Source organism: Bubalus kerabau, chromosome 13 (assembly GCF_029407905.1).
Source record: "Bubalus kerabau isolate K-KA32 ecotype Philippines breed swamp buffalo chromosome 13, PCC_UOA_SB_1v2, whole genome shotgun sequence".
NCBI classification, from domain to species: Eukaryota; Metazoa; Chordata; class Mammalia; order Artiodactyla; family Bovidae; genus Bubalus; species Bubalus kerabau.
The window spans coordinates 74,585,561-74,719,050 of NC_073636.1; the positions used below are offsets into that span (position 1 = coordinate 74,585,561).

At 42.9% G+C, this 133,490-nt stretch overlaps 2 protein-coding genes and 1 pseudogene across 2 annotated transcripts; all 3 read left to right on the forward strand.

Moving 5' to 3' along the window:
* Positions 1-13,783: 13,783 nt before the first annotated feature.
* LOC129626008 (trophoblast Kunitz domain protein 1-like) lies at positions 13,784-44,322 on the forward strand. Its single transcript, XM_055545123.1, is given in 23 exon segments — positions 13,784-13,903; positions 16,164-16,247; positions 17,448-17,519; positions 18,560-18,658; positions 19,160-19,243; positions 20,710-20,781; positions 21,970-22,068; positions 22,573-22,656; positions 23,894-23,965; positions 25,173-25,271; positions 25,775-25,827; positions 25,829-25,858; positions 27,065-27,095; positions 27,098-27,136; positions 29,101-29,199; positions 29,720-29,803; positions 34,034-34,105; positions 38,393-38,491; positions 38,994-39,077; positions 40,418-40,489; positions 41,679-41,777; positions 43,124-43,325; positions 43,771-44,322. Coding segments are annotated over 23 exon segments (1,824 nt in total). The 5' UTR covers positions 13,784-13,809; the 3' UTR covers positions 43,772-44,322.
* Positions 44,323-62,894: 18,572 nt separating this feature from the next.
* Positions 62,895-63,508, forward strand: LOC129626007 (eukaryotic translation initiation factor 1-like). Its single transcript, XM_055545122.1, has one exon. The coding sequence runs from the start codon at positions 62,994-62,996 to the stop codon at positions 63,333-63,335; it is 342 nt and encodes a 113-aa protein (XP_055401097.1). The 5' UTR covers positions 62,895-62,993; the 3' UTR covers positions 63,336-63,508.
* A 1,628-nt stretch (positions 63,509-65,136) lies between these two features.
* On the forward strand, positions 65,137-99,656 carry LOC129626002 (trophoblast Kunitz domain protein 1-like; annotated as a pseudogene).
* The last annotated feature ends 33,834 nt before the right edge of the window (positions 99,657-133,490 follow it).

The following is a 133,490-nucleotide window of genomic DNA, read 5'->3' on the forward strand; positions in this document are numbered from 1 at the left end:
AATATATCTACCTAAAGAAACTAAAGACCTATATATAGAAAACTATAAAACACTGGTGAAAGAAATCAAAGAGGACACTAATAGATGGAGAAATATACTGTGTTCATGGATCAGAAGAATCAATATAGTGAAAATGAGTATACTTCCCAAAGCAGTTTATAGAGTCAATGCAATCTCTATCAAGCTACCAACGGTATTTTTCACAGAGCTAGAACAAATAATCTCACAATTTGTATGGAAATACAAAAACCCTCAAATAGCCAAAGCAATATTGAGAAAGAAGAATGGAACTGGAGGAATCAACCTGTCTGTCTTCAGGCTCTACTATAAAGCCACAGTCATCAAGACAGTATGGTACGGGCACAAAGTCAGAAATATAGATCAATGGAACAAAATATAAAGCCCAGAGATAAAACCCATGCACCTATGGACACCTATCTTTGGCAAAGGAGGCAAGAATATACAATGGATTAAAGACAATCTCTTTAACAAGTGGTGCTGGGAAAACTGGTCAACCACTTGTAAAAGAATGAAACTAGACCACTTTCTAACACCATACACAAAAATAAACTCAAAATGGATTAAAGATCTAAACGTAAGACCAGAAACTATAAAACTCCTAGAGGTGAACATAGGCAAAACACTCTCCGACATAAATCACAGCAGGATCCTCTATGACCCACCTCCCAGAATATTGGAAATAAAAGCAAAAATAAACAAATTGGACCTAATTAAAATTAAAAGCTTCTGCACAACAAAGGAAACTGTAAGCAAGGTGAAAAGACAGCCTTCAGAATGGGAGAAAATAATAGCAAATGAAGCAACTGACAAAGAATTAATCTCAAAAATATACAAGCAACTCCTGAAGCTCAATTCCAGAAAAATAAATGACCCAATCAAAAAATGGGCCAAAGGACTAAACAGACAGTTCTCCAAAGAAGACATACAGATGGCTAACAAATGCATGAAAAGATGCTCAACATCACTCATTATCAGAGAAATGCAAATCAAAACCACAATGAAGTGCCATTTTACGCCAGTCAGAATGGCAGCTATCCAAAAATCAACAAGAAATAAATGCTGGAGAGGGTGTGGAGAAAAGGGAACCCTCTTACACTGTGGGTGGGAATGCAAACTAGTACAGCCACTATGGAGAACAGTGTGGAGATTCCTTAAAAAACTGGAAATAGAACTGCCATATGACCCAGCAATCCCACTGCTGGGCATACACACCGAGGAAACCAGAATTGAAAGAGACACATGTACCCCAGTGTTCATCGCAGCACTGTTTATAATAGCCAGGACATGGAAGCAACCTAGATGTCCATCAGCAGACAAATGGATAAGAAAGCTGTGGTACATATACACAATGGAGTATTACTCAGTCATTAAAAAGAATACATTGGAATCAGTTCTAATGAGGTGGATAAAACTGGAGCCTATTATATAGAGTGAAGTAAGCCAGAAAGAAAAACACCAATACAGTATACTAATGCATATATATGGAATTTAGAAAGATGGTAACAATAACCCTGTATGCGAGACAGCAAAAGAGACACAAATGTATAGAACAGTCTTTTAGACTCTGTGGGAGAGGTCGAGGGTGGGATGATTTGGGAGCATGGCATTGAAACATGTATAATATCATATGTGAAATGAATCGTGAGTCCAGGTTTGAAGCATGATACAGGATGCATGGGCTGGTGCACTGAGATGACCCAGAGGGATGGTATGGGGAGGGATGTGGGAGGAGGGTTCAGGATGGGGAACACATGTACATCCATGGTGGATTCATGTTGATGTATTTCAAAACCAATACAATATTGTAAAGTAATTAGCCTCCAATCAAAATAAATGAGTTTATATTAAAAAAAAAAAAGAAATCATGGGCTGAGCATGTCCTCCAGGGGCCAGCTTGGCAAAAGGTCAGCCCTAGAAGCACCATCCTGATGATCTGAAGCTCACTCTCATGCTCTCCTTTCTTAGATGGGAAGAGTAATTCAGCCATGCCACAGACAGGTTGGTAGTGCTACTGAATTCCCCACGTCGGCTTCAAAAATTCACTTCTTTCTGGTGGTCACTGCGATCCTGGGAGGACTTGTTGCTCATTTTTAGGATGGCCTAGGTACTGACCAGGTACACAGTGTCCAGGTGTGGGGCTTCAGAGATTCAATCAGCAAATTCCTCTACTTTTGCAAAGGCCATGGGAACTGGGCTCCCCTGAGATGCTGAAGTCTAAGGAGCAGCCAGTCATGGCTTGTGAGAATGTTCAGGCTTTCCCTCTTGCTTCTCAACCCTACCTTCCTTAGCAGAAATCTGCCTCTTTTCTCTCTTCCATAGGACTACTTGCTTTACTCCTGTCTCATCCAGTTGGCTCTAAGCACCATGAGAGAAAGTCTTCTCTTTATCCCTAGAACTTTGCACAGCTCCAGGCACATAGGATACAGTCCATTAATATTGAAGTAAGGATGGAAATAATGCAGGAGAAAAGCTCTTCATGACTGCAGGAAAAGAAGAGCCTGGGATGTGAATTCCTGACTCTTGTTGTAATGTTTTTTGTCAATACATCCTCACCTTCATCCTCCATGCCAACAGCACCTTGAGAGCCTTGGGAACGTGGCTGCCTGGATGCTGCCAGAGAAGCTGGGACCATCTCATTTCCTTGTAAATGTTATTGCCATTCATGAAATCACATCCAAAATCTTTGATGCATCATCTGTGTTAGTATCAAGATTTGCCTGGGTGGTGTTGGTTTGTGTGTTAGTGAAACTGAAATATCTGGGAATACTTGAAAAACAGGCAAGTGTCTTCCTCCTGATTTTCAGCTGTTTGTCTTGCAGCAAGTCACTTTTCTGTAGCTGCAGTTCGGTATCTTCATCTCTAATACAGGAATAATGATAGTTGATTGATAAGATTGTTAAAGAGAAAGCTATCTTTTAATCAACACTTCCTGTGAGCCCACATGACAGGTCACAATTTTAAATGCCCTCCAGGACAAGTGCGTAATGTGAATGGAAGTATTTTGTGTGAGGTGGAGGCAGGGGGATCATGCAAAATGGTGGGGCTTGTGGAAGTTTGAGAGAATGCTCCCCTCCTGAGAAGAGAGCCGCATGAGGATATGTCACCAGTTTCCCCCACTCTTTAAGGATTTTTAGGATTAGATGAATTATGTTTCATGTATCTAGGATAATGACTGCTACAATGAAGAATTTAAATTTTACCTAGAGTAATATTACTACAAAAGACTTTGCCTTCTAGGGGGAAGGAATGCCTGTTGCATCCATTGCTTCCACAGCAACCACATCATGTGGGCATCATCGGTCTCATGTGACACCTGAAGACACAGGGTTCTGAGAGTTTTAAATCCTCAGGCACAAAGTTAGGAAAATGCAGAGCTGGTACCCAAACCAAGATCCCATGGCCCCATCGTCAGTGACAGAGAGAGCAGGAGGAATGGGGTGGCTACCAGTGTTTCCAAGTTCCCCTGATATCCACTCAGGCATACAGCTCTCCTGTTGGTGAAACCAGATGATAGATGACTGTGGGTCATGCTGTGGATACAGGTTCAGTTCCCTTCTTCCCCTCTGCTCCCTTCCCTTACTTGCTTTTTGATGCATCAACAGAGTTATAGCCCAGGATGACATCACCTTCACCAGCTAAGTTCCTGCCTGGACCAAAGTCAGGGCCAGGGTTCCTTGGTTCCAAAAACTACAGTGTAGAGTCCTGAGTTGTGGTTGGGGTAGATTGGTGGTAGGCAATCTTCCAGTTCCTGAGATTTACTCTAGCTTCTGAGGTCCACTCTGGCACATAGCTCTCCTGTTATGTGAAACCAGGCAAGGGGCAGTGGGTGTCATGCTCTGGAGACACATTATTCTTCTATTTCCATTCTGCCCATGCCCTTTCCTTTATTTCTATCCAGAATGTCAGGGTTTGTGGCTCAGATAGAGATGTTTTTCCCTGGCTCAACATTTCTTTGAACCAGTTCGAAGTAAATAACTTGTGTGTTCCAGTAGAGGTGCTGCCACAACGGTTGCAGGAAACTTACCTGTGTCATTCCAGTCCTCTGAAATAAATGGGGTTAATGTGAGAGCACTGACATGTAGATATGAAGACGGCTGCCTGAGGCTGTAAAGGAGGACCTGGCCTAACACACTGCTGATCACCTAGCAGTCCTTTGATCTGCTCTCATTCACCCACAGACCATCTTTCACGTGCCATGCAGCGCTCTAGGTGCTGGGATGCTTCTTGAGGACCATATTGGACAAAATTCCACCTGTAGATTCACTTTCTGTGTTTTCATGAGACCACAGAGAGAGTCAAATTTGAAGACTGAAGTTACTGTTCATTTGCCCTGAGCAGACACAAGCAGGACAGAGGAGCCTGGCGAGCTGCAGTCCATGGGGTGTCAAAGAGTCAGACAAGATGAAGTGATTGAGCAAATACACAAGCATAGGGAGAAACAGGACAATGGAATGTGGGGAGATTGCATGTTGTACATGCTATGCTAATGCTAAGTCGCTTCAGTCATGTCCGACTCTGTGCGACCCCAGAGAGGGGAGCCCACCAGGCTCCCCCGTCCATGGGATTCTCCAGGCAAAAACACTGGAGTGGGTTGCCATTTCCTTCTCCAATGCATGAAAGTGAAAAGTGAAAGTGAAGTCGCTCAGTCGTGTCCAACTCTTAGCGACCCCATGGACTGCAGCCTACCAGGCTCCTCCGCCCATGGGATTTTCCAGGCAAGAATACTGGAGTGGGGTGCCATTGCTTTCTCCGCATGTTGTACATGACTGACCCCAAATCCTCTATTTCCTCACTTCCCTCCTTCTCATCTGTTCTTACCCATCTGCTGGGGTGTAAACAGATCTGTGAACATCTCTTTCCATAGATGCCCTTCTGCAAGGTCACAAACATGAGCAGACTCTGCTTCTCTGAAGCCTTGCTCATTTTCCCTGGGCACCATTCTGGCCAGCATTCCAGGGAATGAAACTAGCAACCAGGTCTGGGGTACGTCCCAGGTCACCTATCCTCTATAGACTGGAGGGAAAGAAGGTGAGTGCATGGAAGGGGTGGGAATATGGGTATGGAGGATGCTGCCAGCCCTCTCTGGATTTCTTCTGGGAAGTGAGTAGTTGAACTCCAGTACATTTCTTGACTCTCAAAAAGTATCAATATGTGTTTTGCTTTTAATAAAATTATCCCACCTCATTTTACAAAATCATGAATTTCATTTCTGAGACCATCTATTCCTAGTCTCTACCTTGTCTCTAAATGCCATTTAGGATAGTTAAAATATCCATATTTGATCCTTATCCTGGTTTATGCCCCAGGAATCCGGAAACTCTTGAAATTTATTGTCTTTCTCTAAGTACTGAAATCTGTGAAGGATCAGACCTTAGATAGTATCTTTGCACACCTGGACTCCAGAATATGCCATCATATGATTGCTGCTGTTGCTGCTAAGTCGCTTCAGTCGTGTCCGATTCTGTGCGACCCCATAGATGGCAGCCCACCAGGCTCCTCTGTCCATGGGACTCTCCAGGCAAGAGTACTGGAGTGGGGTGCCATTGCCTTCTCCATCATATGATTAAAAGGTTAGAATTTTCAGTCCCCAGTCTTCTGGGGGAGAGAGAATGGATACTGAGTTCCATCGAGAAATGGCCAAAGATTCAGTCAAACTGACCACTTCAAACTGTCAATTAAAACCCTTGAACACTGCATTCAGAGACTTTAAGAGGGGTAATAACATCAATGGTTTAAGGGAGGAGTGTCTTGAGATGGCATGGACGCTCAGAATTTCCTTCTTCCTCTTTGCCTTATGCTTCTCCTCCCTTTTGCTGTCTTGGAGTTTTATTTTATTCAGTGTGGACTTTATATAAGAGGGGACCATAAGTAAAGGGTCCCCATTTCTGTGAGCGATCCTGATAACTTGTTCAGCATGGGAGTTGGGTCAAGCAATATCTGAATTAACAGTCAGTTGGCCACACGTGTAAATGACCCCAAGGCTTGTGATCAACACTTGGAAGTGTGGGCTGTCCTCAGGGATGGAGCCCTCACCATGTGGGGTCTGGGTCACCTCTGCAGATTTAGTGTCAAAAGTGAATAGACTGCTGGATGCCCAGTGGGTGTGGGGGAACTGGGTTCTGTTGGCAGACACCCCACATGTTTTTTGTCAGGGACAAAACCCAGACTCACTGTTTTCTTCCATTTGTGTCTCGGGTGAGATCCAGGGTAAGGGGACTATAATGTGCTGAACAGAGCATTTAGAACCCCTCAGTAGTTCTCTGCATTTTCAGAATTCCCGACAGAATCAGGGACTTGATTAAATGGGTTTTAACAGATTGTGTCTTGTCCTCATCCTACCACCTACATGCTGTGTGTCCTAGAATATTCCCATCTTCAGCTTTTTCATGAGAGCAGGGTTACCATGTTTTTACAGATTTCTAAAAGGATTACCAGTGGTGAGTACAAAGAATTTACACTTTTGTTGTCAGTTATGTCCATTTTCCAGCAAAAATTTTCATCTGAAAGTCTTGTCGACCTACCTAGTTTTCTCCATGACATACCCCCCCCCAAAAAAGTGTCAAATAATGATCATATCCCTGTGATGAAATTAAACAGAGAGTTGTATGACAGCTGAGGGTCTTCTCTTCAGAGGCAACTGCAGGCAGAGCAAGAAATGCCATACTTTGTTGAGTTTGCTCTTGGGGCCAAAATTGCTTTCCCCAGGCTGATATGATATTAGTCAAGACTGAATGCCCTTCCCCTTGCTCTTCTATCAGAGTATATTTTAATTTTCTATAATGATATACATGACAGTTGTACTCATATATATATATATATATGCCTCATTATCATAGAGATTAATAGGATTTTTACTCTATCCACTCTCTTCAGTGATGATACAGGCGTGAGTCTGAAACAGGAGAGTTATTTACTTGAGAAATACTTATCAAAATGTATCTTTTTGATTCTGAGAGCATAGTTTTTTCAGTAGGGGAACAACTCTAAACAAAATATAGGAAAATGATATACATACAATAATGGAGGGAAACACACAGTAAAGAGTGGGGAAAATCCTATGCCAGGTTATGATGAGTGCTGTGAAGAAAGAGAGTGATGGGGGTAAAGGTGGATGGCAAGCATCAGAGAAAGGCTCTGCGATAAGGAGGTTTTGATCAGCTCCTTCCAAAAAAGTGCCTGAAGTTTGAGCAGCAGCCAGGACCGGAGTGGCTGAGGCTGAGAGGGTTGAGGGGCAGGGGGGTGGATGAGTTGAGACAAGTTGGGACAAGTGGACAAGTTGAGACTTGCCGGGGGACAAATCATGAAGAGGCTTGTAGAATTTTAAGAATCAGAATACGACTCTCAGAAAGCTAGGGGGTCCCTGAGGGACGGGTCATGGAGCCATGGAATATGATTCACTTTGAAACAGGATGCTTGTGACTGTATTGTGGAGAGTGACCAGTAAACTCATGAGTGGTTATAAACTCGTGGACCATTGTCTAGCTCCAGTCTTGATCAACATATGGAGAATATCCTTAATATGTATCCTTTATTCTTGTTCTCGGAGAAGGCAATGGCAGCCCACTCCAGTACCCTTGCCTGGAAAATCTCATGGACAGAGGAGCCTGGTAGGCTGCAGTCCACGGGGTCGCTAAGAGTCGGACACGACTGAGCGATTTCGTTTTCACTTTTCGCTTTCATGCATTGGAGAAGGAGATGGCAACCACTCCAGTGTTCTTGCCTGGAGAATCCCAGGGACGGGGAGCCTGGTGGGCTGCCATCTATGGGATCGCACAGGGTCGGACACGACTGAAGTGACTTAGCAACAGCATTCTTGTTCTATTTGCAGCTAATCATTGGCAACATGCCAATTCATGTATAAATATTCAGTAATGATATGTAAATATTTACAATATTATCCTGTTGATCTGAATCCTAACAACATTAGTAATAATGTCCTACAAAGCAGGATATGAAAGGGCCTTTTCACATTCACAGCCCTGCACCCCTACCACTCTCTATTGCAAGCAAACTGGTATTTTCTTTAATTTTTAAAATTAATTTTAATTGGAGGCTAATTAACTTTACAATATTGTGGTGACTTTTGCCATACATTGACAAGAATCAGCCATGAATGTACATGTGTCCCCCCCGCCACCATCCTGAACCCACTCCCACCTCCCTCCTCAACCCATCCCTCTGAGTTTTCACACCCCTGCATCCCTACCACTCTCAGTGCAAACAAACTGATATTTTCTGTTGTTTGCCTTTTAGACCCAGCTATAATGAACATTGTCCTATTTCATGGAGATCCTCCCATTCCTACAGCCCTGTGGCCTGATGTCTGTCTGGAACTGCTGTACATAGGTCCCTACAAGGCCAAAATAAGCAGACACTTCTACATTGCCAAGTCCAGGTTTTAAGAGACCTTTGTATATGGTAGCTAAACTGTTAAAAATCGAAGACTACAATGGGGGCCAGGCTGTGTTAAGGCCCCAGAAGGTGATATCCTATCCTGTGTAAGACAGCAGGCAGGGCATGGGGAGAGGGCAAGGGCTAGGGGAAAAGGTGGAGCTCAGGAGGGTACACACTCCTCACAACTGCCCACAGCGACTATTTTCTTCGCTACCTCCCAGGAGAAGTGGATGCAGTGTCCTCAGAAGTTATGGGCTGAGCAAGTCCTCCAGGGACCAGCTTGGCAAAAGATCAGCTCTAGAAGCACTGTCATGGTAATCTGAGCTTACTCTTATCCTCCCCTTTCTTAGATGGGAAGAGTAAGTCAGCTACCTCCAGAGCAGTTCAGTAGTGCTACTGAGTCCCCCGCCTTGGCTTCAAAAATTCACTTCCTTCTTGGTGGTCATTGTGATCCTTAGAGGATTGTTGTTGCTCATTTATAGGAAGGCCTAGGTCCTATCCAGGTACACAGGGTCCAGGTTTGGGGCTTCAGAGATTCAATCTGCAAGTTCCTCTCTTTTGCAGAGGTCATGGAAACTGGTCTACCCTGAGAAGCTGAAGTCCAAGGAGCACCCGGTCAGGGCTGAGCTCTGATTGCTTGTGACAATATTCAACCTTTCCTTCTTGCTTCTCAACTAAACCTTCCTCAGCTGAAATCTACCTCTTTCCTCTCTCCCATATGAGTACTTGCTTTACTTCTGTCTCAATTAGTTGGCTCTAAGCACCATGAGAGCAAGTCTTCCCTTTATCCCTAGAATTTTGCACAGCTCCAGGCACAAAGGATACAGTCCATGAATATTAAAGTACAGATGGAAACAATGCAGGAGAAAAGCTCCTCCAGTCTGGAGTGAACGTGGAGCCTGAAATCTGAATTCCTGATTCTTGCTGTAATCTTCTCCATCACTGCATCCTCACCTTCATCCTCCACCCCACCAGCACTTTGAAAGCCTTGGGAACGTGGCTGCCTGGATGCTGCCAGAGAGGCTGGGACCACCTGATATTCTTGCAAATATGATGTGACATTCATGAAGTCATGCCCAAAATCTTTGATGCATCATCTGTGTTAATACCAAATAGATTTTCCTGAGTGGTGTTCATATGTTTGTTTGTTAGTGATTTTAAAATGTCTGGTGACACTTGACAAACAGCCAAATGTCTTTCTCCTGATTTTCAGCTGTTTGTCTTCCAGAAAGTTATTTTTCCATAGCTGTAGTTCGGTATCTTCATCTCTGAAAAAGGAATAATGATAGTTAATTGATAATATTGTTAAAGAAGAGCAAGCTATCTTTTTATCAACACTTACCATGAACCCACCTCACAGGTCACAATTTTAAATGCCCTCCAGGACAAGTGAGTAATGTTCATGGAAGTATTTGGAGTCAGGTGGAGGCAGGTGGACCATAGGAAATGCTGGGGATGTTTGAAACTGGAGAGAATGCGCCCCTCCTGAGAAGAGAGCCACTCTTGTTAGCTTAGTTCAGGGTTTTGAAAGTGTGGTCCCTTGAGCAGCACCCTCAGTGTCTTGGAAACCTTGTTGATGCAGCTACTCAGGTCCCACCATGTGCTACTGAATCCAAAGTCTTGGGGTGAAGATCTCAAATCTGTGTTTGGCCAAATGGTTAAGGGATTCTGATGCTCACTCACACTGAGACTCATGGTCCTTATTAAATACCAGGACTATGATGCCAGTTGGGTTACTTGTCCTGCACTGATAGAAAATTTTTAAATTAAATCTCCCACTGTGAAGTCTTATAAATGCCTAAAATTGTAAAATCACCTCTGTGAGCTTATATTACATATAGTCTAGCCAGACTTGCAACCTCTAGTTTACGCTCCCTTTTAATCTTGGACATAATTTAAAAAAAATACACCATGGGGCTCAAAAAGTCAGGTGCTCTGTATCATGTAGCAAGAAAACAATCACCCATTACTCAGATGTGAAAGTACCTCTCCCATGGCACAGCATCTGAAATATCTAAAATCTTATCTCTGCCCCGGGTGCATTCCATCCATTTGAAGATGTGGCCTTAGATAGCATGGAATTGAAGATTCCCATTATTCAGATGGAGATACTGAGGAACAGAAGCAGAGATATGACCTGGGATCCCAGAGGGTTGGCATCACTTGTCTTCATCCAGTGTATATCCACTGTTTGTTCCTGTCCTGCAATTTCTCTAAAGAGGCCTGCCTGCAGGGGTCAACGAGGTTTCTAATTAGAGACCACACTTACATGAGCAGGGAGCATGGAGGTGGAGTCAGAACTGGCCCATCAGGGGGCTTGCAGGACTGGGGGCATCTAATTTTGACCAGAGTAAGGAGGACCGGGAGAGGAGAACAATGGGAAAAAAAGACATACCAATGAGAGAGGAGAGGGGAGAAAAGAGGAGTTTCTTTTGGGGAGAGCCTCAGCCACTCTGTGGTCTCAGATGCAGACATTGAGGCAGAAAGAGGGGCAGGGCCAGAGTGCCTCCTGAATGTGAATCCTTGTTGTACCATCTGTGGGTTGTGTGTCCTGAGCAAGTGGCATTACCTATCTGAGTCTCTCCTTTCTGCTTGACACTGTGGTATGAGAATCCCAGATATTGTAGGATTGACATGAGGCTAAATGAAATCATGCACGTGGAATGTCTCAGGACAGAAGGACCCTCCACTCACAGTGGCTTCTTTTGTGAGTTGCCCACTCCTGATGCACATGTGTACTAAGCCAGCTTGGTATTGAGAGCTCCTGCCATTCTAATGGTGTTCTATGTTTGTAACTACAAGTAATAAACAAGAGTGAGTGAAGGGATGGTGGGTGTGACATGTGTGCCCTCTAATTTACAGCTTGCAATGCAGCAGAGTGCATGTGCACAGACTCTAAGTCAGATTGCTGGGCCCAAATCCTCTCTACAAGCTACGATCTAAACAAATTACTTTATTTCTTGTTATCTCAGGTACCTCCTCAGTAACATGCAGATATGTCAACAGTTTCTCCCCCTTTCTTTAAAGATTTCTTAGGATTAGATGAATTCTATGTTTCATGTGTCTAGAATAATGCCTGCTACAATGAAGAATTTAAATTTTAATTAGAGTAATTACTCATTGCTGTTATTGTTACTACTACAAAGACTTTGACTTCTAGGGAGAAGGAATATATGCCTGTTGCATCCATTGCTTCCACGGCAACCACATGAGTGTGCTACATGGATCTCAGGTAACACCTGAAGACACGGGGTTCTGAGAGGCTTAAACCCTCAGGCACAGTGTTAGGAAAATGCAGAGCTGGTACCCAAAATGAGGTCCTATGTCCCCATTGCCATTGAGGGAGAGAGCAGGAGGAAGGGGGTGGCTATTGGTGGTCTTCTGAGGTCCCCTGATGTCCACTCAGGCAGACAGCTCATTCCTGTTCGTGAAACCAGATGACGGGTGACTGTTGGTACATGTTCAGCTCCCTGCTTCCCTTCATCCACAGAAATTAAAAGACATGGGCTTCTCTGAGCTGAATTTGGGGAGGGTTTCAGAAAGCTGGATTTGTCTGGATGGATGATGTTTAGGAAGTGGAGTAGTTCTCTGAGTATCTTAATCTTAACTTTAAGAAGGAAAGACTAGATAGAGGTTTGAGCTGTACCTGGCCAAGAAATAACACTCACACAAGATAAGATGTTTGATCATATTGGTGATTTGTGTAATGTAGCTCTTTTGCTCAGTGCTCAAGCATGATTATCCAATATCTTATTTTTGTCTAGAACTTTCACCAACCCAGTATAGTCTCATCTGATGTTGAAGCTTTGTAAAATGTTTATGTTGAGCAGGAGAACAGAAGGGCTGTTGGTGGTACCAGCTCAGGTCTTGGAACTCAGAGGTTGCTTTTCTCTTTCTCTATCAATCTCAAAGTATCGTGATGAGAGTGAAAGAGATGTATTTGTTAAATGCTTTGTTCAAATGTTAGCAGAGTAACCATTTAATGAATGTCAGATATGATAATAGTGATAGTAATACCATATTGTTGCTGTTGTTCAGCCACCCAGGTGTGTCCCACTCTTTGAGACCCCATGGAGAGCAGCACACCAGGCCTCCCTGTCTCTCACCATCACCCAAGTCTGCCCAAGTTCATGTCCATTGCATCGGTGATGCCATCCAGTAATCTCTTTCTCTGACACCCTCTTCTCCTTCTGCCCTCAATCTTTTCCAGCATCAAGGACTTTTCCAATGAGTTGGCTGTTCACATCAGATGATCAAAATACTGGAGCTTCAGCTTCACCATCAGACCTTCCAATGAGTATTCAGGGTTCATTTCCCTTAAGATTGACTAGTTTGATCTTTTTGCTGTCTAAGGGACCTCAGGAGTGTTCTCCAGCACCACAGTTCCAAAGCATCAATTCTTCGGCACTCTGCCTTCTTTCTGGTCCAGATCTCACAAGCTTATGTGACCAATGAGAAGACCATAGACTTGACTATATGGAACTTTTTGGCAGAGTGATGTCTCTACTTTTCAACACACTGTCTAGGTTTGTCATAGCTTTGCTAAAAAGAAGCAATCTTCTTCTGATTTCACACCTGCAGTCACCAACCACAGTGATTTTATAGCCTAATTAGGGTAAATCTGTCACTACTTACACCTTTTACCCTTCTATTTGCCATGAAATAATGGCAGATTCCATGATCTTAGCTTTTTAACTATTTAGTTGATGAAACCAGATGAGGGACAACTGTGGGTCATGCTGTGAATATATGATCAGCCCCCTGCTTCTCCTCAGTCTCTCCCCTTATTCGTTTTTTGATGCATAAACAGGGTTAGAGCCCAGGTTGACTTCACCTTCACCAGCTAAGTTCCTGCCTGGACAAATGCCTGGTAAAGTGCATGTGTCCATTCACGGGAGAAGTTGTGGCAATGGTTGTAGGAAGGTGACCTGTATCACACCTGTCATCTGAGGTAGGTGAGGGGGGTCAGGGCATTGAGATCCAGGTGAGATGACTCATGCAGAAGGCTGAAATGGAGAACCTGGGCTAACACATTGCTAGTCACTTATCTGTCTTCTGATCTACTCTCAACCACTTACTTATCATCCATCACATGCCAGGCACTGCTCGAGGGGCTGGGATGCTCCCTCCATCTGTCTGATCACAATCTGTGTTTACATGAGACCCACAGGCATCATCAAGTCTGAGAATTGTTCTTACTGGATATTTGACCCCTGCAGACAGAAGCAGGAGGCATGGTTAGGTAGGGAGATTACGCAATAAACAGGACTGACCCAACTCCTCCCCTTGCCCACCCACCTCCTCATCACCTGATCCCACCCCTCAGCCAGCATATTAAAAGCTCAGTCTGTCTGTCCTCAGCATCCTCAGGAGCCCTCCTGGAAGGCTACCAAGATGAGACGGTTCTGCCTCTCTGCAGCCCTTCTCGTCCTCCTGGTTATCCTGGTGGACAGCACCCCGCTGAATATACACCATATCCAGGATGAAGGTAGGTCCAGCCTCACCTCTCTTCTACAGCTTACGGGAAAACAATGGAAGTCCATGAAAGTGGGTGGGGCAGGTGTGGATTGGGTGCTGCTAATCATCTTTGGATTTCTCTGCCATGCTGGCCAGGATTTTTGTTTGTTTCTTTGGTTTTGGCAGCACTGGTCTTCCTCCCTATTCAAGGGTATTCTCTAGTTCTGGAGTCTTCTCTCTGGTTGCAGGGTGTGGAATCTCGTTGGGGTGGCTTCTCTTGTTGCAGATCAGGGGCTCTAGGCATCTGGGCTCAGTAGTTGCAGTTCACCTTCTTAGTTGCCACAAGGCAAATGGAATCGTCACAACAAGGGATAGAACCCAAGTCCTGTGCATTAGCATGTGGATTCTTTTCTATTGGACTACCAGGGAAGTCTTTAGTTGCAGACTTTTAACTCCACTGATATCATGACTCTCATGAGGATATTTATTAAAATTTTGTATTTATTAGAATTTTATATATATATATATATATATATATATATATATATGTCTCAAAATTCTGCCAGATCAGGGACCCCATTTCTGAGAATCTCTATTCTTGTTCCCTGCCATGTCTGTGAACCTCGCTGTAGTGCAGTAATAAAAGTAAGTAAAGTGAAAGTCGTTCAGCCGTGTCCAACTCTTTGAGACCCCATGAACTCTATCATCCATGGGATTCTCCAGGCCAGAATACTGGAATGGGATCCCTTTGCCTTCTACAGGGGATCTTTCAAACACAGGGATTGAACCCAGGTCTTCCGCATTGCTGGTGGATTCTTTACCAGCTGAGCCACCAGGGAAACCCTGTGTAGTAATAAAAAGCTTAAAATTTGAACCGTCTCTTAGCTAATGGCCCAGGTCTCCTAAAACTCTTGCAGTTTCCTTACTTTAGATGTTATGAGATGAGTAACAAAAGGCAGCTCAAGGTAACCTTGAGGTGTGGTTTGTGTCCAAGAAACCACAAGCACCCATTTAATGTTTACAGTTTTCAACAGCTGCCACTCCAGCACCTCTGAAGAGAAGGGAGGAAACTGAAAGTGAGATCAGTCACAGTGGCTGATACTCCAGCCAACATGCCTGCTTAGTGAACCCTAGGAAGAAATACATAAGAACTGGGCTCAGAGAGCCTGTGGGTTGGCGAATATAGGAAGTTGAAGTGAGGGTGCTGTGCTCACTAGGGCACAGAGGCTGGGGACATCCTCCTCTCCCTTTGCCCTGCACATCTCTTCCATTTTGCTGCCTTAAGTTATATTTTGTACATTAATCTGGGAATAGTAAGCAATGCTTTCCCAAAGTTCAGCCACCGGTTCTGTTGAGTTGTTGAATTTGAAGTTGGGGTCATAGACTTGCCTGCCCCTCCATTTTAGTTATTTGGTCACAAGCATGATTGACTCAGGACCTCATGGCTGGCATCTGAACTGAGGACAGTCTTGAGCCCCCAACCTTCAGAATCTGCAGTAACTCCATCGATTCCCATCAGAAGTAAATGGACTTGTTGAACACCCAGTGGGTGTTTGGGGAATTGGCTGCTGTTGGTAGAGACACCACATATTTGGTGTGAGGGAAAAACCCAGAATCACTCTCCCCTGTGACTGGCGGTTCAGGTGATGCTTCAAAGAGGGGGAGCAATGGAAGTACATATTGCACCCATAAGTTGTTTCCAGTTATCTGTATTTTCAGAGTTCCTGGGATAATCAAGGACTGTATCAAATAGGTTGTAACATGCCAGAATCTTGTCCTGGCCCTGAAACACACATGCCATGTCCTGGGGCAAGTCATCTGCAATTTTCTCATCAGAACAGGGGATACATATTACATGGCTTTTGAAAAGATCACCAGTAATTAAAATAAAAATTGAATTACATTTCATGGTGAATTTTGTGCATGCTCCGCCAAGATGTGTTACTCTAAAAAAATTTCTTTAACTATTTAGTTTGGGAAACAAAGAATATTTATGTGTCAGATAATGAGTATTCCTCTATCTGAAAAATAATCAGAAAGACCTGGGATGAATTGTCTGCAGGAAATGTAAGAAACAACCAGTTGAATGTTGATTCCTGATACTAAAGCTGAGACATTATTAGGAAAGTCTCCAGGCCCTTTCCCATGTTCCCTTTTGACTATTGTGTATTATCCATATGTTTTCCCTTCTTTGTACATTGTTGACTACTATTTTATTATCCATATTTGACCCTTGTTTTAGTTCATAAACCAGGCATCCTAAAACTCTTGGAATTTACTGTCTTTCATAGGTCCGGAGACAAACCACACACAGGAACTTGAGACGCGTTCAGTAGTAAATGTGGTTAAAAGTGTCCTCGGCGGTGTGATTACAGGTTTGAGCTTTCTGCACTTCTGGGGAAAGGACAGGACACTGAGATTGGGAACAGTCCCCACTGGCCAATGATTCAAGCAAAATACCTGTTTGATGAAACCTCAAGAAGAATCCATAAATGTGGGCATTCAGAGAGCTTCTGGGGTGTTAAAACAGGGAGGGTGGTGATGTCAGGGTCCTGTGTTCTCTAGGACATGGAGGCTCCCCACAACTCCACTTCCACTTTGCCTTGCACATCTACTCATTTTGGTGTGCCTAGAATTATCCTTAATAGCAAGGTGTGATCCCTATGTGAGTGGTCTTCCTGAGTTTGGTCATCAGATTAACTGAGTTATTGAACTCGGAGTTGGGGTAACGGAACTTCCCAGTTTTAGACACTTTGTCAAATCATGAGGGATGGGCACACATGGCTCGCATTTGAACTGAGGACAGTTCTGAGACATCAACATGCAGAATGTATGTTAACTCCCCCAATTTCCTATCTGAATTAAATTGCGTTGTTGCACACCCAGTGGGTGTTTGGGGAATTGAATGTTGTTTCGAGAGACACCACATATTTGGTGTCAAGGAAACCCAACTCACTCTCCCTTGTGCTTTGGGAGCTCAGGTGATTGCTGGGCCAGGGGAGTAATGAAAGTAGGACACTGCACCCAGAAGCTGTCACCAGTTACCGGTATTTTCAGAGTTCCTGGCAGAATAGGATAGTGTATCAACTGGGTTGTATCTTGTTCAGACCCTGTCATCCTCATGCCATGTGTCCTCCAGCAGGTCATCCATAGTCCTCATCTGAACAGCAGATAAGTGCTGCATGAGTTCTTGGAACATATTACGAGTCATAAATATAAACAGCTTATTCACATTTCATGGCCATGCTTGGTCATTTTACACTAGGATATGTTCATGAACGATTTCTCTACCTGATACTAGGGGCCAAAAGAAAGAATATTTATGGGCCAAGTAATAATTATCCCTCTATTTAAAATTTAATCACACAGACCTGGACCACTGAGAAATGTTGGGAAAGCATAAAACCCACCCTTTGTGTGGTTGGCTCATGGGGCCAAGGCTTGTACAATATTAGACAATTCTCCAGGCCTTTTTCTTTGTCCCATTTGAATATCATTTTATTGTTCATATTTGAATGTTGTCCTGGTTCATGGTCCAATATTCCTGAAAATTTTGAAATCTCTGTCTTTCACAGGTACTAAGATTATTGGAAATGGAGCCAGTGTACTGACAGGATTGGCTGAAATAATCAACAAAGCACTTAAAGGTTAGGACTTTCTGCACCTCTGGGGAGAGAAAAGGGCACTGAGACTGAGATCAGTCACCACTGGCTGATGATTCAACACATATGACTATTGACTGAAACTTCATATAAAGCCATAAATATTGGCTCAGTGAGCTTATGAGGTGGGAGGAAATGGTTGTGAGGTGATGGTGCTCTGCTCAGGAGGGCATGGACACTCTGTCCAACCCCATTCCTCCTGTGCCATAAAGATTTCCTCCATTTCACTGTTTCCGAGATTTTTCCTGGACATTAATCTGAGAAAGGTCATTAAGAGTTTTCCTGAGTATGGGGACTGGTTCGATGGAGTTTTTAAGCATAGAGGTGGAGTCATGGAAATTTCAGGTTTAAGTCACTTGGTCAGGAAGATGATAATTTGAGAAGACATGGTGGGCATCTGAAGTTAAGCCAGTCTTCCTATCCCAAACTGTCATCGGCACTAACTCCACAGATGTGGTATCAGAAATCAATTGAGAGTGGGCAGCCAACTGGGTGTTAGGAATTGGGTGGTTGGTGGAAAAACCACGTATTTGGTGTCAGGAAAAAACCCAGACTCACCCTCTCCTATGATGTGAGGGCTCAGGTGAGGCTTGGGGAGAGGTGAGTGGTAAAAGTAAGACCCAGGACCTGGAAACTCTGCCGAGTTCTCTGTATTGTTGAGTTCCTAGCTAATCAATAGTGTATTATATGGGTTGTGACGTCATTGTATCTTGTCTTGACCAGGCAAAAACCACATGCTTATTCCTGGGCAAGTCATCAGCAGTTTCCTCATCTGAACAGGGGAAACATGTTACATGAGTTCTTAGAACAGATGACGAGTTATGAATAGAAAGACTTTATTCACGTGTCACGAACAGATTTGTCCATTTCCCACCATAATGTGTTAATCTGAAAAAGAAGTTCTCTACATACTTGCTGTGGCCAAATAATAATATTCCTCTGTCAAACAATGTTTATTCCAGTATTATTAAGATAATACTGGACCAGGCTGAAAATTTACTTCTGAAACTTACTCTCTTTCATAGGTCAGGTGATGATTTCGGGAATACAATTCGATAACCATACACAAGAGGAACTGCCAACGCTCGAGATTGAATACTCAACACTCAGTGAGGAGATCAAAGGTTTGTAGTGTCTGCACCTTGGGGAAGAGGGAAGGGCACTGAGATTCAGATCAATGATCAAGACCAATGATTCAATCAATAAGTATCTTTCTTGAAACCTCAACAGTGCATAAATATTTCATGGTGAATTTTGTGCATGTTCTGCCAAGATGTATTAATCTTAAAAATTTCTTTACCTACTTATTTGGGCCACAAAGAATATTTGGGTGTCAAATAATGAGCATTATTCTATCAAAATATAATTAGAGCAAGCTGGGATGAATGTTCTGCAGGGAATATAAGAAACAGCCCTGTGTAGGTTGACTCCTGATACCAAAGCTGAGACATTATTAGGAAAGTTTCCAGGCCCATTCCCACATTCTGTTTTGACTATCGTGTATTATCCATAGTTGTTCCCTCATTTGTCCAGTGTTGATGACTATTTTATTATCCATATTTGATCCTTGTTTTTAGTCCATGGACCAGGCCTCCTGCAACTCTTGGATTTATTGTCTTTCCTAGGTGTGGAGACAATCCATAAACAGGGCATTGAGAAGCGTGCAGTACTACCCGTGGTTAAAGGTATCCTCGGCGGTGTGCTTAAAGGTTTGTTCTTCCTGTAGCTCTGGGGAGAGGAGAGAGCACTGAGACTGGGAACAGTCCTCACTGGCCCATGAGTCAATCAAAATTCCTATTTAGTGAAACCACAAGAAGAATCCACAAATGTGGGGATTCAGAGAGCCTCTGGGCTGTTAAAACAGGGAGGGTGGTGATGTGACTGTCTTCTGAGTTTGGTCATGAGATTAACTGAGTTATTGAACCTGGGGGTGGGTTAATGGAACTTCCCAGTTTTAGACACTTTGCAAAATAATGACGAATGGGCACACATGGTTGGTTCCTGAACTTGGGACAATTCTGAGACTCAACATGCAGAATGCATGTTACCTCCCCCAATTTCCTCTCTGAATTAAATTGCATTGTTACACACCCCATGGGTGTTTGGATAACTGGATGTTGTTTTGAGAGACACCACATATTTGGTGTCAAGGAAACCCAACTCACTCTCCCTTGTGTTTTGCAGCTCAGGTGAGTGCTGGGCCAGGGGAGTAATGAAAGTGGGACACTGCCCCCAGAAGCTGTTACCAACATCAGTGTTTTCAGAGTTCAGGGCAAAATAGGAGAGTATATTTAGTGGGTTGTGACAGGGTGTATCTTGTTCAGACCCTGTCACCCTCAAACCATGTGTCCTCTGGCAAGTCATGTATAGTCCTCATCTGAACAGCAGATAAGTGCTGCATGAGTTCTGGGAACATATTATGAGTCATAAATATAAAAAGCTTATTCACATTTCATGGCCATGTTTGGTCATTTTACACCAGGAAATGTTCCTGAAACATTTCTGTACCTACTTACTTGGGGCCAGAAAGAACGAATATTTATGGGACAATAATGAATTGATGCTTTTGAACTGTGGTGTTGGAGAAGACTCTTGAGAGTCCCTTGGACTGCAAGGAGATCCAACCAGTCCATTCTGAAGGAGATCAGCCCTGGGATTTCTTTGGAAGGAATGATGCTGAAGCTGAAACTCCAGTACTTTGGCCACCTCATGTGAAGAGTTGACTCATTGGAAAAGACTCTGATGCTGGGAGGGATTGGGGGCAGGAGGAGAAGGGGATGACAGAGGATGAGATGGCTGGATAACATCACTGACTCGATGGACGTGAGTCTGAGTGAACTCCGGGAGTTGGTGATGGACAGGGAGGCCTGGCGTGCTGCGATTCATGGGGTCTCAAAGAGTCAGACACGACTGAGTGACTGAACTGATCTGATCTGAATGATTATCCATCTATTTAAAAATTAATCAAACAGACCTGGACCACTGAGAACAGCAATTGTGAGGAAAGCATGAAACCCAGGCCTTGTGTGGTTGGTTCATGGACCAAGGCTTGTAGAATATTAGAAAAATTTCCTTGCCTTTCCTCTGTCTTACATTTTCCTATTGCTTTATTTTTCATATGTGAACATTGTCCTGGATCACGGTACAATATTCCTGAAATGTTTGTCTTTCCTAGGTGTCAAGATTTTTGGAAAGGGAGCCAGTATACTAACAGGATTGGCTGAAATCGTCAAGAAAGCACTTAAAGGTTAGGACTTTCTGCTCCTCTGGGGAGAGAGGAGGGCACTGAGCCTGAGGTCAGTCACCACTGGCTGACGATTCAATACATACGACTCTTGAGTAAAACCTCAATACAAATCCATAAATATTGGCTCAGAGAGCTTATCAGGTGGGGCTAAATGGTCATGAGTTGAGAGTGCTCTGCTCAGAAGGGCACCCAACTCCACTACACCTGCGCCCTACAGATCTCCTCCATTTCAGTGTTTCTGTGTTTTTTCCTGTACGTTACTCTGAGAACAGTGATTAAGAGTTTTCCTGAGTTTGTTCACTGGTTTGATTGGGTTTCTGAGCATGGAGGTAGAGAGGAAATTTAAAGTTTCAGTCACTTGTTCAGAAAGTTGATAACTCGAGAACACATGGCTGGCACTAAAGTCTGGGCAGTCTCGATACCTCAACTTGTGGCATCAGCACCAACTCCACAGATATGGTATCCAAGGTCAATGGACACTGGGTGGCCTGTTGGGTGTTAGGAATGGATGGTTGTGGAAAAACCACATATTTGGTGTCAGGAAAAAACCCAGACTCACCCTCCCCTGTGATTTGATGGCTCAGGTGAGACTTGGGGAGCGGTGAGTAGTGAAAGTAATCCCCTGGACCTGGAAACTCTCACCCGTTCTCTGTATTGTCAAGTTCCTAGCCAATCAATAGTGTATCATATGGGTTGTGACGTCATCGTATATTGTCTTGACCAGACAACCCACATGCTTATTCCTGGGGAAATCATCTGGAGTTTCCTCATCTGAACAGGGGAAACATGTTACATTAGTTCTTAGAACAGATGAAGAGTTATGAAAGAAAAGACTTTATTCATGTGTCATGACCTGATTTGTCCATTTTCCAACACAATGTGTTGAGCTGAAAAAGAAATTCTCTACCTACTTGCTGTGGCCAAGTAAAAATATTTCTTTATCAAATAATGTTATTCTTGTATTATTAAGAGTAATCAAAGATCTGAACCGGGGAGCAGCTCCAGGGAAAGCAAGTAACATAGCCCTTGTGGGGTAGCCTGTGGGAACAAGGTTGATACAATATAAGGAAAGTCTCCAGGCCCTTTTCTTGTTGTCTTTTGACTGGTATTTTCTTATCCATGTTTGTTCCTTTTCTTGTTTCACGGACCAGGCCTCCTGAAACTCTTGAAATTTACTCTCTTTCATAGGTCAGGTGATGATTTCCGGGATACAGTTCGATAACCACACGCCAGAGGAATTGCCAACACTCGAGATTGAATACTCAACACTCAGTGAGGAGAATGAAGGTTTGTAGTTTCGAACCTCGCAAAAGAGGGAAGGGCACTGAGATTCAGATCAATGATCAACGACCAATGATTCAATCAATAAGCCTGTTTGTTGAAACCTCAACAGTGCATAAATATTCCATGGTGAATTTAGTGTATGTTCTGCCAATATGCATTCATCTCAAAAGATTTCTTTACCTACTTACTGTGGGCCACAAAGAATATTTGGGTGTCAAATAATGAGTATTCCTCTATCATGAAAAATAATTAGAACAAGCTGGGATGAATGTTCTGCAGGGAATGAAAGAAACAGCCCTGAGTAGGTTGACTCCTGATACCAAAGCTGAGACATTGTTAGGAAAGTCTCCAGGCCCTTTCTCATGTTCCCTTTTGACTATTGTGTATTATCCATAGTTATTCCCTCATTTGTCCACTGTTGACGACTATTTTATTATCCATATTCGATCGTTGTTTTAGTTCATGGCTAGGCCTCCTGAAACTCTTGGAATTTACTGTCTCTCACAGGTGTGAAGACAAGCCACAAACACGGCCTTGAGAAGCGTTCAATAAGAAAAGTGTTTAAAAAGATCCTCGGTGGTGTGATTAAAGGTTTGTTCTTCCTGTACCTCTGGTGAGAGGAGAGGGCACTGAGACTGGGAACAGTCCCCACTGGCCAATGATTCAATCAAAACCCCCGTTTAGTGAAACTTCAAGAAGAATTCAGGCATTCAGAGAACATTCATAGAGCTTCTGGGCTGTTAAAACAGGGAGGGTGGTGATGTCAGGGCCCTGTGTTCTCTAGGACATGGAGGCTCCCCACAACTCCACTTCCACTTTGCCTTGCACATCTACTCATTTTGGTGTGCCTAGAATTATCCTTAATAGTAAGGTGTGATCCTTATGTGAGTGGTCTTCCTGAGTTTGGTCATCAGATTAACTGAGTTATTGAACTCGGAGCTGGGGTAATGGAACTTCCCAGTTTTAGACACTTTGTCAAATCATGAGGGATGGGCTCACATGGCTGGTATCTGAACTGAGGACAGTTCTGAGACCTCAACATGCAGAATGTATATTAACTCCCTCGAGTTTCTATTGACTATAGAAACTCTATATTTCTATATTCTATCTGAATATAGAAATAGTGGGTGTTTGGGGAATTGGATGTTGTTTCTAGAGACACCACATATTTGGTGTCAAGGAAACCCAACTCACTCTCCCTTGTGCTTTAGGAGCTCAGGTGAGTGCTGGTCCAGGGGAGTAATGAAAGTGGGACACTGCACCCAGAAGCTGTTACCAATTATTGGTATTTTCAGAGTTCCCTTCAGAATAGGAGAGTGTATCAAGTGGGTTGTGATGGAGTGTATCTTGTTCGAACTCTGTCACCCTCATGCCATGTGTCCTCTGGCAAGTCATCCACAGTCCTCATCTGAACAGCAGATAAGTGCTGCATGAATTCTTGGAATATAATACCAGTCATAAATATGAACAGCTTATTCACATTTCATGGCCATTTCTGGTCATTTTACACCAGTAAATGTTCATGAAACATTTCTGTACCTACTTGCTTGGGCCAGAAAGAAAGAATATTTATGGCTCAAGTGATGATTATCCTCTGTTTAAAAATTAATCACAGAGACCTAGAACACTGAGAAGAGCAGCTGCCGGGAAAGCATGAAACCCAGGCCTTGTGTGGTTGGTTCATGGGACCAAGGACTTTACAATATTAGAAAATTCCGCTGACCTTCCCTTTTCTCACTTTTTCCTATCATTTTATTTTTCATATGTGAATGTTGTCCTGGTTCATGTTCCAATATTCTGAAATGTTTGAAATTTTTGTCTTCCATAGGTTCCAAGATTGTCGGAAAGGGAGCCAGTATACTAGGAGGATTGGCTAAAATACTGAACAAAACAATGAAAGGTTAGGACTTTCTGCACCCTTGGGGAGAGAGGAGGGCACTGAGACTGAGATCAGTCACCACTGGCTGACGATTGGATACCTATTGAACTCTTAGTGAAACCTCAATGAAACTCAATATATATTGGCTCAGAGAACTTATGAGGGGGGAAGAAGCAGTCGTGAGTTGAAGGTGCTCTGCTCAGAAAGGCATGGAGGCTCCGTCCATCTCCACTCCTCCCATGCACTAAAGATCTCCTCGTAGTCACTGTTTCTGAGATTTTTCCTGCAATGTACACTGAGAGCAGTGATTAAGAGTTGTCCTGAGTTTGGTTGCTGGTTTGATTGAGTTTTTGAGCATGGAGGTAGAGTTGTGGAAATTTGAAGTCTCAGTCACTTGGTCAGAAACATGATAACTCAAGAGGACATGGCTAGCATCTGAAGTTAGGGCCGTTTCCCTACATCAACCTGTGGCATCGGCCCTAACTTCACAGATGGTATCAGAAGTCAGTGGACTTTGGGTGGCATGTTGGGTGTTGGGAATTGGATGGTTGTTGGAAAAACCATGTATTTGGTGTTAGGAAAAATCCCAGAGTCACCCACGACGGTGATGTGAAGGCTCAGGTGAGGCTTGAGGATAGGTGAGTTAGGAAAGTAAGACCCTGAACCTGGAAACTCTCACCAGTTGTCAGTATTGTCGAGTTCCTAGCCAAGCAATAGTGTATCAAATGCATATCGATGTGACAGTATCATGTCCTGACCAAGCCTTCTAAATGTGTGTCTTGGTGCAAATAATCTGCAGTTTTCTCATCTGAACAGGGAATCGTGTTACATGAGTTCTTAGAACAGATGATGAGTTATGAATAGAAATAGTTTATCCATGTGTCATGACCAGATTTGTCCACTTCCCACCACAATGCATTAACCTGAAAAAATATTCTCTACCTACTTGCTGTGGCCAAGTAAAAATATTTCTCATTGGAAAAGGTTTATTCCTATATTACTAAGAGTAATGAAAAGATGTAGAGCCACGGAGGAGGGCAGCTTCAGGGAAAGCAAGAAACACAGCCCTTGTAGGGTAGCCTGTGAGAGCAAGGTTTTACAATATAATGAAAGTCTCCAGGCCCTTTCCCTTGTTGTCTTTTGACTGGTATTATCTTATTCATGTTTGATCCTTTTCCTGTTTCATATACCAAACTTCCTGAAACTCTTGAAATTTACTCTTTCATAGATGAGGTGATGATTTCAAGAATACAATTCTATAACCATACACAAGAGGAATTGCCAACACTAGAGATTGAATATACAATACTCAGTGAGGAGAATAAAGGTTTGTAGTTTGGGCATCTCGGGGAAGAAGGATGGGCGCTGAGATTCAGATCAATGACCAATGACCAATGATTCAATCAATATGCCTGTTTCTTAAAACCTCAACAGTGCATAAATATTTCATGGTGAATTTTGTGCATGTTCCGCCAAGATGTGTTAATCTCAAAAGATTTCTTACCTACTTACTTTGGGCCATGAAGAATATTTGGGTGTCAAATAATGAGTATTCCGCTATCATGAAAAATAATTAGAGTAAGCTAGGATGAATAATGAAAGAAACAGCCCTGTGTAGGTTGACTCCTGATACCAAAGCTGAGACATTATTAGGAAAGTGTCCAGGCCCATTCCCATGTTCTGTTTTGACTATTGCATATCATTGCGTACAATTGAGTATTTTTCCCTCATTTGTCCAGTGTTGATGACTATTTTATCATCCATATTTGATCGTTGTTTTAGTCCATGGGCCAGGCCTCTTGGAACTCTTGGATTTACTGTCTTTCCTAGGTGTGGAGACAAGCCATAAACAGAAACTTGAGAAGCGTGCAGTACTACCTGTGCTTAAAGGTATCCTCGGCGGTGTGCTTAAAGGTTTGTGTTCTTCCTGTAGCTTTGGGGAGAAGAGAAGGCACTGAGATTGGGAACAGTCCTGACTGGCCCATGATTCAATCAAAATTACTGTTTAGTGAAACCACAAGAAGAATCCACAAATGTGGGCACTCAGAGAGCTTCTGGGCTGTTACAACAGGGAGGGTGGTGATGTGAGGGTCCTTTGTTCTCTAGGACATGGAGGCTCCCCACAACTCCACTTCCACTTTGCCTTGCACAACTACTCATTTTGGTGTGCCTAGGATTATCCTTAATAACAAGGTGCAATCGCTATGTGAGTGGTCTTCCTGACTTTGGTCATCAGATTAACTGAGTTATTGAACTCGGAGGTGGGGTAATGGAACTTCCCAGTTTTAGACATTTTGTCAAATCTGAGGGATGAGCCCACATGGCTCGCATTTGAACTGAGGATAGTTCTGAGACATCAACATGCAGAATGTATATTAACTCCCCTGATTTCCTATCTTAATTAAATTGTGTTGTTGCACATCCAGTGGGTGTTTGGAGAATTGGATATTGTTTCGAAGGACACCACATATTTGGTGTCAAGGAAACCCAACTCACTCTCCCTTGTGCTTTGGGAGTTCAGGAGATTGCTGGTCCAGGGGAGTAATGAAAGTGGGACACTGTACCCAGAAGCTCTGACAATTATTGGTATTTTCAGCATTCCAGGCAGAATAGAATAGTGTATCAAGTTGTGTCATGGTATATCTTGTTTAGATCATGTCACCCTCATGCCATGTGTCCTCTGGCAAGTCATCCATAGTCCTCATCTGAACAGCGGATAAGTGCTGGATGAATTCTGGGAACTTATTACGAGTCATAAATATAAACAGCTTATTCACATCTCATGGCCATGTTTGGTCATTTTATACCAGGAAATGTTCATGAAAAAATTCTATACCTGCTTACTTTGTGCCAGAAAGAAAGAATATTTATGGATCAAATGAGGATTATCCCTCTGTTTAAAAATTAATCACACAGACCTAGACCACTGAGAAGAGCAAATACTGGGAAGGCATGAAACCCAGCTGTTGAGTGGTTGATTCATGGGACCAAGGCTTGTACAATATTAGAAAATTCTCCAGGCCTTTACTTTGCCTTACTTTTTCCTAATGTTTTATTTTTCATATGTGAATATTGTCTTGGTTCATGGTACAATATTCCTGAAATGTTTGTCTTTCATAGGTGCCAAGATTTTCGGAAAGGGAGCCAGTATATTAACAGGATTGGCTGAAATAGTCAAGAAGGCACTTAAAGGTTAGGACTTTCTGCTCCTCGGGTGAGAGGAGGGCACTGAGCCTGAGGTCAGTCACCACTGGCTGACGATTCAATACGTACGATTCTTTAGTGAAACCTCAATACAAATCCATAAATATTGGCTCAGAGAGCTTATCAGGTGGGGCTAAATGGCCATGAGCTGAGGGTGCTCTGCTCAGGAGGGCATGGAGGCTCCATCCAACTCCACTACACCCGCGCCCTAAAGATCTCCTCCATTTCAGTGTTTCTGAGTTTTTTCTTTTTATTTATTTATTTATTTTTAATTTTTAAATTTTATTTTATTTTTAAACTTTATAATATTGTATTGGTTTTGCCAAATATCGAAATGAATCCACCACAGGTATACATGTGTTCCCTATCCTGAACCCTCCTCCCTACCCATACCATCCCTCTGGGTCATCCCAGTGTACCAGCCCCAAGCATCCAGTATTGTGCATCGAACCTGGACTGGCGACTCATTCCATATATGATATTATATGTATTTCAATGCCATTCCCCCAAATCATCCCACCCTCGCCCTCTCCCAGGGAGTCCAAAAAACTGTTCTATACATCAGTGTCTCTTTTGCTGTCTCGTATGTATGGTTATTGTTACCATCTTTCTAAATTCCATATATATGCATTAGTATACTGTATTGGTGTTTTTCTTTCTGGCTTACTTCACTCTGTATAATAGGCTCCAGTTTCATCCACCTCCTTAGAACTGATTCAAATGTATTCTTTTTAATGGCTGAGTAATACTCCATTGTGTATATGTACCATAGCTTTCTTATCCATTCATCTGCTGATGGGCATCTAGGTTGCTTCCATGTCCTGGCTATTATAAACAGTACTGCGATGAACATTGGGGTACACGTGTCTCTTTCCCTTCTGGTTTCCTCAATGTGTATGCCCAGCAGTGGGATTGCTGGGTCATAAGGCAGTTCTATTTCCAGTTTTTTAAGGAATCTCCACACTGTTCTCCATAGTGGCTGTACTAGTTTGCATTCCCACCAACCTGTACATTACCCTGAGAACAGTGATTAAGAGTTTTCCTGAATTTGTTCACTGGTTTGATTGAGTTTTTGAGCATGGAGGTAGAGAGGAAATTTGAGTTTCAGTCACTTGTTCAGAAACATGACAACTCGAGAACACATGGCTGGCATCTGAAGTCTTGGCAGTCTCGATACCTCAACCTGTGGCATCAGCACTAACTCCACAGATATGGTATCCAAGGTCAATGGACACTGGGTGGCCTGTTGGGTGTTGGGAATTGGATGGTTGTTGGAAAAACTGCATATTTGGTGTCAGGAAAAAACCCAGACTCACCCTCCCCTGTGATTTGATGGCTCAGGTGAGGCTTGGGGAGTGGTGAGTAGTGAAAGTAAAGTCCTGGACCTGGAAACTCTCACCCGTTCTCTGTGTTGTCGAGTTCCTAGCCAGTCAATAGTGTATCAAATGGGTTGTGACATCATTGTATATTGTCTTGACCAAGCATCCCACATGCTTATTCCTGGGGAAGTCATCTGGAGTTTCCTCATCTGAACAGGGGAAACACGTACATTAGTTCTTAGAACAGATGAAGAGTTATGAAAGGAAAGACTTTATTCATGTGTCATGACCTGATTTGTCCATTTTCTAACACAGTGTGTTAAGGGGAAAAAAACATTCTCTACCTACTTGCTGTGGCCAAGTAAAAATATTTCTTTATCAAACAATGTTTTTTCCCCATATTATTAAGAGCAATCAAAAGATCTGAGCTACGTGGGGAGCAGCTGCAGAGAAAGCAAGAAACATAGCCCTTGTGGGGTAGCCTGTGGGAGCAAGGCTGATACAATATAAAGAAAGTCTCCAGGCCCTTTCCCCTGTTGTCTTTTGACTGGTATTATATCATGCATCTGTGTTCCTTTTCTTGTTTCATGGACCATATCTTCTGAAATTCTTGAAATTTACTCTCTTTCATAGGTCAGGTGATGATTTCTGGGATACAGTTTGATAACAGTACTCAAGAGGAAATGCCAACACTCCAGATTGAATACTCAACACTCATTGAGGAGAATGAGGGTTTGTATTTTCTGGACTGCAAGGAAGAGGGAAGGGCACTGATATTCAGATCCATGACCAGTGATCAATGATTCAGTCAAAATGCCTGTTTCTTGAAACCTCAACAGTGCATAAATATTTCATGGTGAATTTAGTGCATGTTACACCAATATGGATTCATGTAAAAAATAAATTTAAATTAAAAAAATTTCTTTACCTATTTACTTTGGGCCACAAAGAATATTTAGGTGCCAAATAATGAGTATTCTGCTATCATGAAAAATAATTAGGGCAAGCTGGAATGAATGTCTGCAGGGAATGTAAGAAACAACCCTGTGTAGGTTGACTCCTGATACAAAGCTGAGACATTATTAGGAAAGTCTCCAGGCCCATCCCATGTTCTGTTTTGACTATTGCGTATTATCTATGTTTTATCCCTCATTTGTCCACTGTTGACGACTATTTCATTATGCATATTTGATCGTTGTTTTAGTCCATGGACCAGGCCTCCTGCAACTCTTGGATTTATTTTCTTTCCTAGGTGTGGAGACAATTCATAAACAGGGCATTGAGAAGCGTGCAGTACTACCCGTGGTTAAAGGTATCCTCGGCGGCATGCTTAAAGGTTTGTTCTTCCTGTAGCTCTGGGGAGAGGAGAGGGCACTGAGACTGGGAACAGTCCTGACTGGCCCATGAGTCAAACAAATTCCTTTAGTGAAACCGCAAGAAGAATCCACAAATGTGGGGATTCAGAGAGCTTCTGGGCTGTTAAAACAGGGAGGGTGGTGATGTGAACATCTTCCTGGGTTTGGTCGTCAGATTAACTGAGTTAATTGAACGGAGGCGGGTTAATGGAACTTCCCAGTTTTAGACACTTTGACAAATACTGACAAATGGGCGCACATGGCTGGCTTCTGAACTCGGGACAATTCTGAGACTCAACATGCAGAATGCATGTTACCTCCCCTGATTTCCTCTCCAAATTAAATTGCGTTCTTGCACACCCCATGGGTGTTTGGGGAATTGGATGATGTTTCGAGAGACACCACATATTTGGTGTCAAGGAAACCCAACTCACTCTCCCTTGTGCTTTGGGAGCTCAGGTGAGTGCTGGGCCAGGAGACTAATGAAAGTGGGAAACTGCACCCAGAAGCTGTTACCAATATCAGTGTTTTCAGAGTTCAGGGCAGAATAGGAGAGTATATCAAGTGGGTTGTGACAAGGTGTATCTTGTTCGGACCCTGTCACCCTCAAACCATGTGTCCTCCGGCAAGTCATGTATAGTCCTCATCTGAACAGCAGATAAGTGCTGCCTGAGTTCTGGGAACATATTACGAGTCATAAATATAAACAGCTTATTCACATTTCATGGCCATGTTTGGTCATTTTATGCCAGTAAATCTTCATGAAACAGTTCTGTACCTACTCACTTAGGGCCAGAAAGAACGAATATTTATGGGATAAGTAATAATTATCCCTCTATGTAAAAATTAATCACACAGACCTGGACCACTGAGAACAGCAACTGCCAGGAAAGCATGAAACCCAGGCCTTTTGGTGGGTTCATGGACCAAGGCTTGTACAATATTAGAAAATTTTCTGTGCCTTTCCTCTGTCTTACATTTTCCTATTGTTTTATTTTTCATATGTGAGCATTGTCCTGGATCATGGTACAATATTCCTAAAATGTTTGTCTTTCCTAGGTGTCAAGATTTTCGGACAGGGAGCCAGTATACTAACAGGATTGGCTGAAATCATCAAGAAAGCACTTAAAGGTTAGGACCTTCTGTTCCTCTGGGGAGAGAGGAGGGCACTGAGCCTGAGGTCAGTCATCACTGGATGACGATTCAATACATATGAGTCTTGAGTGAAACCTCAATACAAATCCATAAATATTGGCTCAGAGAGCTTATCAGGTGGGGCTAAATGGTCATGAGGTGAGGGTGCTCTGCTTAGAAGGGCATGGAGGTTCCATCTAACTCCACTACACCCGTGCCCTAAAGATCTCCTCCATTTCACTGTTTCTGAGTTTTTTCCTGTACGTTACTCTGAGAACAGGGATTCAGAGTTTTCCTGAGTTTGTTCACTGGTTTGACTGAGTTTTTGAGCATGGAGGTAGAGTGGAAATTTCAAGCTTCAATCACTTGTTCAGAAATTTGATAACTCAAGAACACTTGGCTGGCGTCAGAAGTCTGGGCAGTCTCGATACCTCAACCTGTGGAATCGGCACTAACTCCACAGATATGGCATCCAAGGTCAATGGACACTGGGCAGCCTGTTGGGTGTTGGGAATTGGATGGTTGTTGGACAAACCGCATATTTGGTGTCAGAAAAAAACCCAGACTCACCCTCCCCTGTGATTTGATGGCTCAGGTGAGGCTTGGGGAGCGGTAAGTAGTAAAAGTAATCCCCTGGACCTGGAAACGCTCACCCGTTCACTGTATTGTCGAGTTCTTAGCCAATCAATAGTGTATCATATGGCTTGTGACATCATCGTATAATGTCTTGACCAGGCAACCCACATGCTTATTCCTGGGGAAGTCATCTGGAGTTTCCTCATCTGAACAGGGGAAACATGTTACATTAGTTCTTAGAACAGATGAAGAGTTATGAACGGATAGACTTTATTCATGTGTCACGACCTGATTTGTCTATTTTCCAACACAGTGTGTTAAGGGGAAAAAGTGATTTTCTACCTACTTGCTGTGGCCAAGTAAAAGTATTTCTTTATCAAACAATGTTTATTCCCATGTTATTAAGAGTTATGAAAAGATCCGAGCCACAAGGGAAACAGCTGCTGGGGAAGCAAGAAACACGTCCCTTGTGGGGTAGCCTGTGGGAGCAAGGCTGATAAAATATTAGGAGAATCTCTATGCCCTTTCCCCTGTTGTCTTTTGACTGGTATTATATGCATCTGTGTTCCTTTTCTTGTTTCACAGACCATGTCTTCTGAACTCTTGAAATCTACTCTCTTTCATAGGTCAGGTGATGATTTCCGGGATACAGTTTGATAACAGTACTCGAGAGGAATTGCCAACACTCGAGATTGAATACGCAACACTCAGTGAAGAGATCACAGGTTTGTATTTTCTGGACCTCGGGGAAGAGGGAAGCTCACTGAGATTCAGATCCATGACCCGTGACCAATGATTCAGTCAATACGCGTCTTTTGTGAATCCTCAATACTGCATAAATATTTCATGGTGAATTTAGTGCATGTTCCGCCAATATGTATTCATCCAAAAAATGTCTTTACCTACTTACTCTGGGCACAAAGAATATTTGGGTTAAAATAATGATTATTCCCCTATCATGAAAAATAATTAGAGCAAGATGAGATGTTCTGCAGGGAATGTAAGAAGAGCCCTGTGTAGGTTGACTCCTGAACCAAAGCTGAGACATTATTAAGAATGTCTCCAGGCCCATTCTCACGTTCTCTTTCGACTCTTGTGTATTATCCATAGTTGTTCCCTCATTTGTCCACTTTTGATGACTATTTTATTATATATATTTGATCATTGTTTTAGTTCATGGACCAGGCCTCCTGCAACTCTTGGATTTACTGTCTTTCCTAGGTGTGGAGACAATCCATAAACAGGGCATTGAGAAGCGTTCAGTTAAAGGTATCCTCAGCAGAGTGCTTAAAGGTTTGTTCTTCCTGTAGCTCTGGGGAGAGGAGAGGGCACTGAGACTGGGAACAGTCCTCAGTGGCCTATGATTCAATCAAAATTCCTGTTTAGTGAAACTGCAAGAAGAATTCACAAATGTGGGGCATTCAGAGAGCTTCTGGGCTGTTAAAACAGGGAGGGTGGTGATATGAGGGTTCTGTGTTCTCTAGGACATGGAGGCTCCCCACAACTCCACTTCCACTTTGCTTTGCACATCTACTTATTGTGGTGTGTCTAGAATTATCCTTAATAACAAGGTGCGATCCCTATGTTAGTGGTTGTCCTGAGTTTGGTCATCAGATTAACTGAGTTTTTGAACACGGAGGTGGGGTAACAGAACTTCCTGGTTTTAGACACTTTGCCAAATACTGACAAATGGGTGCACATGGTTGGCTCCTGAATTCGGGACAATTCTGAGACTCAACATGCAGAATGCATGTTACCTCCCCCGATTTCCTCTCTGAATTAAATTGCGTTGTTGCACACCCCATGGGTGTTTGGGTAACTGGATATTATTTCAAGAGACGCCACATATCTGGTGTCAAGGAAACCCAACTCACTCTCCCTTGTGCTTTGGGAGCTCAGGTGAGTGCTGGGCCAGGGGAGTAATGAAAGTGGGACACTGCCCCCAGAAGCTGTCACCAGTTACTGGTATTTTCAGAGTTCCAGGCAGAATAGGAAAGTATATCAAGTTGGTTGTGACAGGGTGTATCTTGTCCAGACCCTGTCACCCTCAAACCATGTGTCTTCCGCCAAGTCATGTATAGTCCTCATGTGATCAGCAGATAAGTGCTGCATGCGTTCTGGGAACATATTACGAGTCATAAATATAAAGAGCTTATTCACATTTCATGGTCATGTTTAGTCATTTTACACCAGGAAATGTTCCTGAAACAGTTCTCTACCTACTTACTTGAAGCCAGAAAGAATGAATATTTATGGGACAAGTAATGATTATCTCTGTATTTAAAAATTAATCACACAAACCTGGACCACTGAGACAACAACTGCCAGGAAAGCATGAAACCCAGGCCTTGTGTGGTTGGTTCATGGCCCAAGGCTTGTAGAATATTAGAAAATTTTCTGTGCCTTTCCTCTGTCTTACATTTTCCTATCGTTTTATTTTTCATATGTGAGCATTGTCCTGGATCATGGTGCAATATTCCTGAAACGTTTGTCTTTTCTAGGTGTCAAGATTTTCGGAAAGGGAGCCAGTATACTAACAGGATTGGCTGAAATCGTCAAGAAAGCACTTAAAGGTTAGGACTTTCTGCTCCTCTGGGGAGAGAGGAGGGCACTGAGCCTGAGGTCAGTCACCACTGGCTGACAATTCAATACATACACCTCTTGAGTGAAACCTCAATACAAATCCATAAATATTGGCTCAGAGAGCTTATCAGGTGGGGCTAAATGGTCATGAGTTGAGGGTGCTCTACTCAGAAGGTCATGGAGGCCAATCCAACTCCACTACACCTGAGCCCTACAGATCTCCTCCATTTCAGTGTTTCTGAGTTTTTTCCTGTACGTTACTCTGAGAACAGTGAATAAGAGTTTTCCTAAGTTTGTTCACTGGTTTGATTGAGCTTTGAGCATGGAGGTAGAGAGGAAATTTCGAGTTTCAGTCACTTGTTCAGAAACATGATAACTTGAGAACAAATGGCTGGCACTGAAATCTGGGCTTCTCCATACCTCAACTTGTGGCATCAGCACTAACTCCACAGATATGGTATCCAAGGTCAATGGACACTGGGTGGCCCGTTCGGTGTTGGGAATTGGATGGTAGTTGGAAAAACCACATATTTGGTGTCAGGAAAAAGCCCAAACTCACCCTCCCCTGTGATTGGATGGCTCAGGTGAGGATTGGGGAGTGGTGAGTAGTAAAAGTAATCCCCTGGACCTGGAAACTCTCACCCGTTCTCTGTATTATCGAGTTCCTAGCCAATCAATAGTGTATCATATGGCTTGTGACATCATCGTATATTGTCTTGACCAGGCAACCCACATGCTTATTCCTGGGGAAATCATCTGGAGTTTCCTCATCTGAACAGGGGAAACATGTTACATTAGTTCTTAGAACAGATGAAGAGTTATGAAAGGAAAGACTTTATTCATGTGTCATGACCTGATTTGTCTATTTTCCAACACAGTTTGTTAACCTGAAAAAATCATTCTCTACATACTTTCTGTGGCCAAGTAAAAATATTTCTTTATCAAACAATGTTTATTCCCATATTATTAAGGGTAATGAAAAGATCCGAGCCACGAGGGGAGCAGTTGCAAGGGAAAGCAAGAAACACAGCCCTTGTGGGTAGCCTGAGGGAGCAAGGCTGATACAATATAAAGAAAGTCTCCAGGCCCTTTCCCCTGTTGTCTTTTGACTGGTATTATATTATGCATCTGTGTTCCTTTTCTTGTTTCATGGACCATATCTTCTGAAAGTCTTGAAATTTACTCTCTTTCATAGGTCAGGTGATGATTTCCGGGATACAGTTTGATAACCATATGCAAGAGGAAATGCCAACACTCCAGGTTGAATACTCAACACTCATTGAGGAGAATAAAGGTTTGTATTTTCTGGACCTTGGGGAAGAGGGATGGGCACTGAGATCAGATCCATGATCAATGATTTAGTCAATACACCTATTTCGTGCAATCTCAACAGCGCATAAATATTTCATGGTGAATTAGTGCATGTTCCGCCAATATGCATTCATCAAAAAAAATTCTTTACCTACTTACTTTGTGCCACAAAGAATATTTGGGTGTCAAATAATGAGTCTTCTGCTATCACGAGAAATAATTAAGGCAAGCTGGGATGAATGTTCTGCAGGGAATATAAGAAAGAGCCCTGTGTAGGTTGACTTCTGAACCAAAGCTGAGACATTATTAGGAAAGTCTCCAGGCCCATTCCCATGTTCTGTTTTGACTATTGCGTATTACCTATATTTTTTTCCCTCATTTGTACTGTTGATGACTATTTTTATCCATATTTGATCATTGTTTTAGTTCATGGACCAGGCCTCCTGCAACTCTTGGATTTACTGTCTTTCCTAGGTGTGGAGACTAGCCATAAACAGAGACTTGAGAAGCGTGCAGTACTACCTGTGGTTAAAGGTATCCTCGGCGGCGTGCTTAAAGGTTGGTGTTCTTCCTGTAGCTCTGGGGAGAGGAGAGGGACTGAGACTGGGAACAGTCCTCACTGGCTCAGGAGTCAATTAAAATTCCTGTTTAGTGAAACCGCAAGAAGAATCCACAAATGTGGGGATTCAGAGAGCTTTTGGGCTGTTAAAACAGGGAGGATGGTGATGTGAGTGTCTCCCTGAGTTTGGTCATGAGATTAACTGAGTTATTGAACATGGAGGTGTGCTAATGGAACTTCCCAGTTTTAGACACTTTGACAAATAATGACGAATGGGCGCAGATGGCTGGCCCCTGAACTCGGGACAATTCTGAGACTCAACATGCTGAATGCATGTTACCTCCCCTGATTTCCTCTCCAAATTAAATTGTGTTCTTGCACACCCCATGGGTGTTTGGGTAACTGGATATTGTTTTGAGAGACACCACATATTTGGTGTCAAGGAAACCCAACTCACTCTCCCTTGTGCTTTGGGAGCTCAGGTGAGTGCTGGGCCAGGAGATTAATGAAAGTGGGACACTGCACCCAGAAGCTGTCACCAGTTATCGGTATTTTCAGAGTTCCAGGCAGAATAGGAGAGTATATCAAGTTGGTTGTGACAGGGTGTATCTTGTTTGGATCCTGTCACCCTCAAACCATGTGTCCTCTGGCAAGTCATGTATAGTCCTCACCTGAACAGCTAATAAGTGCTGCATGAGTTCTGGGAAAATACTACGAGTCATAAATATAAACAGCTTATTCACATTTCATGGCCATGTTTGGTCATTTTATGCCAGTAAATCTTCATGAAACAGTTCTGTACCTACTCACTTAGGGCCAGAAAGAACGAATATTTATGGGATAAGTAATAATTATCCTTCTATATAAAAATTAATCACACAGACCTGGACCACTGAGAACAGCAACTGCCAGGAAAGCATGAAACCCAGGCCTTTTGGTGGGTTCATGGACCAAGGCTTGTACAATATTAGAAAATTTTCTGTGCCTTTCCTCTGTCTTACATTTTCCTATTGTTTTATTTTTCATATGTGAGCATTGTCCTGGATCATGGTACAATATTCCTGAAATGTTTGTCTTTCCTAGGTGTCAAGATTTTTGGACAGGGAGCCAGTATACTAACAGGATTGGCTGAAATCATCAAGAAAGCACTTAAAGGTTAGGACCTTCTGTTCCTCTGGGGAGAGAGGAGGGCACTGAGCCTGAGGTCAGTCACCACTGGATGACGATTCAATACATATGAGTCTTGAGTGAAACCTCAATACAAATCCATAAATATTGGCTCAGAGAGCTTATCAGGTGGGGCTAAACAGTCATGAGGTGATGGTGCTCTGCTCAGGAAGGCATGGAGGCTCCATCCAACTCTACTACACTCATGTCCTAAAGATCTCCTCCATTTCACAGTTTCTGATTTTTTTTTCCTGTACCTTACTCTCAGAACAGGGATTCAGAGTTTTCCTGAGTTTGTTTACTAGTTTGATTGAGTTTTTGAGGATGGAGGTAGAGTGGAAATTTCAATTTTCAGTCACTTGTTCAGAAACATGATAACTCGAGAACACATGGCTGGCATCTATAGTCAGGGCAGTCTTGATACCTGAACCTGCGGCCTCAGCCCTGACTCCACAGACACAGTATCAGAAATCAAAGGACAGTGGGTGGCCCGTTGGGTGTTGGGAATTGGATGGTTGGTGGAAAGACCACGCATTTGGTGTCAGGAGAAATAGACTCACCCAGACTCAGCCTCCCTTGTGATGTGAGGGTTCAGGTGAGTCTTGGGAGAGGTGTGTAGTGATAGTAAGACCCTGGACCTGGAAACTCTCACCAGTTCTCTGTATTGTCGAGTTCCTAGCCAATATATAGCGTATGAAATTAGTTGTGACGTGATAGTATATTGTCCTGACCAGGCCACCCACATGCTTCTGTCTTGACCAAGTCATCTGCCGTTTCCTCATCCGAACAAGGGAAACATTAGTTTTGGAACAGGATTCCAAAAGAATGGAACAGGGCTACATTAGCTCTTAGAACAGATGACGAGTTATGAATAGAAAGACTTTATTCACGTGTAAAGAACAGATTTGTCCATTTTCCAACATGACGTGTTATTGTGAAAAAACATTCTCTACCTGCATGCCTTGGCCAGGTAAAATATTTCTTTATCAAATAATGTTCATTCCTGTCTTAAGAGTAATCAAAAGATATTGAGCCATGTAGGAGGGCAACTGCAGGGAAAGCAAGAAGCTCAGCCCTTGTAGGGTAGCCTGTGGGAACAAGGCTGATACAGTGTAATGAAAGTGACCAGGCCCTTACCCTTGTTGTCTTTTGATTGTTATTATCTCATTCATGCTTGATCCTTTTCCTATTTCCATTACCAAGGCCTTCTGAAACTCTTGAAATTTACTCTCTTTCATAGGTCAGGTGATGATTTCCGGAATACAATTCGACAACCATACACAAGAGGAATTGCCAACACTCCAGATTGAATACTCAACACTCAGTGAGGAGAATAAAGGTTTGTATTTTCTGGACCTTGTGGAAGAGGGAAGGGTACTGATTCAGAACAATGACCAATTACCAATGAGTCAATCAATAAACCTATATCTTGAGACCTCAACATTGCATAAATGTTTCATGGTGAGTTTTGTGCATGTTCCACCAAGATGTATAATTCTCAGAAAATTTCTTTACCTTCTTAGTTTGGGCAAGGAAAAATATTTAGGTGTCAAATAAGGAGTATTCTGCTATCATGAAAAGAAATTAGAAAAACCTGGTATGAGTGTTCTGCAGGGAATGTGTGAAACAGTCCTCTGTAGGTTGACTCTTGATATCAAAGCTGAGACATTATTAGGAAAGTCTCCAGTCCCTTTCCCATGTCCTGTTTTGACAGCTGTTTATTATCCATATTTGTTCCCTCGTTCGTCCACTCTTCACTACCATTTTATTATGCATATTTGATCCCTGTTTTAGTTCATGGACCAGGCCTCCTGAAATCTGGAATTTTCTGTCTTTCATAGGTGTGGAGACAAGCCAGAAGCGGGTACTTGAGAAGCGTTCAGTAGTACATGTGGTCAAAAGTATCCTTGGCGGTGTGATTAAAGGTTTGATCTTCTTGTATTTCTGGGGAGAGGAGAGGGCCCTGATTTTGGAAACAGTAACCACTGGCCAATGATTCAATCAAAATACCTGTTGAATGAAACCTGAAGAAGAATCCATAGAAGTTGGCATTTGGAAAGCTTTTGGGCTGTTAAATTAGTGAGGTTGGTTATATGAGGGTCCTGTGTACTCTAGGACATTGAGTCTCCCCACAACTCCACTTCCACTTTGCCTTGCACATCTCACTCGTTTTGGTGTGTCTAGATTTATCCTTAATATTACTGTGAGATCCACATGTGAGTTGTCTTCCTGAGGTTGGTCATCAGATTAACTGAATTACTGAACATGGATGTAAAGTAATGGAACTTCCCAGTTTTATACACTTAGTCAAATCATGAGGGATGTGCCCACATGGTTGGTATCTGAAGTGAGGACAGTTCTGAGACCTCAACATGAAGAATGTATATTAACTCCCCCGATTTCCTATCCAAATTAAATTGCCTTGTTGCACACCCAGTGGGTGTTTGGGGAATTGGATGTTGTTTCTAGAGACACCACATATTTGGTGTCAAGGAAACCCAACTCACTCTCCCTTGTGTCTTGGGGCTCAGGTGATTGCTGGGCCAGGGGAGTAATGAAAGTGGGACACTGCACCCAGAAGCTGTTACCAGTTGTTGGTATTTTCAAAGTTCCAGGCAGAATAGGATAGTGTATCAAGTGGGTTGTGACAAGGTGTATCTTGTTCGGACCCTGTCACCCTCATGCCATGTGTCCTCTGGCAAGTCATCCATAGTCCTCATCTGAACAGCAGATAAGTGCTGCATGAATTCTTTGAACATGAAGTAAAGTTTCTTCAGTCATGTCCGACTCTTTGCAACCCATGGACTATATCCTGCTAGGTTCCTCTGTCCATGGGATTTTCAAGGCAAGAATCCTGGAATGGGTTGCCATTTCCTTCTCCACTGAATGTATTATCAGTCATAAATATAGGCAGTTTATTCACATTTCATGGCCATGTTTGGTCATTTTCCACAAGGATATGTTCATGAAATATTTCTCTACCTACTTACTTGGGGCCAAAAGAAAGAATATTTATGGGTCAAATAATGATTATCCCTCTATTTAAAAATTAATCACATGGACCCTGACCACTCAGAAATGGAACTGCTGGGAAAGGATGAAAACCAGCCCTTGGCTCATGGGACCAAGGCTTGAACAATATTAGCAAATTGTCCAGGCCTTTTGTTTTCTCCACTTTTTCCTATGATTTTATTTTTCATATTTGAATGTGTCCTTGTTCATGGTCCAATAGTTGTGAAAATTTTGAAATGTTTGTCTTTCTTAGGTACCAAGATTTTCGGAAAGGGAGCCAGTATACTAACAGGATTGGCTGAAATAGTCAAGAAAGCACTTAAAGGTTAGAACTTTCTTCACCTCTGGGGAGAGAGAGGGCACTGAGACTGAGGTCAGTCACCACTGGCTGATGATTCAACACATATGCCTATTGAGTGAAACCTCAATACAAATCCATAAATATTGGCTCAGAGAGCTTATGACGTGGGAAGAAATGGTCATGAGGTGAGGGTGCTCTGCTCAGGAAGACATGGAGGCTCCGTCCACCTCCACTCCTCCCATGTCCAAAGGATCTCCTCCATTTCATGGTTTCTGAGTTATTTCCTGTACGTTAGTCCGAGAACAGTGATTAAGAGTTTTCCTGGGTTTGGTCGCTGGTTTGATGGACTTTTTGAGCATGGAGGTGGAGTCATGGAAATTTCGAGTTTCAGTCACTTGGTCAGAAGCGTGATAACTCGAGAACACTTAACGCCCTGACCTCAGATGGCTGACACCTGAGGTCAGGGCATTCTTGATACCTCAACCTGTGGCATGGGCCCTGACTCCACAGATATGATATCAGAAGTCAGTGGACAATGGGAGGCCTGTGCTGGGAATTGGATGGTTGGTGGAAAAACCATGTATTTGGTGTCAGAAAAAATAGATTCAGCCAGGCTCACCCTCCCCTGTGATGTGAGGGCTCAGGTGAGGCTTGGGGAAAGGTGAGTAGTGAAAGTAAGACCCTGGACCTGGAAACACTCACTGGTCATTTGTATTGTTGAGTTCCTAGCCAATCAATAGTGTATCAAATGTGATGTGACATGACAGTATCTTGTCCTGACCAGGCCAGCCACATGCTTGTTTCCTGGGGCAAATCATCAACATGAGGAAACATGTTACTTTAGTTCTTAGAAGAGATGATGAGTTATGAATAGAAAGACTTTATTCACATGTCATGAACAGATTTGTCCATTTTCCATCAGAGTGTTTTAATCTGAAAAAAATATTGTCTACCTACATAGTTTGGCCAAGTAAAAGTATTTCTCTATCAAATAATGTGTATTCCTGTGTTAAGAGTAATCAAAAGATGTCAAACCACGGAGGAGGGCAAGTGCAGGGATGCCTGTGGGAGCAAGGCTGATAAAATATAATGAAAGTCTCCAGTCCCCTTCCCTTGTTGTCTTTTGACTGGTATTATCTTATCCATGTTTGATCCTTTTCCTGTTTCACGGACCAGGCCTCCTGAAATTCTTGAAATTTACTCTCCTTCATAGGTCAGGTGATGATTTCCAGAATACAGTTCGATAACCATACGCAAGAGGAATTGCCAACACTCAATATGGAATACTCAGCACTCAATGAGGAGAATAAAGGTTTGTAGTGTCTGCACCACCCACTCCAGTGTTCTTGCCTGGAGAATCCCAGGGACGGGGGAGCCTGATGAGCTGCCATCTATGGGGTCGCACAGAGTCGGACATGACTGAAGCGATTTAGCAGCAGCAGCAGTGTCTGCACCTCGGGGAAGAGGGAAGGGCACTGAGATTCAGATCAATGACCAATGATTCCTTCCATAAGCCTTTTTATTGAAACCTGAACAGCATAAGTATTTGGGTTCAGAGAGTTTTCTGGGTGGTCAATACCATTGTGAGGTGCTGTACTAATTGGGGAATGGAGGCTCCACACACCTCCACTGCCCCTTGGCCCTACTCCTCTCCTCCATTTCACTGTGATGTTTCATGTATATTCATCTGGGAACAGTAGGTAATTGTTGTCCAAAGTTTAGTCATCATTAACACTCAGTTATTGAACATGGAATTGGGATCATGGACCTCTCCATTTTAACCATTTGGTCATAAGCAAAACTAAGTGGGGACCACGTTGCTTGCACTAAAGTGAGGACAATCTTGGGTGCTTAACCTGTGGGAGTAACTGTATAGATTTCATACCAGACATCAATTGACTGGGGGACACCCAGTGGGTGTCTGGAGAATTGCTTAGTGTTGGTAGAGACACCACATATTTGTGATAGGATAAATCCAGGCTCAATCTGCCCTTTGATTTGGGGGCTTAGGTTACCTTATGTATAAGGAAGTAGTGAAAGTAGATCGCCAGCTCCAGAAACTCTTACAAGTAAACTGTGTTTCCTGAATTCCTGGTAGAATCATATATTATATCAGATGCATTGTGACACCATAGTAACTTGTCCTGACTCTACCATCCACATACTCTGTTTCATGGGAAAAGTTATCTTCAATTTCCTCATCTGAAGAGGGGAAATATATTACATACATCCTTTGAACAGAGTTCCAGTCATGAATATAAAGAATTTATGCCCTGCCTCCTTAGTGTCTACAGCGTTTGAAAGTTTAGTTTCCTGACAAGGAACTGAACCTAGGACTACTTAATTGGAATACAGATTCTTAACCACTGGATCACCTTGGAAGTCTTATAGATGTTCTTCAGCTTATCAAAGGCATTATACCTATCTTTCTTAGAAGACTTCATGAGGAGATATACATTTGTACATGATTACTATATCATGTCATCCCTAGCAACATTCATATTCTGTCCCAGAAGGGGTGTTTCCAAATGGGCATTTCAATTTGACCACACTCCACAACCCTAACATTCTCTCTTGCAAACAAACCGGTGATTCTAGTTGTTGTCCTTGTACGGAGCAGTGATGACCATCCTCATAACTGAGCCATTGCCCCTCTAGTTTCCCCAGCTTTTATGCCTGCTTTCTGCATGGAGCCTAAATTTGTGGGTGTCTGCAAGGCCTCGATGACCAGGTACTTCTACAATGCCCAGACCGGGCACTGTGAGCTGTTTGTATATAGCGGTTGCGGAGGAAACGAAAACAACTTCCCAACATTGGAGGAGTGCATGAAGACCTGCTATCCAAAGGCACAGTCCCTGTGGTAAGACAGGGGCCAGGGCACAGGAGGAGGGGAAGGGCTGGGGAAATGGGTGGAGCTCAGGGGACCACACACCATTCACCCTGCACGGTGTCTTCCTTCTCGCTGCTGCCAGGAGAAGAGGCTGCAGTGTCCTGTGAAACCCACACTGAGCGAGTTCTCCAGGGAGAGAATGGCAGAAGGTCAACCCCAGATACCTCTTTGTGATCATCTGAGCCTGATCACATGCTCCTCTTTCTCATTTGGGTACACTGACTCAGCCACCCTCCAGGGGCAGGTCTGCAGTGCTCCTGAGTGCCTCACCTAGGCTTGGAAAATTCACTTCCTTTTTGTTCGCGATTCGGGAATGTGGTTCCATATTGTTTTGAAAATATGGGATCTATTAAGTTGACCATTGTCTAGGTCTGGGGATACACTGATGGCTCAACAAGCTCCTTTCTTTCTGCAGAGGACATGCGAAGAGGAGTCCAGAAACTCTGATGTCCGAGGAGGACTCCTGCAGGGTGGGCTGTGTCTGCATCTGAACCTCTTCAGTCTCCTCACAGTCCTTCTCTCCCTACCCTCCTCAGCAGAGCGTGCCTATTTCCTTTCCTCTACTGGTCAACATGTCTAATTCTGTTCTATCCAGGTGGCTGTCATCACAGTGAGAGCATGTCTTCCTTTTACCCCTAGCACTTCACACAGTTCCTGACACCAAAGAGGCTGTTTATAATTATTTGAGTAAGGAAGGAGTAAGGTAGGAACACATTCCTCATGACATTAACTCAGAGCCTGCAGTGTAACACAGGATTTTTGTTTTCACCCCCATCCTCACGGCATCCTCACCTTCATCCCTGTCCCCACCATCACTGCTCTCCTTGTGGGTGTCCAAGATGGTATTTCCAGCATCCAGTTCTGAGCATCAGTCATGAGAGAAGAGTTTCATTTAAAAATGTTTCTTGATTGTACAATGATTTGCAATTTTCATTTCTGTAGCCTCAAGCACTATGGGTTATATTTTAATAAATGCACATTCAAAATTAAACTGACTGGAGTGGATTCTGTTGTTTGTAACTACAAACCTCAACCAATGGGGTCCATGGAAATGGTGGTCCTTTTCACTGTTCTGCAGACAGTGAGCATCTCCCCTTTCCCTTTCCACAGACTGTGCCCTACTGGGTATAGGAAGCAAACTCATTAAACAACTTCTTAATAGCTGCACAAGTTACACAGAATCCTGGGAGATACACATGTCAACATGACAGCTTTTCTTCCTTACTTCTAAGTTCAGTCAAACTGGGGGGCAGGTTGTCCTTCTGACTTTCAGAAAGAGAATTGGCATGAGGTTCAGCTGTCCACTTTTCTAAGAAATCCGATTCCTTGAGGTCACATGTGGGGAGGGGGCTTCTAACTTCAGGTAAAGAAAGGGCAACTACCGTTTAGTATCCCTGGCTCTGTGTTAGCATTTTGCCTGCATTTTCCTATTCATCATGCTAAGAATTCTTCAAGGGAGGAGATGGAGACATAGAGATGGCACTTAGCTGCTGTATTCATTTCCTAATGTGGCAGGGAATCCCACTCTCCCAAGCAGAGGGTCTTTGATGATGCTTTCTTGCTCAGCATCTTGGAAGATTTAGAATGGAGGCAACTTTGGAAACAGACAATATGTTTCACTATGTCACAGAGAACAGAACAAGTATTAGTATTAGTGTTTGAATAAAGGAGAACACACAGGGTGTTGGTGCTCTTTTTCATATCTTTCCAGTCCTGGGAAAATTGTCAACATCTCTGAGCTTTGCTTTCTTTATAAAAATAAGGAGAAGGCTTGTACTTGTCAATGTTTCTAACCAGAGAACACAAAAATACTCACATTTCTAGTTGAACTTGTTGGGTTTATTACTCACTGCACCAAGGAAGTAGTATTATCTTGGAAAACAATAGTCAGTCCTCTTCAGACAATTTTAAAAAGAACTTATAAGATGTGGGCTTCTGAGTTGAATTTGGGGAAGATTTCAGATAGCTGGCTTTGTCTGGATGGATGATATTTAGGAAGTGTGATAGTTCTCTGAGTATCTTAATCTTAACTCTAAGAGTTGAAGACTAGATAGGGGTTAGAGTTGTACTTGGCCAAAAACTAACAGTCACTCAAGACAGGAAGGTGTTTGGTCGTATTGATGGTTTGCATAATGTTTCCTTTGCTCAGTGCTCAAACATGATTATCCAGTGTCCTATTTTTGTGTAGATCTTTCACCAACCCAGAATGGTCTCACTGATGTGGAGGCATTGTAAAATGTTTATGCTGAGCAGGAGAACAGAAGTGCCATTGTGGTACCAGCTCAGGTCTTGGAACTCAGAGGTTGCTTTTCTCTTTCTCTATCAATCTCAAAGGGTTGTGATGAGTGTGAAAGAGATGTATTTGTTAAATGCTTTGTTCAAGTGTTATCAGAGCAACCACTGGATGAATGTCAGACACGATAATAGTGATAGTAGTACTATGTTGTTGCTGTTATTATTGTTCAGTCACCCAGGTGTGTCCCACTCTTTGCGACCCCATGGACTGCAGCATGCCAGGCCTCCCTGTCCCTCTCCCAAAGTTTGCCCAAGTTCATGTCAATTGCATCAGTTTTGCCATCCAGCCATCTCATTCTCTGACACTCTCTTCTCTTTCTGCCCTCAGTCTGTTCTAGTATCAGGGATTTTTCCAATGAGTTGGCTGTTCACATCAGATAATCAAAATTCTGGAACTTCAGCTTCAGCCTTACCCTTCCAATGAGTACTCAGGGATGATTTCCCTTAAGATTGACTAATTTGATCTCTTTGCTGTCCAAGGGACCTGCAGGAGTGTTCTCCAACATCACAGTTTGTAAGTATCAATTCTTCGGGCTCCTCCTTCTTTCTGGTCCAGGTTTCAGAACCATACACGACCACTGAGAAGACCTTAGACTTGAGTATATGGACCTTTTTTGGCAGAGTAATGTCTCTGCTTTTCAACACACTGTTTAGGTTTGTCATCATTTTCCTAATAAGAAGCAATCGTCTTCTGATTACATGGCTGCAGTCACCATCCATAGTGGTTTTAGAGACAAATTAGAGGAAATCTGTCACTACTTCTGCATTTTCCCCTTCTATTTGCCATGAAGTAATGGGGCCAGATGCCATGATCTTAGTTCTTTAAATATTTAGTTTAAGCCAGCTCTTTCACTCTTCTCCTTCACCCTCATCAAGCAGCTCTTTAGTTGCTCTTTGCTTTCTACCATTAGGCTGGTATCATTCACATATCTGAGGTTGTTGATGTTTCTCTCATCTATCTTGATTCCAGCTTGTAACTCACCCAGCCTGGCATTTCTCATGATGTGCTCAGTGTATAGGTTAAACAAACAGGGTTACACCAGACATAGTTGATGAAACAGAGGTACATATTTTTATGAAATTCCCTTACATTCTCTGTTATTCAGTGAATGTTGGCAATTTGGTCTCTGGTTCCTCTCCCTTTTTTAAACCCAGCTTGGACATCTGGAAGTTATTGGTTCACATAACACTGAAGCCCAGCATGCAAGATTTCAAGCATGACTTTACCAGCATGGGAGGTAGGTGCAATTGTCCAACAGTTAGCACATTCTTTAGTACTATCCTTTTTGGGAATTGGGATGAGGATCAACCTTTTCCTATCCTGTGACCACTGCTGAGTGTTCCAGATTTGCTGCCATATTTAATGCAACACCTTGATTGCATCATCCTTTGCGGTTTTGCATAACTACTGGAATTCTGTCGCATCCACTAACTTCGTTAACAGCAGTGCTTCCTAAGGCCACTTGACTTGGCAGTCCAGAATGTCTGGCTCTGGGTGTCTGACCACCACACAATCGTATTAATCTGGTTCATTAAGATCTTTTTTGTACAGTTCTTCCATGTATTCTTTCCATCTTTTCTTGATCTCTTCAGCATCTACTAGGTCTCCACCTTTCTATCTTTTATTGTGCCCATCTTTGGGTAAAATGTTCCCTTGATATTTTCAATTTTACTGCATAGATCTCTGGGCTTTCTCCTTCTTTTGTTTTCTTCTAGTTTTATGCACTGTTCATTGAAAAAGGGCTTCTTTTCTCTCTGTGTTGTTCTTTGGAACGGTGTCTTTAGTTGGATATACCTTTCCCTTTCTCCCGTGTTTTTTCTTCTCTTCTTTCTTCAGCTACTTGTAAAGCCTCCTCAAATAACCATTTTGCCTTCTTGTCTTTATTTTGCTTTGGAATAGTTTTGTTTGCTTCCTCCTGTACAATAATAGGGAGCTCTGTTCACAGTTCTTCAGGCACACTGTTCACAAGTTCTAATCCCTTGAATCTATTTGTTAGCTCTACTACATATTCATAAAGGATTTGATTTAGTCAGACCTGGTTGGCCTAGTAGTTTCCCCTGCTTTTTTTAGTCTAAACCTGAATTTTTCTATGAGAACCTGATGATCTGAGCCACAGTCAGCTCCAGGTCTTGTTTTTGCTGACTATACACAGCTTCTACATCTTCAGCTACAAAGAATGCAACCAATTTGATTTCAGTACTGACCATTTGATGATGTTCATGTGTAAAGTTGTCTCTTGTGCTGTTAAAAGAGGATGTTTGCTATGACCAGTGCATTCTCTTGGCCGAATTCAGTTAGACTTTGCCTTGCTTCATTTTGTTCTCCAAGGCCAAACTTGCCTGTTACTCCAGGTGTCTCTTGACTTCCTATATTTGCATTCCTATACCCAGAGATGAATAGAACATTTGTGTGTGTGTGTGTGTGTGTGTGTGTGTGTGTGTTAGTTCTAGGAGGTCTGGGATTGTGGTTTTTGTTCTGTCTGCCCCCTGATGGATATGGATAGGAGGCTTCTGGAAGCTTCCTGATGGGAGAGACTGACTGTGGGGGAAACTGGGTCTTGTTCTGATGGGCGGGGCCATTCTCAGTAAATCTTTAACTCAATTTTCTGTTGATGGGAGGGGCTGTGTTCCCTCCTTTTCGACCTGAGACTAAACTATAGTAGGGGTGATAAAGATAATGGCGACCTCCTTCAAAAGATTGTGCACACACTGTTGTATTCAGTGCCCCTGACCCTGCAACAGGTCCCTGTCAACCCATACCTCCACTGTAGACTCCTGGACACTCCCAGGCAAGTCTGGGTCAGTCTCTTGTGGGGTCACTGCTCCTTTCTCCTGGGTCCTGGTGCACGCAAGGTTTTGTCTGTGCCCTCCAAGAGTCTCTTTCCCCAGTCCTGTGTAAGTTCTATAATCAAATCCCACTGGCCTCCAAAGCCCCCTTCCCTGGGGCTTCTCAGTCCATTTGTCAGATCCCCAGATTGGGAATTCTGTTGTGGGCCCTAGAACTTTCTTAATAGTATGAGAATTTATTTGGTATAATTGTTTTGCAGTTTGTGGGTCATCTGTTCGGCAGCTGTATGGTGGGGTTAATGGTGACCTTCTCCAGGAGGGCTTATGCCACATGCTGTGTGACCCAGGTCTGCTGCATGCAGAGCCCTTGCCCCTGCAACAGGCCACTGTTGACCTGTGCCACCACAGGAGACACTCAAACACTCAAAGAGGCCTGGCACATTCTCTATGGAGTCTCTGGGTTCTGGTGCACACAAGGTTTTGTTTGAACCCTCCAAGTATCTCTGGTGGGTATGAAATTTGATTCTAAATGTGATTTTGCCCCTCCTATCATCTTTCTGGGGATTTTCCTTTGCCCTTGGATTTGGGGTATCTTTTTTTGGTGGTATCCAACATTCTCCTGAATCACAAAAAACCACAATCACAGAAAACTAATCAAACTGATCACATGGACCACAGCCTTGTCTAACTCAATGAAACTATGAGTTATGCTGTGTAGGGCCACCCAAGACAGACAGGTCATAGTGGAGAGTTCTGATAAAACATGGTCCACTGGAGAAGGGAATGGCAAACCACTTCAGTATTCTTGCCTTGAAAACCCCATGAGCAGTATGAAAAGGCAAAAAGATATGACACTGAAAGATGAACTCCCCAGATTGTTAGGTGCCCAATATGCTACTGGAGAAGAGTGGAGAAATATTTCCAGAAAGAATGAAGAGACAGAACCAAAGCAAAAACAATGCTCAGCTGTGGATGTGACTGGTGATGGAAGTAATGTCCGATGATGTAAAGAACAATATTGCTTTGGAACCTGAAATATTAGGCCCATGAATCAAGGTAAATTGAAAGTGGTCAAACAGGAGATGTCAAGAGTGAACATCAATATTTTAGGAATCAGTGAACTAAAGTGGACTGGAAAGGGTGAATTTAATTCACATGGCCATTATATCTACTACTGTGGGCAAGAATCCCTAGAAGAAATGAAGTAGCCCTCATAGCCAACAAAAGAGTTCGAAATTCAGTACTTGGGTACAATCTCAAAAATGACAGAATGATCCCTGTTTGTTTCCATTACGGATCATTCAATATCACAGTAATCTAAGTCTATGCCCCAAGCACTGATGCCAAAGTAGCTGAAGTTGAATGGTTATGTGAAGACCTTCAAAACCTTCTAGAACTAAGACCAAAAAGGTGTCCTTTTAATCATAGGGGACTGGAATGCAAAAGTAGAAAGTCAAGAGATACCTGGAGTAAAAGGCAAGTTTGGCCTTGGAGTACAAAATGAAGCAGGGAAAAGGCTAACAGAATTTTGCCAAGAGAATGCACTGGTCATAGCAAACAGCCTCTTCCAACAACACAAGAGAAGACTCTACACATGGACATCACCAGATGGTCAATACCAAAATCAGATTGATTGTATTCCTTGCAACTGAAGATGGAGAAGCTATTTACAGTCAGCAAAAACAAGACTGGGAGCTGACTGTGGCTCAGATCATGAACTCCTTATTGCCAAATTCAGATTTACATTGAAGAAAGTAGGGAGAACTACTAGACCATTAAGTTATGGCCTAAATAAAATCCTTATGATTATACAGTGGAAGTGAAAAAATATATTCAAAGGATTAGATATGATAGAGTGTCTCAAGAACTATGGACAGAAGTTTGTAACACTGTACAGGAGGCAGTGATCAAGACCATCCCCAAGAAAAGAAATGCAAAGGAGAAAAATGGTTTTCTGAGGAGGCTTTACAAATAGCTGAAAAAAGAAGAGAAACTAAAGGTGAAGGAGAAAAAGAAAGATATATCCATGCAGAATTCCAAAGAATAGCAAGGAGATATATGAAAGTCTTCCTCAGTGATTAATGCAAATAAATAGAGGAAAACAACAGAATGGGAAAGGCCTGAGATATCTTCAAGAAAGTCAGAGTTACCAAGGGAACATTTCATGGAAAGATAGGCACAGTAAAGGGAAGAAATGGTATGGACCTAACAGAAGTAGAAGATATTAAGGAGAGATGGCAAGAATACACAGAAGAACTATAGGAAAAATCTCTTAATGACCTAGATAACCATGATGCTGTGATCACTCACTTAGAGCCAGACATCCTGTAATGAGAAGTCAAGTGGGCCTTAGGAAGCATCACTGCGAACAAAGCTAGAGGAGGTGATGGAATTCCAGTTGAGCTATTTAAGATCCTAAAAGAGGATGCTGTGAAAGTGCTGCACTCAATATGCCAGCAAATTTGGAAAACTCAGCAGTGGCCACAGGACTGGAACAGGTCACTTCTTTTTTTAATTTAAATTTATTTATTTTAATTAGATTTTAATTTAAATTTATTTAGTATTTTAATTAGATGCTAATTACGTTACAATAGTGTATTGGTTTTGCCATACATCAACATGAATCCGCCACGGGTGTACACGTGTTCCCAATCCTGAACCCCCCCTCCCACCTCCCTCTTCATACCATCCCTCTGGGTCATCCCAGTGCACCAGCCCCAAGCTTCCTGTATCCTGCGTTGAACCTGGACTGGCTGTATGCGAGACAGCAAAAGAGACACAGATGTATAGAACAGGTCACTTTTTATTCCAATCCCAAAGAAGGACAATGCTAAAAATGTTCCAACTAACACACAATTGTACTCATTTCACAAGCTAGTAATGCTCAAAATTCTCCAAGCCAGGATTCAGCAATACATGAACCAAGAATCTCCAGATGTTCAATATGAATTTAGAAAAGGCAGAGGTACCAGATATCAAATTGCCAACATCCACTGGATCATTGAAAAAGAAAGAGAGTTCCAGAAAAAAAGTCTACTTCTGCTTTATTGACTATGCCAAAGCCTTTGACTGTGTGGATCACAACGAACTGTGGAAAATTCTTAAAGAGAATGGGAATACCAGACCACCTGAGCTGCATCCTGAGAAATCTGTATTCAGGTAAAAAAGCAACAGTTAGAACCAGACATGAAACACCAGACTGGTTCCAAATTGGGAAAGGAGTACGTCAAGGCTGTATATTGTTGCCGTGCTTATTTAACTTATATGCAGAGTACATGATGTGAAATGCTAGGATGGATGAAGCACAGGCTGGAATCAAGATTACCAGGAGAATTATCAATAACTTCAGATATGCAGATGACATCACCCTTATGGCAGAAAGTGAAGAACTAAAGAGCCTCTTGATGAAAGAGGAGAGTGACAAAGTTGGCTTACACTCAACATTCAGAAAACTAAGATCATGGCATCCAGTCCCATCATTCATGGCAAATAGTTGGGGAAACAAGGGAAGCAGTGACAGATTTTATTTTGGGGGGCTCCCAAATCACTGCAGATGGTGAAATTAAAAGCCATGACATTAAAAGATGCTTCTTGGAAGAAAATCTATGACCAACATAGACAGCATATTAAAAGGTAGAGACATTACTTTGCCAACAAAAGTCCATCTAGTGATAGCTATGGTTTTTCCAGTAGTCATGTATGGATGTGATAGTTGGACTATAAAAAAAAACTGATCACTGAAGTACTGATGTTTTGAACTGTGGTGTTGGAGGAGACTCTTTAGAGTCCCTTGGACTGCAAGGGGATCAAACCAGTCGATCCTAAAGGAAATCAGTCCTGATATTCATTGGAAGGACTGATGCTGAAGCTGAAACTCCAAATTTGGCCACTTGATGTGATGAACCTTAAAAAAGACTCTTATGCTGGAAAGACTGAAGGCAGGAAGAGAGGGAGGTGACAGAAGATGAGATGGTTAGATGGTATCACCAACTCAATGGACATGAGTTTGGGCAAGCTCCGGGAGTTGGTGATGGACAGGAAAGCCTGACCTGGGGCAGTCCATAGGGTTGCAAAGAGATAGACATGACTGGGCAACTGAACTGATCTAGGCGGTCTTCAAGGTCTTCATAGAACTGATCAACTTCAGCTTCTTTAGCATTGATGGAAGGGGGATAGACTGGAATTACTGTGACATTAAATGGCTTTCCTTGGAAACAAACTGAGACCATGCTGTCACTTTTGAGGTTGCACCCAATTACTGCATTTCAGACTCTTTTGTTGATTATGAGGGCCACTCCATTTTTTTTCTATGGAATTCTTGCCTATACTAGTAGATAAATTGGTCTTCTGAATTAATTACGCCCATTCCCATCCATTTTCATTCACTGATTCCTAAGATGTCAAAGTTTATTCTTATCATCTCCTGCTTGACCATGTCCAATTTACCTTTTTTCATGGGCCTAACATTTCAGGTTCCTATGCAGTACTGTTCTTTGCAGCAAAAGAATTTACTTTCATCAACAGACACATCCACAACTGAGTGTCGTTTCCGCTTTGGCCCAACCACTTCATTCTTTCTGGGGCTATTAGTAGCTCTCCTCTGCTCTTTCCCAGTAGTATATTGGACAACTTCCGGCCTGGGGGACTCATCTTACAGTGTCATCTGCTTTTGTCCTTTTATGTAGTTCATGAGGTTCCATGGCAAATATACTGGGGTGGTATGCCATTTCCTTCTCCACTGGATCACCTTTTGTCAGAACTCTCCACTATGACCTGTCCATCTTGGGTGGCCCTACATGGCATGGCTCATAGATTCTTTGAGTTACAAAAGCCCCTTTGCCACATCAAGGCAGTGATCCAAGAACAGTAGCCATACTATATGTTATTTAATTTTTAATAATTATTATTTTGTAACTGTATAATGAAAATGATTTTATATCAAGGAAAAGAGTTTGGCTTCAGTAACTCACCGTGTTTTGTGATCTTAGGCAAGTCATTTCATCTCCCTGAGACACAGATTCTTTTTTAGTAAAAAGAGAAAGATGGTATCTGCATTAAGAAATGCCCAGATTTGGGTACTTCGAGAGCCATGGTGACTTTGTTGTTAATGTATTTGAACCCCTCAGACTAAAACAAAATTTCTAGAAGCACAGAATTTTATTTTCCTCTGTTCCTGACGTTCTTTAAATGTGCTGTCAACTGTAGTAGAGACAGTAGGAAATAAGATTGACTTTAGCAGTGTCTTCTAGAATTTCACCCTCAGGAAACAGCCCCAGTCATAGAGTGGAATCATCGTCCCAATTCCAATTAGGTCTCCTTCTTCCTCAGAGGTAAGCAAAAGCCCTCTTGTTTCACTGATTGATCTCACCCATGTCCAGCCCTTTTCCAACTCCTTCTTGTCTTTATTTGACTTTATTTATTTAAGTGTCAATTATCATAATTACTCATTATTATTATTTCAAAGGACTTTGATTTTGCAGGGAGAATAATATATATCTAGGGCCTCTAATGATTCAGAACAGCCCCAGGATATGAGCAACATGATATCACGTTACAAGTGAAGAAGAGGGTAATTTCCAGCCCCAGGTCACATTGTTAGGAGAAGGAAGAACTGAGACTTAAACTGAGCCCCAGTGGGCGTATCAGAGAAGGCGATGGCACCCCACTCTGGTACTCTTGCCTGGAAAATCCCATGGATGGAGGAGCTTGGTAGGCTGCAGTTCATGGGGTCGCTCAGAGTTGGACACGACTGAGCGACTTCACTTTCACTTTTCACTTCATGCATTGGAGAAGGAAATGGCAACCCACTCCAGTGTTCTTGCCTGGAGAATTCCAGGGACCGGGGAGCTTGGTGGGCTGCTGTCTATGGGGTCGCACAGAGTCGGACACGACTGAAGTGACTTAGCAGCAGTGGGTGTATATGGGTGGTAGATAATCTTGCAAGTTCCCCGAGATCCACTCTAGTCCCTGAGGTTCACTGTGGCAGATAGGTCTCCTGTTGGTGAAACCAGGTGAGGGGCAGTGGGTGGTCATGCTCTGGAGACGTGTTTATGTGTCTATTTCCCTTCTGTCCACTCCATTTACTTTATTTCTACCCAGAATATCAGCGTTTGTGCTGCAGATGGTGCTGCTCTTCCCCAGCTCAACATCTCTTTGAACCAGTGCCAGAAAAGAGCTTGTGTGTTCCAGTAGAGATGCTGCCACAATGGTTGCAGGAAGCTTACCTGTGTCATACCTGTCTTCTGATGTAGGTGGAGCTAATGTGAGAGGGGGAGCATTGACAGGTAGATATGAGTCTCCTTATGAGCATGTAAAGGAGGACCTGGGCTAACACATTGCTGGTCACCTAAGAGTCCTTTAGTCTGCTCTCATCCACTCACAGACCATCCATCATGTGCCATGCATGTCTCTGGGTGCCAGAATGCCCCTTGAGTGACCATACTGGGCAGAATTCCACACATAGAATCACATTCTGTGTTGTCACGAGACTACAGACAGAATCAAGTTTGAGAATTGTACTTTCTGGACATTTCACTCAAACAAACAGAAGTAGGACAGAGGAGTCTGGTGGGCTACAGTCCATGGGGATTCAAAGAGTCGGACCAGATGAGTTACTGAGCAGACACACATGGACAGACAGAAGCAGGACAATGGAAGGTGGGAAGATTACACGTACGTGACTGACCTCAAATCCTCCATTTCCTCACTCCCTTCCTTCTGGCCTGTTCTTACACATCTGCTGGGTTGTAAACAGATCGGTCAACACCTGTCTTTTCATAGACGCCCTTCTGCAAGGTCACAAAGGTGAGCAGACTCTACCTTTCTGCAGTCCTGCTCCTCCTCCTGGGCCCCTTGGTGGCCAGCATTCTGGGTTGTAAAACCAGCAACTCGGTCCAGAGTAAGTCCCAGCTAACCTTTCCTCTACAGACTGGAGAGAAAGGAGGTGAGTGCATGGAAGAGGCGGGAAGACGGGTGTGGAGGATGCTGCCAGCTCTCTCTGGATTTCTCCTTGGAAGTGAGCAATTGAACTCCAGGGACATTACTTTGCTCTCAAAAAGTATCACTATGGGTTCTGCTTTTAATAAATATATCCCACCTCATCTTACAAAATCATGAACTTCTTCTCTGAGACTGTCTATTCCTGGTATCTTTCTTGTCCATAATCCCCCACTTAGAACAGTAAAAAGATCCATATTTGATCTTCATCCTATTTTATGCCCCTTGACTCCAGAAACTCTTGGAATTTATTGTCTTTCTATAAGTAATGGAATCTGTGATGGAGCAGATGTTAGATAATATCTGTATGTACCTGGACTCCAGAATATGCCATCAGGTGATTAGAGGGTTAGAATTATCAGTCCCCAGTCCCTCTGGGGAGAAGAGAGAACTGATATTGAATTCCATCAACAATGGCCAAAGATTCAGTCAAATTGACTACTTCAAACCCTCAATTAAATTCCATGCACACTGGATTCAGCGAGCTTTAGAGGATTGATAACCAAGTGTTTGTAAAGGGGGAATGTCCTTAGATGGGATGGATGCTGGACATTTCCTATTCTGTCTTTGCCTTATGCTTCTTCTCCCATCCACTGTCTCAGTGTTTCAACCTCTATAATAACTGGGGACCATAAGTAAAAGTTCCCCAGTTCTGTGAGTGGTTCTGATAACATGTTCAACTTGGAAATTGGGTCAAGGAATCTCTGAATTGACAGGCAGTTGGTCACACATGTAAGTGACCCCAGGGCTTGTGATCAACATTTGAAGTGTGGGCCATCCTCAAGGATGGAGCCCTCACCCTGTGGTTTCTGGGTAACCTTTGGGGATTTAGTGTCGGATGAATTGACTCTTGGATGTCCAGTGGTTCTGAGGGACCTGGTTGCTGTTGGCAGAGACCCCACATGTTTGGTGTCAGGGACAAAACCCAGACGCACTCTTCCCCTCCATTTGTGTCTGGGGTGAGGCTCAAGGACAGGGGACTATAATACGCTGGACAGAGCACTCAGAAGCCCTCAGTAGTTCTCTGCAATTTCAGAAGGCCTAGCAGAATCAGGGACTTGATTAAATGGGTTGTGAAAGATTGTGTCTTGTCCTCATCCAACCACCTGCATGCCGTGTGTCCTGGGATAGTCCCATCTGCAGCTCTTTCATGGGAGCTGGGGCATCTTGTTTCTAGAGATTTTTGAAGGGATTACCAGTCATGAATACAAAGAATTTACACCTTTGTGGTCAGAGGTGTCCATTTTCCACCAAAGCACTTTAGTGTGAAAGACTTGTCAACCTACGTACGTTTCTTCTTGACATATATAAAAAAAGTGTCAAATAATGATCATTTCTCTGTGATGAAATTAATCAGAGAGTTGAGTGACAGCTGAGGGTCTTCTCCTCAGAGGCAAATGCAGGCAGCAAGAAATACAGTACTTTGTTGACTTTCCTCGTGGGGCCCAGACACCTTTTTCCAGGCTGATATCATCTTAGTCAAGACTCAGTGCCCTTCACCTTGCTAGCACCTATCAGACTATATTTTGCTTTCCTATGATACACATGACAGTTACCCTCATAATTATATAGTTAGGCCTCATCATCATAGAGACTAATAGGAACTTTACTCTATCCACTCTCTTTAGTGACAGTGCCCTTAGCGTGAGTATGAAGTAGGAGAATCACTTGTGAAATGTTTATCAAAATGTATCTTTTTGATGCTGAGAGCATAGTTGTTTGAGTAGGGAAATGGCTGTAAACAAAATATAGTGGAATAATATACACATAGTAAAGGAGGGAAACACAGAATAAAGTTGGGGAAAATCCTGTGCCACTTATGAGGACTGTTCTGAAGAAAGAAAGTGATGGGGATAAAGGAGGCTGGTAAGGGTCAGGGAAATGCCCTGTGATAAGGAGGTTTTGAGAAGAGACCTCCAAAAAAGGGCCTGATGATGGACGTGAGTCTGAGTGAACTCTGGGAGTTGGTGATGGACAGGGAGGCCTGGCATGCTGCGATTCATGGGGTCACAAAGAGTAGGACACGACTGAGTGACTGAACTGAACTGAACTGAACTGAAGCAGCACTCAGGACCAGAGTGGTTGAGGGGCAGGGGAGTGGAAGGCATGAGACATAGGCCCTGGCGACAAGTCATAAAGAGGCTTGTAGAACTGTAAGAATCAGAATTTGACTCTCAGAAAGCTAGGGGGTCGCTGAGGGACTGGTCACTGGAGCCATGGAATATGCTTCACTTTGAAGCGGGATCCTTGCAGCTGTAGTGTGGAGAGTGGCCTTTAGGGGGCGAAGGGCAGAGACAGAGGCCCCTGGGGGGCTGGTGCATTGTCCAGGTGAGCCATGATGAAGTGTGTGTCCATATTGTTGCCTGGGTTGATCTCAGTTTATTAGAATAATATGAATATCCTGCTCTGTTGAGACTTCTGTAGAGGTTTCATCACAAATCAGGATTCATTAACTCTTTAGCCATTTGTGATGTATTCACCCTTCTAACCCTCGCCACTCCTTGAGGTTTGGGGAAAAGGGGAAAGCTGAAGGTGGGAATTAAAATCTATACCTATGGCTGATTCTTGTTGATGTTTGACAGAAACCAGCAAAATTGTGTAAAGCAATTATCATACAATGAAAAAATATATCAAGTAAAAAACTAAAAAAAACTCAACCACCAAATCCCATGTTAGTTACCCAGGAAACCAACCTCCTTTCTAAGGTTAGGTTGAGGCTTTGCTGGTCACCTTCCTCACATTATAAAAGACGCCCTTGATGCTGCCATTTCTTAGGAAATCCAATCATTTTAGGAGCTCAGTTCCAGGAATGGTTAGAAGACCAAACTGCTGCTGCTGCTGCTGCTAAGTCGCTTCAGTCATGTCCGACTCTGTGTGACCGCATAGATGGAAGCCCACCAGGCTCCCCCATCCCTGGGATTCTCCAGGCAAGAACACTGGAGTGGGTTGCCATTTCCTTCTCCAATGCATGAAAGTCAAAAGTGAAAGGGAAGTCGCTCAGTTGTGTCCAACTCTTAGCGACGCCATGGACTACAGCCTACCAGGCTCCTCCATCCATGGAATTTTCCAGGCAAGAGTACTGGAGTGGGGAGAAGACCAAACTAATACTTCTTATATAAGTCAGAGCATGAGTATTCCCTCAATATTTTTTTATTCCAGTGCCCATGACGTAAACAAAGTGAACACAGTGGGGGGTTTTCTTCCATGCCATTCTCCATTAAATCATGATGGCTTCTCACTGTGTTTTTTATAGTGGAAACTTTCAACTATACACATGTCCAGATCATAGTATTATAAACTGCTGGACCATTGTCCAGCTCCAGTAATGATCAACATATGGAGAATATTCTTAATGTGTATCTTTTATCCTTGTCCTATTTGGAGCAAATCATTGACAACATGCCAATTCATGCATAAATATTCAGTAATGATATGTAATTATTCACAATATTACTCTGTGGATCTGAAGCCTAATAACATTAATAATAATGTCCTACAGAGCAGGATATGAAAAGGCCTTTTCATATTCACACCCCTGCACCCCTACCACTCTCTATTGCAAACAAGCTGGTATTTTCTGTTGTTCACCTTTTAGTTCCAGCTGTGCTGTCCATTTTTCTATTTTACCAATATCCTCCCATTGCTACAGCCCTGCAGGCTGAGGTCTGCCTGGAGCCTTCACACATGGGTCCCTGCAAAAGCCAAATAATCAGACACTTCTACAACTGAAGTACATACAGGTTCTGGGAGACCATTGTATATGGTAGTTAAATGTTAAGAACATAAATTACATCAGAGGCTGGCCTGTGTTAAGACCCCTGCTGGTGGTATCCTATCCTGGGTAAGACATCCTGAAGGGCAGGGGAGAGGGGAAGGGCTGGGGAAAGAGGTGGAGCTCAAGAGGGTACACATTCCTCAAAACCACCCATAGTAACTATTTCCCTCGCTGCCTCCTGGGAGAAGTGGCTGCAGTGTTCTTTGAAATCACGGGCTGAGCATGTCCTTCAGGAACCCATTGGCAAAAGTCAGCCCTAGAGGCACCATCCTGATCATCTGAGCTTACTCTCATGCTCCCCTTTCTAGATGGGAAGAGTAAGTCAGCACCCCACAGAGCAGGTCGGTAGTGCTGCTGAGTCCCCCACCTTGGCTTCAAAAATTCACTTCCTGCTGGTGGTCACTGTGATCCTGAGAGCACTGTGGTTGCTCTTTTCTAGGAAGGACTAGGTCCTGTCCAGGTACACAGTGTCCAGGTCTGCAGCTTCAGAGATTCAGTCAGCAAGTTCCTCTCCTTTTGCAGAGGCCATGGGAACTGGGTTCCCTGAGAAGCTGAAGTACAAGGAGGATCCAGTCAGGGCTGAGCTCTGGCTGCTTGTGATAATATTCAGCCTTTCAACACTACCCTTCTCAGCAGAAATCTGCCTCTTTCTGCTCCAATTCGACTACTTGCTTTACTTCTCTCTCATCCAGTTGGCTCTAAGCACCCTGAGAGCAAGTCTTTTGTTTATTCCCAGAATATTGCACAGCTCCAGGCACAAAGAATACAATCCATAAATATTAAAGTAAGTATGGAAACAATGTAGGAGAAAAGCTCCTCAAGACTGGAGTGAAAGTGGAGCCTGAGATGTGAATTCCTGATTCTTGCTGTAATCTTCTTCCTCCATCCCACCAACACTTTGAGGGCCTTGGGAACATGGCTGCCTGGATGCTGCCAGAGAGGCTAGGACCACCTCCTATTCTTGTGAATATGATGTGGCACTCATGAAGTCATGTTCAAAATCTTTGATGCATCATTTGTGTTAATATCAACTAGATTTACCTGGGTGGTGTTTGTATGTTTGTGTATTAGTGAAATTGAAATATCTGGAAACACGTGAAAAACAGGCAAGTGTCTTCCTCCTTCTTTTCAGCTGTTTGTGTTCTAGCAAGTCACTTTTCTGTAGTTGTAATTCTGTATCTTCATCTGTAAAAAAGGAATAATGATAATTGATAAGATTGTTAAAGAACAGCAAGCTATCTTTTATCACCACTTACTATGAGCCCACCTCACAGGTCCCAACTTTAAATTCCCTCCAGGAGAAGTGTGTAATGTGAATTGAAGTATTTGGAGTTGGAGTTGAGGCAGGAAGACCATAAGAAATGGTGGGGATGATTGAAAATGGAGAGAATACTCCCCTCCTGAGAAGAGAGCCACTCTCCTTAGCTTGCTTCATGGTTTTCAAAGTGTGGTCCCTTAAGCAGCAACCTCATTGCCATGGGAACCTTGTTGATGCAGCTACTCAGGTCCCACCCTGTGCTACTGAACCAAAACTCTGGGGATGAAGATCTCAAATCTGTGTTTGGCCAAATGGCTAAGGGATTCTGATGCTCAATCACGTTTGAGACCCATGGTTCTTGTTAAATTGCAGGACTGTGATTGCAGAACAAGTTGGTTTACCTGTTCTGCATTGATAGAAATTTTTTAATATGAAATCTTCCCCTGTGAAATCTTATCAATGCCTAAAATTGTAAAATGAACTCTGTGAGCTAACAATACAGATATTCTGGCCATATGTGCAACATCTGGTTATGCTCCATTTTAATCTTGAAAGTAATCTGAAGAAACATACTACACGTTTCAAAAAATCAGGTGCTTTTTTATCATGTAGCAAGAAAGTAATTACCCATTACTCGGATATGAACATATTTCTACGACGGCACAGGATCTCAAATATCTAAACATATTCTGTCTGCCCTGGGTGCATTCCATCATTTGAAGATGAGGCCTTAGATACCATGGAATTGAAGATTCTCATTATTCAGATGAAGATACTGAGGAACAGAAGCAGAGATATGACCTGGAGTCCCAGAGGGTTGGCATCACTTGTCTTTATCTACTATACAACGACTGTTTGTTCCTGTCCTGCAATTTCTCTGAAGAGGCCTAAGGGGCTAGGGAGGTTTCTAATTAGAGACCACACTTCCATGAGCAGGGGGGGAGGAGTTGGGGGGAGAACTGGCCAATCAGGAGGCTGTAGAACCAGGGGCCTCTAATTTGGACCAGGGTAAGGAGAACCAGGCGGAGAAGGCAATGGCACCCAACTCCAGTACTCTTGCCTGGAAAATCCTATGGACGGAGGAGGCTAGTGGGCTGTAGTCCATGGGGTCGCTAAGAGTCGGACACGACAGAGTGACTTCCCTTTGACTTTTCACTTTCATGCATTGGAGAAGGAAATGGCAACCCACTCCAGTGTTCTTGTCTGGAGAATCCCAGGGACGGGGGAGCCTGGTGGGCTGCCATCTATGGGGTCGCATAGAGTCGGACACGACTGAAGCGACTTAGCAGCAGCAGCAGCAGCAGCAAGGAGGACCAGGAGAGGAGGACACTGGGAGAGAAAGATGAGTGAGGAGAGGGGAGAAAAGAGCAGTTTCTGTTAGGGAGAGTCTCAGCTACTCCATGGTATCAGATGCAGAGGTTGAGGCAGGAAGAGGGGCAGGGCCAGAGCACCTCCTGAATGAGAATCCTTGTTTTACCATCTGCAGGTTGTGTGTCCTGAGCAAGTGGCTTTACCTCTGAGCCTTTGCTTTCTGCTTGACACTGTGGTATGAGAATCACAGATATTGTAGAACTGCTGCTGCTGCTGCTAAGTCACTTCAATCGTGTCTGACTCTGTGTGACCCCATAGACGGCAGCCCGCCAGGCTCCCCCATCCCTGGGATTCTCCAGGCAAGAACACTGGAGTGGGTTGCCATTTCCTTCTCCAATGCATGAAAGTGAAAAGTGAAAGTGAAGTCGCTCAGTCATGTCCAACTCTTCGCGACCCCACGGACTGCAGCCCACCAGGCTCCTCTGTCCATAGGATTCTCCAGGCAAGAGTACTGGAGTGGGATGCCATTGCCTTCTCCGATTGTAGAACTGACATGAGGCTAAATGAAATCATGCGTGTGGAATGTCTCAGGAGAGAGGGACCCTCCACTTACAGTGGCTTCTTTTGTGAGTCACCCATTCCCGATGCCCTTCTGTCCTAAGAGAGCTTGGTACTGTGAGCTCAAACCCTGATCAACGGTGCTTATGTTTGTAACCACAAGTAAGTAAACAAGAGGGAGTGAAGGGATGGTGGGTGTGACATGTGTGCACTATAATTTCCAGCTTGCAGTGCAGCAGAGTGCATGTGCACAGACTCTAAGTCAGATTGCTGGGTCCAAATCCTCTCCCTACAAGCTATGACCTAAGCAAATTACTTTATTTCTTATTATTTCAGGGACCTCTTGTGTTACACGGGGATATATCAATGGTTTCTCCCCCTTTCTTTAAAGATTTTTTAGAATTAGATGAATTATATGTTTTATGTGTCCAGGATAATGCCTGCTACAATGAAGAATTTAAATTTCACCTGGAGTAATTACTCATCACTGTTATTAATACTACTATAAAGAATTTGGCCCAGTCACTGAGCCGCCGCCGAGGACTCTGCAGCCTCCCCCTTGAGCCCCCTCGCTTCCCGACGCTCCGTCCCCTCTGCCCGCCTTCTCCCGCCGCCGCCTTCCGCAGCCCGTTTCCACCGAGGAAAAGGAATCTATCGTATGTCCGCTATCCAGAACCTCCACTCTTTCGACCCCTTTGCTGATGCAAGTAAGGGTGATGATCTGCTTCCTGCTGGCACTGAGGATTATATCCATATAAGAATTCAACAGAGAAACGGCAGGAAGACCCTTACTACTGTCCAAGGGATCGCTGATGATTACGATAAAATGAAACTAGTGAAGGCGTTTAAGAAGAAATTTGCCTGCAATGGTACTGTAATTGAGCATCCAGAATATGGAGAAGTAATTCAGCTACAGGGTGACCAGCGCAAGAACATATGCCAGTTCCTGGTAGAGATTGGACTGGCTAAGGACGACCAGCTGAAGGTTCATGGGTTTTAAGTGCTTTTGGCTCACTGAAGCTTAAGAGAGGATTTCCTTGCAATGAGTAGAATTTCCCTTCTGTCCCTTGTCACAAGTTTAAAAACCTCACAGCTTGTATAATGTAACCATTTGGGGTCTGCTTTTAACTTGGACTAGTGTAACTCCTTCATGCAATAAACTGAAAAGAGCCATGCTGTCCAGTCTTGAAGTCCCTCATTTAAACAGAGGTCAAGCAGTAGGCGCCTGGCAGTGTCCAGCCTGAAACAATGCAATAACAGTGATGTTTCAGCCAAGTCCAGAGCCCCGAGATCACAGATGGCTATGTCTGGCCAGAAGCTCCTCGGCAGTCCCTCTGCAAAGTTCCCTGCCCTGAGAAAGTGTCACCACCTGAACAGTCCCCGATGAAGCGGAGAGCGGAGGATGGGTGCGGCAGCCGTGCTGCTAGAGGGTGCTTCGGTGGTCAGGGAAGGGTCCCGTGACGTCTCCAACGTGACTGGGTGGGCAGAGCTTAGAGCAGCCACCCTCCAGGAAGGTGACAGGACATCGGCTTGCCACCAAGGTCTTCATGACTAGACATGTCCTGGCTAATTGATGTCCAAACTAGAATGTGAGCCCAACCTTCTATCAGTTAAACTTTTGACAAGGGAACAAATTTCAAACCAATGTTATCAGTCACGTAGCTGTAGAGCTTGCAACTTACTAGCAACAGCTGCCCAATGCCTTGTGAAGTAAACTGGTTTTTGGGTTTTTTCCCCCCTCTTCAGTTTTAATGTTATATAATGTATTTAAATGCTTATTTAAATAAAACTTGTTTTCAGAAACAAAAAAAAAAAAAGAATTTGACTTCTGGGGAGAAGGATATATGCCTGTTGTATCCATTGCTTCTGTGACAACCACATGATGTGGGTAGCACGGATCTCATATGGCACCTGAAGACATGCGGTTTGAGGGTTTTAAATTCTCTGGCCCACAGTTAGGAAAATGCACAGCTGGTACCCAAACCAAGGAATTATGGCTCCATCACCAGCGAGGGAGAGAGCAGGAAGAAGGGGGTGGCTACGGTGGTCTTCCGAGGTCCCCTGATGTCCACTCATGAAGAAAGCTCTCCTGTCACTGAAACCAGAAGAGGGATGACTGTGGGTCATGCTGTGGATACAGGTTCAGCTCCCTGCTTCCACTCGGCCCTCTCCCCTTACTCCCTTTTTAATGCCTAAAGAGGGTTAGAGCCCAGGACGACATCACCTTCAGCAGCTAAGTCCCTGCCTGGACCAATGCCTGGTAAAGTACAAGTGTCCATCCATGGGAGGAGGTGTGGAAATGGTTGTAGGAAGGTTACCTGTGTCACACATGTCATCTGAGGTACGTGATGTGGGCCAGGGCATCGAGGTCCAGCTGAGATGTCACCTGCAGGAGGCTAAAATGGAGGACCTTGGCTAACACACTGCTATCTACTTATCTGTCCTCTGATCTACTCACATCCACTTACTATAATCCATCACATGCCAGGCACTGTTCTAGGTGCAGGGATGCTCCCCGAGTGTCAATGTTGGACAAACTCCATGTGTCTGAAAACAATCTGTGTTTACATGAGACTCACAGGCATCATCAAGTCTGAGAAGTGCTCTTACTGAACATTTGACCCCTGAAAACAGAAGCAGGAGGCATAGTTAGGAACAGAGATTACACAATAAACAGGACTGACTCAGCTCCACCCCTTGCCCATTCCCCTCCTCATCGCCTGATCTCACACCTCAGCCAGGATATTAAAAGCTCAGTCCATCCCCAGCATCCTCAGGAGTTCTTCTGCAAGGCCACAAAGATGAGCTGGCTCTGCCTCTCTGCAGCCCTTCTCTTCCTCCTGGTTATCCTGGTGGACAGCACCCCAGTGTATACACACCATACCCAGGATCAAGATAGATCCAGCCTCATCTCTCCTCTACAGCTTCTGGGAAAATTATAGAAGTCCAAGGAAGGGAGAGTTACAGGTATTAAGTGGGTGTTGCCAACCCTCTCTGGATTTCTCCTGTCACACGGCACAGGTTTTTGTTTGTTTCTTTGGTTTGGGCAGTATTGGTCTTCCTCCCTATGCAAGTGTATTCTCTAGCTCTGAGGTCTTCTCTCTGGTTGCAGTGTGTGGAATCTTGTTGCGGTGGCTTCTGTTGCTGCAGAGCAGGAACTCTAGGCATCTGGGCTCAGTGGTTGCAGTTCACCTTCTTAGTTGCCGCAAGGCATGTGGAATCTTCCCAACCAAGGATAGAACCCATGTCCCCTGCATTAGCTGTGGATTTTTTTCTATTGGACTACAAGGGAAGTCTTAAGTTGCAAATTTTTAACTCCACTGACATCATGACTCTCATGAGGGTATTTATTAAAATTATATATATATATATATATATATATATATATATATATGTCTCATAACTCTACCTGATCCGGGACCCCATTTCTGAGACTCTCTATTCCTGTTCCCTCCCATTTCCCTGAAACTCACTGTAGTGTAGTAATAAAAGTAAGTAAAGTGAAAGTCTCTAAGTCCTGTCCAACTCTTTGGAACCCCATGAACTGTATAGTCCATGGAATTCTCCAGGTAAGAATACTGGAGTGGGTAGCCTTTCCCTTCTCCAGGGGATCTTCCCAACCCAGGGATCGAACCCAGGTCTCTCGCATTGCAGGCAGATTCTTTACCAGCTGAGCCACCAGGAAAGCCCTGTGTAGTAATAAAAGGCTTCAAATTTGAAACATCTCTTAGTTAATGGCCCAGGTCTCCAAAACACTTGGAGTTTCCTGCCTACAGATGTTGATAGATGAGTCACAAAAGGCGACTCAAGGTAGCCTTGAGGTGTGGTTGGAGTCCCGGAAACCACAAGCACCCATTTAATGTTTACAGTTTTCAACAGCTGTCACTCCAGCACCTCTGAGGAGAAGGGAGGGAACTGAGAGTGAGATCAGTCACCAGTGGCTGATAATTCAACCAACACGCCTGCTTAGTGAAACTTAGAAAGAAAGACGTAAAAACTGGGCTCAGGGAGCTTGTTGGTTGGTGAATACAGGAAGCTGATGTGAGGGTGCTGGGCCCACTCGGGCACAAAGGCTGGGCACACCTCCCTCCCCCTTTGCCCTGCACATTCCTTCCGTTTTTCTGCCTCAAGTTATATTTTGCATGTTAATCTGGTAACAGTAAGCAATGGTCTTCTGAAGGTCAGCCACTGGTTCTAGTGAATTGTTGAATTTGAAGATGGGGTCATGGACCCCAAAGTGGGGTAAGCCCATTTTAATTATTTGGTCACAAGCATGATTGACTCGGGACCTCATGGCTGGCATCTGAACTGAGGGCAGTCTTGAGCCCTCAAAGTGCAGAATCTGCAGTAACTCCATCTATTCCCATCAGAAATTAAAGGACTTGTTGGACACCCAGTGGGTGTTTGGGAAATCGGTTGCTCTTGGCCAAGACACCACATATTTGGTGTCAGGGATAAACCCAGAATCACTCTTCCCTGTGATTTGGGGCTCACGTGATGCTCCAAAAAGGGGGATAATGAAAGTACACATTGAAACCAGAAACTGATCTCAGTTATCTGTATTTTCAGAGTTCCTGGGAGAATCAGGGAGTACATCAAATGGGTTGTAACATGCTAGTATCTTTTCCTGGCCCTGCCACCCACCTGCCATGTCCTGGGGCAAGTCATCTGCAATTTTCTTGTCAGAAGAGGGGATACATATTACATTGGTTTTTGAACAGATTGCCAGTCATATGTATAAGGAGGTGAATTACATTTCAAGTTGAATTTTGTACATTTTCCACCAAGATGTGTTAATCTAAAAAAATTTCTTTAACTACTTACTTTGGGCAAGAAAGAATATTTACGTGTCAAATAATGAGCATTCCTCTATCATGAAAAATAACCAGAAAGACCTGGGATGAATGTGCTGCAGGGAAAGGAAAAAACACAGTCCCACGTAGGGTGACTCCTGGGACCAAAGTTGAGACAATATTAGGAAAGTCTCTAGGTTCTTTCATATGTCCCCTTTTGACTATAATTTATTATCCATATTTATACCCTCCCTTGTCCACTGCTGACTACTATTTTATTTGTGTATTTGATCCTTACTTGGTTCACGTCCCAGGCTTCCTGAAACTGTTGGAATTTACTGTCTTTCATAGGTGTGGAGACAAGCCATTGACTGGGACCTGAGAAGTGTTCAGTAATAGATGTGGTTAAAAATATCATCGACAGTGTTATTACAGGTTTGAATTTTATGCACCTGTGGGGAAAGGAGAGGGCACTGAGATTGAGAACAGGTGCCACTGGCCAATGATTCAATCAGAATGCCTATTTAGTGAAACCTCAATAAGAATCCATGAATATGGGCATTCAGGGAGCATTTGGGCGGTAACATACGATGGTGATGTGAGGGTCCTGTGTTCTCTAGGGCATGGAGGCTCCCCACACCTCCATTTCCACTTTCCCCCGCACATCTCCCTCCCTTCACTGTGCCAAGATTTATCCTTATAACAATGTGAGATCCCTCTGTGAGTGGTCTTCCTGAGTTTGGTCATCAGATTTATTGAGTGGAGTAATGGAACTTCCCAGTTTTAGACACTTTTTCAAATCAGGAGTGACTCGGGCCAACATGGCTGGCATCTGAGCTGAGGACAATTCTGAGCCCTCCACTTGCACAGTCTATACTGACTCCCTGGATTCCCTGTCAGAATTAAACCACCCTGTTGGACACCCATTGGCTGTTTGGAGGAATTGGATATTGTTGCTAGAGACACCACATATTTGGTATCGGGAAAACCCAACTCACTCTCCCTGTGCTTTGGGAGTTCAGATGAGTCATGGGACAGGGTAGTAATGAAAGTGGGACTCTGCATCCAGGAACTCTTACCAGTTTATCGGTATTTTCAGAGTTCCTGACAGAATAGGATAGTATATCAAATGGGTTATGACAGGGAAGTATCTCGTTCGGACCCTATCATCCCCATGCCATTAGTTCTCTGGCAAGTCATCTATAGTCCTCATCTGAACAGCAGAGAAGTGGTACATAAGTTCTTTGAACACATTATCAGTCAATTATAAACAGCTTATTCACATTTAATGGCCAAGTATAATTTTCCACCATGATATGTTCTTGAAAGATTTCTCTACCTATTTGCTTGGGGCCATAAAGAACATTTATCGGTCAAATAATGATTATTCCTCTATTTAAAAATTAATCACACAGACCTGGACCACTGAGAAGCGGAACTGCCAGGAAAGAATGAAACCCAGTCCTTATGTGGTTGGCTTGTGGGACCAAGGCTGGTACAATATTAGCAAATTCTCCAGGCTTTTTCCTTTGTCCACTTTTGACTATTGTTTTATTATCCATATTTGAAATTGTCCTGGTGCATTGTGCAACATTCCTGAAAATTTTGAAATCTTTGTCTTTTATAGGTACCAAGATTGTGGGAAAGGAATCCAGTATAACACAAGGATTGGCTGAAACCATAAATAAAGTCCTGAAAGGTTAGAACATTCTGCACCTATGGGGAGAGAGGAGGCCACTGTAACTGAGATCAGACACCACTGGCTGATAAGTCAATATATATGTTTATTGAGTGAAACCTCAATAAAAATCCATAAATATTGGCTCAGAGAGCTTTTGAGGTGGGAAAAACTGGCGATGAGGTGAGGGTGCTGGGCTCACCAGGGCATGGAGGCTCTGCTCACATCTACTCCCCCTTTCCCCTAAACGTCTCCTTCATTTAGCTATTTCTCATTTTATCCTGTACATTAATGTGAGGAAAGTGAGTAAGAGTTTTCCTGAGTTTGGTCGCTGGTTCAATTTAGTTTGAGCATGGAGTTGAGGTCATGGGAAGTTCGACTTTCAGTCACTTGGTAACTGGAGCCCACATGGCTGACATCTGAAGTCAGGGCAGTCTTGATACCTTAGCCTGTGGTTTTGGCACTAACTCCACAGATATGGTATCAGAAATCAATTGACAGTTGGATGTTGGGGATTCCATGGTGTTGTGGAGAAAACACGTATTCGAGGTCATGTAAAAATCCAACTTACCCTCTGATGTGAGGGCTCAGGTGTGGCTAGAGGAGAGGTGAGTATTAAAAGCAGAACACTGTACCCAGAAACTCTTACCAGTTATCCGTTTTTTGGAGTTCTGTCAGAATCAATCATGTATCAAATGAGTGATGACATAACAGTGTCTTGCCCTGACCAGGCCACCCACATGCTTGTATCCTGGGGCAAATCACTTGATGTTTCCTCATCTGAACAGGGGAAACATGCTACATGAGTTCTTCAAATAGATAGATGACGAGTTATGACTAGAAAGAGTTTGTTCGCATGTCATGACCAGATTTGTCCATTTTGCACCACAATGTGTTAATCTGAAGAAAAATTCTCTACCTAGTTGCTGTGGCCAGGTAAAACTATTTCTTTATCAAATAATATTTATTCCTGTATTATTAAAGGTAGTGAAAAGATGTCAAGTCATGGAGGAGGGCAACGGCAGGGAGAGCAAAGAAACACAGCCCTTGTATGACCAAGACTGATAGAATATTACGAAGTCTCCAGGCTCTTTCCCTTGTTGTCTTTTGACTGCTATTTTCTTATTCATGTTTGATCCTTTTCCTGTTTCATGAAGTTGGCCTCCTGAAACTCTTGAAGTTTACTCTTTCACAGGTCAGGTGATGATTTCCAGAGCACAGCTTGATAACCATACAGTAGAGGAATTCCCAACGCTCATTCCTCAATACTCAACACTCAATGAGGACAATAAAGGTATGTAGTTTCTGCACCTCAGGGAAGAGAGAAGGGCACTGAGATTCAAATCAATCACCAATGGCCAATGATTCAATCAATAAGGCTATTTCTTGAAACCTCAACAGTACAGAAATATTTGGGTTCAGAGAGTTTTCTGGGTGGTGAATATGATTGTGAGGGTGCTGTGCTCACTAGGGAATGGAGGCTCCACACACCTCCATTCCCCCTTTGCCCTATACATCTCCTCCATTTCACTGTTTGTCAATTTTTTATGCATATTCATCAGTGGAAATGAGAACAGTAAGTATGTTGCTTTCCTCAGTTTGATCATCTGCAGCTGCTGCTGCTAAGTCGCTTCAGTTGTGTCCGACTCTGTGCGACCCCATAGATGGAAGCCCACCAGGCTCCCCCATTCCTGGGATTCTCCAGGCAAGAACACTGGAGTGGGTTGCCATTTCCTTCTCCAGTGCATGAAAGTGAAAAGTGAAAGTGAAGTCGCTCAGTCGTGTCCGACCCTCAGTGATCCCATGGACTGCAGCCTATCAGGCTCCTCCGTCCGTGGGATTTTCCAGGCAAGAGTACTGGAGTGGGGTGCCATTGCCTTCTCCTTGGTCATCAGTAACCTTCAGTTATTGAACATGGAGGTGAAGTCATGGACCTCCCCATTTTAGCCATTTGGTCACAAGCAAAGTAAGTGGGGACCACGTGGCTGGGACTAAAGTGAAGACAGTCTTGAGCACTCAACCTATGTGATCTGCACTAACTTCATGGATTTCCTATCAGACATCAATTGAGTGGGGACGTCCAGTGGGTGTCTGGGGAATTGATTGATGTTGGTACAGACACCACATATTTGTGTTGGGATAAACCCAGGCTCACTCTGCCCTGTGATTTGGGGGCTTAGGTTACCTTGGGCACAAGGTAGTAATGAAAGTAGGACACTGGCTCCAGAAACACTTGCAAGTAAATTGTATTTTCCGAATTCCTGGTAGAATCAAGCATTGTATCAGATGTGTTGTGACATCATAGCAACTTGTCCTGACTCTTCCACACACGTGCTCTGTTTCCTGGGGAAAGTTATCTGCAGTTTCCTCATCTGAAGAGGAGAGAAATGTTCCATGCATTCTTTGAACAGAGTACCAGTCATGAATATAAAGAATTTATGCCCTGCCACCTTAGTGTCTACACCATTTGGGAGTGCATTTCCCTGACAAGGAACTGAACCTATGACTATTTGAACAGAAGGTGTTTCTTAACCACTGGACGGCCTCAGAAGTCTTACAGAAGTTTTAAGGCTATTCAAAGGCATTATACCAATCTTTCTTAAAAAACTTCATGAGGAAATATACATTTGCACATGATTACTGTATCATGTCACCCCTAGCAACATTCATAATTCTGTCCCAGAAAGGAGGTTTTCAAAAGGTCTTGTCAATTTGACCATCCTCCACCATCCTAACATTCTCTATTGCAAACAGGCGGTTCTCGTTGCTATCCTTGTACGGAGCTGTGATGACCATCCTCATAACTGAGGCATTGCCCTTCTCCTTATAGCATCTTCTAAGCCTGCCTTCTGCCTGGGGCCTAAATTAACAGGTGGCTGCAGTGCCATGATGACCAGGTATGTCTACAATGCCCAACCAGACTCTGTGAGCAGTTTATGTATAGTGGCTGCAAAGGTAATGAAAACAACTTTGAAAAGTTAGAGGACTGCATGAAGACCTGCTCTCAAGAAGCAAGGTCCCCGTGGTAAGATAGGGGCCAGGGCACAGGAGGAGGGGAAGGGCTGGGGAAAGGGGCGGAGCTCAAGGGACCACACACCATTCAACCCTGCACAGTGTCTTCCTCACCACTGCTGCCAGGAGAAGAGGCTGCAGTGTCCTGTGAAACCACACACTGAGCGAGTTCTCCAGGGAGAGAATATCAGAAAGTCAACCCCAGATGCCTCTTTGTGATCATCTGAGCCTGATCACATGCTCCCCTTTCTCAAATGGAACACTGATCAGCCACCCTCCAGGGTAAAAGTGAAAGTGAAGTCGCTCAGTCATGTCTGACTCTTTCCGACCCTATGGACTGTAGCCTACCAGGCTTCTCTATCCATGGGATTTGCCAGGCAAGAGTACTGGAGTGGGTTGCCTTTTCCTTCTCCAGGGGATCTTCCCGACCCAGGGATCAAACCCAGGTCTCCCACATTGCAGGCAGATGCTTTACCCTCTGAGCCACTTAGGGAAGCCTCCAGGGTAGGTCTGCAAGAGTCCTGAGCACCACCTCTAGGCTTGGAAAACTCACTTCTTTCTTGTTGTGGCCTTTCGAGTCATGGGGACAACAGTTCCATAGTTTTTTGAAAACATGGGATCTGTCAAGATGACAGGAGCTACAAGATGTAGTAGCTCCATGTAGCTCCAGGTCTGGAGCTACAATGATGGAACTCAAAAAGTTCCTTTCTTTTTGCAGAGGACATGCGAAGAGTGGTTTCCGGAAACTCTGAAGTCCGAGGAGGAGTCTTTCAGGACTGGGCTGTGGCTGCATCTGAACCTCTTCAGTCTCCTCAAAGTTCTCCTCTCTGCTACCCTCCTCAGCAGAGCCTGCCTGTTTCTTTTCCTCTTTTGGTCAACATGTCTAATTCTGTCTCATCCAGCTGGCTCTCAGCACCATGAGAGCTTGCCTTACCTTTACCCCTAGCACTTCACACAGCTCCTGAAAACAATGAGACAGTTCATAATTATTTGAGGATGGAAGGAAGGAATGTAGGAGCACATTCCTCGTGACCAGATTAACTACAAGATTGTGGTGTAACACAGGGGTTTTGTTTTACCCCCATCCTCACAGCATCCTCACCTTTATCACCCTTCCCAACACCTCTACTCTCCTTGTGGGTGTCCAAGGTGGAATTTCCAGCATCCAGTTCTCATCATCAGTAATGGGAGAATAGTTTAAGAAAGATCCTTAACTGCACAATGATGTTGCAATATTTATTTCTGTAGCTTCAAACACTATAGGTTATATTTCAATAAATATATATTCAAAATTAAACTGACTGGAGTGGAGTCTGTTGTTTGTAATTACAAACCTTAACCAATAGAGTCCAGGGAATTGGTGGTCCTTCTCTGTTCTTCAGACAGTGGGTCCCTCCCCTTTCCCTTTCCACAAACTGTGCCCTACCAGGCATAGGAAGCAAACCCATTATATCATAAATGACTTCTTAATAACAACACAAATTACACAGAATACTGGGAGATGCCCATATCAAGATGACAACTCTTCTTCCTTCCTTCTAATTTCATTCAAACACGGGGGCAGGTTTCCTCCCGAATCTCAGAAGGGGAATGGGTAGGAGACTCAATTGCCACTTTTATCAGAAATCTGATTCCCACACATGGGGAGGGAGCTTCTTACTTCAGTTAAAAAAGTACAGCTCTCGTTTAGTATCCCTGGCTCTGTGTTAGCATTTTGCCTACACGTTTTTATTAATCATGCTAAGAATCTTTCAAGGGAGGAAATGGAATCATAGAGATGGCTTTATTCATTGGCTTTATTCATAGCTGCTTTATTCATAGCCTAACATGACAGGTCCTCACTCTCCCAAGCAGAGGGACTTTGATGATGTTTTCCTGCTCTGCATCTGGGAAGATTTAGAATGGAGGCAACTTTGGAAATGGACAGTATCTGTTTAACCACAGATTAATAAAGTTTGGCATGGAGACCACAACAAGTAGCAGTATTTGAATAAATGAGAACAGACAAGGTGTTGGTGCTGTTTTTCATATCTTTCTAATCTTGGGCAAATTCTCAACATCTCTGAGCTTTGCATCCTTTAGTATAAAATAAACATAAGGCTTGTAATTGTTAATATTTCCAGCCAGAGACCACTTAAATACTCTACTTTGCTTTCTTGCTTTTCTTTTTCTTTGGAATAGTTTTGTTTGCTGCCTCCTGTATAATATTATTGGCCTCCATCCATAGGTCTTCAGGCACACTGTTTACAAGCCCTAATCCCTTAAATCTATTTGCTACCTCTATTACATATTTACAGTGCATTTAAGTCGTATCTCATTTGCCTAGTAGTTTCCCTGCTTTCTTTAGTTTAAGCCTTATATTTTCTATGAGAATCTGATGATCTGAGCCAGAGTAGCTCCTGATATTGTTTTTGCTGACTGTACACAGCTTCTCTATCTCCAGCTACAAAGAATTCAACCAAAATAATTTTGGTATTGACCATTTGGTGAGGTCCATGTGTAAACTTGTATTGTGGATAAAGGGTATTTGCTATGACCAGTGCATTCTTGGTAGAATTCAGTGTATCTTTGCCTTGCTTTGTATTGTTCTCCAAGGCCAAACTTGCCTGTTACTCCAGGTATCTCTTGATTTCTTACTTTTGCATTCCAATCCTCAATGATGAGTAGACTACTTTTTTTTTTTTTTCTGGTGTTAGTTATAGGAGGTCTTCTAGGTTTTCAGAGAAATGATCAACATCAGCTTCTTCAGCATCAGTAGTAGGGGAATAAACTTGAATTACTGTGATGTTACTGGCTTGCTTTGGAGATGAGCTGAGTACATGCTGTCATTTTTGAGGTTGTACCCAAGTACTGCAATTCAGACTGTTTTGCTGATTATGAGGGTTACTCCATTTTTTCTATAGGTTCCTTACCCACTGTAGTAGATAAATGGTCATCTGAGTTAAATTCGCCATTCCTGCCCATTTCAGTTCACTGATTCCTAAGATCTTGATGTCTATTGTTACCAATCCTGCTTGACCATGTCCAATTTACCTCGAATTATGGACACAAAATTCTAGGTTCCTATGCAATACTGTTCTTTGCAGCATCTTATTTAACTTTCATCACCAGACATATCCACAACTGAGCATCATTTCCAATTAGGTCCAGCTGCTTCATTCTTCTGAGGCTATTAGTAGTTCTTCTCTGCTCTTCCCCAGTAGCATATTGGACAGCTTCTGAGCTGGGGGACTCATCTTTCAGGGTCATATCTTTTTGTCCTTTAATACAGTTCATGAGGTCCTCATGGCAAATATACTGGGGTGGTATGCCAGCCTCTGCTCCAGTGGATCACATTTTGTCAGAACTCCCCACTATGAACCGTCCAACTTGGGTGGCCCTACATGGCATGGCTCATAGATTCATTGAGTTGCACAAGCCCCTTTGCCACAACAAAGCAGTGATCCATGAAGAGGAGTCATATTATAAATATTTGTTTTTAATCATTCTTAGTTTATAACAGTGTAATGAAATGATTGATATTAATGAAAGGAGTTTGGCTTCAGGAACTCACTGTGTTTTGTTCTCTTGGGCAAGTCATTTTATCTCCCTGAAATACAGGTTCTTTTTAAGCAAAAAGAGAAAGGTGATATCTACATTAAAAATGCCCAGATTTGGGTACTCCGAGAACCACGATGATTTCAGTGCTCAAGTGTTTTGAACACCACAGACTAAGGCAAATTGTCTAGAAGCAGAGAGTTTTATTTTCCTCTGTTCCTGACTGCTCTTAAATGAGCTGTCAACTGCAGTAAAGAAAGGAAGAAATAACATTGACCTTATTAGTATCATCTTCTAGACACCCTCGGGAAACTGCCCCAGTGCCAGATTGGAGTCACAGTCTCAGTTCCTAATAGGTCTCCTTCCTCAGAGGTAGCCAAAAGCCCTCAGGCTTCAGTGATTGATCTCACCTTGGTCCAGCCCTTTCCCCACTCCTCCTTGTGTTTATTTGACTCTTTCAACAATGTTGTTAAGTGTTCAGTTCAGTTCAGTTGCTCAGTCATTTCTGACGTTTTGTGACCCCATGGACTGCACCACACCAGGCCTCCCTGTCCATCCCAACTCCCAGAGCTTATTCAAACTCATGTACATTGAGTCCGTGATACCATCCAACCATCTCATCCTCTGTTGACTCATTTTCCTCCACCTTTCTTTACTAGCATCAGAGTATAATCCAAGGAATCAGTTCTTTGCATCAGGTGTCCAAAGTATTGGAGTTTCAGCTTCAGCATCAGTTCTTCCAATGAATATTCAGGACTGATTTCCTTTAGGACTGAGTGGTTTGATCTCCTTGCAGTCCAAGGGACTCTCAAGAGTCTTCTACAACACCACAGTTCAAAGCATCAGTTCTTCGGTGCCATACTTCTTTATAGTCCAACTCTCACATCCATACATGACTACTGGAAAAACCATAGCTTTCACTAGACAGAATTTTGTTGGCAAAGCAATGTCTGTGCTTTTTAATATGCTATCTAGGTTGGTCATAGCTTTTCTTCCAAGGAGCAAGCACCTTTTAATTTCATGGCTGCAGTCACCATTTGCAGTGATTTTGGAGTCCCCAAAATACAGTCTCTCACCATTTCCATTGCTTCCCCATCTATTTGCCATGACGTGATGGGACTGGTGCCAGGGACACTTTAGACTTCTTCACTTTCTGCCATAAGGGTGGTGTCATCAGCATATTTGAGGTTATTGATATTTCTCCTGGCAATCTTGATTCCAGCTTGTGTTTCATAGAGCCTGGCATTTCACATGATGTATTTTGCATGTAAGTTAAATAAGCAGGGCGACAATATACAGCCTTATGCATTCCTTTCACGATTTGGAACCAGTCTGTTGTTCCACGTCCAGTTCTAACTTTTGCTTCTTAACCTGCATACAGATTTCTCAGGAGGCAAGTAAGTTTTTCTGGTACTCCCATCTCTTGAAGAATTTTCCACAGTTTGTTGTGATCCACACAGTCAAAGGCTTTGGCATTAGAAAAGAAAAGAAACAGTGGAAAAGAAGAAGTAAAGAAGTAGTAAAGAAGTAGATGTTTTTCTGGAACTCTCTTGCTTTTTCATAATCCAATGGATGTTGGCTATTTGATCTCTGGTTCCTCTGCCTTTTCTAATTCCAGCTTGAACATCTGCAAGTTCACGGTTCACATCCTGTTGAAGCCTGACTTGCAGAATTTTGAGCCTTACTTTGCTCATGTGAGACGAGTGCAACTGTGTGATAGTATGAACATTCTTTGGCATTGCCTTTCTTTGGGATTGGAATGAAAACTGACGTTTTGCAGTCCTGTGGCCACTGCTGAGTTTTCCAAATTTTTGGCATATTGAGGGCAGCACTTTCACAGCATCATCTTTTAGGGTTTGAAATAGCTCAACTGGAGTTCCATCCTGTCTACTAGCTTTGTTCGTAGTGATGCTTCCTAAGGCCCACTTGACTTAGCATTCCAGGATGTCTGCTGTAGGTGAGCGACCACACCATTGTGGTTATCTGTGTCATGAAGATCTATTTTGTACAGTTCTTCTGTATATTCTTGACACCTTTTCTTAATATCTTCTGCTTCTGTTAGATCCATACCATTTCTGTTCTTTACTGTGCCCATCTTTGCATGAAATGTTCCCTTGATATCTCTAATTTTCTTGAACAGATCTCTAGTCTTTCCCTTTCTATTGTTTTCCTCTATTTCTTTGCATTGATCACTGAGGAAGGCTTTCTTATCTCTCCTTGTTATTCTTTAGAACTTTGCATTGAAATGGGTATATCCTTCTTTTTCTCCTTTGCCTTTCACTTCTCTTATTTCTAGCTATTTTTAAGCCCTCCTCAGACAACCATTTTGCCTTTTTGCATTTCTTTTTCTTGGGGATGATCTTGATCACTGCCTCCTGTGCAATAGTTCTTCAGGCACTCTGTCTACCAGATTTAATCTCTTGAATCTATTTGTCACTTCCACTGTATAATCATAAGGACTTTGATGTAGAATATACCTGAATGGTCTAGTGCTTTTGCCTACTTTCTTCAATTTAAGTCTGAATTTGGCAATGAGGAGTTCATGATCTGAGCCACAGTCAGCTCCCAGTCTTGTTTTTGCTCACTGTATAGAGTTTCTCAATCTTCGGCTGCAAATGATATAATTGATCTGATTTCAGTATTGACCATCTGGTGACGTCCATGTGTACAGTCTTCTCTCGTGTTGTTGGAAGAGGGTGTTTGCTATGACCACCATAAAGCCATAACTTAGTTAAATGTTAGTTATCATAATTACTGATCATAATTATTTCAAAGGATTTTGACTTTGCAGGGAGAAGAATATATGTCTGTGGCCTTTAATGATTCAGAGCAACCCCAGGATATGAGCAACACGATATCATGTCACAAGTGAAGAAGAGTGTAATTTACAGCTCCAGACCACATAGTTAGGAAATGGCAGAACTGAGACTCAAACTGAATTCTTCTGTTTCAAAACCCACTAGAGGAGAGTCCAGAGTTGAGGAGGGGGTATGTTGGTGATAGGTAATCTTGCAAAGTCCCTGAGATCCACTCTAGTCCCTGAGGTCCACTCTGGCAGGTAGTTCTCCTCTTGTTGAAACCAGGTGAGGGGCAGTGGGTGGTCATGCCCTGGAGATGTGTTTATGTCTCTATTTCCCTTCTGCACACTCCATTTACTTTACTTCAACCCAGAATATCAGAGTTTGTGCCCCAGATGGAGCTGCTCTTCCCCAGGTCAACATCTCTTTGGAACAGTGCCAGGTAAACAGCTTGTGTGTTCCAGTAGAGATGCTGCCACAATGGTTGCAGGCAGCTTACCTGTGTCATACCTGTCTTCTGAAGTAGGTGGAGCTAATGTGAGAGGGGGAGCATTTACAGGTATATATGAAGTCTCCTCATGAGGATGTAAAGGAAGATCTGGGCTAACACACTGCTGGTCACCTAGCAGTCTTTGATCAGCTCTCATCCACTCATGGACCATCCATCACGTGCCATGCAGTGCTCTAGGTGCTGGAATGTCCCTTGAGTGACCATACTGGACAAAATTCCACACGGAGAATTGCATTCTGTTTTCTCACAAGACCACAGACAGAGTCAAGTTTAGAATCATACTTCCTGGGCATCCTCACCAAAGCAGACAGAAGCAGGACAGAGGAACCTGGCGGTCTACAGTCCACGGGGTCTCAAAGAGTCAGATGAGACCGAGTGACTGAGCAGACACACACATACAGGCAGAAGCAGGACAATCAGGTGATGAGATTTCACATTGCATATGCTGCTGCTGCTGCTGCTAAGCTGCTTAAGTCGTGTCCGACTCTGCGACCCCATGGACTGCAGCCCATCAGGCTTCTCCATCCATGGGATTCTCCAGGCAAGAACACTGGAGTGGGTTGCCACATTGCACATGGCTGACCCCAAATCCTCCATTTCCACACTCCCCTCTTCGCGTTTATTCTTACCCATCAGCTGGGGTGTAAACATATCTGTCAGCACCCTTCTCTCCATAAATGCCATTCTTAAAGGCCAAAACCATGAGCACACTCTGACTTTCTGCAGCCCTTCTCATCCTCCTGGGGACCCTTCTGGCCGGCATTCTGGGGGGTGAAAAAAGCAGCTGGGTCTGGGGTACGTCCCAGCTCACCTGTCCTCTACAGACTGGAGGGAAAGGAGGGGAGTGCATGGAAGGGGCAGGAAGAGGAGTGTGGTGGATGCTGCCAGCCCTCTGAGGATTTCTTCTGGGAAGTGAGCAGTTGAACTCCAAGGACATTTCTTGACTCTCAGAAGTATCATTATGTGTTTTGCTTTTAATAAAAATATCCCACCTCATTTTACAAAATCATGAATTTCATCTCTGAGACTGTCCATTCCTGGTTTCTTCCTTTTCCCTAAACTCCACTTTGGAATAGTAAAAAGATCCAGTTTGATCCTTGTCCTGGTTTATGCCCCAGGACACTGGAAACCCTTGGAATTTATTGTCTTACTTTAAGCACTGAAATCTCTGAAGGAAAAGAACTTAGATAGTATCTGTGTACAGCTGGACTCCAGAAATGCCATCAGATGTTTAGAGGATTAGAATTATCAGTCTCCCTGGGGAGAAGAGAATAGAGTCTGAATTCCGTCAATAATGGCCAAAGATTTAATCAAACTGAACACACCAAACCATCAATTAAAATCAAAGAACACTGGATTCAGAAAGCTTCAGAGGGTTGATAACATCAAGAGTTTGTAAGGGAGGAGTGTCTGGAGATGGTGTAGATGCTCAGCAATTCCTACTCCCTCTTTGCCTTATGCTTTTCCTCTCTCTAGCTGTCTCAGAGTTTTATAGTTTATAATAACTGGGGACCATAAGTAAAGGGTCCCCAGTTCTGTGAGTGGTTCTGAATATTTGTTCAACATGGGAATTTGGTTAAGGATTCTCTGAATTGACAGCCAGTTGGTCACACGTGTAAATGATCCCAGGACCTGTGATCAAAACTTGAAGGGTGGGCTGTGTTCACAGATGGAGCCCTCACTCTATAGGGTCTGGATCACCTCTGCAGATTTAGTGTCAGAAGTGAATAGACTCCTGGATGTCCAGTCGGTGTGGAGGAACTGGTTGCTGTTGGCAAAGACCTCACATGTTTGGTGTCGGGGCCAACACCCAGACTTACACTTTTCCTCCGTTTCTGTCTGGGTTGAGCCTCAGGGACAGTTGACTATATTATGTTGAACAGAGCACTCAGAACCCCTCAGTAATTTTCTGCATTTTCAGAATTCTTAGCAGAATCAGGGACTTGATAAAATGGGTTGTGACAGACTGTGTCTTGTCCTCATCCTACCACCTACATGCTGTGCCTCCGGGGATAGTCCCACCTACAGCTTTTTCATGAGAGCAGGGTCACCATGTTCCTAGAGATTTTTAAAAGGATTACTAGTCATGAGGACAAAGAATTTACACCTTTGTGGTCAGTGGTTTCCATTTTCCCCCAAAGCATTTTCATCTGAAAGACTTGTCAACCTACCTACATTTACTTCTCCATGACATGTGCAAAAAAAAAAAAAAAAAGTGTCACAAAATGATCATTTCCTTGTGATGAAATTAATCAGAGAGTTGCGTGCCAGTGGAGAGTCATCAGTTCAGAGGCAATTGTAGGCAGAGCAAGAAATGAAGTACTTTGTTGAGTTTGCTCTTGGGGCTGAGACTGTTTTTCCCAGGCTGGTATGATCTTAGTAAAGACTCAATGCCCTTCCCTTTGCTCACATATCAGACTATATTTTATTTTTCTGTAATAATATTGATGACAGTTGCATTCATAATTATATAGATACCTCATCATCATAGAGACTAATAGGAATATTACTCTATTGACTCTCTACAGTGATGATGCACTTGACATGAGTATGAAATAGAAGAGTTATTTACTTGAGGATTATTTATCAAAATGGATCTTTCTGATTTGAGGGCATAGTTTTTTAAAGTAAGGAAACAGCTGTAAAGAAAATACAGTAAAATAATATACACATTAAGGAGGGAAACACACAATGAAGACTGGAGAATATCCTATGCCAGCTACGATGGGTGCTGTGAAGAAGAAGTTTTGGGAATTAAGAGTGTGGCAAGGGTCAGGGAAATACTCTGTGATAAGGTAGCTTTGGACAGAGCTGTACAAAAAAGTGCCTGAATGTTAGAGCAGCAACCAGAAACAGAATGGCTGAAGCTGAGAAGGTTGAGGGGCAGGGAGTGGACAGGATGAGACAGAGAGGACCTGGGGACAAGTGAGGAAGAGGCTTGTAGAATTTTAAAAATCAGAATTTAACTCTTAGAAAGCTAGGGGTTTACTGAGGGAATGGTCATGGGAGCCAGGGGATAGGATTCACTTTGAAACAGGATTCTTGTGGCTGTAGTACAGAGAGTGGCCTCTAGGGGGCGATGGGCAGAGACAGAGGCCCCTGGGCAGGCTGCTGTATTTTCCAGGGGAGCCATGATGAAGTGTGTATTCATATTGTTGCCTGGATTGATCTCAGTTCGTTAGAATAACATGAATAACTTGCTCTATTGAGACTTCTGTGGCAGCTTCATCACAAATCAGAATTCATTAAATCTTCAGGCATTTGTGATGTATTCACCCTTGAAACTCTCAACTCTCCATGAGGTTTGGGGTCAGAGAAAAGCAGAAGGTGGGGATTAAAGCCTTTATCTATCACTGATTCATGTTGATGATTGACAGAGAATAACAAAATTCTGTGAAGTAATTTCCTACAAATAAAAAAATGTATAAATTTAAAAAAGCAAAGTACTCAACCACCAAATCAGGTGTTAGTTACCCAGGCAACAAACCTCCATTCTAAGGTTAGATTGAGGTTTTGCTAGTGACCTCCCTCACATCATGAAAGACTCCCTTGGTTCTGTCATCTCTTAGGAAAGCCAATCGTTTTAAAGCTCGTTTCCAAGAATGGTTAAAAGACCAATTAATACTTCTTATATAAGTCAAAGTATCAATATACCCTCAATATTCCTTAATTCCAGTGCCCATTATGTGAACACAGTGGGGGATTTTCTTCCAAGTCTTCCTCCATTAAATCATAATGCCTTCACACTTTCTTTTTTTGTACTGGAAGCTTTCAGCTACATACATGTACAGATATTAGTATTATAAACTCATGGACAAATGTCCAGCTCCAGTCATGATCAACATATGGAGAATATTCTTAATATGTATCTTTTATTCCTGTCCTATTAGCAGCTAATCAGTGGCAACATGCCAATTCATGTAAAAATATCAGTAATGATATGTAATTATTTACAATATTACTCTGTCGATCTGAAGCCTAAAAACATGAATAATAATGTCCTACAAAGCAGGATATGAAACACCCTTTTCACATGCACCCCTACCAGTCTCTATTGCAAACAAACTGGTATTTTCTGTATTGACTGTTTAGGCCCAGCTGTGATAACCATCTTCCTATTTCACTGAGATCCTCCCATCCCTACAGTCTGACATGTGCCTGGAGCCTCCATGCACAGGTCTCTGCAAGGCCAAACTAATCAGACACAGCTACAACACCAAGTCCAGCTTCTGGGATATTTTTCTATATGGTAGCTAAAATGATAAGAATAAAGAGAAAAGGGAACCCTCTTACACTGTTGGTGGGAATGGAAACTAGTACAGCCACTATGGAGAACAGTGTGGAGATTCCTTAAAAAACTAGAAATAGAACTGCCTTATGACCCAGCAATCCCACTGCTGGGCATACACACTGAGGAAACCAGAATTGAAAGAGACACGTGTACCCCAATGTTCATCACAGCACTGTTTATAATAGCCAGGATATGGAAGCAACCTAGATGTCCATCAGCAGATGAATGGATAAGAAAGCTGTGGTATATATACACAATGGAGTATTACTCAGCCATTAAAAAGAATACATTTGAATCAGTTCTGGTGGATGAAACTGGAGCCTATTATACAGAGTGAAGTAAGCCAGAAAGAAAAACACCAATACTGTATACTAACGCATATATATGGACTTTAGAAAGATGGTAACGATAACCCTGTATGCGAGACAGCAAAAGAGACACAGATGTATAGAACAGTCTTTTGGACTCTGTGGGAGAGGGAGAGGGTGGGACGATTTGGGGAAATGGCACTGAAACATGTATAATATCATATAAGAAGCGAATCGCCAGTTCAGGTTTGATACAGGAAACTTGGGGCTGGTGCACTGGGATGACCCGGAGGGATGGTACAGGGAGGGAGGTAGGAGGAGGGTTCAGGATGGGGAACACATGTACACCCGTGGCAGATTCATGTTGATGTGTGGCAGAACCAATGCAATATTGTAAAGTAATTAGCCTCCAATTAAAATAAATAAATTTAAATTAAAAAAAAAAAAGGATTACTGTGGGGACCAGGCTGTGTTAAGACCTATGCAGGTGCTATCCTATCCTGGGTAAGATAGCAGGCATAGAATGGGGAAAGGGAGAGGGCTGGGAAAGAGGTGGAGCTCACGAGGGTACACACTCCTCAAAATCACCCACAGCGACTATTTTCCTTGCTACCTCCCGGGAGAAGTGGCTGCAGTGCCCTTAGAAACATGTGCTGAGCATGTCCTCCAGGTGCCAGCTTGGCAAAAGATCAGCCCTAGAAGCACCGTCCTGATGATCTGAGCTTAGTCATTCTCCCCTTCTTGCATGGGAAGAGTAAGTCTGCCATGCCACAGAGCAGGTCTGTAGTTCTACCTGCTCGAAAATTCACTTCCTTTTTGCTTGTCATTGTGATACTGAGAGCACTGTGGTTGCTCATTTCCAGGATGGCTTAGGTCCTGTACGGGTACATAGTGTCCGGGTCTGGGGCTTCAGAGATTCAATCACCAAGTTCCTCTCCTTTTACAGAGGCCATGAGAACTGGTCTCCCCTGAGAAGCTAAAGTCCAAGGAGGACCCAGTCAGGGCTGAGCTCTGCCTGTTTGTGATAATATTCAGCCTTTCCCTCTTGCTTGTCAACCCTACCTTCCTCAGCAGAAATCTGCCTCTATCCTCTCTCTCATATGATACTTGCTTTGCTCCTGCCTCATCCAGTTGGCTCTAAGTACCATGAGAGCAGGACTTCCCTTTATCCATAGAACTTTGCACAGCTCCAGGCACAGAGGATAGTCCACAAATATAGAAGTAAGGATGGAAACAGTGCAGGAGAAAAGCTCCTCGTGAAGCAGTGAGAGTAGAGCCTGGGATGCGAATTCATGATTCTTGCTGTAATCGTCTTCCTCCCTGCATCTTCACCTTCATCCTCCACTCATCAGCACTTCGAGAGCCTTGGGAATGTGGCTGCCTGAATGCTTCCAGAGAGGCTGGGACCACCTCTTATTCTTGTAAATATGATGTGACACTCATGAAGTTACGTCCAATACCTTTGATGCATCATCTGTGTTAATATCAAATAGATATGCATGGGTTGTGTTCATTTGTTTGTGTATTGTTGAAATTGAAATATCTGAAAACATGTGAAAAACAGGCAAGTATCTTCTTCCTGATTTTCATCTGTTTGTCTTCCAGAAAGTCACTTTTCCATAGCTGAGGTTCAGTATCTTCATCTCTAAAAAAGGAATAATGATACTTAATTGCTAAGATTGTTAAAGAAGAGCAAGGTATCTTTTTAGCAACACTTACTGTGGGCCCACATCTCAGGTCACAATTTTAAATTCCCTCCAGGACAGGTGAGTAATGTAAATGGAAGTTCGGAGTGGGTGTGGAGGCAGACAGACAATAAGGAATGGTGGAGACTATGGAAACTGAGAGAATGCTCCCTTCCTGAGAAGAGGGTTGCTCTTCTTAGCTTAGTTCATGGTTTTCAAAGTGTGGTCCCTTGAGCAGCACCCTCAGCACCTTGGGAACTTTGTTGATGCAGCTACTCAGGTCCCAACCTGTCCTACTGAACTGAAACTCTGGGGATGAAGATCTCGAATCTGTGTTTGACAAAATGGCTAAGGGATTCTGATGCTCAATCATACTTGAGACCCATGGTCCTTGTTAAATACCAGGACTGTGATGCCAGTTTGTTTACTTGTCCTACATTAATAGAAAAATTTTATATGAAATGTCCCACTGTGAAATCTTATAAATGCCTAAAATTGTAAAATGAACTCTGCTGTTAATGATAAATATATTTTAGCCAGATGTGCATCCTCTGGTTACACTCCCTTTTAATATTCAATATAATCTGGAAAAACATACTAGAGGGTTCAAAAAGTCAGGTGCTAGTTTATCATGTAGCAGAAAGTAATCAGCCATTACTCGGATATGAACATACCTCTCTGACAGCACAGCATCTCAAATACCTAAACATCTTCTGTCTGCCCCAGGTGCATTCCATCCATTTGAACATGTGGCCTTTGATACCAAGGAATCGAAGGTTCTCATTATTCAGGTGGAGATACAGAGGAACAGAAGCAGAGATATGACCTGGGGTCCCAGAGGGTTGGGGCCGCTTGTCTTCATCCAGTATACAGCGACTGTTTGTTCCTGTTCTTCAATTTCTCTAAAGAGGCCTGCAGGAGCCAGGGAGGTTTCTAATTAGAGACCAGACATCCATGAACAGGGAGGGGGGAGCTGGAGTGAGAACTGGCCCATTACGAGGCTTGTGGACCCGGTGGGGGCGGGGGGGGGCTCTAATTAGGACAAGAGAGAGGAGGATCAGGAGAGGAGGGTATTGGGAGAGAGAGACAGACTGATGAGAGACGAGAAGAGAGAAAAGAGGAGTTTCTTTTGGGGAGAGCCTCAGCTACTCCCTGGTCTCAGATGCAGAGATTGACTCAGAAAGAGGGGCAGGGCTGGAGCACCTCCTGAATGCGAATCCTTGTTTTACCTTCAGCAGGTTGTGTGTCTTTAGCAAGTGGCTTTACCTCTGAGCCTCTGCTTTCTGCTTGACACAAAGGGAGAGAATCCCAGATGTTGTAGGATTGACATGAGGCTAAATGAAATCATGCACGTGCAATGTCTCTGAAGTGAGTAGACCCTTGACTCACAGTGGCTTGTTTTGTGAGTACCCCACTGCTGTTGGTATTGAGAGCTCCCGCCATTCTCAATGCTGTTATATGTTTGTAACTACAAATAATAAACAAGAGTGAGTGAAGGGATGGTGGGTGTGGCATGTGTGCACTCTAATTTACAGCTTGCAGTGCAGCAGAGCGCATGTGCACGGACTCTAAGTCAGATCGCTGGGTCCAAATCCTCTCTACCAGCTATGATCTAAGCAAATTACTTTATTTCTTTATATCTCAGGTCCCTCCTCAGTAATATGAGGATATGTCAACAATTTATTCCCCTTTCTTTAAAGATTTTTTAGGATTAGATGAACTACATATTTCACGTGTCTAGGATAATGCTAGTTACATTAAAGAATCGAAGTTTTGCCTGGAGAAGTTACTCATTACTGTTTTTATTACTACTAGAAAGGACTTTGCCTTCTAGGGAGAAGGAATATATGCCTGTTGCATCCATTGCTTCCATGGCAACCACGTGGGTGCACAGCACGTGTTCTCATGTGATTCCTGAAGACACGGGGTTCTGAGAGGTTTAAATCCTCAGGCAAAAAGGTAGGAAAATGCAGAGCTGGTACCCAAACTGAGGTCCTATGGCCCCATCGACAGAGAGGGAGAGAGAATGAGGAAGTGGATGGTTACAGTGTTCTTCCAAGGTTGCCTGATATCAACAGGGAGACTGCTCTTCTGTTGGTGAGACCAGGTGAGGGATGACTGCTGGACATGCTGTGGAGACAGATTCAGCTCCCTGTTTCCCCTGAGCCACCCCCCATTACTCATTTTTTGATGCATAAACAGGGTTATTGCCCAGGACACCAGCACCTTCACCAGCTAAGTCCCTTCCTGGAGCAACGTCTGGTAAGGTGCACGTGTGCACCCACCGGAGAAGCTGTGGCAATGGCTGTGGGAAGGTGCCTGTGTCACACCTGTCATCTGAGGGGGGGTCAGGACATCGAGGTCCAGAGGAGACGACACCTGCAGCTGGCTGAAATGGAGGGCCTGGTTACCACACTGCTGGTCACTGGTCTGTCCTCTGATCTGCCCTCATCCACCTACTTATCATTCATCACATGCCAGGCGCTGCTGTAGGGGCTGGGATGCTCCCTGACTGCCCATATAGGACAAACTCCATCTCTCTGATCACAATCTGTGTTTACATGAGACCCACAGGCATCATCAAGTGAGAAGTGCTCTTACTGGGCACTTGAGCCCTGCAGACAGAATCAGGAGATTATGCAATAAACAGGACTGACCCAACTCCACCCATTGCCCACTCCCCTCCTCATCACCTGATCCCACCCCTCAGCCAGGATATTAAAAGGTCAGCCTGTCTGTCCTCAGCATCCTCAGGAGCCCTCCTGCAAGGCCACCAAGATGAGATGGCTCTGCCTCTCTGCAGCCCTTCTCTTCCTCCTGGTTATCCTGGTGGACAGCACCCCGCTGAATATATACCATATCCAGCATGAAGGTAGATCCAGCCTCACCTCTCCTCTTCTGGGAAAATGATGGAACTCCATGGAAGGGGGAGGAGAAGGTGTGGAGTGGGTATTGCTAAGCATCTTTGGATTTCTCCTGTTATGTTGGTCAGGATTACTGTCTGTTTCTTTGGTTTTGGCAGCACTGGTCTTCCTCCCTATGAAAGGATATTCTCTAGTTCCGTGGTCTACTCTCTGGTTGCGGTGTGTGGGCTTCTTGTAGGAGTGGCTTCTCTGGTTGCAGAGCAAGGGCTCTAGAAATTGGGCTCGTAAGTTTCAGTTTACCTTCTTAGTTGCCACCAGGCACATGGAATCTTCCTGACCAGGGACAGAACCCATGTCCCCTGCCTTAGCATGTGTATTCTTATCTACTGGACCATCAGGGAAGACTTAAATTGCAAAGATTTGACTCCACTGATATGTTGACTATCATGAGAATATATATTACAATTTTATTATATTTTATTATGTGTATATATATATATATATATGTATCAGTTCAGTTCAGTTCAGTCACTCAGTCGTGTCTGACTCTTCACGACCCCATGAACCGCAGCACACCAGGCCTCCGTGTCCATCACCAACTCCCGGAGTTTACCCAAACTCATGTCCATTGAGTTGGTGATGCCATCCAACCATCTCATCTGTATCCCCTTCTCCTCCCGCCTTCAACTTTCCCAACATCTGCGTCTTTTCAAATGAGTCAGCTCTTTGCATAAGGTGGCCAAAATATTGGAGTTTCACCTTCAACATCAGTCCTTCCAATGAACACCCAGGACTGATTTCCTTTACGTTGGACTGGTTGGATCTCCTTGCAGTGCAAGGGACTCTCAAGAGTCTTCTCTAACACCACAGTTCAAAAGCATCAATTCTCCGACACTCGGCTTTCTTTATAGTCCAACTCTCACATCCATACATGACTACTGGAAAAACCATAGCCTTGACTAGATGGACCGTTGTTGACAGAGTAATGTCTCTGTTTTTTAATATGCTTGTCTAGGTTGGTCATAACTTTCCTTTCAAGGAGTAAGCGTCTTTTAATTTCATGGCTGCAATCAGCATCAGCAGTGAAATTGGAGCACCCCAAAATAAAGTCAGCCACTGTTTCCACTGTTTCCTCATCTATTTGCCATGAAGTGATGGGACCGGAGGCCATGACCTTAGTTTTCTCAATGTTGAGCTTTAAGCCAACTTTTTCACTTTCCTCTTTCACTTTCATCAAGAGGCTGTTTAGTTCTTCTTCACTTTCTGCCATAAGGGTGGTGTCATCTGCATATCTGAGGTTATTGATATTTCTCCCGGCAATCTTGACTCCAGCTTGTGCTTCTTCCAGCTGAGCATTTCTCGTGATGTACTCTGCATATAAGTTAAATAAGCAGGGTGACAATATACACCCTTGATGTACTCCTTTCCCTATTTGGAACCAGTCTGTTGTTTCATGTCCAGTTCTAACTGTTGCTTCCTGACCTGCACAGAGGTTTCTCAAGAAGCAGGTCAGATGGTCTGGTATTCCCATCTCTTGTAGAATTTTCCACAGTTTATTGTGATCCACACATTCAAAGGATTTGGCATAGTCAATAAAGCAGAAATAGATGTTTTTCTGGAATTCTCTTGCTTTTTCAATGAGCAAGCAAATGTTGGCATATTGATCTCTGCTTCCTCTGCCTTTTCTAAAACCAGCTTGAACGTCTGGAATTTCATGGCTCACGTATTGCTGAAGCCTGGCTTGGAGAATTTTGAGCATTACTTTACTAGAGTGTGAGATGAGTGCAATTGTGCAGTAGTTTGAGCATTCTTGGCATTGCATTTCTTTGGGATTGGAATGAAAACTGACCTTTTCCAGTCCTATGGGCACTGCTGAGTATATATATACATATAAAATAATTCTGCCAGATCAGGGTCCCCATTTCTGAGACTCTCTTTTCCTGTTCCTTGCCATGTCCCTGAACCTCACTGTATTGTAGTAATAAAATAAGTAAAGTGAAAGGCACTCATTCATGTCCAACTCTTTGCAACCCCTTGAACTGCATAGTCCGTGGAATTCTCCAGGCTAGAATCCTGGAATGGGATCCCTTTGCCTTCTTCAGGGGATCTTCGCAACACAGGGATCAAACCCAGGTCTCCCGCAAGGCAGGTGGTTTCTTTAAAAGCTAAGCCACCAGGAAAGCCCTGCATAGTAATAGAAAGCTTCAAATTTGTACCATCTCTTAGTTAATGGCCTAGGTCTCCTAAAACTGTTGGGGTTTCCTGCCATTAGATGTCATGAGATGAGTCAGAAGAGGCAACTCAAGGGAGCCTCAAGATGTGGTTGGTGTCCAGGAAACGACAAGCATGCCTTTACCGTTTGCAGTTTTCAACAACTGCCATTCCAGCACCTCTGAGGAGAAGGGAGGAAACTGAGAGTGAGATCAATCACAGTGGCTGATACTCCAGCCAACATGTCTGCTTAGTGAACCCTAGGGAGAAGTACATAAGAACTGGGCTCAGAGAGCTTGTGGGTTGGTGAATACAGGAAGCTGACGTGAGGGTGCTGTGCTCACTAGGGCACAGAGGCTGGGCACAGCTCCCTCCTTCTTTGCTGGCACGTCTCTTCCATTTTTCGTGCGTTGAGTTCTATTTTGGGAATATAAGCAATGGTTTTCTGAAGTTTAGCCACTGGTTCTATTGAGTTGTTGAATTTGAAGATGGGGTCATGGACCCACAATCCTCCATTTTAATTATTTGGTCACAAGCATGATTGACTTGGGACCTCATGGCTGCCATCTGAACTGAGGAGTTTTCAGCCCTCAACCTGCAGAATCTGCAGTAGCTCCATTGATTCCTATCAGATGTAAATGGACTTGTTACACACCCAGTGGGTGTTTGGGGAATTGAATGCTGTTGGTAGAGACACCACATATTTGGTGTCGGGGAAAAATACAGAATCACTGTCCCCTGTCATTTGGGGCTCAGGTGATGCTCCAAAAAGGGGGAGTAATGAATGTTCACATTGCAGCCAGAAACTGTTCTCAGTTGTCTGTATTTTCAGAGCTCCTGGGAGAATCAGAGAGTGTATCAGATGGGTTGTAACATGCTAGTATCTTGTCCTGGCCCTGTCACCCGCATGCCTGGGGCAGGTCATCCGCAATTTTCTTCTCAAACAGGGGACATGTGTTACATGGGTTTTGAACCGATTACCATTCATATGTATAAGGAGGTGAATGACATTTCATGCTGAATTTTGTACATTTTCCACCAATATGTGTTAATCTGAAAAAATCTGAAAAAATTTACTGTACTTTGGGAAGGAAAGAATATTTACATGTCAAATAATGAGTGTTCTTCTATCATGAAAACTAATCAGAAAGACCTGGAATGAATGTGCTGCAGGGAATTGTAAGAAAGAGCCCTCTGTAGGCTGACCAATGGACCAAGGCTGAGACAATATTAGAAACGTGTCCAGGCCCTTCCCCATGTCTCCTTTTGACTATAGTCCATTATCTATATTTGATTTCTCCCTTGTCCACTGTTGACTACTATTTTATTTGCATATTTCATCCTTACTTGTTTCATGCCCCAGGCTTGCTGAAACTGTCTGAATTTACTGTCATTCATAGGTCTGGAGACAAGCCATAGAAGGGGACCTGAGAAGCGTTCAGTAATAGATGTGGCTACAAGTATCATCGATGGTATTGATACAGGTGTGAACTTTCTGCTACTCTGGGGAAAGAAGAGGGCACTGAAATTGAGAACAAGCCCCACTGGATAATATTCAATCAAAATGCCTGTTTAGTGAAACCTCAAGAAGAATCCATTAATATGGCTATTCAGGGATAGTTTGGGGAGGTAACACACGGCAGCGATGCGAGGGTTGTGTGTTGTCTAGGGTGTGGAGTCTCTCCACACATATACTTCCACTTTGCCTGGCAAATCTCACTCATTTTGCTGTGCCTAGATTTATCCTTTTTGACAATGTGATATCCCGATGTGAGTGGGGTTCCTGAGTATGGTCATCAGATTTACTGAGTTATTGAACATGGAGTGGGGTAATGGAAGTTCCCAGTTTTAGACACTTTGTCAAATCAGGAGTGACTCAGGATAATATGGCTGGCATCTGAACTGAGGACAGTTCTGAGCCCTCCACTTGCATAATCATACTAACTCCCTGGCTTGGCTGTCAGAAATAAATTGTCCTGTTGGACACCCAGGAGGTATTGGAGGAATTGGATGTTTTTTTCTAGAGACACCACAGATGTGGTGTTAGGGAAGCCCAGACTCAGTCTCCCTGTGCTTTGGGAGCTCAGGTGAGTCCTGAGGACAGGGAAGTAATGAAGATAGGACACTGCATCCAGAAGCTCTCAGCATTTATCGATATTTTTAGAGTTCCTGGCCAAATAGGATAGTATATCAAGTGGGTTTTGACCAGGAAGTGTCTTTTTCAGACCCTATCATCCCCATGTCTTGTGCCCTCAGTCAAGCCATCTATTGTCCTCATCTGAACAGTGGTGGTGGTTAGTCACTAAGTCATGTCTGACTCTTGCGATCCCATGGACTATAGCTTGCCAAGCTCCTCTGTCCGTGGGATTCTCCAGGCAAGAATACTGGAGTGGGTTGCCATTTCCTTCTCCAGGGGATCTTCCCGACCCAGGGTTCGAACCAGGGTCTCCTGCATTGCAGGCAGACTCTTTACCGACTGAGCTACAAAGGAAGTTAGTAGATCAGTATCTGAACAGTAGATCAGTGCTAAATGATTTCTTTGAACATTTACCAGCCAAAAAAAAAAAAAACAAAACTGTTCCTTCGAATTTCAGGTCACGTTTGGTCATTTTCCTTTGGGATATATTCATGAAAATATTCTCTGCCTGCGTCCTTGGGCTCATGGGACCAAGGCTGGTATAATACTAGCAAATTTTTCAGGCCTTTTCCTTTGTCCACTTTTGCCTATGATTTTATTTTCCATATTTGAAACTTATCCTGGTTCATGGTCCAATATACCTGAAAATTTGAAATTTTTTCTTTCATAGGTACCAAGATTGTCAAAAAGGGAGCTGGTATACTAACAGGATTGGCTGAAATAATCACTAAAGCAATTAAAGGTTTGAACTTTTTGCACCTATGGGGAGAGAGAAGGGTGCTGAGACTGAGATCAGTACCACTGGCTGACGATTTAATACTTATGCCTGTTGAGTGAAACCTCAGCACAAATCCATAAATATTGCCTCAGAGAGCTTGTGAAGGGGCAACAAATGGTGCTGAGGTGAGGGTGCTCTTCTCAGGAGGGCGTGGACACTTCGCCTACTCTACTTCTCCCTTGCCCTAAAACTCTTGTCCATTTCACTGTTTCTGAGTTTTCTCCTAGACATTAATTTGAAAACAGTGATTGAGAGTTTTCCTGAGTTTGGTCACCTGTTCCATTGAGTGTTTGAGCATGGAGGTGGAGTCATGGAATTTTTAAGTTTTAGTCACTTGGTCAGAAGCATGACAACTTGAGAACACATGGCTGGCATCTGAAGTCAGGGCATTCTTGATACCTCAACCTTGGCATTGGCCCAGACTCCACAGATATGGTATCAGAAGTCAGTGGACAGTGGGCGGCCTGCTGGATGTTGGGAATTGGATGGTTGGTGTAAAAACCATGTATTCAGTGCCAGGAAAAAACCCAGACTCACCCTCTCCTGTGATTTGAGGGCTCAGGTGAGGCTTGGAGAGAGGTGAATAGTCAAAGTAAGACCCTGGACCTGGAAACTCTCCCCAGTTCTCTGTATTGTTGAGTTCCTAGCCAATCAATAGTGCATCAAATGGGTTGTGACATGACAGTATCTTGTTCTGACTTGGCCACCCACAGGCTTGTGTCCTCGGGCAAGTCATCTGCAGTTTCCTCATCTGAACAGGGGAAACAGGTACATGAGTTCTTAGAAAAGATGATGAGTTGTGAATAGAAAGACTTTATTCACGAGTCATGACCAGATTTGTCCATTTTTCACCACAATGTTTTAATCTAAAAATAATTGTCTACCTACTTGCTTTGGCCGAGTAAAACTATGTCTTTATCAAATAATGTTTATTCCTGTATTATTAACAGTAATCAAAAGATGTCGAAGCACAGAGGAGGGCAATTTCAGGGAAAACAAGAAACACAGCCCTGTGGGGTAGCCTGTGGGAACAAGGTTGATATAATATAACGGAAGTCTCCAGGCCCTTTCCCTTGTTGTCTTTTGACTGGTATTGTCTTATCCATGTTTGATCCTTTTCCTGTTTCATGGACCAGGCCTCTTGAAACTCTTGAAATTTACTCTCTTTCATAGGTCAGGTGATGATTTCCAGAATACAATTTGATAACCATACACGAGAGGAATTGCCAACACTCAACATTGAATACTCAACACTCAGTGAGGAGAATAAAGGTTTGTAGTTTCTGCACCTCAGGGAAGAAGGAAGGGCACTGAGGTTGTGATCAATGACCAACGCTTCAATCAATAAGCCTATTTCTTGAAACCTCAATGGTGCATAAATATTTCACGGTGAATTTTGTTCATGTTTGCCAAGATATGTTCCTCTAAAATTTTTTCTTTAACTACTTACTTTAGGCAGGAAAGAATATTTAGGTTTCAAATAATGAGTATTCCTTTTTCATTAAAAATAATTAGAAATACCTGGGATGAAAGTATTAGAATTAGAATTCCTGGGATTTCTGGAGGAAATGTAAGAAAGAGCCCTGTGTAGGATGACTCGTGATACCAAAGTTGAGACATTATTCAGAAAGTTTCCAGGCCCTTTCCCATGTCCCTGTTTGACTATTATTTATTATCCATATTTGTTCCCTCCTTTGTTCACAGTGGACTACTATTTTATGTGCATATTTCATCCTTAGGTGGTTCATGTCCCAGGCTTCCTGAAACTGTTGGAATTTCCTGTCTTTCATAGGTGTGGAGACAAGCCATAGAAGGGGACTTGAGAAGCGTTCAGTAATAGATGTGGTTACAAGTATCATCAATGGTGTGGCTACAGGTATGAACTTTCTGCAACTCTGGGGGAAGGAGAGAGCATTGAGAATGAGAACAGGCACCACTGGCCAATGATTCAATCACAATGCCTATTTAATGAAACCTCAATAAGAATCCATAAATATGCGGTTCAGAGAGCATTTGGGGTTGTAGCACATGGCGGTGATGTAAGGGTCCCATGCCTTCTAGGGCATGTAGGCTCCTCACACTCCACTTCCACCTTGCCCTGCACTTCTCACTCATCTCTCTGTGCCCAGATTCATCCTTCATGAATATAAGACACCGCTATGTGAGTGGTCCTCGTTAGAACGGTCATCTGATTTACTAAGTTATTGAAGATGGAGTGGGGTAGTGGAACTTCCCAGTTTTAGACACTTTGTCAAATCAGGAGTGATTCGGGATAACATGGCTGGCATCTGAACTGAGGATAGTTCTGAGCCCTCAATTTACACAATCTATACTAACTCCCTAGAATTGCTGTCAGAATTAAATTGCCCTTTGGGCACCCAGTGGGTGTTTGGAGGAATTGCATGTTGTTTCTGAAGACACCACAGATTTGGTGTCAGAAGCCTAAACTCAGTCTCCCTGTGCTTTGGGAGCTCAGGTGAGTCCTGGGGACAGGGGAGTAATGAAAGTAGGACACTGCACCCAGAAGCTCTCAGCATTTATCCATATGCTCAGAGTTCCTGGCCGAATAGGATATGTATCAAGTGGGTTTTGACAGGGAATATCTACTTTGGACCCTATCAGCCTCTTGCTATGTGTCCTCAGGCAAGTCATCTATAGTCTTCCTCTGAACAGTAAAGAAGTGCTAAAAGAGTTCTTTGAACGTTTTCCAGTCATAAAACTAACAGCTTATTCTCATTTCATGGTCAAGTTTGGCCATTTTCCACCAGGATAGATTTATGAAAAGATTTCTCTACCTGCTTCCTTGGGCTCGTGGGACCAAGGCTGGTACAATATTAGCAAATTTTCCAAGCCTTTTCCTTTGTCTACTTTTTCCTATGAATTTTTTTTTCCTTATTTGAAACTTGTTCTGGTTCATGGTCCAATATTTCTGAAAAATTTGACATCTTTTCTTTCATAGGTACCAAGATTGTCACAAAGGGAGCTAGTATACTAACGGGATTGGCTGAAATAATCAATAAAGCAATTAGAGGTTTGAATTTTCTTCACCTATGGGGAGAGAGGAGGGCGCTGAGACTGAGATCAGTACCTCTGGCTGATGATTCAATACTTACGCCGATTGAGTGAAACCTCAGTAAAAATCCATAAATGTTGGCTCAGAGAGCTTATGAGGTGGGAACCAATGTTGACGTGAGGGTGCTGTGCTCACCAGGGCATGAAGGCTCCTCTCACCTCCACTCCCCCTTTGGCCTAAACATCTCCTTCATTTCACTGTTTCTGATTTTATCCTGCAACTTAAAATGAGGACAGTGAGTAAAAGATTTCCTGAATCTGGTTGCTGATTCGACTGAGTTTTTGAGCATGAAAGTTGGGGTGATGGAAAATTAAACTTTCAGTCACTTGGCCAGAAGCATGATAACGTGAGACCGCACAGCTGGCATCTGAAGTCAGAACAGTCTTTATAACTCAACCTGTGGCATTGGCACTAACTCCACAGATATGGTATCAGATGTCAAGTTACAGTGGGCTGCCCCTTGGCTGTTGGGAATTGGATGGTCGGTGGAAAAACCAAATATTTGGTGTCAGGAAAAAGCTGAGACTCACCCTCCCATGTGATTTTAGGGCTCAGGAGAGCCTTGGGGAGAGGTGAGTAATGAAAGTAAGACCCTGGACCTGGAAACTCTCACCATTTCTTGTATTTTCAACTTCTTAGCCAATCAGTAGTGTAGCAAATGGGTTTTGACATGAGAGTAATTTGTCCTGACACGGCCACTCGCAGGGTTGTGTCCTGTGGCAAGTCATCTGCAGTTTCCTCATCTGTATAGGGGAAACATGTTACATGAGTTCTTCGAATAGATGACCAGTTATGAATGGAAAGAGTTTATTTATGTGTCACGACCAGATTTGTCCGTTTTCCACCCAATGTGTTACTTTGAAAAAATTTCTGTGCCTACCTACTCGCTTTGGCCAAGTAAAAATATTTCTTTATCAAACAATGTTTATTCATGTATTATTAAAAGTAACCAAAAGACTTTGAACCACAGAGGAGGACAAATTCAGTGGAACAAGAAACAGAGCCCTTGTGCAGTAGGATGTGGGATCATGGCTGAGACAATATTACAAAAGTCTCCAGGCCCTTTCCCTTGTTGTCTTTTGACTGTTATTATCTTTTCCATGTTTGATCCTTTTCCTGTTTCATTGAAGCAGGCCTCCTGAAACTCCTGAAATTTACTTTCTTTCATAGGTCAAGTGATGATTTCTGGAATACAATTCGATAACCACACACTAGAGGAATACCAAACACTCAAGATTGAATACTCAACACTCAATGAGGAGAATAAAGGTTTGTAGTTTCTGCCCTCGGGGAAGAGGGACAGGCACTGAGATTCAGATCAATGACCAAACACCAATGCTTCAATCAGTAAATCTGTTTCTTGAAACCTCAACAGTGCATAAATATTTGGGTTCAGAGAGTTTTCTAGGTGGTGAATATGATTGTGAGGGCGCTGTGCTCACAAGGGAATGGAATCTCCACATGCACACACATCCCTTTGCCCTACATGTCTCCTCCATTTCACGGTTTGTGAATGTTTCATGTATATTCATCTAAGAACAGCAAGTCAGTATTTTCCTCAGTTTGGTCATAAGTAACCATCAGTTATTGAACATGGAGGTGAGGTCATGGACTTCCCCATTTTAGCCATTTGGTCACAAGCCAAAGTAAGTGGGGACCACGTGTCTGGCATTAAACTGGGGACAGTCTTGAGTGCTCAACCTGTGGGGTCTGCACTGACTGCTTAGTATTCATATCAGACATCAATTGAATGGGGGGAAGCCCAGTGGGTGTTGGGGAATGGGTTGATGGTAGAGACATCACAGATTTGTGTTAGGAGAAACCCAGGCTCACTCTGGCCCATGGTTGGGAGCTATTGTTACCTTGGGTACAAGGAAGTGATGAACGTAGGTCACTGACTCCAGATACTCTTACAAGTGCGCTGTATTTTCCGAATTCCTGGTAGAATCAGGTATTGTATCAGATGGGCTGTGACATCATAGCAATTTGTCCTGACTCTACCACCCATATGCTCTGTTCCTGGGAAAGTTATCTGCAGTTTCCTCATCTGAAAAGGGGAAATGTGTTACATGCATTCTTTGAACAGGTTACCAGTCATGAATATAAAGAATTTATGCCCTGCTGCCTTAGTGTCTACAGCATTGGAGAGTTTATTTTCCTGACAAGGGATTGAACATATGACTCCAATATTGGAAGCCAGATTCTTAACCACTGGACGGCCTTGGATGCCTTACAGATGTTTTAAGGCTATTCAGGCACTGTACCAAACCTCCTTAGAAGACTGCATGAGGAGATATACGTTTGTACCTGATGACTACATCATGTCACCCCTAGCAACATTCATGATTCTGTCCCAGAAAGGAGGTTTTCAAATGGTCTTTTCAGTCTGGCATTCCTCCACAACCTTAACATTCTCTATGGCAAACAAACTTGGGGTTCTAGTTGTCGTCCTTGTGTGGAGCTTGATGACATCCTCATAACTGAGCCATTGCCCCTCTCCTTCCAGCAGCTCCTAAGCCGGCCCTCTGCCTGGAGCCTAAAGTAACAGGTGGCTGCAATGCCGTGATGACCAGGTACTTCTACAACGCCCAGACCGGCCTCTGCGAGCAGTTTGTGTATGGTGGCTGTGAAGGGAATGGAAACAACTTCGAAAAGTTAGAGGACTGCATGAAGACCTGCTCTCAAGAGGCAGGGTCCCTGTGGTAAGACAGGGGGCAGGGCACAGGAGGAGGGGAAGGGCTGGGGAAAGGGGCGGAGCTCAGGGGGCGACACACCATTCACCCTGCACAGTGTCTTCCTCCTCGCTGCTGTCAGGAGGAGAGGCTGCAGTGTCCTGTGAGACCACACTGAGTGAGTTCTCCAGGGAGAGGATGGCAGAAGGTCAACCCCTGATGCCTCTTTGTGGTCATCTCAGCCTGATCACATGCTCCTCTTTCTCAGTTGGGGACACTGACTCAGCCACCCTGCAGGGCAGGTCTGCAGTGCTTCTGTATATCCTACATATGCTTGGAAAATTCACTTCCTTCTTGTTGGTCATTCGGGAATGTGGTTCCATATTTTTTTTGAAAATATGAGTCTATTAAGTTGACCATTGACCATTGTCTGGGGCTACACTGATGGCCCTCAACAAGTTCGTTTCTTTTTGCAGAGGACATGCGAAGAGTGGATTCAGAAACTCTGAAGTCCGAGGAGGACCCCTGCAGGGCTGGGCTGTGGCTGCGTCTGAACCTCTTCAGTCTCCTCAGTCCTTCTCTCCTCAACTGTCCTGTGCAGAGTCTGCCCATTTCCTTTCCTCTGTTGGTCAACATGTCTAATTCTGTCTCATCCAGCTGGTTCTCAGCACCATAAGAGCATGTCTTCCCTTTACCTGGCTCTTCACACAGGACCTGGCACCAATGAGACAGTTCATAACTATTTGAGGAAGGAAGTAAGGAATGTAGGAGCACATTCCTCATGACCAAAGTTAACTACAGAGCCTGCGGTGTAACACAGGACTTTTGTTTTCACCTCCATCCTCAAGGGATCTTCACCTTCATCCCCATTCCCTCCATCACTATTCTCCTTGTGGGTGTCCAAGGTTGAATTTCCAGCATCCAGTTCTCAACATCAGTAATGAAAGAAGAGGTTGGTTTAAAAAAGCCCCTTTTCCACACAACGATGTTGCAATTTTCATTCTGTAACTTCGAACACTATGGTTCATATTTCAATAAATATATACTCAAAATTAAACTCACTGGAGTGGAGTTTGTTGTTTATAATTACAAACATTAACAAATAGGGTCCATGGAAAAGGTTATCCTTCTAACTGTTTTGGAGACAGTGGGCACCTCCCGTTCCCCTTTGCAGAGACTGTGTCCTACTGGGTATAGGATGCAAACCCATTATACCATCATTGACTCCTTAATAGCAACACAAGCTACAGAGAACCCTGAAAGATACACACATCAATGTGACAGCTTTTCTTCTTACTTGTAAGTTCAGTCAAACGGGGGCAGGGGGGGCGCAGGTTGCTAAGACATCAATGTTTATTCTCACCATCTCCTACTTGACCACGTGCAATTTAACTTGATTCACGAACCTAACATTCCAGGTTCTTATGCAGTACTATTCTTTGCAGCATCAGATTTTACTTTCATCACCAGACACATCCACAACTGAGCATCATTTCTGCTCATTCTTTCTGGGGCTCTTAGTCATCTCTGCTCTTCCCCAGTAGCATATTGGACAGCTTCTGACCTGGTGGGTTCACCTTTTGGGGTCATATCTTTTTGTCCTTTAATACAGTTCATGAGGTTCTCATGGCAACTCTACTGCGGTAGTTCACCATTCCTGCTCCAGTAGATCACGTTTTGTCAGAACTCACCAATATGATCCGTCCGTCTTATGTGGTCCTACACAGTATGGCTCATAGATTCATCAAGTTACACAGGTCCCTTTGCCACAACAAGGCAGTGATCCATGAAAAGGAGTAATATTATAATATATGTTATTTAATTTTTAATATTTATTAGTTTATAACAGTATAATGAAAGTGACTTGATATTAATGAAAAGCGTTTGGCTTCAGTAACTCACTGTGTTTTGTGATCTTGGGCAAGTCATTTTATCTCCCTGAGATACAGATTCTTTTTTAATAAAAAGAGGGAAGTGATATCTACATTAAAAATGCCCAGATTTGGGTACGTTGAGAACCGTGGTGAACACCGTGCTAATGTGCTTTCATTTCACCAGCACAGATTAAAATAAACTGTCTAGAAACAGAGCGTTTTATTTTCCTCTGCTCCGGACTGCTCTTTAAATGTGCTGTCTACTGTATTAAAGACAGGGGGAAGTAACACCGAGTGTGGTGGTGTCATCTTCTAGAATTTCACCCTCAGGAAACGGCCCCAGTGCTAGAGTGGAGTCATTGTCCCAATTCCAATTCGGTCTCCTTCTTCCTCAGAGGTTACTGAAAGCCCTCTTGCTTCAGTGATTGATCTTACCCCAGTCCAGCCCCTTTCCCACCCGTCCTCGTCTTTATTTGACTCTCTGGACAATGTAGTTAAGTGTGAATTATTATAATTACTCATCATTATTATTTCAAAGGATTTTGACTTTGTAGGGGAAGAGTTGTGGTGGGGTTAGATGGGCAGTAGGTAATCTTCCAAGGTCCCTGAGATCCACTCTAGCCCCCGAGGTCCACTCTGGCAGGTAGCTCTCCTACTGGTGAAACCAGGGAGGGACAGTGGGTGGTCATGGTCTGGAGATGCGTTTATGTCTCTGCTTCCTTTCTGCCCACTCCCTTTGCTGTATTTCTACCCAGAATATCAGGGATTGTGCCCTAGATGGAGATGCTCTTACCCCAGCTCAACAACTGCCTGGGCCAGTGCCAGTTAAAGAGCTTGTGTGTTCCAGTAGAGATCCTGCCACAGTGGTTTCAGGAAAGTTACCAGTGTCATACCTGTCTTCTGAAGTAAGTGGGGTTAATGTGAGAGGGTGAGCACTGACATGTAGATATGAAGACCTGTGAATGAGGCTGTAAAGGAGGACCTGGGCTAACACACGGCTGATCACCTAGCAGTCCTTTGGTCTGCTGTTGTCTACTCTTGGACTATCCATAATGCTACATGCATGGCTCTAGGTGCTGGGATGATCCTGTGTGACCATATCAGACACATTTCCACCTATAGCATCACATTCTGTTTTCACAAGACCACAGACACAGTCAAGTTTGAGGACTGAAATCACTGGTCATTTTCCATGAGCAAACAGAACCCGGACTGAGGAGCCTGGCATGCTACAGTCCATGGCGTCTCAGAGTCAGACCACACTGAATGACTGAGCAGACACACACCCACAGGCAGAAGCAGGAAATGGAAGGTGGGGAGATTACACATTGTACATCTGATGCCAAATCCTCCTTTTCCTCACTCCCCTCCTTCTCACCTGCTCTTACCTATCAGCTGGGGTGTAAACTGATCTGTCAGCAGCCGTCTTTCTATAGACCTTCTTGCAAGGCCAAAAACATGAGCAGATTCTGTGTTTCTGTAGCCTGGCTTATCCTCCTGCAAACAGAAGTGGCTGACATTCCAGGGGGTAAAACCAGCAACAGGCCTAGGGTACAGCCTAGCTCACCTCTCTTCAGATTGGAAGGAAAGGAGGTGAGTCCATGGAAGAAGTGGGAAGAGGGGCATGGTGGTTGCTGCCAGCCTTCTCTGGATTTCTTCTGGGAAGTGAGCAGCTGAACTCCATGCACATTTCTCAACTCTCGAAAAGTATCATTATGTGTTCTGCTTTCAATAAAAATATTCCACTCATTCTACAAAACCATTAACTTCATCTCTGAGACTGTCTATTCCTAGTCTCTACCTGGTCCCTAAACCCTACTTTAGAGTAGTAAAAAGATCCATATTTGATCCTTGTCCTTGTTCACACCCCAGGACTCTGGAAACTCTTGGAATTCATTGGCTTTCTATAAGTAATGAATTTGTGAAGGATCAGACCTTAGATAGCATCTGCGTACACCTGGACTCCAGAATATGCCATCAGATGATTAGGGAGTTAGAATTATCAGTCCCTAGTCCCTCAGGGGAAGAGAGAGTGGATACTGAGATATCATAAAGAATCAAATTGACTACCTCAAACTCACAATTAAAACCCATGAACATTGTATTCAGAAAGCTACAGAGGGTTGATAACATCAAATGTTTGCAAGGGAGGAGTGTCTTGAGATAGCATGGAGGCTCGGCATTTCCTATTCCCTCTTTGCTTTATGCTTCTCCTCCTTTTTGCTGTCTCACAGTTTTATCCTTTAAAGTAACAGGGGGCCATAATTAAAGGTCCCCAGTGCTGTGAGTGGTTCTGATAGCTAGTTCAACATGAGAGTTGGGTTAAGGAATCTCTGAATTTACATTGGGTTGGTCACACATGTAAGGGATCACAGACTTGTGAACAACACTTGAATCGTGGGCTGTCTTCAGGAATGGAACACTCACCCGGTGATTTCTGGGTCACTTCTGCAGATTTTGTGTCAGAAGTAAACTGACTGCTGGATGTCCAGTGATAATGGGGGATCTGTTTGCTGTTGGCAGAGACCCCGCATGTTTGGTGTCAGGGACAGACTTACTCTTTTCCTCCATTTGTATCTGGGATGAGGTTCAAGGACAGAGGGTTATATTATGTTGAACAGGGCACTCAGAAGCCCTCAGTAGTGTTCTGCATTTTCAGAATTCCTGGCAGAATCAGGGACCTGATTAAATGAGTTGTGACAGATTGTGTCTTGTCCTCATCCTACCACCTACATGCTGTGTATCCTGGGATATTCCCATCTACACCTTTTTCATGAGAGCAAGGGCACCATGTTTCTAGAGATTTTTGAAAGGATTATCAATCATGAGGGCAAAGAATTTACACCTTTGAGATCAGTGGTGTCTATTTTCCACCAACACATTTTAGTCTAAAAGACTTGCTGACCTATCTACATTTCTCCATGACTTTTCAAAAAAAAAAAAGTGTCAAATACTTATCATTTCTCTGTGATGAAATTAATCAGAGAGATGAGTGACAGCTGAGGGTCTTCTCTTCAGAGGTAACTGCAGGCAAAGCAAGAAACGAAGTACTTTGTTGAGTTTGTTCTTGGGGCCAAGATTGTATTTCCCAGGCTCATATGATATTAATGGACTCAATGCCCTTCCCCTTGCCCTCCTATCAGAGTATATTTTAATTTCCTATAATGATATAAATGACTGTTATATTCGTAATTATATAGACACCTCCTATCAGAGTATATTTTAATTTCCTATAATGATATAAATGACTGTTATATTCGTAATTATATAGACAGGCCTCACCATCATAGCAACTAACAGGAATTTTACTCTATCCACTCTCTTCAATGATGGTTTACTTGGCATGAGTATGAAATAGGAGAGTCATTTACTTGAGAGATATTTGTTCAAATATATCTTTCTGATTCTGAAAGCATATTTTTTTTTGAGTAGGGAAACAGCTCTAAACAATATATAGTAAAATAATATACACACAGGAAAGGAGGGAAATACACAACAAAGTTGGGGAAAATCCAGGCTTTTGAGTGTTGTGAAGAAAGAAAGTGATAGGGATATAGGTGGCTGGCAAGGGTCAGGGAAATGCTCTGTGATAGGGAGGTTTTGATCAGCTCCTTCCAAAAATGTGCCTGAGTGTTTGAGCACCAGCCAGGACCAGAATCGGAGAAGGCAATGGCACCCCACTCCAGTACTCTTGCCTGGAAAATCCCATGGACGAAGGAGTCTGGTGGGCTGCAGTCTGTGGGGTCGCAGAGAGTCGGACACGACGGAGCGAATTCACTTTCACTTTTCACTTTCATGCATTGGAGAAGGAAATGACAACCCACTCCAGTGTTCTTGCCTGGAGAATCCCAGGGACGGTGGAGCCTGGTGAGTTGCCGTCTATGGGGTTGCACAGAGTCGGACACGACTGAAGCGACTTAGCAGCAGTAGCAGCAGCAGGACCAGAGTGGCTGAGGCCGAGAGGGTTGAGAGGCAGGGCAGTGGAGGAGGTGAGACAGAGAGGCCCTGGGGACAAATGAGGAAGAGGCTTGTAGAATTATAAGAATCAGAATTTGACTCTCAGAAAAGCTACGCGTCACTGTGGGAATGGTCATGGGAGCCACGGGGTATTTTTCACTTGGAGACAGGATCCTTGTGGCTGTAGTGTGGAGAGTGGCCTCTAGGGGGCGAAAGGCAGAGACAGAGGCCCCTGGGCAGGCTGCTGCATTTTCCAGGTGAGCCATGATGAAGTGCGTATCCATATTGTTGCCTGGATTGATCTCACCTCATTAGAACAACATGAATAAAGTGCTCTATTGAGACTTCTGTGGCAGCTTCATCATAAATCAGGATTCATTAAATCTTTAGCCATTTGTGATGTATTCATCCTTTAAACCCTAGCCTGTTTTGAGGGGTGGGGTCAGGGAAAAGCAGAAGGTGGGAATTAAAACTTTTATCTATGGCTGATTCTTGTGGAGGTTTGACAGAAAACAAGAAAATTCTGTCAAGCAATTATCCTTCAATTAAAAAATATATAAATTTAAAAATAAAAAACATTCAACCACCAAATCAGGTGTCAGTTACCCAGGCAACCAACCTGCATTCTAAGTTTAGATTGAGGCTTTGCTAGTCACCTCCCTCACATCATGAAGAACTCTCTTGGTGCAGTTATCTCTTAGGGAATCCAATAGATTTAAGAGCTCAGATTCAGAAATGGTTAGAAGACCAAATTAGTAGTTGTTATATAAGTCACAGTATGAGTATTCCCTCAATATTCCTTTATTCCTGTGCACATGGCATAAACAAAGTGAACACAGTGGGGGTTTTCTTCTAAGCCTTCCTCCACGAGTTTCATGGTGGCTTTACACTTTCTTTTTTATACTGGAAGCTTTGGTGGCTCAGATGATAAAGTGTCTGCCTACAATGAGAGACCGGAGTTCAATCCCTGGGTTGGGAAGATCTCTTGGAGAAGGAAATAGCAACCCACTCCAGTATTCTTGCCTGTAAAATCCCATGGATGGATAAGCCTGGTAGACTACAGTCCATGGGGTCTCGAAGAGTTGGACTGAGCGACTTCACTTTCTTTTCTTTTACACACATTTACAGATATCAGTATTATAAACTCATGGACCAATGTCCAGGACCAGTCATAATCAACATATGGAGAATATTATTAATATATATCTTTTATGCTTGGTCTATTTGCACTCATCTCACACACTAGTTAAGTGATGCTTAAAATTCTCCAAGCCAGGCTTCAGCAGTATGTGAACCATGAACTTCCCGATGTTCAAGCTGGTTTTAGAAAAGGCAGAGGAACCAAAGATCAAAGTGCCAACATCTACTGGATCATCAAAAAAGCAAGAGAGTTCCAGTAAAACATCTATTTCTGCTTTATTGACTATGCCAAATTTTTTGACTATGCCAAATATTTGACTGTGTGGATCACAATAAACTGTGGAAAATTCTGAAAGAGATGGGAATACCAGACCACCTGACCTGCCTCTTGAGAGATCTGTATGTAGGTCAGGAAGCAAGAGTTAGAACTGGACATGGAACAACAGACTGGTTCCAAATAGGAAAAGGGGTATGTCAAGGCTGTATATTGCCACCCTGCTTATTAAACTTATATGCAGAGTACATCATGAGACACTCTGGGCTGGAAGAAGCACAAGCTGGAATCAAGATTGCCAGGGAAATATCAATAACCTCATATATGCAGATGACACCACCCTTATGGCAGAAAGTGGAGAAGAACTAAAGAGTATCTTGATGAAAGTGGAAGAGGAGAGTGAAAAAGTTGGCTTAAAGCTCAACATTCAGAAAACGAAGATCATGGCATCAGGTCCCATGACTTCATGGGAAATAGATGGGGAAACAGTGGAAACAGTGTCAGACTTTATTTTGGGGGGCCCCAAAATCACTGCAGATGGTGACTGCAGCCATGAAATTAAAAGACGCTTACTCCTGGAAGGAAAGTTATGACCAACCTAGATAGCATATTGAAAAGCAGAGACATTACTTTGCCCACAAAGGTCGGTCTAGTTAAGGCTATGGTTTTTCCAGTGGTCATGTATGGATGTGAGAGTTGGACCGTGAAGAAAGCTGAGTGCCGAAGAACTGATGCTTTTGAACTGTGGTGTTGGAGAAGACTCTTGAGAGTCCCTTGGATTGCAAAGAGATCCAACCAGTCCATTCTAAAGGAGATCAGTCCTGGGTGTTCTTTGAAAGGACTGATGCTAAAGCTGAAACTCCAGTACTTTGGCCATCTCATGCGAAGAGTTGACTCATTGGAAAAGACTCTGATGCTGGGAGGGATTGGGGGCAGAGGAGAAGGGGACGACAGAGAATGAGATGGCTTGATGGCATCACTGACTCGATGGACGTGAGTCTGAGTGAACTTTGGGAGTTGGTGATGGACAGGGAGGCCTGGTGTGCTGCGCGATTCATGGCGTTGCAAAGAGTCGGACACGACTGAGTGACTGAACTGAGCTGAACTGAAAATGGTATGGCTCATAGATTCATTGAAGTACACAAAGTCCCTTTGCCACAACAAAGTAGTGATCCATGAAGAGGAGCCATATTATAAATATCTGTTATTTAATTTTTAATCATTCTTAGTTTATAACAGGGTAATGAAATGATTGATATTAATGAAAGGAGTTTGGCTTTAGTAACTCACTGTGTTTTTTGGTCTTGGGGAAGTCATTTCATCTCTTAGAGACACAGATTCTATTTTCCTAAAAAAAGGAAGATGACATATGCATTAAGATATGCCCAGATTTGGGTACTTTGAGAACCAGGGTGATTTCAGTGCTAAAGTGCTTTGAACACCACAGACTAAAGCAAATTGTCTAGATTCACAATTTTATTTTCCTCTGTTCCTGACTGCTCTTAAATGTGCTGTTGACTGGAGTAAGAAAGGAAGAAATAACATTAACTGTATTAGCATAATCTTCTAGAATTTCACCCTCAGGAATCTCCCTCAGGGCCAGAGTGGAGTCACTATCCCAATTTCAATTAGATGTCCTTCTTCCTCAGCAGTCACCAAAAGCCCTCTTGCTTCAGTGATTGATTTCACCAGGTCTATCCCTTTTTCCAGTCCTCCTTGTCTTTTTTTGACTCTCTGGATAATGTAGTTAAGTGTTCAGTTCAGTTCAGTTGCTCAGTCATGCCCAACTCTTTGCAACCCATGGACTGCAGCATGCCGGGCCTCCCTGTCCATCACCAATTCCCAGAGCTTATTTAAACTGATGTCCATCGAGTCAGTGATACCATCCAACCATCCCATCCTCTGTCGTCCCCTTCTCCTCCTGCCCTCGATCTTTCCCAGCAGCAGGGTCTTTTCAAATGAGTCAGCTCTTCACATCAGGTGTCCAAAGTATTGGAGTTTCAGCTTCAGCATCAGTTCTTCCAGTGAATATTCAGGACTGATTTCATTTATGAGGGACTGATTTGATCTCCTTGCAGTTCAAGGGACTCTCAAGAGTCTTCTCCAACACCACAGTTCAAAAGCATCAGTTCTACAATGCCATGCTTCTTTATAATCCAACTCTCACATCCATACATCATGACTGGAAAAATCATGGCTTTCACTAGACGGAACTTTATTGCCAAAGTATGTCTCTGCTTTTAATGTACTGACTACATTGGTAATAGCTTTTCTTCCATGGAGAAAGCATCTTTTAATTTCATGGCTGAAATCACCATCTGCAGTGATTTGGGAGCCCCCCAAAATAAATTCTCTCACTGCACTGTTTCCCCATGTATCTGCCATGAAGGGATGGGACCAGATCCTATGATCTTAGTTTTCTGAATGTCGGTTTTAAGTTAACTTTTTCACTCTCCTCTTTCACTTTCATCAAGAGGCTCTTTAGTTCTAGTTCGCTTTCTGCCATAAGGGTGGTGTCATCTGCATATCTGAGGTTCACATTTCTCTGGGCAATCTTGATTCCAGCTTGTGTTTCATAGAGCCTGGCATTTCACATGATGTACTCTGCATAAAAGCTAAATAAGCAGGGTGACAATATACAGCCCTGATATCCCGATTTGGAACCTGTCTGTTGCTCCACGTCAAGGTTCTAACTGTTGCTTCTTGACCTGCATACTGATTTCTCAGGAGGCAGGTCAAGTGGTCTGGTATTCCCCCTCTCTTGAAGAATTTTCCACAGTTTGCTGTGATCTACACAGTCAAAGGCTTTGATGTAGTCAGTAAAGCAGAAGTAGATGTTTTTTGGAACTCTCTTGCTGTTTTTATTTTCCAGTGAATGTTGGCCACTTGATCTCTGGTTCCTCTGCCTTTTCTAAATCCAGCTTGAACATCTGGAAGTTCACAGTTCACATATGTTGAAGGCTGGCTTGGAGAATTTTGAACATTACTTTGCTAGCCTGTGAGATGAGTACAATTGTGTGGGAGTTTGAACATTCTTTGGCATTGCCCTTCTCTGGGATTGGAATGAAAGCTGATCTTTTCCAGTCCTGTGGCCCCTGATGGATTTTCCAAGTTGGCTGGCATATTGAGTGCAACACTTTCATAACATCATCTTTTGGGATTTGAAATAGCTCAACTGGAATTCCATCCCCTCCTCTAGCTTTGTTCATAGTGATGCTTCCTAAGGCCCACTTGACTTCACATTCCAGGATGTCTGGCTCTAATCCAGTGATCACACCATCGTGGTTATCTGGGTCATTAAGATCTTTTTTGTATATTCTTCTGTGTATTATTGCCAGCTCTTCTTAATATCTTCTGCTTCTGTTAGGTCCATACCAGTTCTGTCCTTTATTCTGCCCATCTTTGCATGAAATATTCCCTTATGTTAAATTTTCTTGAAGAGATCTCTAGTTTTTCCCATTCTATTGTTTTCCTCTATTTATTTGCATTGATCACTGAGCAAGGGTTTTTCTCTCTCTCTCTCTCTTTTTTTTTTTATCTCTTTGCTGTTCTTTGGAACTCTGAATTCAAATGGGTATATTTTTCCTTTTCATCTTTGTCTTTAGTTTCTCTTCTTTTCTCAGATATTTGTAAGGCCTCCTCAGACAACCTTTTTGCCTTTTGCTTTTCTTCTTCAGGGGATGGTCTTGATCCCTGCCTCCTCTGCAATGCCACGAATCTCGGTTCATAGTTCTTTAGGTACTCTTGCATCACATCTAGTCCCTTGAAATCTATTTGTCACTTCCACTGTATAATCATAAGGGATTTTATTTACATTATGCCTGAATGGTCTAGTGGTTTTCCCTGCTTTCTTCAATTTAAGTCTGAATTTTGCAATATTGTTTAGACTGGAGAAAAAGCTTGAAGGAAAAAAAATTGTCTCTTTAAAAATTCGTGCCCTAAGGAAATACCTCCTCCTATACCTTTACACCAGAGCTCTCTGGATCACTTATCTAAACCATCTCTAATTCCTGAAACCAAAAGGGAAATAAAAGGGGAACAAGCCCTTTAAAATCTTATTCCCATCATCGTTTACAACTAGTGAGTTTTGTATTGTGATATCTGATTCATAACTAAGTTTGGAAAACAAAGCTATAGGATATCTTGTGCCTATTTGGATATATGTATGTCTGTGTGTCTTTGTTTTTTGGATAATATTGCTGAATGCTGAGATCAGTTTGTAAATGAGCCCTAATCTAATTTTCCCCGGGGAAGGGGTGGGGGTGGGGCAGGGAACAACTGTAAGCACTTACAAACCAAGTAATTCTAAATAGAGGAGAAATTAACCTAAAAGAATTTCAGGTTCATGTGAACTGGGAAATAATCAGTATTAAATACATGATATTAATGTCTGTTGATCTAGCTAATATATACGTGTCTTAGAGTAATTAACATTAAGTAGAATATTTTCATTGTACCTAGGTTTAATATTAGTTCAACATTATTATATCTGTTACAAGTTTGTCAACAAAGAAATTACCTCGAGTGAAGAAACTTCAAAAAAAATATGTGAGATATGAGCTTTTAGATAAACTCTATTATGAATCATTATACTTTAGGAATGTCTGTCTAAAATAGTCTCTCCAGATTGGAGTAACTTTAATTTCTAAGGGTTATGCTAAACTAAGTGTTGGAAGTCTATTGAATAGGTAGGTCATTTCCAAATAAAATAAGATTTTGGAACATTTGTTACTGAACACTAATCTCCTCTTACAGAGAAATAAAGAGATTTGGAACTAAAAGGAATGATCTTTGGTGCCATCCTAAAATGTGCTCTCTAAGAAAGGAAAGGTTTTAAAAATTATCACTGGTATTTATGCTCACAAATCTATAAAATGCTAATACAAAATTCAGGTAATCCTATTTGACTGAGTGTTCTAAAGCTTTTTGATATTTGTTGACAAAACTTCCTAAATTATCCTAATAACCAACTTGATTTCTAGCTAATTTTGGGATGCTTCAGAGGGCCCCTGAAACATCCCAAAGAGAGATATTACACTAATTAGGTTCATTTTGTTGCAGAATGACATGGAAAATATTGTCAAGTGAGTAAAAAGTCTCAGGTTATACTGTATGATTAATGTTACTAATATAGGTATCCTATGGAGTTCTTAAAATTCTGATGTGTTTGGGTAAAATGTTATCAGGCACAATTTTACTTACTATTTCAAAATATTTTCATACCACTAGCTAAGTTTCACAGAAATGCTTCTTCTTCATGAAGATATATAGAAAGGACTTTTGGATAAATACCAGTTTCTGAACTGGGTAAAGATTCTAATTGAAAACCTGATGGCTTCAAAAAGGTTAACAAAAGGACTGAATGAACTGGTGATATGCTTATAACTTTTATGGTTTTTAATCTGAAAAATCACTGATGTGAATCTGTGTTTTCAGGGTATAAGATAGAAACCTTCCCTTCAAACTAATTTTGACAGTAATTTGGTAAAATTATATTTTGTAAACAAATTGAAACATTTATCTTTTTTCTCTATCTGAGTCCTCCAGAGTTTGGAAACTCTTTGTTTCCAGTAACTTTAATAGATAAGTTAGGGAGGTTATCTCACTCACAGGTACAGACATCTCAAGGAATTTTGGAGACCTTGAGAAGGGAGGAATTCACTCAGATCTGTTAGGCAAAGTATGTGATAAGCCTTTGGCATGACTTTCCTAGCCCTGAAAGGTTTTATTTTGAAAGTTCAGTCTTAGACTCTATAAAAAGTTTCAGCAAAGCAAAAAGATCTATGATCAATTATGGTTATATAAATCATCAGGCCAAGTCTATTGACGCCAGATCTATGTCACAAACCAGTGATAATTTGGTTCTATTTGGTGAAAAGTGATGATGATTTTAGGGAGAAAAAGAAGTTTCAATGAATGTTAAACCCTACTTCATTAATGGAGGTCTGTATCTACTAAGACTCATTTCTTGGACAATTCTTAGCTGTTAGGGTATATCAATGCAAAATTTAATTGAATTATTAAAGGACATTGTAGGTTTGTTTCTGAAGCTTATCTCAGTAATCTGTCTTTGGATGAAGATCAGGTGCCTCACGAATCACCTGCAACCGAGACTGGAATAAGACAAAATTTAAGAAACTGTCTCCAACCTAGATGGAAGGACCTTTCTATCAGATACTCTTGACTAACGCATGCCCAGTGAAATTGAAGGGATATTGACTTCCAAAAACCCCTAAGCTGGACTGGTCTGTAAAGAGGACTGCTGACCTCAAACTCACCTTAACAATGCCAAACCAGAGGAAACTGCGCTACACTGGGATGAGAAGACAACCTCAAAAGTAGATAGCTTGCCCAAGATGCTGGAACTGATTCGCATGATCAGTTACAATATTTTCTTGATTCCTTGGACCTGTGCCTATCGATCAAATGTTTTCTATTATGGACATGATTCTATGTTAGTTTAAAACTCAATCCAGTTGTTGGGTTGTGACCAATTACTTGTGTCTAGTATTTCTATCTTGACAGATTTCCGTCCTTCAGGGCTCTTATTGGATACCCCTAGGAAATTTATTTTAGATGAGTGTTCAGTCCTGTTCTCTCTATTCATGATATTACTAGTCGGGATCCTCTCACCTGGTCAATTAATGATACCTGTTCTGATGCTGGCCGTAGATTCAGGTTTTCTCTTAGGGTCATTCAAACTCAATCAGAGTGACAAGCTAAGTCACAATAAAAGAAAATAAAGCTAACCTCTCATCTTTAAAAGGAAAACTCCCACAATTATGGGTTGGATCTATATGGTTAACACCAGATTATAGTAATTTAAGTTTAAAAGCTCCTCTATGTTAGGATCAGTTAAATCAAACTAAAAATGATTAACCTGGTAATATTATGAGACAAGGCTGGGTGCTTTATGAACTATGCCTATTATTACCCTTAGAGAGAGTGATTGGTATGGAACTCAGTGGATTTGTGGCACTAATTTATGGCCTTGACATCTACAGGTATGGATACAAAGGTGTATCCTGGGATTCCCATGAATTTAAGGTCATACATGTTAGCAAATTAGAGGTCATCACAACCAATCTACCATTCATATGATCCCAAAGGGTCAAAGATCTGTACTCTACTGGTAGGACCACTTAGCAGCTTGTGTGTGTGTGTACATGTCTTCAATGGGATTGCTGCTAAGACTTCAGTCATGTCCGACTCTGTGTGACCCCATAGACAGCAGCCCACCAGGCTCCCCCGTCCCTGGGATTCTCCAGGCAAGAACACTGGAGTGGATTGTCATTTCCTTCTCCAATGCATGAAAATGAAAAGTGAAAGTGAAGTCACTCAGTCGTGTCCAACCCTTAGTGACCCCATGGACTGCAGCCTACCAGGCTCCTCCGTCCATGGGATTTTCCAGGCTAGAGTACTGGAGTGGGGTGCCATTGCCTTCTCCATCAATGGGGTTGGAGGATGTAATTGGCTATATCGATGCCTTAGCAATTTTCATAAGCTTTAAATGATAGTAACTGGTCTATTAGCCTATTGAATTCTGAAATCTCTATGATGAGAAAGGCAGTGCTATGCAACTGTAAGGCCTTTGACACCTTACAGAATCTCAAGGAGATATCTGTGCTCTCATTCAAAGTGAGTGCTCTATTTTCATACCTGATAAATCCTTAAATGTAACACATTTGATGAACCACATGAAAAATCAGATTTCTGCTTTAAATGACCCATTCCCCAGTCTTGATGATCTTTACAACAAAACAAAACAAAACTAGTTTGGTGTGGGAAGCACATGGCTAAAATATTTACTTTTAATTTCACTAATTTTTATTAACTATACTCTTTGTATTTTTCCTGTTTCAAAAGATTATTGCTTCTTGTATTACCAAGTGTATGACTGAGCCTCCAATGGAAATAATGATGACCAGACTTAAAGCAATTCATCAAATGTATATCTCGATATATGATCAATGATTGTGATAGTGTAGCTCTAGATATGGGAAGGTGCAATGAAGGAAATACTTTCCTGGACCATAACTAGAAGAGAGGTGTCCAGAGATCTTTGACTATGAAGACCTACTCCAGTAATAGCACATTGAGTGGCCTATCAGCAATAATCTTCCTCAGAACTGGGAACGAGCCTTCCAAGCAACGCCAGACAAAATGGTCATGAAATACCCCCAGATTGGTCAGATTGATGACCACAAGGGGGCTGTGTCAACTACAAATTGGCACTTACCAAGGGCATTGGCAATGAGTGACAAGCAAAGGCATTTGCCATCTGCCTCTACGGAGGTCGAACCCCATGTTGCTTGCTATAGCTGTGACCTTCAACAACCTGGAGGGAGTTCAGAGTGGAGTGAGGCACTCTTGAACCCCCAAAATCACTGCAGATGGTGACTGCAGCCATGAAATTAAAAGACACTTGCTCCTTGGAAGAAAAGCCATGGCCAGCCTAGATAGTGTAGTAAAAAGCAGTAGAAGGAAATAAATCTCTAAAATTAAAGCAGAAATAAATGCAAAAGAAACAAAAGAGACCATAGCAAAAATCAACAAAGCCAAAAGCTGCTTCTTTGAGAGGATAAATAAAATTGACAAACCATTAGCCAGACTCATCAAGAAACAAAGGGAGAAGAATCAAATCAACAAAATTAGAAATAAAAATGGAAAGATCACAACAGGCAACAAAGAAATACAAAGGATCATAAGAGACTATCAGCAGCTATATGCCAATCAAATGGACAACTTGGAAGAAATGGACAAACTCTTAGAAAAGTACAACTTTCCAAAGCTGAACCAGGAAGAAATAGAAAATCTTAACAGACCCATCACAAGCATGGAAATTGAAACTGTAATCAAAAATCTTCCAGCAAACAAAAGCCCAGGACCAGACGGCTTCACAGCTGAATTCTACCAAAAATTTAGAGAAGAGCTAACACCTATCCTACTCAAACTCTTCCAGAAAACTACATAGGAAGGTAAACTGTCAAACTCATTATATGAGGCCACCATCACCCTAAGTTCTTCGCAGCACTGTTTATAATAGCCAGGACATGGAAGCAACCTAGATGTCCATCAGCAGATGAATGGATAAGAAAGCTGTGGTACATATACACAATGGAGTATTACTCAGCCACTAAAAAGAATACATTTGAATCAGTTCTAATGAAGTGGATGAAACTGGAGCCTGTTATACAGAGTGAAGTAAGCCAGAAAGAAAAACAGCAATACAGTATACTAATGCATATATATGGAATTTAGAAAGATGGTAACAATAACCCTGTATACGAGACAACAAAAGAGACACAGATGTATAGAACAGTCTTTTGGACTCTGTGGGAGAGGGAGAGGGTGGGATGATTTGGGAGGATGGCATTGAAACATGTATAATATCATATATGAAATGAATCGCCAGTCCAGGTTCGATGCAGGATACAGGATGCTTGGGGCTGGTGCACTGGGATGACCCAGAGGGATGGTACAGGGAGGGAAGTGGGAGTGGGGTTCAGGATGGGGAACACGTGTATACCCGTGGCAGATTCACGTTGATGTATGGCAAAACCAATACAATATTGTAAAGTAATTAGCCTCCAATTAAAATAAATAAGTTTATATTAAAAAAAAAACACTACAGGCCAATATCACTGATGAACATAGATGCAAAAATCCTTAACAAAATTCTAGCAAACAGAATCCAACAACATATTAAAAAGATCATACATCATGACCAAGTGGAATTTATCCCAGGGATGAAAGGATTCTTCAAAATCTGCAAATCAATCAATGTAATACACCACATTAACAAATTGAAAGATAAAAACCATATGATTATATCAATAGATGCAGAGAATGCCTTTAACAAAACTTGACATCCATTTATGATAAAAACCCTCCAGAAAGCAGGAATAGAAGGAACATACCTCAACATAATAAAAGTTATATATGACAAACCCACAGCAAACATTATCCTCAATGGTGAAAAATTGAAAGTATTTCCCCTAAAGTAAGGAGCAAGACAAAAGTGCCTACTCTCACCACTACTATTCAACATAGCTTTGGAAGCTTTGGCCACAGCAATCAGAGCAGAAAAAGAAATAAAAGGAATCCAGATTGGGAAAAAAAGAAGTAAACTCCCACTGTTTGCTGATGACATGATCCTCTACATAGAATACCCTAAAGACTCCACAGGAAAATTACTAGGGCTAATCAATGAATATAGTAAAGTTGAAGGATATAAAATTAACACACAGAAATCCCTTGCATTTCTATACACTAACAATTAGAAAACAGAAAGAGAAATTAAGGTTACAATTCCATTCACCATTGCAACAAAAAGAATAAAATACTTTGGAATATATCTACCTAAGTTAAAAGATGCTTACTCCTTGGAAGGAAAGTTATGATCAACTTAGATAGCATATTAAAAAGCAGAGACATTACTTTGCCCACAAAGGTCTGTCTAGTCAAGGCTATGGTTTTTCCAATAGTCATGTATGGATGTGAGAATTGGACTGTGAAGAAAGCTGAGCGCAGAAGCATTGATGCTTTTGAACTGTGGTGTTGGAGAAGACTCTCGAGAATCCCTTGGACTGCAAGGAGATCCAACCAGTCCATTCTGAAGGAGATTAGCCCTGGGATTTCTTTGGAAGGAATGATGCTAAAGCTGAAACTCCAGTACTTTGGCCACCTCATGCGAAGAGTTGACTCATTGGAAAAGCCTCTGATGCTGGGAGGGATTGGGGGCAGGAGGAAAAGGGGACGGCAGAGGATGGATGGCTGGATGACATCACCGACTTGATGGACATGAATTTGAGTGAACTCCAGGAGTTGGTGATGGACAGGGAGGCCTGGCATGCTGCAATTCATGGGGTCTCAAAGAGTCGGACACGACTGAGCGACTGAACTGAACTGAACTGAAAGAAACAAAAGACCTATATATAGAAAACTATAAAACACTGGTGAAAGAAATCAAAGAGCATACAAATAGATGGAGAAACATACCATGTTCATGGATTGGAAGACTCAATATAGTGAAAATGAGTATACTACCTACAGTAATCTATAGATTCAATGCAATCCCTATCAAGCTACCAAAGGTATTTTTCACAGAACTAGAACAAATAATTTTACAATTTGTATGGAAATGCAAAAAAACCTTGTATAGCCAAAGCAATCTTGAGAAAGAAGAATGGAACTGGTGGAATCAACCTGCCTGACTTCAGGCTGTATTACAAAGCCACAGTCATCAAGACAGTATGGTACTGGCACAAAGACAGAAATATATATCAATGGAAAAAAATAGAAAGCCCAGAGATAAATCCACGCACTTATGGACACCTTATCTTTGACAAAGAGGCAAGAATATACAATGGAGAAAAGATAATCTCTTTAACAAGTGGTGCTGGGAAAACTGGTCAACCACTTGTAAAAGAATGAAACTAGAACACTTTCTACCACCATACACAAAAATAAATTCAAAATGGATTAAAGATCTAAATGTAAGACCAGAAACTATAAAACTCCTAGAGGAAAATATAAGCAAAACACTCTCCGACATAAATCACAGCAGGATCCTCTATGACCCACCTCCCAGAATATTGGAAATAAAAGCAAAAATAAATAAATGGGACCTAATTAAACTTAAAAGCTTCTGCACAACAAAGGAAACTATAAGCAAGGTGAAAAGACAGCCTTCATAATGGGAGAAAATAATAGCAAACAAAGGAACTGACAAATAATTAATCTAAAAAATATACAAGCAACTCCTGCAGTCAATTCCAGAAAAATAAATGACCCAATCAAAAAATGGGCCAAAGAACTAAGCAGACATTTCTCTAAGGAGACATACAGATAGCTAACAAACACATGAAAAGATGCTCAACATCACTCATTATCAGAGAATGCAAATCAAAACCACAATGAGGTACCATTTCAAGCCAACCAGAATGGCTGTTATCCAAAAGTCTACAAGCAATAAATGCTGGAGATGGTGTGGAGAAAAGGGAACCCTCTTACACTGTTGGTGGGAATGCTAACTAGTACAGCCACTATGGAGAACAGTGTGGACATTCCCTAAAAAAACTGGAAATGGAACTGCCATATGACCCAGCAATCCCTCTACTGGGAATATACACTGAGGAAACCAGAATTGAAAGAGACACCTGTACCCCAATGTTCATCGCAGCACTGTTTGTAATAGTCAGGACATGGTTGCAAACTAGATGTCAATCGGCAGATGAATGGATAAGAAAGCTGTGGTACATATACACAATGAAATATTACTCAGCCATTAAAAAGAATACATTTGAATCAGTTCTAATGAGGTGGATGAAACTGGAGCCTATTATACAGAGTGAGGTAAGCCAGAAAGAAAAACACCAGTACAATATACTAATGCATATATATGGAATTTAGAAATTGATGCTTTTAAATTGTGGTATTGGAGAAGACTTTTGAGAGTGTCTTGAACTGCAAGGAGATCAAACCAGTCAATCTTAAAAGAAATCAGTCCTGAATATTCATTGGAAGTCTGATGTTGAAACTGAAACTCCAATACTTTGGCCATCTGATGTGAAGAAATGACTCCTTGGAAAAGACTCTGATGCTGGGAAAGATTGAAGGTGAGAGGAGAAGGGGACGATAGAGGATGAGAAGGACTGATGGCATCACAGACTCAATGGAGATGTGTTTGAGTAAGCTCCAGGAGTTGGTGATAGACAGGGAAGCCTGGCGTGCTGCGGTTCATGGGGTCACAAAGAGTCAGACAGGACAGTGAATGAACGGAACTGAACTGAGGCACTCTGTGCTCCAGGGAATCTGGTGGGACAGGTCTTTAGATAGCTGGATGTTTTTAGGAACAGATTTCATGATCTCAATCCTTACATCTCCTCATATCTAGAGCACTAAATCCCTTCATCAGATCCTCATGACTAACAAAAAAACATTTTGTAAAATGAGTACTTCATGGTATTGAACTCCTCCTTCACCAAAACTTTATATACAGACCTTCCCCCACTGTCACTTTGGAGCAGTCTCTCAGAACTATCTGAAATGCCACCTCCCAGGCTGCAGTCTTCATTTTGCCCCAAATAAAACTTAATTCACAACTATCAAGTTATACATCTTTTATAGGTGACAGAAGCAGGCAAGGCATAGGGACAGGGGGAAGGGCTGGGGAAATAGTTGGAGCTCAGATGGGTACACACTCCTCAAAACTGCCCAAAGTGGCTGTTTCCCTCGCTGCTTCCCAGGGGAAATGGCTGCAATGTCTTTGGGAATTGTGGATTGAGCATGACTTCCAGGAGCCAACTTAATGAAAGGTCAGCCCTAGAAGCACCATCCTGATAATCTGAGCTTACTATCATGCTCCCCTTTCTTAGATGGGAAAAGTAAGTCAGCACCCCACAGAGCAGGTTGGTGGTGCTACTGAGTTCCCCACCTTGACTTTAAAAATTCGCTTCCTACTGGTGGTCATTGTGATCCTGAGTGCATTGTGGTTGCTCCTTTCTAGGAAGGTCTAGGTCCTGTCCATGTACACAGTGTCCAGGAGTGGGGCTTCAGGGATTCAACCAGCAAGTTCCTCTCCTTTTGCAGAGGCCATGGAAACTGGGCTCCCCGAGAAACTGAAGTCCAAGGGGCACCCAGTCAGGGCTGAGCTCTGGCTGCTTGTGATAATATTCAGCCTTTCCCTTTTGCTTCTCAACCCTACCTTCCTCAGCAGAAATCTGCCTCTATCCTCTCTCCCATATGACTACTTGCTTTACTCCTGTCTCAACCAGTTGGCTTTAAGCACCATGAGAGCAAGACTTCCCTTTATTTGTAGAACTATGCACAGCTCCAGGCAGAGAGGATACAGTCCATAAATATTGATGTAAGGATGGAAACAGTGCAAGAGAAAAGCTCCTCGTGACTGCAGTGAGAGTAGAGCCTGGGATGTGAATTCCTGACTCTTGCTTCAATCTACCTTGTCTCTGCATCCCAATCTTCATCCTCCACCCCACCAGCACTTCGATAGCCTTTGGAATTTGACCGCCTGGATGCTGCCAGAGACGCTGGGACTGCCTCCTATTGTTGCGAACATGATGTGACACTCATGATGTCATGTCCAAAATCTTTGATGCTTCTTCTGTGTTAATATCATATAGATTTGCCTTACTCAAAACAGTAAGGAATGTTTTCTTGAGTTTTGTTATGAGTAACACTCAGTTATTGAACATGGAAGTGGGGTCATTTACTTCTCCATTTCATCCATTTGGTCCCAAATAAATGAAAGTGAGGACCACGTGGCTGGCATAAATTGAGGACAGTTTGGAATGCTCAACCTGTGGGATCTGCACCAACTACATGGATTTCCTATCAGCCATCAATTGACTGGGGGGACGCACAGTGGGGGTCTGGGGGAATTGATTGAATATCGTAGAGACACCACATATTTGTGTTAGGATAAACCCAGGCTCACTCTGCCCTGTGAATTGGGGGCTTACTTTGGGTACAAGGCAGTATTGAAAGTAAGACACTGGCTCCAGAAACACTTGCAAGTAAATTGTATTTTCCGAATTACTGGTAGAATCAGATATTGTATCAGCCATGTTTTGACATCATAGGAACCTGTCCTGGCTCTACCACACACATGCGCTGTTTCCTGGGGAAAGTTATCTGCAGTTTCCTCATCTGAAGAGGGGAAAAATGTTCCATGCATTCTTTTGAACAGAGTCATGAGTATAAAGAATGTATGCCCTGCCACCTTAGTATCTACAGCATTTGCGAGTTTGTCTCCCTGACAAGGTATTGAAACTATGACTCCTTCTTTGGAAGGCGATTCTTAACCACTGGATGATCTCAGAAATCTTGCAATATTTTAAGGCTTATCTATGGCATTATACCAATCTTTGTTAAAAAGCTTTATTAGGAGATATACTTTTGTACATGACTACTATATCATGTAATCCCTAGCAACATTCATAATTATGTCCCAGAAAGGAGGTTTTCAAATGGTCTTTCCAACTTGGCCATCCTCCACAATCCTAACATTCTCTACTGCAAACAAACTGGGGGTTCTCATTGCTGTCCTTGTATGGAGCTTGATGACCATCCTTATAACTGATCCATTGCCCCTCTCATTCCAGCAACTTCTAAACCTGCCTTCTGCCTGGAGCCTAAAGTAACAGGAGGCTGCAATGCCATGATGAGCAGGTACTCCTACAACACCCAGATCAGACTGTGCAAGCAGTTTGTGTATGGTGGCTGTGAAGGGAATGGAAACAACTTTGAAAAGTTAGAGGACTGCATGAAGACGTGCTCTCAAGAGGCAGGGTTCCTGTGGTAAGACAGGGGCAAGGGCACAGGAGGAGGGGAAGGGCTGGGGAAAGAAGTGGAGCTCAGGGGGCCACACACCATTCACCCTGCACAGTGTCTTCCTCCTCACTGCTGCCAGAAGAGGCTGCAGTGTCCTGTGAAAACACACACTGAGCGAGTTCTCCAGGGAGAGAATGGCAGAAGGTCAACCCTTGATGCTTCTTTGTGATCATCTGAGCCTGATCACATGCTCCCCTTTCTCAAATGGAACACTGATTCAGCCATGCTACAGGGCAGGTCTGCATGCTCCTGAGCACCACACCTAGGCTTGGAAAATTCACTTCTTTCTTGTTGGCCATTCGAATCATAGGGACTACAGTTCCATAGTGTTTTGAAAACATAGTGTCTGTCAAGACGACAGGTGTCCAAGTCTGGGGCTACATTGATGGCAGTCAACAAGTTCCTTTCTTTTTGAAGAGGACATGCGAAGAGTGGTTCCCGGAAACTCTGAAATCCGAGGAGGATTCTTGCCAGACTGGCTCTGGCTGCATCTGAACCTCTTCAGTCTCCTCACAGTCCTTCTCTCCTCTACCCTCCCCAGCAGAGCCTGCCTATTTCCTTTCCTCTATTGGCCAGAAGGTCTAATTCTGTCTTATTCAGCTGGCTGTCAACACTATGACAGCATGTCTTCTGTTTACCCGTCACACTTTGCACAGCTTCCAGATGAATGAGATAGTTTATAATTACTTGAGGAAGGAAGGAAGGAATGTAGGAGCACATTCCTCATGACCAGATTAACTACAAGGCTGCGGTGTAACACGGGGTTTTTGTTTTAACTCCCATCGTCACAGCATCCTCACCTTTATCACCCTTCCAAATACCTCTACTCTCCTTGTGGGTGTCCAAGGTGGAATTTCCAGCATCCAGTTCTCAGCATCACTCATGAGAGAAGAGTTTTTTTTTTTTTTTTACAAAAGCTTCTTGACTGCACAATGATGTTGCAAGTTTCATTTCTGTAGCTTCGAACACTTTGGGTTATATTTAAATAAATGTATATTCAAAATTCAACTGATATGAGTGGAGTCTGTTGTTTGTAATTACAAACCTTAATCAACAGGATCCTTGGAAATGGTGGCCCTTCTCATTGTTCTGCAGATAGTGGGTCCCTCTCCTTTCCCTTTCTAGTGACTGTACCCTACCGGGTATAGGAAGCAAACCCGTTATATCATCATTGACTCCTTAATAGCAACACAAGTTACACAGAAACCTGGAATTTACACACGTCAACATGACAGCTTTTCTTTCTTACTTTTAAGTTCAGGCAAACACGGGGGCAGGTTATACTCCAGACTCACGGAAGAAGAAGTGGTTGGAGACTCAGTTGTCCACTCTTCTAAGAAATCCAATTCCCAGAAGTCACAGGTGGGGAGGGGGCTTCTTACTTCAGTTTAAAAAGTACAAGAACCGTTTAGTATCCCTGGCTCTTTGTTATCATTTTGCCTACATTTTTAGATTAATCATGCTAAGAATCCTTCAAGGGAGGTAATGGAGGCGTAGAAATGGCACTTAACTGCTTTATTCATTGCCTAACATGACCTGCCTCTTGAGAAACCTATATGCAGTTCAGGAAGCAACAGTTAGAACTGGACATGAAACAACAGACTGGTTCCAAATAGGAAAAGGAGTACGTCAAGGCTGTATATTGTCACCCTGCTTATTTAACTTATATGCAGAGTACATCATGAGAAATGCTGGACTGGAAGAAGCACAAGCTGGAATCAAGATTGCCGGGAGAAATATCAATAACCTCAGATATGCAGATGACACCACCCTTATGGCAGAAAGTGAAGAGGAACTCAAAAGCCTCTTGATGAAAGTGAAAGAGGAGAGTGAAAAAGTTGGCTGAAAGCTCAACATTCAGAAAACGAAGATCATGGCATCTGGTCCCATCATTTCATGGGAAATAGATGGGGAAACAGTTGAAACAGTCAGACTTTATTTTTCTGGGCTCCAAAATCACTGTAGACGGTGACTGCAGCCATGAAATTAAAAGATGCTTACTCTTTGGAAGGAAAGTTATGACCAACCTAGATAGCATATTGAAAAGCAGAGACATTACTTTGCCAACAAAGGTCCATCTAGTCAAGGCTATGGTTTTTCCAGTGGTCATGTATGGATGTGAGAGTGGGACTGTGAAGAAAGCTGAGCGCCGAAGAATTGATGCTTTTGAACTGTGGTGTTGGAGAAGACTCTTGAGAGTCCCTTGGACTGCAAGGAGATCCAACCAGTCCATTCTGAAGGAGATCAGCCCTGGGATTTCTTTGGAAGGAATGATGCTGAAGCTGAAACTCCAGTACTTTGGCCATCTCATGTGAAGAGTTGACTCATTGGAGAAGACTCTGGTGCTGGGAGGGATTGGGGGCAGGAGGAGAAGGGGACGACAGAGGATGAGATGGCTGGATGGCATCACTGACTCGATGGACATGAGCCTGAGTGAACTCCACGAGTTGGTGATGGACAGGGAGGCCTGGCGTGCTGCAATTCATGGGGTCACAAAGAGTCAGACATGACTGAGCAACTGAACTGAACTGAACTGAACTGAACATGACAGGTCCTTGCTCTCCCAAGCAGAGGGACTTTTATGAGGCTTTCCTGCTCTGCTTCTGGGAAGATTTAGAATGGAGGCAACTTTGGAAATGGACAGTATCTGTTTCACACAGATTAGTAAAGTTTGGCATGGAGACCACAAAAGTATTAGTATTTGATTGAATGAGAACACACAGGGTGTTGATGCTTTGTTTCATATCTTTCCAGTCGTGGGAAAATTCTCAACATGTCTGAGATTTTTTTTCTTTAGTTTAAAATAAGGATAAGGCTTGTACTTGTTCATATTTCCAGCCAGGAACCACTAAAATCCTCCACTTTACCTCCTTGCTTTCCTTTCCTTTGGAATAGTTTTGTTTGCTGCCTCCTGTACCATATTACAGACCTCCATGCAAAGGTCTTCAGGCACACTGTTTACAAGTTCTAATCCCTTGAATCTATTTGTTCCCTCTGCTACTTATTCACAGTGTATTAGCTTTAAGTCTTAGCTTGTTGCCCTAGAAGTTTCCACCTTTCTTTAGTTTAAGCCTGAATTTTGCTATGAGAACCTGATGATCTGAGCCACAGTCAGCTCTTGGTCTTGCTTTTGCTGACTCTACACAGCTTTTCCATCTCTGCTACAAAGAATGCAACCAGTATAATTTAGGTGTTGACCATTTGGTGAGGTTCATGTGAAAGTTGTCTTTTGTGTTGTTGATAAAGGGTATTTGCTATGACCAGTGCTTTTTTGGCCGAATTCAGTGTGACTTTGCCTAGCTTTGTTTTGTTCTCAAAGGCCAAACTTGCCTGTTACTCCAGGTGTCTACTGACTTCCTACTTTTGTATTCCAATCCTCAATGATGAGTAGAACATATTTTTTTTGGTTTTAGTTCTATGAGGTCTTCTAGGTCTTCACAGAAATGATCAACATCATCTTCTTTAGCATCGGTAGTAGAGGGATAGACTTGCATTACTGTAATGTTGAATGGCTTGCCATGGAACCAAATCGAGAACATGCTGTCATTTTTGAGGTTGCAACTAAGTACTGCATTTCAGACTGTTTTGTTGATTATGAGGGTTACTCCATTTCTTCAATGGGATTCTTGCCCACAGTAGTAGATCATCTGAATTAAATTCACCCATTCCTGCCCATGTACGTTCACTGATTCCTAAGATGTTGATGTTTATTGTTACCAATCCTGCTATACCACGTGTGAGATGAGTGCAACGGTGTGCTAATTTGAACATTCTTTGGCATTGCCTGTCTTTGGGATTGGAATGAAAACTGACCTTTTCCAGACGTTTCCAAATTGGCTGGCATATTGAGTGCAGCACTTCCACGGCATCATCTTTTAGGATTTGAAATAGCTCAATTGGAATTCCATTGCCTCCACTAGCTTTATTCATAGTGATGCTTCCTAAGGCCCACTTGATCTCACATTATAGAACATCTGTTCTAGGTGAGTGGTCACACCACTGTGGTTATCTGGGTCATGAAGATCTTTGTTGTACAGTTCTTCTGTGTATTCGTGCCACTTTTTCTTAACATCTTCTGCTTCTGTTAGGTTCATACCATTTCTGGCATTTAATGTGACCATCTTTGCATGAAATGGCCCCTTGGTATTTCTAATTTTCTTGAAGAGATCTCTAGTCTTTCCCATTCTATTGTTTTCCTCTATTTCTTTGCACTGATCACTGAGGAAGGCTTTCTTGTCATTCCTTGCTATTCTTTGGAACTCTGCATTCAAATGGGTAAATCTTTCACTTCTCCTTTCCCTTCACTTCTCTCCTTTTCTCAACTATCTGTAAGGCCTCCTCAGAAAACCATTTTGCCTTTTTCAGTTTCTTTTTTGGGGGATGGTCTTGATCACTGCCTCCTGTACAATAGCTCTTCAGGCATTCTATCAGATTTAATTCCTTGAATCTATTTGTCACTTTCACTGTATAATTGTTAGGGCTTTGGTTTAGATCATACCTGAATGGTCTAGTGGCTTTCCCTACTTTCTTCAGTTTAAATCTGAATTTGGCAATAAGGAGTTCAGGAACTGAGCCACAGTCCCAGTCTTGTTTTTGCTGACTGTGTAGAGTTTCTCCAACTTTGGCTGCAAATAACATAATCAATCTGATTTCAGTGTTTACCATCTGGTGATGTCTATGTGTAGTGTCTTCTCTTGTGCTGTTGCAGAGGGTGTTTGCTGTGACCACCATAAAACCAAAGCTCAGTTAAGTGTTAGTTATCCTATTATTTCAAAGGACTTTGAGTTTGCAGCAATAGGAATATATGTCTATGGCCTCTAATGATTCAGAATAGCCACAGGATATGAACAACATGATATGTTACAAGTGAAGAAGAGGGTAATTTTCCACCCTAGATCACATATTTAGGAAAGGGCAGAACTGAGACTCAAACCGAGTTCCTCTGTTTCAAAAACCACTAGGTGAGCATCCAGAGTTGTGGTGGGGGTATATGGGTAATCTACAAAGTCCCTAAGATCCACTCTACCCCTGAGGTCCACTCTGGCAGGTAGCTCTCCTCTTGGTGAAACCAGGTGAGGAGCAGTGGGGGTCATGCTCTAGAGATGTGTTTATGTCTCTACTTCCATTCTGCCCACTCCCTTTACTTTATTTCTACACAGAATATCAGGGTTTGTGCCCCAGATGGAGCTTCTCTTCCCCAGTTCAACATCTCTCTGTATTAGTGTCAGGTAAACAGCTTGTGTGTTCCAGTAGAGATGCTGCCACAACGGTTGCAGGAAGCTTACCTGTGTCATACCTGTCTTCTGATGTAGGTGGAGCTAATGTGAGAGGGGGAGCATTGATAGGTAGATATGAAGTCTCCTCATGAGGATGTAAAGGAGGATCTGGGCTAACACACTGCTGGTCACCTAACAGCCTTTGATCAGCTCTCATCCACTCATGGACCATCCATCACGTGCCACGCAGTGCTCTAGGTGCTGGAATGCCCCTTGAGTGACTTTACTGCACAGAATTCCACACATTGAACCACATTCTGCTTTCTCACGAGACCACAGACTGAGTGAAGCTTGAGAATCATACTTCCTGGGCATCCTCACCAAAACAGACAGAAACAGGACAGAGGAGCCCGGTGGTCTACAGTCCATGGGGTCTCAAAGAGTCAGATCAGATTGAGTGACTGAGCAGACACACACATACAGGCAGAAGCAGGACAATAAGGTGATGAGATTTCACATTGCACATGGCTGACCCCAAATCCTCCATTTCCACACTCCCCTCTTCTCCTTTGTTCTTACACTCCAGCTATGCATAAACAGATCTGTAGGCATCCTTCTTTCCAAAGAGGCCATTCTTAAGTCCAAAACATGAGCCTGCTCTGACTTTCTACAGCCCTTCTAGTCCTCCTGGGGATCCTTCTGGCCGGCATTCTGGGGGGTGAAGCCAGCAACCGGGTTTGGGGTATGTCCCAGCTCACCTCTCCTTTGCAGACTGGAAAGAAAGCAGGTGAGTGAATGGAAGGGGCAGGAAGAGGGGTGTGGAGGATACTGCCAGTCCTCTCTGGATTTCTTCTGGAAAGTGAGCAGTTGAACTCCAAGGACATTTCTTGATTCTCCAAAAGTATCATTATGTGTTCTGCTTTTAATAAAAGTGTCCCACCTCATTTTACAAAATGATGAACTTCATCTCTGAGACTGTCATTTCCTGGTATCTTCCCTAAAATCCCACTATAGAACACTAAAAAGATCCATATTTGATCCTTGTCCTGGTTCATGCCCCAGGACTCTGGAAACTCTTGGAATTTATTGTCTTACTTTAAGCACTGAAATCTCTGAAGTATCAGGACTTAGATAGTATCTGTGTGCAGCTGGCTCCAGAAATGCAGTCAGATGATTAGAGGGTTAGAATTTTCAGTCCCCATGGGGAGAAGAGAACAGATTATGAGTTCCATCAACAATGGCCAAAGATTCAATCAAACTGCACACATCAAACCATCAATTAAAACCCATGAACCTTGGATTCAGAAAGCTTCAGAGGGTTGATAACATCAAGGGTTTATAAGGGAGGAGTGTCTGGAGATGGTGAAGATGCTTGGCAATTCCTACTCCCTCTTTGCCTTATGCTTCTCCTCTCTTCTGCTGTCTCAGAGCTTCATAGTTTATAATAACTGGGGACCATAAGTAAAGGGTATCTAGTTCTGTGAGTGGTTCTGATAACTTGTTCAACATGGGAATTGGGTCAAGGAATCTTTGAATTGACAGCCAATTGGTGACATGTGTAAATGATCCCAGGACCTGTGATCAAAACTTGAAGGGTGGGCTGTATTTAAAGATGAAGCCCTCACCCTATAGGGTCTGGATCACCTCTGCAGATTTAGTGTCAGAAGTGAATAGACTCCTGGATGTCCAGTGGGTATAGAGGAACTGGTTGTTGTCGGCAGAGACCCCACATTTTTGGTGAAAGGGACAACACCCAGACTTACTCTTTTCCTCTGTTTGTATCTGGGGTGAGGCTCAGGGAAAGGGGACTATATTATGTTGAACAGAACACTCAGAATGCCTCAGTAGTTTTCTGCATTTTCAGAATTCCTAGCAGAATCAGGGACTTGATAAAATGGGTTGTGACAGACTGCATCTTGTCCTCATCCTACCACCTACATGCTGTGTGTCCTGGGATATTCCCACCTACAGCTTTTTCATGAGAGCAGGGTTACCATGTTTCTAGAGATTTTTCAAAGGATTACTAGTCATGAGGACAAAGAATTTACACCTTTGTGGCCAGTGGTTTCTGTTTTCCCCAAAAGCATTTTCATCTGAAAGACTTGTCAACCCACCTACATTTATTTCTCCATGACATATGCAAAAGAACATATGTGTCAAATAATTCTTTGTGATGAAATTCATCAGAGAGCTGAGTGACAGCAGGGGGTCTTCAGTTCAGAAGCAACTGTAGGCAGTGCGAGAAATGAAGTACTTTGTTAAGTTTGCTCTTGGGGCCAAGATGCTTTTCCCAGGCTGGTATGATCTTAGTAAAGACTCAATGCCCTTCCCTATGCTCACCTATCAGACTATATTTTATTTTCTTATAATGATATAGATGACAGGTGCATTCATAATTATATAAATAAGCCTCATCATCATAGAGACTAATAGGAATTTTACTCTATCCACTCTCTACAATGATGGTGCACTTTGCATGAGAATGAAATAGAAGAGTCATTTACTTGAGAATTATTTATGAAAATATATCCTTTTGACTCTGAGAGCATAGTTTTTTGAGTAGGGAAACAACTCTAAACAAAATACAGTAAATAATATACACATTAAGGAGAGAAACATAGAATTAAGACTGGGGAATATCCTATGCCAGATATGATGAGTGTTGAGAAGGGGTGTTAGGAATTAGGAGGGTGGCAATGGTCAGGGAAATACTCTGTGATAAGGAAGCTTTGGACAGAACTTTGCAAACAAGTGCCTGAATGTTAGAGCAACAACCAGGACCAGAGTGGCTGAGGCTGAGAGGGTTGAGGGGCAGGGGAGTGGACGGGATGAGACAGAGAGGGCCTGGGGACAAGTCATGAAGAGGTTTGTAGAATTTTAAGAATCAGAATTTGACTCTTAGAAAGCTAGGGCATCACTGAGGGGATGGTCATGGGAGCCAAGGGATAGGATCCACTTTCAAACAGGATTCTTGTGGCTGTAGTATGGAGAGTGGCCTCTAGGGGACGATGGGCAGAGACAGAGGCCCCTGGGCAGGCTGCTGTATTTTCCAGGTGAGCCATGATGAAATGCGTATCCATATTGTTGCCTGGATTGATCTCAGTTCATGAGAATAGCATGAATATCTTGCTGTATTGAAACTTCTGTGGAGGCTTCATCACAAATCAGGATTCATTAAATCTTTAGGCATTTGTGATGTATTCACCCTTGAAACTCTCAACTCTCCATGAGTTTTGGGGTCAGAGAAAAGCAGAAGGTGGGAATTAAAACCTATATCTATCACTGACTCATGTTGATGTTTGACAGAGAATAAAAAAATTCTGTAAAGCAATTATCCTACAAATAAAAAAATGTATAAATTAAAAACAACAACAACAACAACTAACTCAACCATCAAATCAGGTATTAGTTACCCAGGCAACAAACCTCCATTCTAAGGTTAGACTGAGGTTTTGCTAGTGACCTCCCTCACATCATGAAAGACTCCCTTGGTTCTTTCATTTCCTAGGAAATCCAATTGTTTTAGACACTCTTTTCCAGGAATGGTTAAAAGACCAATTAATACTTCTTATATAAGTCAAAGTATCAGTATACCCACAATATTCCTTGATTCGAGTGCCCATGATGTGAAAGCAGTGGGGGATTTACTTCCATGCCTTCCTCCATTAAATCATGATGCCTTCACACTTTCTTTTTTATACTGGAAGCTTTCAGCTATATATGTACAGATATTAGTATTATAAACTGATGGGCCATTGTCCAGCTCCAGTCATCATTAACACTTGGAGAATATTCTTAATATGTACCCTTTATTTTTGTTCTATTAGCAGCTAATCAGTGGCAACAAGCCAATTCATATATAAATATCAGTAATGATATTCAATTATTTACAATATTACCCTGTTGATTAGAAGCCTAAAAACATGAATAATAATATCTAACAAAACAGGATATGAAACAGCCTTTTCACATGCACCACTACCAGTCTCTAATGCATACAAACTGGTATTTTCTGTATTGGCCTTTTGGACCCAGCCTTGTTGACGATCTTCATATTTCACCGAGATCCTCCCATCCCTATAGCCCTGTGGGCTGATGTGTGTGCCTGGCACCTCCATACAGGGGTCCTTGCAAGGCCAAACTAACCAGACGCAGCTGCAATGCTAAGTCCAGGTTCTGGGATTTTTGTATACGGTAGCTAAAATGTTAAGAAAAAAGATTACAAAGGGGACCAGGCTGTGCTAAGACCCTGTGGGTGCTATCCTATCCTGGATAAGATAGCAGGTATAGAATCGGGAGAGGGGAAGGACTGGGAAAAGTGGTGGAGCTCAGGAGGGTATGCACTCCTCAAAACCGCCCACAGTGACTATTTTCCTTGCTGCCTCCTGGGAGAAGTGGCTGCAGTGCCCTTAGAAATCATGGGCTGAGCATGTCCTCCAGGGGCCAACTTGGCAAATGGTCAGCCCTAGAAGCACCATCCTGATAATCTGAGCTTACTCTCATGCTCTCCTTTCTTGGGTGGGAAGAGTAAGTCAGCCAGCCACAGAGCAGGTCTGTAGTTCCACCCCTACCTCAGCTCAAAATTCACTTCCTTTTTGGTGGTCATTGTGACATTGAGAGCACTGTGGTTGCTCATTTCCAGGATGCTTTAAGGTCATGTCCAGGTACACAGTGTCCAGGTCTGAGGCTTCAGAGATTCAGTCAGCAAGTTCCTCTCCTTTTGCAGAGACCACGGGAACTGGGCTCCCCTGAGAAGCTGAAGTCCAAGGAGGACCCAGTCAGGGCTGCTTGTGATAATATTCAGCCTTTCCCTCTTGCTTCTCAACCCTACAACCTCAGCAGAAATCTGCCTCTTTCCTCTCTCCCATACTTGACTACTTGCTTTACTCCTGCCTCATCCAGCACGACTCTAAGCACCATGAGAGTCCCCAAAGAATTTTGCACAGCTCCAGGCAGAGAGGATAGTCCACAGATATTTAAGTAAGGATGGAAACAATGCAGGAGAAAGCTCCTCGTGAAGCAGTGAGAGTAGAGCCTGGGATGCGAATTCATGATTCTTGCTGGAATCGTCTTCCTCACTGCATACTTACCTTCATCCTCCATCCCACCAGCACTTTGAGAGCCTTGGAATGTGGCTGCCTGAATGTGCTAGAGAGGCTGGCATAACCTTCTATTCTTGTAAATATGATGTGACACTCATGAAGTTAAGTCCAGTATATTTGATGCATCATCTGTGTTAATATCAAATAGATTTCCATGGGTTGTGTTCATTTGTTTGTGTATTAATGAAATTGAAATATCTGGAAACACGTGAAAAACAGGCAAGTGTCTTCCTCCTGGTTTTCATCTGTTTGTCTTCCAGAAAGTCACTTTTCCATAGCTGAGGTTCAGTATCTTCATCTCTAAAAAAGGAAAAACGTTACTTAATTGATAAGATTGTTAAAGAAGAGCAAGGTATCTTTTTTATCAACACTTACTGTGGGCCCACATCACAGGTAACAATTTTAAATGCCCGCCTGGACAGGTGAGTAATGTAAATGGAAGCATTCCAAGTGGGTGTGGAGGCAGGTGGACAATAAGGAATGGTGGAGATTATGGAAAGTGAGAGAAGGCTGCCTTCCCGAGAAGAGGGTTGCTCTTCTTTGCTTAGTTCATGGTTTTCAAAGTGTGGCCCCTTGAGTAGCACCCTCAGCACGTTGGGAACCTTGTTGATGCAGCTAGTCAGGTCCCAACCTGTGCTACTGAATCAAAACTCTCCAAATGAAAATCTGAAATCTGTATTTGACCAAATGACTCAGGGATTCTGATGCTCACTCACATTTGAAACCCATGGTCCTTTTTAAATACCAGGACTGTGATGCCAGTTTATTTGTCCTGCATTGATAAAAATTTTTTTAATATAAATTTATTTATTTTAATTGGAGGAAAAATTTTATATGAAATGTCCCACCATGAAATTTTATAAATGCCTAAAATTATAAAATGAACTCTGTAGTTAACGAAACATATATTTTTATATTTTAGCCAGAAGTGCTTCCTAAGGATACATCCCCTCTTAATCTTAAATCTAATCTGGAAAAACATACTACAGGGTTCAAAATATAAGGTGCTCTTTTATCATGTAGCAAGAAAGTAATCACCTATTACACAGATATGAACATACCTCTCCAACGGCACAGCATCTCAAATATCTAAACATCTTCTGTCTGCCCCAGGTGCATTCCATCATTTGAAGATGTGGCCTTATTACCATGGAATTGAAGATTCTCATTATTCAGATGGAGATACTGAGGAACAGAAGCAGAGATATGACCTGGGGTCCCAGTGGGTTGGCACCGCTTATCTTCATCCAGTATACAGTGACTGTTTGTTCCTGTCTTTCAGTTTCTCTAAAGAGGCCTTCAGGGACCAGGGAGCTTTCTAATTAATGACCACACTTCCATGAGCAAGGAGAGGGGGAGCTGGAGTGAGAACTGGCCCATTACGAGGCTTGTGGATCCGGGGGACCTGTAATTAGGACCATAGTGAGGAAGACCAGGAGAGGAGGACATTGAGAGAGAAAGATAGACTGATGAGAAATGAGAAGGGAGAAAAGAGGAGTTATTTGAGGGGAGAGTCTCAGCTACTCCCTGGTCTCAGATGCAGAGATTGACTCAAAAAGAGGGGCAGGGCCAGAGCGCCTCCTGAATGCAAATCCTTGTTTTACCATCAGCAGGCTGTGTGTCCTGAGCAAGTGGCTTTACTTATGAGCCTCTGCTTTCTGCTTGACAAAGGGCGAGAATCCCAGATGTTATAGGATTGACATGAGGCTAAATAAAATCATGCATGTGGAATGTCTCAGAGAGAGTATACCCTTGACACACAGTGGCTTGTTTTGTGAGTAACCCACTGCTGTTGGTATTGAGAGCTCCCGCCATTCTCAATGGTGTTCTATGTTTGTAACTACAAGTAATAAACAAGAGTGAGTGAAGGGATGGTGGGTGTGGCATGTG

What these genes read in the sequence shown, in the direction of transcription:
- LOC129626007 (XM_055545122.1), top strand. Translation starts at nt 62,994, where the DNA reads ATGTCCGCTATCCAGAACCTCCACTCTTTCGACCCCTTTGCTGATGCA.